This window comes from Phallusia mammillata, chromosome 5 (assembly GCF_965637545.1).
Source record: "Phallusia mammillata chromosome 5, kaPhaMamm4.hap1.1, whole genome shotgun sequence".
Classification (NCBI taxonomy): domain Eukaryota; kingdom Metazoa; phylum Chordata; class Ascidiacea; order Phlebobranchia; family Ascidiidae; genus Phallusia; species Phallusia mammillata.
In genome coordinates this window covers 7,035,033-7,146,204 of record NC_137256.1, presented here as the reverse complement: position 1 = coordinate 7,146,204, position 111,172 = coordinate 7,035,033, and the positions used below count along the sequence as shown (strand labels likewise).

The 111,172-nt window shown below is 38.3% G+C and overlaps 10 protein-coding genes, 1 long non-coding RNA gene and 1 pseudogene across 12 annotated transcripts; 3 read left to right on the top strand and 9 right to left on the bottom strand.

Annotated features, from left to right (window-relative positions):
• The first annotated feature begins 9,187 nt into the window (after positions 1 to 9,187).
• Positions 9,188 to 21,685, top strand: LOC145229005 (sodium- and chloride-dependent creatine transporter 1-like). Its single transcript, XM_080094242.1, has 14 exons — positions 9,188 to 9,442; positions 10,329 to 10,665; positions 11,177 to 11,308; positions 12,206 to 12,382; positions 12,697 to 12,781; positions 13,328 to 13,460; positions 13,724 to 13,858; positions 14,985 to 15,088; positions 15,841 to 16,078; positions 17,640 to 17,771; positions 18,656 to 18,758; positions 19,431 to 19,531; positions 20,163 to 20,336; positions 20,743 to 21,685. Exons 2-14 carry the CDS (start codon positions 10,335 to 10,337, stop codon positions 20,995 to 20,997), a joined length of 2,100 nt encoding a protein of 699 aa, XP_079950368.1. The 5' UTR covers positions 9,188 to 9,442; positions 10,329 to 10,334; the 3' UTR covers positions 20,998 to 21,685.
• A 1,487-nt stretch (positions 21,686 to 23,172) lies between these two features.
• LOC145229922 (inactive ADP-ribosyltransferase ARH2-like) lies at positions 23,173 to 26,214 on the top strand. Its single transcript, XM_080095265.1, has 7 exons — positions 23,173 to 23,392; positions 23,684 to 23,851; positions 24,368 to 24,487; positions 24,805 to 24,952; positions 25,247 to 25,367; positions 25,592 to 25,736; positions 26,034 to 26,214. Exons 1-7 carry the CDS (start codon positions 23,173 to 23,175, stop codon positions 26,189 to 26,191), a joined length of 1,080 nt encoding a protein of 359 aa, XP_079951391.1. The 3' UTR covers positions 26,192 to 26,214.
• A 1,168-nt stretch (positions 26,215 to 27,382) lies between these two features.
• LOC145229333 (17-beta-hydroxysteroid dehydrogenase type 6-like) lies at positions 27,383 to 34,360 on the bottom strand. The gene is made up of 5 exons (XM_080094655.1): positions 34,178 to 34,360; positions 33,563 to 33,781; positions 31,270 to 31,452; positions 30,064 to 30,198; positions 27,383 to 29,031 (listed from the first exon to the last, which is right to left on the bottom strand). The coding sequence occupies exons 1-5, from the start codon at positions 34,212 to 34,214 to the stop codon at positions 28,460 to 28,462; spliced, it is 1,146 nt and encodes a 381-aa protein (XP_079950781.1). The 5' UTR covers positions 34,215 to 34,360; the 3' UTR covers positions 27,383 to 28,459.
• A 4,495-nt stretch (positions 34,361 to 38,855) lies between these two features.
• Positions 38,856 to 42,174, top strand: LOC145230616 (uncharacterized). The gene is made up of 5 exons (XM_080096087.1): positions 38,856 to 39,144; positions 39,994 to 40,079; positions 40,329 to 40,426; positions 41,057 to 41,099; positions 41,242 to 42,174. Exons 1-5 carry the CDS (start codon positions 39,058 to 39,060, stop codon positions 41,657 to 41,659), a joined length of 732 nt encoding a protein of 243 aa, XP_079952213.1. The 5' UTR covers positions 38,856 to 39,057; the 3' UTR covers positions 41,660 to 42,174.
• An 814-nt stretch (positions 42,175 to 42,988) lies between these two features.
• LOC145228858 (uncharacterized) lies at positions 42,989 to 51,142 on the bottom strand. Its single transcript, XM_080094067.1, has 10 exons — positions 50,890 to 51,142; positions 49,019 to 49,089; positions 48,496 to 48,774; positions 47,903 to 47,995; positions 47,517 to 47,636; positions 47,289 to 47,387; positions 46,873 to 47,038; positions 45,466 to 45,658; positions 44,643 to 44,781; positions 42,989 to 44,550 (listed from the first exon to the last, which is right to left on the bottom strand). Exons 2-10 carry the CDS (start codon positions 49,086 to 49,088, stop codon positions 43,112 to 43,114), a joined length of 2,598 nt encoding a protein of 865 aa, XP_079950193.1. The 5' UTR covers position 49,089; positions 50,890 to 51,142; the 3' UTR covers positions 42,989 to 43,111.
• Positions 51,143 to 53,272: 2,130 nt separating this feature from the next.
• LOC145228857 (uncharacterized) lies at positions 53,273 to 60,803 on the bottom strand. Its single transcript, XM_080094066.1, has 11 exons — positions 60,745 to 60,803; positions 59,060 to 59,135; positions 57,872 to 58,003; positions 57,370 to 57,648; positions 57,081 to 57,170; positions 56,729 to 56,848; positions 56,492 to 56,596; positions 55,998 to 56,163; positions 55,457 to 55,649; positions 54,972 to 55,107; positions 53,273 to 54,848 (listed from the first exon to the last, which is right to left on the bottom strand). The coding sequence occupies exons 3-11, from the start codon at positions 57,939 to 57,941 to the stop codon at positions 53,398 to 53,400; spliced, it is 2,610 nt and encodes an 869-aa protein (XP_079950192.1). The 5' UTR covers positions 57,942 to 58,003; positions 59,060 to 59,135; positions 60,745 to 60,803; the 3' UTR covers positions 53,273 to 53,397.
• Positions 60,804 to 62,381: 1,578 nt separating this feature from the next.
• On the bottom strand, positions 62,382 to 70,650 carry LOC145228859 (uncharacterized; annotated as a pseudogene). Its single transcript, XR_013860316.1, has 12 exons — positions 70,424 to 70,650; positions 66,982 to 67,109; positions 66,528 to 66,806; positions 66,239 to 66,328; positions 65,867 to 65,986; positions 65,635 to 65,742; positions 65,061 to 65,235; positions 64,677 to 64,869; positions 64,276 to 64,411; positions 63,541 to 64,164; positions 63,409 to 63,453; positions 62,382 to 63,315 (listed from the first exon to the last, which is right to left on the bottom strand). The product of XR_013860316.1 is annotated as an uncharacterized LOC145228859 (transcript).
• A 2,183-nt stretch (positions 70,651 to 72,833) lies between these two features.
• On the bottom strand, positions 72,834 to 77,312 carry LOC145227579 (uncharacterized). The gene is made up of 9 exons (XM_080092442.1): positions 77,145 to 77,312; positions 76,640 to 76,918; positions 76,436 to 76,525; positions 76,082 to 76,201; positions 75,866 to 75,964; positions 75,430 to 75,595; positions 75,093 to 75,285; positions 74,616 to 74,751; positions 72,834 to 74,509 (listed from the first exon to the last, which is right to left on the bottom strand). The coding sequence occupies exons 1-9, from the start codon at positions 77,212 to 77,214 to the stop codon at positions 72,960 to 72,962; spliced, it is 2,703 nt and encodes a 900-aa protein (XP_079948568.1). The 5' UTR covers positions 77,215 to 77,312; the 3' UTR covers positions 72,834 to 72,959.
• A 2,187-nt stretch (positions 77,313 to 79,499) lies between these two features.
• LOC145227581 (uncharacterized) lies at positions 79,500 to 86,912 on the bottom strand. Its single transcript, XM_080092444.1, has 11 exons — positions 86,801 to 86,912; positions 85,118 to 85,193; positions 83,957 to 84,088; positions 83,456 to 83,734; positions 83,170 to 83,259; positions 82,824 to 82,943; positions 82,651 to 82,737; positions 82,189 to 82,321; positions 81,702 to 81,894; positions 81,217 to 81,352; positions 79,500 to 81,093 (listed from the first exon to the last, which is right to left on the bottom strand). Exons 3-11 carry the CDS (start codon positions 84,024 to 84,026, stop codon positions 79,622 to 79,624), a joined length of 2,580 nt encoding a protein of 859 aa, XP_079948570.1. The 5' UTR covers positions 84,027 to 84,088; positions 85,118 to 85,193; positions 86,801 to 86,912; the 3' UTR covers positions 79,500 to 79,621.
• Positions 86,913 to 86,980: 68 nt separating this feature from the next.
• Positions 86,981 to 89,548, bottom strand: LOC145227582 (uncharacterized). The gene is made up of 7 exons (XM_080092446.1): positions 89,427 to 89,548; positions 88,973 to 89,251; positions 88,684 to 88,773; positions 88,311 to 88,430; positions 88,076 to 88,186; positions 87,501 to 87,675; positions 86,981 to 87,309 (listed from the first exon to the last, which is right to left on the bottom strand). Exons 1-7 carry the CDS (start codon positions 89,494 to 89,496, stop codon positions 87,075 to 87,077), a joined length of 1,080 nt encoding a protein of 359 aa, XP_079948572.1. The 5' UTR covers positions 89,497 to 89,548; the 3' UTR covers positions 86,981 to 87,074.
• Positions 89,549 to 96,060: 6,512 nt separating this feature from the next.
• Positions 96,061 to 102,769, bottom strand: LOC145227580 (uncharacterized). Its single transcript, XM_080092443.1, has 10 exons — positions 102,561 to 102,769; positions 102,116 to 102,220; positions 101,499 to 101,774; positions 101,075 to 101,155; positions 100,547 to 100,666; positions 99,678 to 99,773; positions 99,008 to 99,167; positions 98,595 to 98,793; positions 98,063 to 98,198; positions 96,061 to 97,581 (listed from the first exon to the last, which is right to left on the bottom strand). Exons 2-10 carry the CDS (start codon positions 102,189 to 102,191, stop codon positions 96,143 to 96,145), a joined length of 2,583 nt encoding a protein of 860 aa, XP_079948569.1. The 5' UTR covers positions 102,192 to 102,220; positions 102,561 to 102,769; the 3' UTR covers positions 96,061 to 96,142.
• A 33-nt stretch (positions 102,770 to 102,802) lies between these two features.
• On the bottom strand, positions 102,803 to 108,856 carry LOC145227583 (uncharacterized). The gene is made up of 4 exons (XR_013859929.1): positions 107,715 to 108,856; positions 106,375 to 106,416; positions 104,263 to 106,268; positions 102,803 to 103,371 (listed from the first exon to the last, which is right to left on the bottom strand). It is a non-coding gene; the product is annotated as an uncharacterized LOC145227583 (long non-coding RNA).
• Between the last annotated feature and the right edge of the window lie 2,316 nt (positions 108,857 to 111,172).

Below are 111,172 nucleotides of genomic sequence, written 5' to 3'. Positions count from 1 at the left end.
ATTTTAAAGGCAGATTGTGTAAAAAAAAACCTCACGGTTAGGGCTATTAAGGTTGGTCTGAAGTTCCATAATAATAATAACAATAAAATCAACCTATAAACTAGTTTAAAACCCGGTTATTTATGTTAAATTTAGTCCCTATAACCCTATCCCGGTGGCACTGTCAATTTAAATAACTGCGTTCTTTACGCCATCTATCGATATTTAACAAAGCAAAACAGCATAGCAGACGTCGCACCAATTACCCCAATGATATTAGTCAGTTGTAAATTATTCATACAAAGCAATAATAAAGCGATTGGGCATGGCATTCTTGAGCAATCACACACACAACCAGTGTGATGGGCCCAATTTAAGAAATACTGTTGTTACAAGTGGCGTAGCCAGGATTGCTACCTTCCGGTAGGTGGCGCACGCAAAAAAATTAAAAGCGATTTGTGTTTAAACTGCTTACGACGATGGGCAGGAACTTGGCCGAACGGTCTGGCGCGCCTGACCCATATACAGACATAAAAAACCCAGATCGGGATTCGTCCCCGGGAGAGTCCTGGGTTCGAACCCCGTGAAAAAAAAACTGCTTACGATCTGGGCTTTTAGGGTTGGTCTGAGGTTTCAAAATAAAAATAACAATAAATTCAAAAACCCAGTTCTTTATGTTCAATTTAGTCTCTAACCCTATTCCAGTCTCACTGTTATTTTGAAATAACTGCGCTCTTTACGCTATCTATCGGTATTTAGCAAACCTTTTCTACTGTGAGTTCTCACGTTGGTTGCTCTACCTCAAGGGTGTGCAACCTTTGTTACTGTGGGGCCAAATAAAATTGCCAAAACTAGATCGCGGGCCGCACCTGTGTATAAAACAAGGTAATTTTTCTTTGTTGCTTACGAAATATGCTTCAACTACAAGCAAAATTCCCAGCCACATTTTGCCAGGTCGCAGAAAAATAGCATCGGGCGCATTAATCTGCTCAAAAATATATAATAGTTTGACTCGTTTGCCAGGACATTTGAAATCCAAGGGACTCTGCGGGCCGCACAACCTTTATTCAAGGGCCGCATTTGGCCTCGGGCCGCAGGTTGCACACCCCTGCTCTACCTGCATGTTTGGCAGAGATGTACTGAATCGGCTAGATTTGGGTTCAGCCGAAACCGAATATTCGGCAGTTTTTCCGAATAAATTCGGCCGAATCAACCGAATCATTTATGACGTAACGCGAAGTAGTTGTTGCGCGTTTGACATAAAACATAAGTTTTTTTACCGCGAAAGCAGTAGTGCTACACAACAGTTGACGCGATTTTAGATATGTCTCAGTTTGAAAGATTGTGTATAGAGCTTTGTTAAACAGAACAGACACGTTTCACGCTTAAATTTGAGTTCTTAAAACAGCGTGATCCAACTGCAGGCCCGCGAGATAATTTTGTTGGCCCGCGAAAGTCCCATCAATTTAATGACAACTATAAGTTTTGTTTTCAATAATTCAATGTTTTTAAAATGTGAGGATTAACACACCCCAAATAAGTGGTTCTCAACTCGTTTCCGGCCATGGACCACCGGTCCAGTAAAAATATTATGGTGGACCATTTTTTGCAGGAGCAAGATTGAATTCAAGTACGCATACGAAACAACCATTTAGGCTTGAAACATAATTCTTCAAAAACGATTTTCAAGAAATGAGATACAATTATTTACAGCTAACATTTTGATGCTCTTTTGTGGCGAATGTTTAGCACTTTCACCGTTTGTAATAATGAGCTGGTTAACTCCTTTATTTTCACACACCTACGTGCACTTATAATCGTTTTGTTTGAAGCGTTGCCTATTGGGTATCCTGGCGCTTAACTCTGTTATTATTGTTGTGTTTAATTGGTTTGTTTTGCCAATCATATTTTCACCACATCATATTTCCATGGCATATATCTTGTTTTACCACCCGTTATTATTGTTGTGTTTAATCGGTTTGTTTTGCCAATAATATTTTCACTATATCATATTTCCACGGCATATATCTTGTTTTACCACACACTGTATATATCTTGTTTTACTACACACCATTCACCTATTTGTTTTATATTGTAATAGTTGTCTTTTCTCCGTTTGTATGATCGCCCTTTCCCCGCCACTAATTTACGCTTGATTGTTGAATCGTTACCCGGGTGTGCCTTTGGTCGTCACGTGATTGTTTCTTCCACGTACGTGGCCGCGTCGCACGTGCGAGTAAAATAATGAAGGTCAGTCTTCCTCTGGGCGCCGTGCGAGTTACACCTGTTGGTTTCTGTTCTGTGTTGTACTGGCGTTTACTGATTATTGAGCGCAGCGTATTGAAGTTGGAAATACGTGTTGTTTTACGCCAGTATATTTTATCGCTTTTACTTAAACAAGGCGCCCATTAGTGAAACCAGTTTGTGGTCTTTCTTTGGCTTAGTGGTGAGCCGTTATTGCAGGGTTCGGGCCGTTTCCGAATTAGGGAGGCAGTTTTGGTTTTAAAGGTACAGAATTAGGCTTAAGGGGTTGATTGGAATTTAATATCGCCACTTGAAAGATCTCTTAGCCGAATTCCCAAAGCTGCCGAAATAATTCCGTAACACTTTCAACATGTAACATAACTTACAATCATCTCTAGTTTGTCACCAAATTCAGTGGACGTCTTGTGAACCACCTAAAAAGTCATCATGAACCACTAGTGGTCCATGGACCACCAGTTGAGAACCACTGCCCTAAATACTGCAAAATCTCCTATTGTGACACATGGCAAGGCTTTGTTATCTAATAAAGGGCTTCTGTTTCTATAAACCGTTCAGGGGCATTTTTGCGCTAGAGTGGAAACTGAATGTTTTTGACAGCTTCTACTTGTATATAACTATAAAACATAAAAATAAACTTATCTATAGGTAAAAAAGGTGTATAGTTACCCTAGAGTTTGACCCAGAAAACAGTTTTTCCTGCAAAAATTTAAACCGTGACCCGCGTAGTAAGTTAACGATTTTGAATGGCACGCAACAAAATAAAGTTGGACCCCATGTCTTAAAAGATTCGGTTTCGGCCGAATCGCAACAAATTGTTTGACCAAAACCGAATCTTTGTAAAAATAGCCGATTCGGGCGAATAAATTCGACAAACCGAATATTCGGTGCATCTCTAATGTTTAGGTTAGTAAAATAAATCAAAGCATTTTTCCGAAACTAAAGGTCGCGACCCAAATTTGGGTTGCCTGAAAATTCTGTTGGGTCGTTGTTTTTATGACAACAGCATCTACTTCTTAACTCTGTTTCGTACTATTTTTTATTTCTTACGAGTTCAACTGTTGTGTAACAATTATTTCTTTCCAACTTTCTCTGACTTGTACTGGTCGATTTTTTGTGACGTAATACGTTATTTGTTAGCTCACTGTTGAGCAATGTATTGCATTTACCCGCTCAGTTCCGGCTAAATGGAGAAAAAACAAAATATGTTAGATATTTTCACTACGTATAATGTCCAAACTGGTGTAGAACTTTTTAATAAAACCTAATTTTCGGAAAGATTTGTTATTTTACAGACAAAAATACAACGAAAGTAGTAATAGTGTACATCCAAAAGTAGGTAAAAACTAGTGATGTACCGAATCGGCTAAATTTCGATTCGGCCGAAACCGAATATTCGGCGGTTTTGCCGAATAAATTCGGCCGAATCAACCGAATCATTTATGACGTCACGCGAAGTCGTACGCTACGGGTTTGACATGAAAAAATGTTTATCTACCAGGCAATTAGTGCAGAATAGTTCTGTTTCGTCCTCATTTAAGTTCTGTGAGGTTCACAATTGCCTCAAGAATGATTGGCAACCTGCCAATGAATTACTAATTTTTTTGACTACAGTGGGAAAAACGACAATGTGTTGAAAAAGGTAAAAATCGACGCGATTTTCGTTATGTTTGGGCTTGTGAAATATTGCGTGGAGCTTAATAAGCAGCAAAGACACGTTTTACGCTTCAAATTTGTGTTCGTAAAAGATTCGGTTTCGGCCGGATCGCAACAAATTATTCGGCCGAAACCGAATCTTTGCACAAATGAGCGATTCGGCCGAATAAATTCGGCAAACCGAATATTCGGTACATCTCTAGTAAAAACCACAAGATTTTTTTAGGTGTATTGGGTTGCACCCTCAAAAAAGTTTGGAAACCACTGAATTAAAGAGTGCTGACGTTGCACAAAAGACATGAGGCCTAAACATGTTTATACTGGGTATGTAGGCTACGCTGCAAAAGGAAATCACTATTTATTTACATCAAACTCTAATTCGGACATTGTGTAACTATTCGAATAGTTTACCTGGTTTGCCACACTTAAAAAGAGTATACCAATCGTAGCAATCTTAAAACACCTCTTGTTGTGTACTCGTCCAATCTTCTGGTAGAATCGTCCTAATACTTGTATTGCTAAAAACGTTTTATCCAACTGAAACAATTGGCAAAATTATTGTTAATCGGAATTATTCTACAAGTTTGAAGTCCGGAAAATAGTTTAAAAAAAGTTTAGCGTGTAGGCTATTGGCTCTAACAAGAGTAAAACACGGTTTGTATAAGGGGTTATACGCAGTGGTGGGATTCAAATTTTTTGTCAGCCGATTCTGTTACAAATAGTCCAACAGTAACCAGTAATACTAACCGGTTCGCTGATCTTCTAAAATTTCGTGAGACGGTTCTATAGAACCGGTGCGAACCGACTGAATCCCACCACTGGTTATACGCACTTTCTGTTAGTTTGAACAATTGCAGACTGAAAGCACATAACATGTTTACAATGGATATGTTATAATTTGCAAAAGGAAATCGTTGGGTATTTCCCGCTCTTCACCGTAGCTACACCTTGTTGTTGTGATTAGGAGTAATGCAGTATGACAGTGATAATTAAAAGGGCCACTTTATCTAGACCAGGGGTGGTCAGACCTGCTTTATGCTCGAGCCGCATATCACAAAACTTATTTTTGAAAGAGCCGCAACACAAAAAATCAAAAACGAATTTATTCACTCACAATCAAGTGTACGCTCTATAAAATAATGATTATAGTTGTGTGGTGATACTGTGAGTCTAAATATTTTTGACTACAATGCACAAGTCAACACGCTTTTGTACAATAATATTTTTTTCGTTTTTCGGGACCTATCTTGGTTATTACAAACAGTCAGTCTATTGTTAATACGTGATAGAATGCATTGTTTTATAATCAGATTAAACAACTGGGCAATATGGGGAATATTTGTGCAACTTTAAAGAGCTGCAATCAAAGGCTCAAAGTGCCGCATGCGGCTCGAGAGCCGCAGTTTGGCCACCCCTGATCTGGTAGAGCTACTAACACTGAGCTTGGGCTTGCGCCCGGTCTGAGAACTTCTGGTAAGTGGCGCAACAGAGCATAGGCGTTTATGGTGCTGTTACAGCAATTTGGGTTTGTGGTAAGAATAATTGCTGAGTCAGCATCATAAACGCCCATGCTCTGTTGCGCCACCTACCAGAAGTTCTCAGACCGGGCGCAAGCCCAAGCTCAGTGTTAGTTGCTCTACCCCCTAAACTAGACTGTACATTTTTTCATTGTTTTAAGGGAGCTAGTGTTTTATATTTTTTGTTTGTGGAAGTGTTACTGTAAATATCTGGTGTCAGAATATATTTTTTTTTTTAGAATTTTTTCACCAAGCGGCAAAACCATATGATACAAGGCATTAACTGAAGCGATTGAGTGGGTAAGAATAAATAAAACTAAACACGAAAAATAGACCTATATTTATCCTCATCGACTAAATACAACACAACAAACTTTACTGTGTTGCTGTTTGGCGTCAAAGAATGCTTTATTGCCAAACAAAGGGGCTTGTTACAGAATCTTGCAACGTTTTTTTTATTGAAGCAACTTTTGCTGTAAGTTTGGTTTGTGAAATGACTCTTAGTTTAACATTTGAAGGATTTGGTTGTGTTTCGATTACAAGGATAAGGCCACCATGGTAATTTTTGCCATGGTTTGTTTATGTTTACTTGAGATTGGTTAGTCTTCCCAGGATTTTGAAAGTAATCAAGGCAATTTTAAAGGTGCAAGGTAAGTTTTTTTTAAGCAAAAGCACAGGCCGAAAAGGTGTGTACTGTTTAAAAATCTGGATAACAGCATTTTGTTAGTGAAGTTACTTTAGTTATCTTTTAAAAGACCGTTACCTAAAGCTAAGGGAATCAAGATTACAGTTTGCCCGTAGAAAGTTAAAAGTCTTACATAGATAAATCTAAAAATCTTTGGTATTTTTCAGTGAGTTTTAGGCATTTGATTAATAGTTATATTACTCCAACCAACCTATAACAGTACTTTAAGGTCGTCAGTATCCTTTTGAGTGCACAAAAGGTTAGGGTAAATATTGAAAAGAATGCATTTTTATCAAAGTAAATGTCGGAAAACATATCCAAACTAGATATGTTTTTATACTTTGTTACCCTTTTTCACAAAACCCTGAAAAAGAATTGGTGTATTTGCGCCAGATTTTGTTGTATATAAACTGTTTAAGTTGGTGGGGTAATCAAAAATGCACCATAAACTATGTGGGCTTTTGGTGTTAGGCTTGTGTTGAATTGCGGTTGTGCACCAACCTTTTTGTCACCCATAGCTTTACCATACATTATATTTACCAATTCATTTCACTCAACTCACTTGTGTGTTTTGGCCTGCTTTTTGTAACGCCAAAAATGGTTTGTTATAGTGTGTGGCAAGTTAAAATAGTTGCACTGTTTCATATGTTTATCATGTTGGTTGAAATTCTTTTTAAATAATTTATTTTGCGTGCATATGGCTTGCCTAAACAAAATTTTGTAGATACTAATCAAAGCGATTGCACAAAACTCAGTATTACTCGCCAGGTCTAAATACAAATTAAATCATGTTAGCCTAAGGTCGCGTCGGTTAATGTGGAAACTCGTTTGTTAATCAGGTTCGAACCGCCTGCCCTTAACGCTCTTGCGCAACTTTTCTGATTACCGTTTGACCTTGCTCGATAAAGTTTGTATAAGCCCCTTTCCCCCCACAAACAAAACACTACTTAAACAGTTCATGGCCCTAGTTTAAATAAATCTACGTGATGTACGCACGTTGCACCTTGGACGAACCAGTCCCATTCCAGCGTACAAGCCGGTGGGCGTGGTGTCATTTTGTCCTTGTCTGTACACGCCTACTTTTGCGGCGCAGTTTATATGCGAGCCCGAAGGAGGCAAAAGCGGCATACAAAACCAGGCGGCCTAATTGGATTTTTTACACAGGACTAATCTAGCATTTACATGAACGTCAGTAGTGGTATTTCGCCAGCCGTGTACGGGTGTTAATTAGTCACAACTGTTGTTCTGCGCCATACAGCAAATCTGTTGTCATTGGAGCTTAGGGATTAACTGTACGGAGTGCCAATGATGATTTGTAGAACGACACAGAATACTGCCATAAGGAAACGATTTTCTTAAATAGGAAAGTGTAGATAACTGTGCACTGCCTGGCGTTATTGTGTTTTCAGGAAGGAGGTGTGCATGATTATTTATTATGTCGTTGAATATGATAGTGAATGTTTGTCTGCCTTTGCAGAACGTCATGATAGCATTTGTTTACTAAAGTGTTGCTCAAACAATGTAGAGTCTTTGTATACTAGAACACAGATCATTAAAATATTTTAGGTTGCAGTAGAAAAAGACAAAACAGTTCGATTGCTAGTTAATTTGTAAAGGCATTGACACTTTGAAAGTAGTATTGATTTGTGCTTGGCAGTGACACGCTTCATATTTTACTCTTTATATTTCATTTTTGAACCTAATACACAAAATATTTCACTAGAGATCTGCGCGTTCAATTGTTTGACGAGACGCCGGCTAGAGGAGGTAGCGAATTACGAGTGCCATTCATTTCTTGTGCACGTCTCAAGTGGGTGTTTGACTTATAAAAAGGCACTGGTGTTTTCCCTTGTAAAGGTGTCCTAATTTATAGCAGGACAGCGTTTGTGCTTTCTAATAAAACTTTGCCTACGTTTTTATGATAAAGCTTATCGCATTTTGTTGAATGAAATGTGAATGTATTATAAAACCAATCTCAAGGTTTATCGTCGTGGTTTTTGATGCGTGCGTTGTTATGTGTGTGTGAACAAACTTTATTAGGTGTCGTTTGTTAACTGTTTGCTCATTTGATGGTGTTTAAAACGGGGCGTTTAGTGTGCCTTATTTTGTCAGTTATTTGCGTCACAAGGGCACACGAGATTAGGTCACCTTGAAAGGATTGCGTAACTTTGAAAAGGGGAGAGTCCAATTATGTTAAGCATTGTCACGTCACAATGGAATTGTGCAACTATCGACACCCCGCTGAGGATTGAGTTTCGCCTGAAACAAGTTTCTGACAATACTACGCTGTGTACAGCAACAAAATGAATTATGTGTTTCCATTGATGGGATGGCACGCGTTCTAAAGTTTTTGCCCTACACATTTTAAAGCTCTTTGGGGGAGATCAAAAAGTGTGGTTTGGGTCAGTGTCATTATAGTAACGTTTTAGTAGTTACATAGAAGTGGTGGATGTTAGCACTAAAGCGCATTTTTTGAAAAAAGTTAGGGGTATCCAAAGTTTTCTGCGTCGCGTTGCTAAATCTTTTGGTGCTTTGGGGTAGGTTTGCGTTCATTTAGTGACAATGTGCAAATGTTTGGTCGTATGGCTTTTACGAAGATGGGAGTTTTAAAATAAAATGACAAGTTTTAACATTCATTTTTAGATAATTTTGACATGTTTTGGAAACCTTTTAGGTACGAATTGAAAAAGAGCTCGGTCCCGGCCGGCCCCGAAGATTTTTTAAATATTTTTGAAAGGCATGTGACGTGACGAGTGTGTTCATTTTGGTGCATTGCGCAGGGTTGTATGCCGAAAATTAGATTCGAACTCCATCCGAAAAGCCTCGCCTGACGTACGATACTCGGTATGCAGTATTAAAAGAGCAGAACATGACATTATAGTGTCGAAACACCTGTCTTCTGGAAATCGGTACCCTATTTATGATGTAGACATGTGTTATAGCCTTGTCTGATAATGTGTTGCATGAAAGTTCAGCGACAGCTTTACGAAACCAGCGCAAAGTGAGGAAAAAATAAATGAGAGACGTTTGCCTAGTACACACCTAAATACTTCTGGTGTGAAGTAGTTTGGAAATATTTAGTAAACTGTGCAACTTTTTCTTACAGAAGTAAACCATGCCACCCTTGGTTGTTTAATGTCAGGTGTTTTGTGCGCGCAATGCGATATTTCCGCCTTTTTACCTTCAAGTGCTTTATCGACTGTTTCTAACACCCCCCGTTTCACAACCCCTCATTGATCACATCATTGTAGAAAAGCTCCCAAAACTCTTCTATCTCCGAAAAGCCTGACGAAACCATCTTGGAAAGCCTAAACCCCAAAAGTTGCAGCGAAAGCGAGAAAAGGTAACACTTGCTTTAGCGTTTTTAAACCAAGGCCTTTGCTAAGAATGTGTCATATACTTTGGAAAATGTAAATGTGCAATTGTTGTTGTGCATTTTATAGTCAAAACCCTGAACACTTTCAACATGCAATCACCGAATTAGTTGCAGTAACCAAAAACCTTAAATAATAGACATATCATGAAATAACTGGTCGATATATATCTATTGTGAGACAACAAGAGTATTTGCGCTCATTTGACCTCATCGACGCGTTAATATATTTTTGTCCCAAACATCGGCACGAGCAGAAACTTTAAAACAGAACCGGCTGAATCCCACCACTGGTGATATGTGGTAATAATATTTGGGTCTTAAAACATAAAATCGATTAGAACAGAAAATTACTTTGATATAAAAGAGTTTCTCCGTAGTGGCCCGCCAAGTATTTATTGCAAAACATTTTGCTGTCGCAAAAATTCCTAAGTCAGCAACTATTGAATCAGTTTACTTCGCGGTTGATCACCAAGCATGACGTCGAATTTTGTGACGTTTGATGTCCGCGTGAACGAAATGCCTTTTTTGTGGGCAAGTCAAAAATAAATTTACCAACTTAAAAATGTGAACCTACGGTATACTACTTGGTATTACGTGGCCCGCGGTGCACGAAATTGTATGATCTAAAAGTCAAGCTGTTACTTGCAGAAATCCTGTTAACCTAACCTTTAACTACTGCGTGGAAGAGAGATGAAAAGGCGACCACGTCAGACAAGTTTTTGCGAAAGCTTTTTCAGCCACGCCTAATCGTCAGTGTTAAATTAGCAAAAGAGGCTTTGTAGAAATTAGTACCTTAGGCTAGGGTTTAACCGTGCCAAATTTGGCCATTGATTGCCATATATATCCTTTGCAGTGGGAGATGCAGCGTGACGAACTTAAGGAGTTGTGTCCGGAGAAAGAAGACGAAAAAAAGACCCAAGAAAATCATATTACAGACATGGACTCTCCAGGAACAAGCGAAAACAGTAGCTTGACATCTGATGGCACCTCGTCGCCAATTTCCATTGACAAGGGCGACAACAGCGCCGAAGCCCTTTGCCCATGCGACAGTGGCGATTCCCGTAGTACAAACACCCCAGAACGTGAAACTTGGGACAAAAAACTGGATTTTATCTTGTCCTGCGTTGGTTTCGCGGTGGGACTTGGAAATGTATGGAGATTCCCTTATCTTTGTTACAAGAACGGAGGGGGTGAGCGTTTGACTTATATACACTCCTATTTCTGTGAAAATCTATTTTATCTTAGTAACCTAGTTGTGTTGAGTCTGGTTGGCCGTGAACAGCAAGAAACCAACACGGTGCTGACGCTGTTCCTTTTGACATCGGCTTGTTGTGACAAACGCATTGACCCCACACAATGAAACCCCAAACATTTTGCAACCAGTCTAGTGTTCACATTTGGCGAGTAATTTTAATAAGACTGCGATATTGCCTTAGCTGTGCTCATTCGTCATTTTGCTCACTGGCTGCGATTTCCTGTTTAGGGGGAAGCGACCTTAAATTTAAATGTGTCTTTTATGCAAATGACCATGCTGCCTGTTGAAGGGTCAGATGTTCAGTTCAAATACTCTCAGTTTTATGCAATAACATGAACATTTGTCAAAACAAAGATAACCCAGTTGCCAGATCAGAGTAAAATTGACAAAAAATGTGAACTCTCTTTTGGTTTCAAATTGAGTAAACGCATTTTTCTTTTTGGCAGGTGCCTTTCTCATTCCTTTCCTTTTGTTCATCTTCACCAGTGGCGTCCCGGTGTTCTTTCTTGAGATCTCGCTCGGCCAGTTTATGAAGCAGGGCGGAATTGGAATCTGGGGCATTTGTCCTTTAATGAAAGGTGACACCGCGTTGCTATAGGTTACCGACCCCCACCAGCATGTTAACATCCAGTAAGGGCGCAGCTGGACTGGACGCGGTGACCAGGATCAAGTTACTGAAACAACAGATGTTTCAACTGACTGGTTTCCACTGTGTTTTAGGGCGTTTTTTCTCTGGTTCTGGTTACGTTGTCGTTATTGAATTTAGACGCAAGGGACCTCACGGCAAGACAGTACTTCTCAAAACAAAGCATAAATTGAGAGCGAAAATGCGTTTTTTTACTGAAACTAAACCAGTGGTTCTCGACCAGGGTCCATGGCCCCCCAGGGGGGGGGGGCACAAGCTGTAAAGCCTTTTTTTAAAACCCACTAAAAGCCATTTTCTTTTTTAAAGCGCACAATTAAGTGTGTGTTGCAAATAACTTTATTCTCTAATTTATTCGACTATTTCACATACTATTTGTCTATATTGAGGTTTTTCACGATTACGGATTCTTGTTTACTTTATTCGACCTGTTTCAAGCCGAAATTAGAACCAAATTCCAACGAGTTTGCTATTTACATTTTTAAGGGGGACACAGGTCTTACAGGGTTACTTGAAATGGGCCTCGAGGCCCAAAAGTTTCTTTTAGGGCGCCACGGTCCACGAAAGGTTGAGAACCACTGAACTAGAAACACCCTGCTAGATATTGTACTAAGCAATACATTATCGTACTTAGTTATCTACAAGGCGTTTACTTTGTAAACTACAGTAATTGACGACCCAACCAAATCTTGGGTCCGACTCAGGGTTTAAGAGGCCTTGCTGTAAGATAAAGCCGTTGCATGGTTGTTTTGAACCAAACCTCGTTTGTTAGCAATCATGTAAAAAGCTGGTGGCTTAAAAATACCTTACACACAAACTGTTACATTTTTAGGTATTGGCCTCTCTTCGACTATCATCGTATTCTTTTGCAACTGCTACTACATCATGGTTCTAACTTGGGCTATCTATTACCTTTACCGTTCTTTCACTGCTGTACTACCGTGGGCTACATGTGGACACTCTTGGAATACACAGTCGTGTGTCACAAACTTTACAATTGGAGTTAATGGTGGGACCTGTTTGTTGCAGTGTTTATTCCGTGGCTGAATTTAACAACATATGCGTTAAACTTTGTGTTTTTGTTTGTTTAATTGTCATTACCAATACTACCTGCATTGGTGGTCAGAGTGTTGTAATTTTTATTACGATAGTGCTAGAGTTGCATTGACTTTTAAATCAAATCTATATACGCGATTGGTGAAAAACGCGTTTTACACCGTGAATGGATTTCAAGTATTTTACCCTTAAAGTTTTATCGCTTATGACGGAATGTTTTAAGTCTTAGTCCCTAGGTTTTTTTGCACTTAAAACCTGCATTTGTAGGCACCTTTATGAACTCAACAACCAACGAAACTGTTTTCTCCAACGTCACCGGAACCCTCACATCTCCTGTCGTTGAATTTTGGGAGTAAGTGGTGGCATAATATTTCATTTTATTCTATGATTTTTACTAATGTCCGTGTCATTTCTTTGCAACGATTAGAGTTGCTGACAAAAAGTCCCCCCAGAAGTACGCGTTTTTTTCAAATTTTATTTCTCAGCACTGTCTAACCTTAAAGCGGTCTAATATTTTAACGCCAAACCTGTTTCTCAAAAGCCCGAATGCTTAGTTTGCCGAAAAAAATAAGGAAGACATGCCTACCTGAAGATACGCAATAAATTATACATACCTGGTGCAAACCGTGCAACTACGACAAAAAATGTGACAGAAAACTCAGGCTATAATGCCAAACACAGGAGAAAAACGGTCGAACTGTCACCTTTGAACTAAAACACTTTTTCAAAGTTGCAATTTGAACCAATTTCTAGAAAAGTACAGAAAACTTATGCCCACTAAACCACTAATCGTTTTAACCTTCAATCTCTTTACATTTAAAACATCTTGAGATGCAAAAGGCACTTTATGTTAGCTCCAGTGACTTTTATGGCTTTAAGTTGTGTTTTTTTTTCTCAGGCGAGAGGTTTTGCAAATCACCAACAAAATAACTGAGCCAGGAAACTTGCGATGGGAATTGGCTCTCTGCCTTTTGATTGCTTGGCTGATATGCTACGTATGCATTTGTAAGGGTGTTCGGGCCACTGGCAAGGTACAAGCTTTACCGAATTACTTATAAAGACGAATCCTGTTAATTGCACACCACTTAATCGCATATTTTATTTTATTTAACAAAGATTGTGAATCCAAAGTTAATCATTTGTTGAGTAAACACAATATTACCGAAACAATTGTTATCCAAGTAGCTTTACTTGCCTTTGCCTAAACGCGCCTAAATCCCTTAAAATACAGGCACCTTTTAAAAGATACTGGTATACAAGGTGTATATTAAAGACTTTGTATTGTGCTTTTTAGATCGTCTACTTTACGGCTATCTTCCCGTATCTTGTTCTACTGTGCTTGCTTGTACGAGGTTTGACATTACCGGGTGCAATTGGAGGAATCGAGTTCTATTTAAAACCGAATTGGACCAAACTCCAAGAACCTCAGGTTAGAAAAACGTCTTTTGGCTCATTAGACTTTGCCACATTAGAAGATTGTTTGTAGGGTTCAACGAATTGGTAGATTTAGCTATTTTGTGGTAGTATTGGTGTATATGGATACTTCGTGGCAATATATCTTTCAATGAAGCTATTGTAAACCAGTAAAATACCAGCTGAAAATCGAGTCATGATTTAGGAAAACTGTCATCATTTATGATACATAAGCACCACAGAAAATATGAAGACAATAACAAGTAGTAACAGCAGCGCGTTTGAGGGGCAAAATTTTCATCCACGATTTTTTCACCTCCGTTGATAATCTTCTTTAAAGGGTAATTTGTTATAACCAAGAAACTTATGCGGATTTTTTAACGAGCCATAGAGCTGAATAAAGATCGAAGTTCACTTGCTGATCTCGAAGGCTAACAATTAAAGATCAAAGTCTAGAGTCCTTTACAGTAACCCTTGAAAAGTCAATGTGAATTTGTTTGAGTAAAACCGACGTTGCGCTCTACGATTGTGAACAGTTGATTAGAGAGGTGCTGATATTTGTAGGTCGTAAATCAATCTTTCTGAGACGTGTACGTCACTATAAAGTTGCATGACGTCACTGTGACGTGAACTTAAGGTACATCGATTTATAATGAACGAATTCAGGCAATGCTTTGGCAGCAATATAGCGGTAAACACCTATATTGATATAGTGATGACAAAACGTAGATTCTTCTACTAATCGCTTGTTTGTTTAGTTTAGTTTATTTGCAGGGAAGATCAAATGAAAATAATAAGCAATGGAAACATAAAGATTGTGCGTGCGGAGCAGTGAAAGGCCTGGTGGTCATACTGTCAGTCACCCCTTCAGGGTTTACAATTAATCGCGTGTGAAAAAAAGAACAATGACAAAAAGATGGCGGCCAACAAGCGTCAAAAAATAACATTATTTTGTTCGGGACGAAACAGAAAAGTCAAAATTTTTCAAGTAAAACATGACCGTTCTGACAAACATTTTTTTCATTTTCAAACAAAAAGTGCAAGCTTTAAAACATTTTAAATACACGGCAAGTATGTCCAAAGACTTTGGCAACCTTGTCGTTTAGTTCATTAAAGTGCTAACCATCATTTGTGCTCTCAAGGTCTGGATTGACGCTGGGACGCAAGTTTTCTTCTCATACGCAATCGGACTTGGAGCATTATCGGCCCTGGGAAGCTATAACCTTTACCACAACAACTGCTACAAGTAATTTTTGCTTTCTGCCCGCCGTGTGTTAATACATGACCCATATGTGTAAACGACTAAATCGCAATTTCGGAGATAATTTTATTTTTCAGTTAAATACTGTAGCCTGTTGGTGAGCTCAGTATTTTTAGGCTTTACCGCTATGATATTTAGGTGGGAGTGTTGTAGCCCAACTAGCAGTTGAGTGCTATAACCTTAGAGTTTATTACGACAAACCGTTCTATGCGTGCATTGACTGTGGGCTTCATTGCAATCTACAAAAAGCATTTAGATTTTTGCCGTTTTAAATCGCGTTGGAAGTGGAATATGAAGACCCCTTAGTAAACAAACTATTCCACGTAATCTGTCAAAACTTTATCATTGAAACAAAATTGTCGGGGTATTTCACCTCACTTTTGCAGACAGTCGATTGTTAACCACGGTGTTCTGCCAAAAGTCGTAGGATGCATGTTGTTCTGCGGAAGGTCGTAGGACGTAGGGTGTTCCGCAATAAATTTATTAGTTTAAATAGTGGTTCAAGGAACACCGGAAAATCACTGGTTTAACACAATGGGCGTAAATAGCTTTTCGTGTATGAAAGTAATTGTTTACTATCACCAGTTTGAATGTTACGTTTCAAACCTTTATTGTTGTGTAAAAATTACTTCTTTTGTAATGGTATAATTATGATTGCTGAGTGTATGCTTGTTTTTTTTAATTATTAATAAAACCTTGAAAACCACTGCTTCAATTTACCAAATTTTACTCCACAGAGACAGCATGATTCTTGCGTTAGTGAATTCCGGCACAAGCTTCTTCGCTGGCTTCGTTATTTTTACATTCCTCGGGTTCATGGCCCACGAACAGAAAGTTCCAATATCAGAAGTTGCCGAGTCAGGCCCAGGGTTGGCCTTCATCGCATATCCCAAGGGGCTCACCCTTATGCCCCTGTCACCCCTCTGGTCCTGTCTCTTCTTTCTGATGATTCTTATGTTGGGACTTGACAGCCAGGTAAATGACGTATGCCAAAAAACCTTTCGTAATTGCCTAATGCAGTGGTCGGAAACCGTCGGTTCGCGGTCCGGTCCGCGACGAGTTCGTTACCGGGTAGAATAATTTTTCATGTAAAATCCTTTAAAACATTTTGCCCATGTATCCCGGGGATGATAAACTAATTGATGTGTTTTCATTGCTAATTATTTGTAGTTTTTTAAAGGCCGGTCCGCCATAAAATTTCAGTTTCATAAACGGTCCGCAGTAGAAAAAATGTTCCCGACCCCTGGCCTAATGGATTCCTTTAAAAAAATTGTTGGGTATCAAAACTGTTTTTTTTAATGTATGGTGTATGTAATATGGATACTTTAATTTTGAGATAAAGGTACGTAATTGTGTCTTAAATGGCCCGAACAAGGGGTACCCTTAATATGCTACTGTATTGGGCAATAACAGAAAGAAAAAGTTGGTGCATTTTCGTATGATGAACTGCTAGGTCTACTAGCTGTAGACAATGCATACAGTTTTGACCTAACTTATAAGGTTTTATCAAATTTTCGTGTTTTTACGATGACACCCACACAATAACATAGTAACAACATACCTTTTAAGGCCTTGTAAGGATAAAACTTCTAGCATATGTTTTTGCGGGGTTATATTTGGTTGGGGAAGAATTTAATGTTTGAAAACAGCCTGTAGCATGTGAAAGCAACCTAAAACACAAAAAACGCATTTTACCAATCACTTCCTTTACAGCTGGGTATACATCTGGCAATTAACTAGTCATTTTGTCACTTACTATTTCGTATTTATGTTTTCATTTTATTTGTCATTAAACGTAATAAAATAGGAATATGTGTTTTCATGGATCTTTAGAATGTAACTGTTCCGAAATTCATGCGAGGTGCACCAATGAAAAAAAAAATATATATATTAGCTTTCCCACTTTGTTACAAACAGCGTACGATAATGGGTAACAAAGAAAAGTAAAGCAAAGGAGAATAGCCATGTAAATTTGGCTATATACATCTTCTGTTTATTCAATTTAATAGGAAACATACACACGTGCTTTAACTAAAGTGGTTCCCCTTCAAAGCAGAACCTTAGACGTCTGTGTATCTGTGTATCAGGATTGGCCGTTCAAGTAAATCCAAGTACATTTTTTTGCTGCAACTCTTTTTTGTTGAAACTCACATATACTTGGTGGTTGGTGGCGCCTGAAACTGCGGACCCGCCTAGCCCGATAACCCAACTTAGCTAGCGCTAAACCCATGCAAAGTCTGCGCCAAGCCCGGGTAGCCTATAGGAGATTAAATTATAGTATTATTTTAATTACATACCCTCAGTCCAACCCCAATAGTCCTAATCGTGTGCAATTTTCAAAAAAGTAGAAAATTACGATTAACGCGTACGAACTTAGCGGGTTAGACATTGGCTAAGTCGGCTTAGTGGGCTCGCAGTTTTACACTGTACCGATATATACTAGATCTGCGGCCAAACGGCTGGAGCATGGTAGGGTTAGACTTGCAACACTCGACGGACTGTAATCGACCAGTTAACAGTTTTTCGTTACGTGTAGTTCGTCGGAGTGGAAGGCTTTCTCACTGCGATTATCGACCTGTTTCCACGGCAACTGCGACCAAGACGTGCGCTCTTTGCTGCCGCTGTGTGTTCGATCTGCTTTCTTGTCGGTCTTTCGATGGTTACCCAGGTGAATAGTTAAAACATCATAATGATCACCATAATATAGTACGCTAGACCTTTGGAGGCGAGATACCGAATCAAGCAGGTCTTTCAAGGATTCCCGTGTGGTAGACCAGCTTTATTCGGTATCATGCCTCTAATATGCCAGGCGCAGGTTTTTTTTAAGGTTTAGTTTGGGTGACCGCTAAGTAGTTTTAAGAGACCGCAAGTGTTTCATTTAAATACCAAAAAATAGCCATTTCCAAATTTTGGGAAACCGCTGGAGAAACCGAAACGGTCCCCCAAAACACCTTAAAAAAAACACTGGTCCAGGCGTATTATGATTTGCAATGAGTAATGATCTCTGGTCTGCATCGACGCTTCAGGACTGATCCCAGTACGAATGTATCCATCTTAGATGATGATGATCAGTTGCAATTTTAAGAAGGGCCATATAGGCCTACCATTTTATGAACGGTAACAGAATGTCTATTGGATTTGGTGTGAAGTAAATAAACTTTAGGTGTATTAAACAAATAAACGGTTTTGCAAAAACATTTCATCTAAACTCACAAAAAATGATGACTACGTTTAATACATGAAACGGACTTGACAAAAAGAGCCTCGTAAGGTACTAAACTGCCAGGAAACTGGGCATAGTTACATGGAACTGGTGTTAAAGAATCGATGTTTTAAACAACTGCAAAACTACGTTTACTGTAAACATGGTCTTGGGGGTTTTGCTTACGAAGCATCTTACATACGTCATTGCGTAATATTTGCTGACGCTGCTTGGACCGCATGACTCAGCTTTAAAAATGACTTCAACGAAACGAAGCCTGGGAGTCAAGTTGTTTTGAGTCGGGATTGGTTAGTTGTGGGTAACATGTGGTGACATGCTTTTTTACTCAGGGAGGAATGTACGTGTTTCAAATCTTTGACTACTACTCAGCAAGCGGCATGACATTGCTGTGGATGTCTTTCTGGGAGTGCGTTGCCATCGGATGGATATACGGTAGAAATACACAAGATTTCTGTTTAACAAAAGTCTCGTATGTTGCTGTCAAAACTCCATGCAAGTTGATTTAAAACACCTAGTTATGGGATCAAAATTTGGATTAAGCATTTTTTAAATTTTATGAGACAGCCATGACACCTTTAGCCCCTCTTGGCTTTAATGCACATGTTTCATAACACACACCAAACACACAAAAAAAACTGAAATTATGCTGAGATTTTGAGAATGTACATTTTTACGGTGTCTGCCTTTGTAAGTGATGGCTTGCTTTTGTTTTTTTTGTGCGTTGACGTATTTGCCCCGTGAAATATGTCGCTTGACTTGCAACGGTGTGACTTGCCACTCTTAAGCTTGTTTTTTTACGCTTGATAGCACGCGGGCTATATAGTGAACAGTGGTTACAGCATCAAAATTTCTGAGCCCAAAAACTTGATTACAGTTAAATAGCGGGGTTAAAAATGCCAATAACTCCAGTTAATTTTTCCTATATCGAATACAAATACCGTAACAAACTATCATATTGGCCAATATTTCTCAAATTTCGTGAACTATAAGCTTTGACTTAAGCTCCAATGCTTTAACACGTTGTACGGCGTGTGTAGTTTTATTTTGCGAACTATGAAAAACAACAACTGATATTTATGGCCTTGGACATTTTTTATATCGCAGGTGCCGCCCGATATTATCGCAACATCGAAGATATGATTGGATATCGTCCTTCTCCGTTCATAATGTATTGCTGGATCTTTTTCACCCCAGCTGTAGCCCTGGTATGTCTCTTCAATTATCACTAAATGTTTCCTTGGTTAGGTTGAGCGATATTTCGAATAACAGGTGTTTTTCAACTTAGCTGTGAGATCCAAAGAACGTTTTTCACAATGAAATCTTAAAAAAGTGCTTAATTAATATATTTAACTTAGGACTATATTTTATATGTTCATAAAGTTTCATGATGGGTTCTCAAAGTGCGGCGCATATTTTTACTTTCAGGGCTTTGTCATAGATTTTAACGCTAAACTGGATACGGTGGTCCCCATAGTTGTAAGAATGCCAAAATTCGGGCCTTGACCCAGCCTGAACGCTAATGAACCCCAAATAAGGCCCGAAAGTGTGATTTACTGAGTTGAAATGACTATTAGGGTTAAATTGTAATGTCAGGCACGAATCGAGAGGGTTTTATTCAAATTTAAGCCCGACACTGAAAAGCCAGGCCCGACTTACAACAGAGAAAACACTATTAGCCTCTGGGTGTTACAAACCCAAACGATCAAAGCTGTTCTGGTCCTTGGCCGTGTTACCTAAGCTTCTCTTTTTTACCAGAAACAGTTGAAGTAATAAAAATATAAACATATATATAGCTTAGATTTGAACTACCAAGTTACTAAATCCGTGTTTTTGCAGGGCATCCTTATCTTCACATTGGTTGGCCACAAGCCCCTCACTTATAACCGAACGTACGAGTATCCTTGGTGGGGTCTGGCGTTCGGATGGATGTTAGCTCTCTCGTCAATGCTTTGCATCCCCGCTTATGCTATATACAAGCTAGCTGTCACCCCGGGAAACACATTTCTTGATGTAAGTTGTAAAATCAGGTTGTTGTTTGTCGTGAAGTTGTTGTGTTGTATAATTGGACAAATTTGAAACAAAAACAAACACATATAGTTTAGCGAAAAATGTGCGAATTTCAAAACGTACATAGACTGCGAATGACCATATTACAGGCATGTTACGTTAATTTTAAATGTTATAAAAATCATTTCCTAATGACTCAATGCCCTCAGTGTGTTGGATAAAATCTGGCTACAATGTGCTTTTGCCGTAACTTCTGCCACAACTCATGGTGTAACTACAGTGCGTTCAACCAGTTGTTTTCTGCGTTTCAACGTTGCGCAGCTATTTCAAGTTGAAAATTCGTTTTGAGCGCAATTGTGCCACTATGCTTTTTTCAAACAAGCGAAATAAACTCAACTTTATTATTCAGCGGCTGAACAAAGCCACGCAGCCTCGCTTTCTGCCTCATCAGTCCATATCAGAAGCTTCAAGTTTATGTCGTAGCAAAATCGTCGATATTTTTGGATCGGGCGGACGCTCTACTGCCTCCAACGGAAGCAGTATCAACTTTCACGCTGTAAGCTCATCAGAAAAATCGCCACCGCCGCCGGGCGATGGTTGCCATGACACCCAGATAACGCCACCACCACCTTACGAGAGCGCCCATTTGTGTGATACCGTGTAAGGAGGACGGTCGTGATACTTTTTGGTGAAACCTCCAAGGCTTGCTTTTGCTTTCGTGCGCTTGTGTTCTTTGTATTTTCCAGGTCGAAGTTATGTGTTATAAAGGTGAAAATGATGCAAATAAAAGAAGGTAAACTAAAACTTGTTCAAAAATAAACTAAAGGCACTTTTCAAGAGTTTTTTTTCATTTTTTCCTTTAAAATAATAGCCTAATAAAGCAATCTACTTCTTCGTATAAGCCAGTAGTTTTTGCAAAAAGCTGATAGCTTCATAATTTGTATTGTTACCTGTGTCACAACGCAAAATTTGCTTTGTTAAACCGTACAAAATTACATCGAATTTGAACTGATTTTATTTTATGTTATACCACGTATGTCACATTAACACGGTCACGCTTAATGTCAGAATACGTACTTAGTTTTGTATCACTTTTGCTTTGCTCGTCAATTTGTTTTTCTGTGGCAAATCGTTTTTTTGTTTTCATTTGTTATATCGATTAGTCTCGTTTAATAACACTCCAAAACAATCCAATTTTACTCGAAGTCTTAAAATCGTCTTTAATAAACTGTAGTTTATCGTTTAACAAAACACTAACATTTGGACACGTTTTTTTATAACTATTTACTGTGTTATTTTTCTGCTTCATATATCGCTAGTTTGCTTATGAACAAAGTTTGTAGCCAATAACACCGTTGACTGCACAATTTAAAAGGTTTAAAATAATATGACGTCGCCTCTACCTAAAGCAGCGGTTCCCAACCTGTGCTTCGCGACTCCAACTGGGGTCGCCTAACAATTTGCAGAGGGGGTCGCCGAAGGCATGGTTTCCAACTCGTTTTAGGCCATAGACCACCAGCCCCAATAAAATAAACTCATGGACCACTAAAAATACAGTCAACCGCTGACCTAAAGGATGTACCGCAGTCAGAATTTCATGTTTCAAATAGTTCCAGGGTTTTAAAAAGCTATCAGCTGTCCATGCTTGCGCGTTTCAGCGCAAAAGAAAATCTATACTATAAACTGATCTGTAAGTGGCCACATGGCGTTAATCTAACGTAGCTTATAGCGGTCGTCTGGGGTTTTTCGGAGTGATTCCAAAGTTAGTTAGATGATCTTGAATGAAGCTTAGAGTTATGGGTAAAGGTTTTTATGGACGGCTGACATATACGCTTACCCAAACGTTTCCAAAGTTAAACCAACATCATCGTCCTTAACTTGGTAAATAATACATTGCCTTTTACTGAAGATGGTCACACCAAACACAGACACGTAAGAAAAAGGAGGAAATTTCGGTCAACAATAGATTTTCCATTTTACCCCTTTTTAGTTTTTTTCTGCGTAGGTTTGTCTTTGAAATGGGGTAAAATGTAGTGAAACAAAAGACGATCTACCATTGCCGTTTTTTTAAAACGCTCGTTCCATAATTTTTTTAACGGGGTTCAATCGCAGGACTAATCCCGATCAAGATTTTTTAGAGCTGTATATGGGTCAGGCGCGCCAGGTCCTTCGGCCAAGTTCCTGCCCACCAAAAATTTTAATGATGCTTTCGTTACTCGCAACCCTATTGCCCCTAGTGTCGCATACAAACTGACAGTACTTTACAAGAGGTGACAAATGCCAGCAGAAGATTGTCATGTCTGGAAACAAATATGTGTCTGTCATCTGTCACCGGAATTGACAGCTTTCTTGGTGTAATAGTTTGGTTGCGCTGTGACTGTACCCAACTTATACAAAGCAGTTTTGGTCACAGAACGACTTGTTTTCACTTTTGCGTCAGAGGGAATGTTGGAAAAAAGTATGAGATACAGAATTAAAAAAGAACGTTACCCAGAGACTGTGTGTAAAAGTAGGTAATCGCAAATATTAATGGACAGGTTACAAAAAGGGTGGTAGTTTTTGCAAATCAAACCCAACTTATTACATGGTATTTTAATTGATAACACAAACAGTAATCAAAAGACTAAATTATTGTCAAAGCTTTTGTATGACCTGCTAATGAAGCATTAACATATTAACGCGTTAGACATGTTTTCTTAATTTTCACTTATTAAAAGCTACTGTTAACATCATAAAGGAATAACCCATAAATTCTTAGTGAATCGCAACGCTGAATTAATTAGGTGACGATAGGCTGCTGCAAAACTTAAGTGAATTGCAAAGTTTTGAAGAAAAAAACATGGAAAATGTCAAAAGCGCCATGCTTCTCTCGGCCGCTGGGGACGCGATGGGTTACAAGAACGGAACTTGGAAACTTAAACAGTCGGGAAAGGAAATCATGAAAGAACTTGACGAGCTAGGTGGCCTGGGAGCTCTTGTTTTATACCCAGATACCTGGCCAGTCTCTGATGAAACTTTGATGCATATGGCAACAGCGAAAGTGTTAATTTCACATGGAAGTAAGATTATGCAGTTCTGTTTTGGTCAATATTGATAGCAAAACTATTGTTGTTTCTTCGTATTTGATAAGCGATTTAGCCTTTTTCGTTCAACACAAATGTTGTTTAAATACTATTTATTGGCTTGTTGTTTAATGTAATTCGAATACTACAAACCGTATACAGTGAATTTTTAAACTGTATCTAAGCATTCAGTGTTCCTTGTGTAAAGCTACCTGACAAAATTGTAGTAAGAAAAAAATTAGTAAAATCTGCGTTTCGGAATTTTTCAAACAATGCGCTTTAACGCAGAATCTAAAAATAAGGATGACCTTTACAACGCTATGGCAACCGAGTTCAAAGCAACTGTGGAAAAAATTGCCAACCTGCGACCTGATCCGGCTTATGCGGAGGGATGCGCATCTCTTCACCCTGGAAATGTATTCGGTTGGCATATTCCATTCAACAAATACGGAACAGGTAGAATCCCAAAGCGTATAATTTAACAGAGTTACAGGTGTTGCCTATCGTCTTTTGCTGCCTGCGCTGCGGGTTTATGCCCTCCACTGACACATATATAGCGAGCTTATGAAAAAAGTTTTAAAAGTTAACAGTTGTTATTTTAAGACAGGACTAAGTCTAAGAAGGTATTCGTGTTTGACTTTTTTCACGAGGTTTGAACCAAGAATGCTCCCGAGAACGAATCCCGATCAGGTTTTTTAATGTCTGTACATGGATCAGGCGACCTGGACTATTTGGCCAAGTCCCTGAATTATTATTTCGCATTATTTACTCTTTCGCGCCACCTAAAAATAACCTTCATGCACTAAAGTGGTATATTGTGATACTTCAGTTCAATGTGGCGTACTTCTCGGCTGACAGGATGACCACGAAGTCCTTCGCTGCCCCGCACACACTATCTTTGTTACCATTACCTATTCTCGTTTGATTTCTGTGCAAATGAACTAAACTCGAAACTTCTTACGTATTTTCAAGGCTTTGGCGCTGCCACCAAGTCACTATGCGTGGGTCTCGTACACTGGAAACCGGAACACGAAAACAAGCTTATTGCCATAGCAACAGAATGTGGACGAATGACACACAACCACCCGCTGGGTGAGCCAAAGAGCAACAAAATTGTCTAAATACATCGAAGTACATAAGACCGCATTCAATGTTACAAAGTAGTGTGCACCACGATTGCGTGCGTTCGTTGATTACAAGAAAACTTTTACAAAACAAGCTTTTCCTTACAAAAATGCCTTAAAATACCGCTTTAAATGAAAAAAAAATCTGCCTGAGCTAAAACAAACATCTGTCCAAAACAGGAAGACATTTCTGTACTGTACTTGAACACAGGGCAATGCGTTTTATGCCAAGTTTTTTGTGAGTTGTTTAGGGTTACATTTCACATCAGTTGATGTTGTTTATAGGATTTACAGGGTCGGTTTGCACCGCTTTGTTTACGTCATACATTCTTCAGAATAAACCAGTCACGTGCTGGGGAAGAGATATGCTGAAAAGTCTGGAAAAGATGAAGGCATATTGCAAGAAGACGATCAGACACAACGAACAATACAAGTTAGTGTATTCACTCAATCACTCCACATGTTATGCTAAATATACGTGCTGGGGTTATGATTAAATAGCAGTACAACAGTCGTTAATTTGGCGACCACTGAAAAGCTAAGACAGTAACAATAAAACAAAACAACTGCTACTGAATATGCAAAATAACAATAGAACACATGATCTCGTTAAAGATATAATTCGTGACAATAAGGCATGCTACATGAGAATACTCCAACTCTAGCTCACTTACAGAAGAGAACTAAACTTAATTTTGTCACAAGGTAAAATTTCTTATTGTTACAGAGTACACTGGCCGTATTTTGAAACAAAATGGGAGATGTATCTGAAAGATAGAATCATCTTCAAAGATGGTGACGAAACGGCACGGTTTCCTAGCAACTATGACCTTGATGCAAGAGAAAAGGTCAAAAGACATTTATTCCTATAAATTCAATTTTTAAACAGTATACCAGTTACAATACGTTACTGATAATGTATACTGCGAAAAGGACAAATTAAGAGACATAGAAACTTAGAAGTATCACTGCCAGCAAACCGATTTTGAGCAACAAAGTTACATAACAGCTCATTTTTAAACATGGGAAAGTGGTGTTCAACCTTATTTAAACATGGTTTGGTGTTTATTAGGTTTACAGGTTCTGGAGTTCAGAAGGTCAACCCGGACGGCGGGGTCACGATGCACCAATGATAGCGTACGACGCAATCCTAGCAGCCAATCAGATAAAGGGAAACAAATGGCAAGAAGTCTGCTACAGAGCAATGATCCACGGGGGTAGGATCATAAGATAAAACAAAAAAAATGAGTGTGCAGTTTTCTGAAAGTTCTCAATGCATTGTATTTCGTGTTGAAGCAGGGTTGTAAGCGGATGCGAAATTGGGCCGGAAACCAAGATGTTTAAAACGAGCCAGAATTGGTGAAATTTGTGGCACAAATAGGGCCGAATATGACATCAGGCCAAAATCAAGCTCATTTTATTTAAACTTAAGTCTGTACCGAAAAAAAAACGCAACAACCTAACTCTGTGTGATAGAGTGAAGCCAGAAAAATACACCTATTTTCTTGTGGCAGGTGAAAACGACGCTACCGGTTTTATCGCTGGATTCTGGTACGGCCTTATGAACGGAATGGAGGGCGTGCCAATCGGTCACCACGAAAAACTCCAACATAAAGACGAACTTGTGCTACTAGCCGAGAAACTCTACGAATTGGGACATCAAGAAATTTGACATTCAAAAACGTAAAGTTTCATTTAACCGCATTCGTTTAATTGTTAGCTAAAAAGTTCGGCTGAACCACATTTCTTGCTGTGTGAAGTTGGTTACTTTGCGGAGCTTAAAGAGTCTTAAAAAGTGTTTTACTGACTTAAGCAAAATATCATCTTTTATCGTGGACGCTGCAACGAGCTCTAAAATTGTTTTGATCATTAGTGGTACCCATATGTCCCACCCTTCAAGACCATTTTCTGAAATATTTAGCCCATGCTATGGACTTTTAATTCTAATCGAAATATATTTATTTCGACTGAAAATAGTACAGCACAAGTCCGTTACTTTGTATAGCACCACATGTGCCAGTTCTCAGGTGCTAACAAGGGTATGAAAACATTTCCTTTTATTAAGATCACATCAAAAGCAAAATAATAAAAAGTTTGAAACGTTTCGAAACACGAGTCAAGGTCAAAACAAAGAGGCCTTGATTGAAGGTCAATGCTAAATCCGTCCTTCAAACACATATAATAGCAGTTGCTTTTAATTGGCCAGAAATCAACTCCAAGATCCCGGTAAAAGAAGAGTAGACTCTCGTTTGGTTCCGAACTATACCTCACTAGTTACTTCCCAAACGAACACACTGAGGCCAATGTTTCGCCTAAGGCTACATGATGAAATTATTGTTGGTTAACAGTTGAGTTAGTGCGATGTCTTAGCTTTTGAACGTTGTGGGTCTTGTTCACATTTTGGCGATGTTGACTTAATGATAAAGACTGTCAGGAAGGAACCATATCTTGTATCAACACTGTATTACGATTATGGGATATGTACTGAAGAACCTGGCAGCTTGAACTACCACTGCGCTATGACTGACGGATACATAGGCAATGAAAAACCTTGTTTCCATCATAACATTGTCGGTGTGGTTTAGTTTGTACAAGACATTGATATCGTTAGAAATCATATACTCACTTGCACTTATAAATTTTGTTGGCAGCCAAGGCAAAAGTTAAATTGTGTAAACCCGTGCTTAAAGATGACATGATAAAACATATTTAATGATCAAAATAGTTCATGTCTAGCACACGTTATACGATTCGCACTTGGCCATGACTATCACATTTCTTCCAGGCAGAAATCTCAAGTTTTCCCCCCGTATTTCGCTTCTCGATTACTTTTAAGTTTCGATTAGTTACATAAACACTCACAAATTGTCCTTGCTTTTATATCATACAACCACAGTAATGACAGAAGAAAAAAAACGCACAAAAAAAGAACCAAAATGAATCGAACAAGAAATTTCGATTCATAATTTTTGCAAATAAATTACGTTCGATCGAGGAAATGTGTTTGTAATTTTTCCTAAATTAATGATTAACAAGGTAGCAAGTTTAATTTTGTACAAGGTCCACAATATTTGCTTGGTCATGGTTTGTTTGCAACATATGGTGCAACACCCGTGTAATTTTGCTCTACCTCTCTGAGGTAACCTCTTTTTGCAATACTTAGCATCTGAAAGTAGAAATAAAGCCGATGCAATAGGTTAAAACATTCCGACCAATCAAACACATTTTTCCGTTTTCCTTATTTAAATGTTACATCTTACTAGCTTGCTATTTTCAATAAAATGTATTTATTTGTGTTGTTTGGCTCTTTTGCGCTAAACAGATTATTACCCCATAAACAAAGAATAAAACGCATCAGAAAAGCGTCATTACCGAGAAGTAAAACATCTTGCAAATAAATGCAAACAGTACGAACGAATCTCAAATGGAAAAACTGTCAATGATGAAAAGCTTTGAAGAACAAGCAATCCATAACGTCATTGATTAATGACGTCATAACGCTGTGACATATAACGCAATAAATGAAAGTACATTTTATGTATGATTAGAACTAATCACATTGCAATACAGAACTAATCACAATGCAAATCTTCATCAGTTGAGCGAATGACTTTTTTGCATTTAACTACCCCGTAACTTAATAATTTATTATAGTACGAGAATGACTCACAAAAGATCGCAATTACAACCAGGCATAAACTAACGCCAACAAATTGACCAGCAGCAAAATCGCTATACACCAGCGAAGTAAAAATGCATGTCATTATATGACAAGACAAATATAATAACAAATAGTGATCGCATATATCTTGACGAATCCACCATTACTCAAGGTGGCATAACACACTCGTAGATATGGGCCGCCAAGGACATAACTTTAAACTTAGGTTGCAGCGGCCCTGAACAGATCTGCAATAATATTGCAAAGTTTCTGGAAAAACTACTCGGTTTTCTCCTTGATAAGCTTGGGCACGACCTTTGAAACCTCGCCTGACGTCAGATACGTATCCATGACGACGGTGGGAAGGAGGGACGAGAAAGATTTGACAACGCGGTCCTGAAAAGAGCCAACGAAGTAGCGAACCTTCGGGGACGGCGATGTCACGGCCTCCATAAGAGCGTGAAGGACTCGATTTGTGTTGCTTAAGTTTGGTGACCCTTGGGACTTAAGCGTAGATGTAGCGGACGAAGGTAGAGAAGTTAACGATTGCCGTTTTGGATCTTTCAGGGACGAAGTAGGTGATTTTCCGCCCGCAATCTTTTTCTCTTGCGGTGAGCGATGCTTCATGGAGGAATCCGACTTCATCGAGGAATAACCGGATGTTAACGTTGATGACTGGGACCCCGGAAGTAAGGGATTAGAAGGGTCATCGGATGGGGTCCGTTTCAGGGTCCCCGATACCGAGTGAATATACTCGGTAAAGTATTCGTCACCGTAAGCGTCTTTGATGTGTTTGGGAACGCGCTGGAGGCGTGTTGAAGTTTCAGAATCGGATAGGACTGCGTTGCCTTCTGTTAAGGTGGAAAAGAATATTACATGAGTGGCCGGTGTTAGTCAAAAATTTGATGCATGCATTGAATTGTCAAACATGATTCAGCCAGAAAGCGGTTAGAAAAGAAAAGCAAAACAAACATGCTTCAAAACCCAATTAGACAGACAAAGCCGCGAAGCAAATTGAATGGAAAAAACTTTAGCTTGCACAGATGCAGCAAAAAAGCATGACAAGATGCTACGTGAGCGACCTAATTCGTGATCATCCGTATGTAAATGTATATTCTAATGATTTCAACATATCACGCAGATCAGATACCGCTAGACAGTTAGGAAAGAAAAGCCCCGCGATGTAAACGCAATTAGTTTTATAACATAGGCCTTTTTCAATATGAACACATCGAGATGCATCTCATGACCACACAATTTGTTGAAAGCAGTTGAAGTATTCATATCCCTAATACACACAAACTTTGCACTTATGAGCAGCAAATGAAAGAGGCATAGGAAGGTGTAAGCTGTTTTGAGATTCAAAATACCAGCACTGTGTCTGCTGTTGAATTATTTAAGTCGTCGACAATAGACGTCGCGAGTGAAGCACGTGTTTTAGCCATCTGTAATGGTTTATTTGAACTGTGGGCTATGTCTCTGTATGTCTTTTTGTCGACATTTTACTACATTTTTAGCCTGTGAACGTTGTTAGAAGTAAGAGTTGCCGTTTTACAAAAGTATACAGCATGCTAAGTTAGTGTTTTTGCAAGGACACATGTCATGCAAGCCACGATACTTGCAATTCGGTGAGCGTTACCCTACTGATAAAAGAGTAAGTCGCTCCACATAAGCAAACATTATGTACATGCAACAAACGCTCACAGGCGACAATAATGCCCAACACAAAATGTGTATTGATATGCCAAGCTATGTAGGGGGTATATGTACAACTTTGCAGCTTAGTTAGATATACATGCTACATAAGTTAACACCGCCAAGCATGCAAATTCTGAAGTTTTTCCACAAGTTCACTCAGTCAAGGATGCAGAATAACTGCCTACCTGGGAAGAACGCTGGTTCGACGAGACTGACAAAAACTCCCCATTTTAGCATTTCTTGGCGCAGGGAATCACTGAAGGCTTCGATTGCAAACTTGCTGGACGAGTAAGCTGCCTGGCCAGCTCGGGAAACGCAGCCTAACAAACAAAGGACACAGTTATAGCGGTGATACATTGGTTGTGTTCGAGAAACAACACCATTTTGAGAGTTGCACACTATTTTGACCCAATCATAGGTTGAAATTTTTCTCCAACAATCCGCTTTTGTGAGTTAACCGTTTTTAAACATTACTCGTGGTTTTTTAAACGTGTTGTTACAGTATTAAGAAGAAAAAAACATTTTCGCTTAAACGTTTGAACCAAGAGGCCGTTATTGGTGATACTTCCAATCCAATTGAAATATATATGAAAAGTTTACTGTACACTAAAAACAGCGATGATAATGTTTCTAATAGGCTGCAAACAATACAAAACCATTTCTGCACAAATCCATTTCCGTCAGAGAAAATTTAATTGTCACCTTCGACAAACGTTAATCGTGAGGACAGCGCTCAATTACCATCAGATAAATACACCGGGCGTGTGAAAGACTGTCTAATTGTATGACATCCTAATGTAACCAACCACTATAATCTTCCAAACGCCTTGACTGCTTAACACTAAGAAAATACACGTAACAGCCATACAAAGTTGTGGACCACTTTATCAGTTGACACAGCACAAGTCGGAAGCCTTTGTCGGCGACACATTAGTTTTTAATACAAGTTATCTATATGTATGGTACCATGCTTTGTACACAGGTATCTTATGAATAACTTTTTTTTAACTGTAAGTTAACGGGCATTTATGTGTACAGACAAACGGCCAAATCAAATATTAGACTGCATAACTTTGTTGACCAAAACGCCAGTGCGTTTGAACATATTTATCGCCACTCTCGGCAAATAAACTTAACGGTGGGTTCTAGATTATTCCTGGGCAATACATTTCGTAACATTTCTTAACAATATCCGTTCAAGGACTGTCTTAGGTAATTTTTCCTAAGAATTTTTTCAGAAATTTTGTACTTTTAGGCCAGAGCATTGTACTTCGTTCGAGGATTGTTTGGGCATTTTTTATGTTTTTTCTATAATACCTCAATCCCGGTTTACTTCATAAAGCTAGTACAAAATCCAATTCCAGCAGGCAAAACGCAATATGCACACGAACCTGCCATGCTGCTGAGATTAATGACACGTCCACGAGCTTTGCGAATTAGATGCAAAAGAGACTTGGTGACCCGCACAGTCCCGAGGAAGTTAACTTGCATAATCTCATCGAAGTCTTCCATGGCGCACCAATCCACCTCCGCCACAGTGTAAGACTCCGCACAATTTACCACAGCCCATAATCCTATGGAGCAAAACAGTTACGAATTAAGCAAATGTTTTCATAAGCGGTGTAGGACAACTTTTTTCAAACGTCCATTCAGCGTTGTCAAGGCAGTAGCTAAAGTAAACCCGAAGGAAAGTAAATCCTGAAAAACTTTAGGGAACCGGAATTTAGGAATTGTGTTTAGATCGTGGCTAGACAATCATACTAAAACTATTTGTTTGGTGTTTTCTAAAGCAAACATGGAGTAACCAAACGTGTTACACTAAAATTGCAGTGATGGCTTTTCAATGTAAGGATTTTACTTCAAAAATTACCAATACAGTTTAAGTCTACAACCCAGCAGTAAAATTTAATTTTAAATGTACTGTATTGTTATATTTCACCACTGAGACCAAATATTAAAGCAAAAAATCGAACACCGCCTTTGACTTGTTGATTTAAAATAAGCGTTAACGTTTATTTCTTAACAACAACGTTCAAACATAGGCTTTTCGTCTCAAATGTGCACCTAACCGATGACACACAAATATAGGCAAAGAACCGCACCACAATCACTTCATTCGATTACGTATTGCGACCAAACAGTGATCTGATTTAATTCCCTCCATGACTAAACCATTTGCTTTGTGACGTAACACAACCCTTCATAAGAGCTGCGAGAGTCGTTTCAACACCAACAGGTAGAGGAAAACCACACGTTACGTAAGGGCAACTTTACACAAGGCGTGAATCTGGTAAGACTACGTTTCTCCCAACACAATATTGGCACTTAAGTTTGAAGTGCTGTTTTGAAGCTGCCGTTTCGCGTGACCAACGCCTAACCAGGCATTAAGACTTTGTAGGATTAAAACCCGCAAGAAAATCAATGTTTTTCAGACTTGTTTCAAATACCAGTTTCTGGTTTTACTTAATGTTGTGCAAACGAAGCAGCAGGTGTAACTCAGCCATGCCCTGACTTAAAATCCAAACAGCAAGATTGGGCACTGAACATGAAGTTTTGATGTGATTTCCGATGATATGACGTCAACACTACTTAGGCCCAAACACTAGGCCGTGAGAAATATCTTTAACAACCGAAATGCGATCAGTTAACGCAAGAGCTACACTGAAGCGACCCGTGGGACCTAATTGAGTCTCATACACCGTATAGTCAAAGCGCTGTAATAGAATGAGTACAAATTTCCTTTGGGAGCCAAGTCAAGTCGAATGAATACTTCAAAAAACTTTCTAACATAGCTTTGATTTCATTTATGTTTAACAGGATTACCAAATGTGTGAAAAAGCAAGTACGTTTGGTTTTGAATACATCGGTAGACTTGTCTGTACCAAACAGACTACAATTATAAGGAAATTTATGTTATGTGTCCAAAAGCCATTGCAAATGAACTTTTTTTTATAAAATCTCATTCAAAGTGACATGTGTTGCAAATATATCTACCCCATTTAACCTGGATTAAGTTTAATACGATAAATGTGAACACTTGCAGTTCATATATTAGAAAATGCTATACCGGTTATTATATTTTTAGCCAAAACTTGCTAGGTGTTCCTTTTGTGGTTTCACTAAGCCGCGGCGATAAAACAGTGTCAGGTAGAGATGCACTACAGAAAATTTCCGCAACACCGGGTATTTTTTACCCAAAATAGTCGCTACGTAAGTTTTGGTGTCAAGTTTCAGCAGTCCAAAAAACTTTGACGACCAAACCCTGCTCAAAACAGTTCCATAAACCAAGAACCAACCTTCACATTTAAAACGTGGGTACGCTGAAAATAGTTTGGTTTCGAGTTTCAGGCAAACGATAATTTAATGTGGCGTAATTGGTTGAACTTTTCACGCACGTCTGGAAGGAACTGATCTTATACGCTTTGTATTTCGTAAACTTGAAATGAGAAATGTACAAGCAGGTAACCTATCCGAGCAGCATTAACAACTACAGGTTTTTATGTAGACCACCTTACAACGATTTCGCGTTTAGTTTTTAGCCAAAATCCGAATTTTAGGCTCTTAGTTTCGTTATCGTTCAATCAAGTTAGGCAGTGCTTTATTTTAAACTGCCGAATTGGTAGTAATACTGTTTGGGTAAAAAAACGTAGTAAAAGCTAATTAAATAATCAACCATCTTTTCACCGTCATCTCCTATCATATCGTTGATCATTTCTGTCGCGTCATCAATCTCATCTTGCTTTGTGACGTCAATCTGAAGAATCGCGAGGTTGGTGGTTCCCCGTGATGCTAGGGATCTGGCTCCGATGCTGTTGCAGTCGGCGCAACCAGCAAACACTGCGTAACCCTGGTGATCCAGTCGCAAGGCAAGTTCGTACCCGTACGAATTGGGAACGTCGCAACCTAGGAAACAAACAATGAATTAACACCGATCAAAAGTGACAAATTTAAACATTGCTTTAAATACATATCAAGGCCTGAAAAATGAAATGTGACTCTTTGGAAGTAATGTTAAATTTATTAGACAATCCTTGGGGAGTTGGCTCAGAAACATACATCACTTAAACTCTTTAATTCAAACTGAAAGTGCTTTATGCATTAAACCGTTTATTTTTTAAAGCATTTCTATCCTACTTGCAACAGGCAGAAATCCATAAACTATACACTACCATCAAACAACAAAATGACAAAAAACACTGAAGTCAGATGTTTAGTGCTCAAAAAAGTAAATAGTCTAAACTCTAAACAAAACAAACAGTATTCATACCTATCGCTTGTGTTTTAAATCAATTAGCTTACCTGTAATAACAACGGGTTTGGCTTGTGATTTTGCCATTTTGAGGCTCCACCCACACTAAACAAAGTGAAATAGACTGGGATGCGCCCTCTTTTCAGGCTGGTGATCCAGTCAATTACTTACAGCAACAGCATTAGATAACTTAAACTATCAAATCTGTTTGTCTGAAGAAAACAAAGTAGTTAACTTTTCCATACAACTGTTTTGCTTTAAGTATACCATGAATGTACTTGATTCCAAGGAAAAAAAACTCTTAAACTCAACAATAATCTAAACCAAACAAAACTAAAAAAATTAAATTGCAAACGATTTGTCCTTTTAAGACTGGCCGATTTAACTATTTGAATTGAAAACTAAACTATTTAAGAAAAAAGTCATATCAGCTAAAACCGATTGTTTTAAATTTAAACGACTTTTTAACGGTCTGTTGACTGTAACTTCAGTCAAAAGTGTTAACTCGTTAATTGAGCGCCTGGACAAGGAAAAACACAACGACGCGGCCGGCGGGCATCAACCTGTGTGACGTCACAAAGTTGGCTGTTTACCCTGTCACGCCTCACCAATCAGTGAACTTTTTGTTTCAAATTGTGACATAGCTGGGCTTTTCAAGCCTTTTTTAATTCAGCTCTACCGCAAGAAATAGCTATCACACTGTTTTTATGTGTTCTGGATATTAATTAAAAATGGTCTGCACACCTCTCAGCTAAAAGTTTTTCTTTCAGGTAGATTTAATACTTTCCGGTGCAGTTGGGAGTTGACTTGTATTCTCTCTCCCGGAAGCCTGGTGTTTTGCTGTTCTAACTTTTCCGCATGTGCTAGATGACTCATCGCACTTCACCAACCAGTGACTCAAGTACACTCATTTATACTAGCTAATAGGTCAATATTTGTGGGCAATTTGGGGAGCTAACTAAAATGACACAGTATTGCAACAACATATCACTAAGGGTCGCTTCCAGCACCACTGTTGTGCACAGCTTCTTGCTTTTAGTTCCCAATACAAATACCCTAAACACTTTCACAAACTTCTCAACATCGTGTAGTTATGCAACAAAACCTTTAGGACTTACCTTTGTTATTTTATTAGGTTTATTCTAGACCAGTGGTTCCCAAACTTTTTCATATTTTTTTCAAAACGGTCCCTTTGCCAATATTTCGAGGGCTCGCGGTCCTTAAGCCTAAATGTGTATTTCATAAAAACGAAAGTTGATTGCAGGATTTTAGCCAGTTATGCAAAATTGCGCATAATAATCATCCAAAGACAGCATGCGACATCACAAACAGGACAAAAACATTACGATTGTGCGCGAACAATTGCATTTTTGATAGTTGTCATTCAATAAAGGCCATTGTTTAGCAATGGAGAAAGTCGATTCTCAATTCTACTTTGATTTTAAACTTATTTAGTGGCACAAACTGACGCCAAATAAGATTATAGAATTACTTCAACCGCTTCGCGGTCCCCCAAAATTGCCTCACGGACCCCTAAGGGACCGCGGACCCCAGTTTGGGAACCGCTGTTCTAGACTGTTTTATTATATGATAGGGTGGGCATCAGCAACAGCAGTGTATGGCACAGCGGCAAAACTGGCATGCTGTACCCTTAACAACCACTCGCGAACGAATAGCACGAAAAGCGGAAGTGACGTTTCACCGACATCAGTGATCGATGGGTCACGTGGCAAAACGGTTAGTGAAGCCGTTCGAATGTCGAAATTGGTATTTAGTCCAACAGTGCCTAAACGTGCTGCAATGACAGCCAAAACAATCACAGGTAGTCCGTAAACATGCACGACTTAGTGCTGCTCCCTGGCCACGAGTAAGAAGGTGCATTCTTTGCAGTCTTGTTTCAAAAATCTGATTCATGCCATTTAGTGCACTATGGTAGTTATTTTGGCAGCAAAAAAGCTGTATTCTTCTCAATCGAAATAAACCTGTAACTCACCGACAACTATCTCCCAACCAAAACAAACCAGGACTCTTTAAACACTACGGTACAATAACTGCTGGCTTCAGAAAACTGAATTGAAACTACCAAATATCATACTATTAGTATGCTATAAATATAAAGTAAATGACATGCTTGCAATACTCGACATGTGTTTTAGCATCTAAACACACTGGACGCGCATACAACAGATTTTTTGGTGTTTTTACTTACCAGAAAGGCAGGAACTAAGTCAGCCGTCATACAAGATCTATAGCAGAAACCAACACTAGACCAGATCATTTGAGTCTGCGGTAAAGAATAGCACAGCACACGCAGCTGGTTTCCACAGATAAGTGGCTTCCTGAGTCTAATCTAATCAATAGGAAAGCGCGCCTGCGTGTTGGAGGTGTCATACGAGTCGAGCCGACTGTAGCTACGATTTCCGCAGTTTGTTTGTCAAATAAAGACTTGTCACTGTTGGCAAACTATTTGTTCTGAAGGGCTGTTAAACATCTTAAGCTAAAGCAAGCTGTCATAGCACTAACCAAGAGTACCCAACAAGTTCAAAACTTTGAATTATATGCCTGCAGTTCTATACAAGTTAGGTAAGTTTGGGTACCTAACTATACAATGTTCAAATATAGTCCTAATGTTCATGGTTTATGTAGTAGGTTCACTTCCTAGCTAACACACACGATCATACCTATATCAAACTATGTGCAAGAGGTTTGTAATGTGTGAAAGCCTTACAGACGATCCCATAAAACCACATACAAATCACTTCACAATTCACATCAAGTCTGAAAACCTGAACTGATTGTGGCCAATGCTTTCTAGTCTAGACTATGTAGTAGTATGCAAACGAGGTTAACGTGTTTACTGTTCACGCCCTTACTGTCCACAAATAGTGTAAGAAACCTTAGTCTGCGTCGCTGCAACTTTGAGACGAATTCGGCAAACAACTTACATTCCCATGTCGAAGCAACGTGGCGACTTAGCTGTGTACTGCTAACATTGCAAACCCTCAGCGATAGGCGCGAAAGCAGCCTTCCGAGAGAAATGACGTCAAAAAAGAAAAAAGCACAATCTCTCTTTTCTCGTTTCGAATTCAGTCGCTCATGTCATTGGATTTTTGGATGTAGTTTTGCCTTGTCGTTTTCTTCCGCTTAATTTTGCAAAATCTTGCATGTTTAGTAATTAAATAAACGTGTATGTCTTATGTCTTGGAATATTTAACAATAGGAGTATTTTAAAAACCACATATGAAGTGAAAATATTTCTTACTGTACTATGTTCTTTTGCCAGTGTATGGGGTCAATCAGTTGAGCGCGAGGTCGTCAAAATTTTGTATCCATAGGTTTCTAATTTATGGACTTCTGTCTAAAACATTTACAGCAACAAAAAATTCGTAAGCGTTCCATTTTTTTCTTTACTGACATCAAGTGGAAAGAATATTTATTGATTATGCACACAAAATGTCGCTGCTAGCTTTGAACGCAGAATAAGTACATCAGTTTGTTAATAAAGAAAAAAAAAAAAAAAAAAAAAAAAGTTTGTTAATAAAGCTCGTTTACAAGAGAGTGTGGTTGCATTGGCTAACTCACACACTAATTTGCTAGTAGTACTAGTGTGACTTCTTTGGCCGTATCAGCCTCGAAATTATATGGACGTGACTTAAGCGACACGATCACCTGCTAATCAATAGGTTAACCTAGTGGCAGGCAACCCCTGGCATGTAAGGTGATGCTTTCTGGTTCGCCGATACAAGTGCATTTTGATTTAATTCGAAATATAACCTTGCTTGTGTTTACTTTGTTACAATGTAATCACGAATCTGTCTGCTATTCAGATCGACTGGCACAAACTACTATTCCACGCATAAAATTTGACAAGCGAAGTCATCACAGTTTTGTCATAATAAGTAAATTCGTACGTGGAGTTCATAAGGTTGCTAACCCCTGAATGTAAACTACTGGCATAAATATTTTTATCCTTCTTTGTGTGACATTATTATACAATTAATCTGCAAAGATGTTTAGGACAGCCGTAGTACCACAATTTAACCACCAAGTAAGGGCTTCGACCTTTAGATGACATCACAATTGAATTCCACAATCACGTGACATCACAATGCATCATCGATGATATACTCAAGGCCATAAAAAATCACGAAACGTAACGATGTATTTCGCAATAACATTTTGCAATAAAACATGTGATGTTGTAAACAAAACGTTTTACATTCCGTCTTTGTTGATTTTACTTGTCCCAACTGAGTGACGCTGACCTGGTGAGCAAACAGCACTCTATTGTTTCGTCATACAAGCTACGAATTGGTTAATATTTGACCAGAAGATTAACATAGCGAGCCATTGCTGTTTGGCTTCTTCTGTGCCTATGCCAGAGTGTTTTACTTTTTCTGTATGCCAAAAAGAGTATCAGAATTAATGTCCACTGCATGTCATACTTTATCATATTAGTAAGAGTGTTTTTTGTCTGAAGAATGTGTGTCGTTTTTTGGAAGTTTAAATAACGTTGAATAACGTTACAGTTACAGGATTTGGGAGAACACTGAACAAAATTGTGCACAATTAGGATTTAAAGCTGTAGACAGATTTTTTAAATTGCTTGTTTTCGGAAATAGCCATTTTGTCTTGGTGATTTGTTGTTAAGATATTGTGATAGTTGCTAAACAACAAAGAAAATCAATTTTTACCCAAGCTTGTCTGTACTAAAGAAGCCACCAAAGAGTATTTGCAAAAAATCATTTTTAGCTTTTTCATAGTTTTGCTGCATAAACTAAAGTGCTAGCACAATCCGTATTACTTTAAAAATGTTACCCGTGGTTGGTCGGATTATGCAGTTGGGCAAAGCAGCTAGCTAATTCGTATTAATAATATGTATTTTATTTGCTTAGCTTCTCGAGAAACACAAAACTAATAAACAGTAAAAATGAATCGGCCCAATAACGACGAGCTATTTGACTGGGAGATGAATTTAGAGGAAAATTTTGAAGATACTTTTGAAGACACAAGTCAGGTATAAAAATGTAGGATGACTATTTAAGTAACAAATGGAAATTATTTAACTTACACTCGTTAATTTCAACTTTTTAAAACGAGTTGGTCAATGATGCTGTATAGTCCAAGCTTCGGCGTGCATTGGCTAAAACAATTCTGTGAAATACTTGGCTTCTGTACCCAGTGTAAAAATGCATTTTTTTGGTCTACTCCAGGGGTTCCCGACCTGTGGTACGCGTACCACTATAGTGGTACGCGAAGGTTTCTCCGGCGGTACGCGAGTAGTTTTCTTTTTTTTTACAAAAACATGAATTCACAACTTTATATTTTGTTTACAGTAAACACAAACAAAAATCTCAATAAATTTAGTTGAGGTGCTTTAGTGTTATTTTAGTAAACCAATATTATTATTCCGAATAAAATATGATTAGATCAAATTAGTTGTTCTGCAAGAAGTGGTACGCGTGGCAGTGCAGAGCGTCCATAAGTGGTACGAGATCGTAAAAAGGTTGGGAACCCCTGTTTAATCTACTCTAAAACAATGAGTTTTCAACTATGCACAGGGACCTATTACATAGATTAAAGTCTGTGGGCCTCACACACAGTTACAACATTTTAGAAACTTTTATTGCATTTGCGAAAGTGGTTGGGAAGCACTGGCCTAGAAAGATCATATCGTTTTTGTTTAGCTTACTTTTTAAATAAATATAAGCGTGTTGCTACCAACCTTTTTTAGGCTTAGTAAACATACTAACGGTGGTGAAATAAGAACCAGTGATTTTGCTGATTGCGGCGAAAAGGTTGGGCATTTTTTCCTTGAAGGTCAATCATTGCGTACGCAACAGGATAATTGACTTTTTGTTAGTAGGTTCCAAACGAGCGACATGATTCTTATGTTGCAACTTCACCTCAAGAGTGGGTCAGATTTTCAAGAGACGAACTTAACATTGAAAGGTAAAATTGAAACAAAAAGTGTGCACTTTACAGTTTACAAACCCCATCAGGATTCCTGAGTTGTAAGTTTGTAAACACTGATTTACGTTTCAATGTTGACTAAAATTAATGTGATATTCGATGACTTCGGTTGAAACTATTTGACCTGTATGTTTAAATTCCGCTTAAAAGAAGTGAAGATGATCGAAAAAGCATTGTGTAAGTCACTTTTTAGAAACGGAATATTTTTGACATCACGATTGTGTATAGGAGAGAAGGAGATGGAACATCGATTGATTCTGAAACCTACGTAGACAGTCATTCAGACTCTGAGATTGAGGAGGAAAAGCAACATGAAGAGCAAGAAGGTAAAATGTTCTTTAAAATTTTTAAAATAATTTTCTGAGAACATGAAATTTGTTATTAATTACTGTCGTTACCTGCGCCTGATATGAGAAATTTTTTCTTGAAGATTTTACCCATAGCTATGTATAATTCGGCAAGCTTATCATTTATTGGCTCGATGCTTTTACATAGTTTTTATTGTGTAAAAAAAAATTAGTGCGTAAGTTTATAGTATGTTTGTTTAATTTATTTTATTCAGGCAAAACAACGCCAGAATGCATTGTGCTCTCTATCCAGTCCGCCACCGAGCAGCCCGTGTTATTGTCAGCCCTTGAATCATTTTTTTTATTCAAATCTGTTGAGTTACAGACTTTTTTTATAGCATAACGCATCAGGTTTCTCCGAGTCCATGTCAGTTCGTTTAATGATTCTTTGTTCACGAAAACGCGAGTTAAGAAAGTGAAGCTACAACGCAGATGTACCAAAGTATAAACTCAGGCCCGTGTCTGACTGGCAAAATATTTGTACTGGGTTAATCGTGATTTTCCCACTTTCATTGAGATATGCATGACATGCGCTATCCCAAGTCGCAGTTGATACAAAAAACTAGATTTACTACGTTTCTTTTGACGTATGGTTGTTCTTTTTTTCAGCAAGCACGGAAGGAAGACAAAGCGAAAACCGAGAAAGCTACAGGTGATTACCTTATTTTTTTTAAACAACGCACAAAAAACTCTTTCGATTAGCTTTATGCAACAATACTGCGCGGTCGTATATAACATCCACGCACAAATCTTTAGCGTCATCTAGCGGTAATTAATAACCCCTTTTTTGTCAGCCCGAGGCCGTATCTGCCAACTAACGGCCAATCGGAAACAGCGCGATTTAAAATACTAGATGACGAATATGATATTTCTCCGGACGTGGCACCGATGGAGTTTCGCGGAAGTCTGAAAACCGATGCCGATTCCTACGGAAAATCCTCGTCGGGCCGATGTACCTGCGTCCGTTACTTGGCTGTAGCCTTGTTAATGTTTGCATTTGGAATTTTACTCGGCTATTTTGCTGGTGTTCATCAAGGCGCGGTCGAAAATGTTAAGGTTACAAGTCCAACCGAAGCGACAACTGTTACAACGGCCCGATTTTTTACTGAAAATATAACAACAACGCAGTCTCAGGATAATGGCGTCCACGAAGTGATTAATACCACTCAGGGACAGTCACCTGTTTCTCAGGAAGGGCCACTCATGCTTTAAATTTGAATTATATTTCTTGTTGTAAGACGTTGCAAGTACCAGAAAGCAGTTCGTATAAATATGTATGAGTGCCTTTAATGTTTAATGTATAACTTAAGTATCTTATGGTACTTATAGATTATATAAAATAATAGCCAAATGATTACAAAGCTAACTGTCCGTAACCAAATGTCAAATCTTGCAAAAAATAGTAGCAATTTAAGTAACATTCACAGCTTGTAAAAAACAAGAAAAATTGAAAAGACATTTTTGTGCGTCCGACATACCAATGTACAAAAACCTATTTTCTGTTTCATTATTATACATTTTAGATCCGCAAATGGTAAACAGTGTCAAAAATAGTTCGATACCTAAAAAGGTGCACTGTTTATTTTTTTGTTTGGAAAGTGTAAATCTGTGTTATGTGCTTTTTTTCATTTATCTGTATTCGTGTTTTTTGGTGTTTTTGATATTGAAACTGTCATTTTCCTTTATGTAAATGGTTGTTGTGCAATAAAATAAAACTGTGTTGTGTTTTCGGCCAGAAAAAAATATGCAAGCAGCGCAAATGCGAATCTTGGATTTTGTAAGTCGTTTGTAGCGTATGTTATGATTTTGTTATAGTTTTCTTGAAAATAACCACAAAAAAGAAAAAAATCCTTGTAAGTTTTGATTTTTACAATGTAGGCAGCGAATACTTGCTACTTTAACGATAACTATTTGTTGAATGTTGTGAAAAACGCTTTTAATAAGTTTTAGATATTTTAATAACGATTTGAAAACAATGATATTTATATCTGGTTGAAAACCGTATTTAAACGCCCCTGGCCTAAACATAATGTGACACTTGATAATGCTTGCGGGAAATCTTCTTAACTTGTACAAATGAACCATTGTAAATGAGCCGAACTTTTACATCCAAACCCGAAGGTGCAAGTCTAAACCGGAACATATTACAAAACCTGAATTGGATCCAAAAGCAGTTTTCTGAACAAAACAATTTGCTGTCAGATAAGCCAACAAAAAGATGAACTAACAATATTGTACTAGAAAACGTCAAGATTGTTAACAAGAGTCTGAAATTGTCCTATGCGGAACTCAAGTACGAACGCAATTAGTTTTTCGTACCCATGGCTAACGACTTTTAAACGTTGGAAATATTTTGATCCGAATTATTTTAAAATCAGAGATAACCATTTCATAACAAACTTGTTTTCGTATACCAGCTGTTTTTGTTCTCAAAATAACATAACTTTTCGAAATTTGCGTTGCGTGGATACAGCAACCATGTTCACGAACTAATCTCACAGGAACTTAAAATGGCTCATTTATAACCACAGTTACTCGAAACACTGTGCAGTTGCGTTTTTTGTGTGTAGCAAGTATTGTTATTTACAAGTAAACCAATGTGTAAAAGCAATAAGACAAAACACGAAAAACTCGATTTCATTGAATGGTGTGCTCAAAGGCTCTTTATTTTCCCCAAGGACATGTGCACGAAATTTCCCCAAGTGCGCCAGTGTATGAAATACACGGTTTGCAGGTATCCGTTGCTTGGGCGCAGTCACACGACGTAGATACGGTCTGTTTGCATTGAAAAGTTGGCCATCCTTGAAAAGTACATGTCGTTCTGGTGACTGTTTCGTCGCCACAATAAACGATGCAATCTTCTTCTTCGTAAAAAGATGTGGGTATGGTTGCGCAACCGGCAGCGCACGTGCCAGGGTCCTCGCAAGTACGTGATCTGGATCGGGTTCCACATCCAATAGTTACGTTACATGTGGTCCAGTCAGAAAAGCCACTAAATGAAGGACAGGTGCAAGTGTTGCAAGCTTCACTTTCTATGCCGGATCCAGAACATCCACTACCAGAGGGAAGGCATTGGCGTCTTCTGGATCGCGTTCCACCATTACATAACTCGCTGCATTGATCCCATTGTCCCCAATTATCCCAGAATGGACAGGCCTCTTCAGAACAAACTCTAGTTTGCTCATTATCGCTTCCGCAATCGTCATTGTTCTGTCCCCCGACGCAGGTTCTGGAACGTGTTTTGTTTCCACCACCACACGACACTGAACATTTTCCGTAGTCAGACCACATTGACCAGTAGGGTGATACTCCAGAATTACCACTACTGGCTTGTGCACGAGGAACGTAGCAGTAATGGCGCTCACAGCAACCGGTGAAGCTGCCTTGAAGAGGTGCGTATCCCTGTACCGCATATGGCTTATATGGGCACTGAGGTTGTGGGTATTGTGGGTGTGGATAATTTTGGTTTTGCAGGTGTTGATTATTGTAAAAGCGACCACTTACGGGGGTGTTGGTGTTGGTTGTGGTGGTGGTGCTAGTAGTGGGGCCTAAATTAGCAGAGAGTTGATTGATCAGGTTAGAATGGGGATTTGGGTTTGGACCGGTTGGCAGAGAAGTAGGGCTGAATTGAGTGTAAATGTTGGTACAACCCGGAAGAGAAAAACGTTGGTTGAAAGGCGGGTTTGAACCGACATTCGGGCAGATGTTTTCTGACATCAACTGAAGAATTTCCTGCCAGTTATGTGGTCCGATGATCCCCTGTAGAACTTGAGTCCAAAATCTCTGTTTGAGGTTGGCCGGGACAGCGTCGGACTCGGCAATTGCACAAAGATAGTCGCGTAACTTTTGACTGTTGTACTCTGGGTCCATAACACATCCAGCCAAGCGACATTGATGGTAGCTATTAAGAATACTGGACGGTGAACCATTGGGGTCGAACGGCAGACACTGCGGCTGACCATAGATTTCACGGCCGTTTGGCACAGAACTTCTGTGTGGGTCATCGTCGGCGCTTAATTGAATTTGGTTGTTACTCGGTTCGTAATAGCATTGACAATCGACCCAGCAACCTCCCAATATAAGACATTCTCCCTCGTTTACACCTACATTAAAAAACGCAACCGTATTTTTGTGTAAACATGCACGACTGTTTCTTAAGAGATTTGTTTTTGTTCAAACGCTTCGCAGTATTTACCAGTCCATCCTAGCCGTTTCACTGAAACCCCAAAGTATTTCATATAACGTATTCCGTCGCAGCAATACCCGCCGTCGAATAAGTCTGGGTTTTGAGTGAGAAAACAGTATGTGTAAGCTCCCTGCCACGGTTGTCCCTTCTGAAATGTAAATATATTCAGGGTACGTTAAATGTTAATGTTAAAAGAACAAGGCTTGAAAAAATAATACTTGCTGAAATGTGTTTTGGAATTTAGGAAGGTAGATAAAACTTGCTTCATGGACAACCACAAATTAACATGTATGTAACCCTTAACAACTTTTTTTGCTTAGAACTGAGGATGCGATTAAATCGGCAAAATCGATATTATGTAAAAAACGAAAAACACAGATTGATTTAGGTGTACTGAAAACTTCAGTTTACTTTAACAACTAGGTATATATAACTTAACAATTCGTCTGGTTTTTATAATCACGCTATCTGTTTAAAAAAGGTGGTTTCGTGCTGTTATGTGTTTTGATAATGTGATTCAACTTTTTTGGTATATACATCTCTGTAGTTCTTGGTGTGCCAACAGACATTTTTCAACGGGAATTAGCACGGTTAGGGCATCTGTCGTCACTCATCTTTGCGACAAAAGGAAAAAAAAATGAATGCAGCACCACTTTTTTTTCTTTTAATAATAGTGACAAAAGTATTTTAATATAGAACGTCGGTGTAAAAATACAATTGACAGAATAGCTCTATAATTTTGATATTATGCCTGGCAGCAACAGCTTATACAAGGTATTTTAAGATAGTTTTAAATACATTTCAAGCAGATAAAAACAACAAAATTGTTTACCATAGCTGCGATTGCTTTGGGGGCAAAGTTTTTGTGGCGAATAACTTTTTGACAAACTGGAACTCCTGGTAGAATATTGGGGCCTCCACGACTGCGCAAGTTGGCCAGCTGCAAATCATAGTAACAACCAGGCTGATTGTGGCATCTAACTTGGTCAAATTTGAGAGTAGGATCACTGGTGGAACAGGCAACTCTACAAAAAGAATTACATTTGCATGAGAAGGCTGTTCAAATATTAAAACAGAAATCCTTTAAAGACTTTAGTTTAGTTTTAAGTTGGTGGCAAGTTGGTTATGCCAACATAAAGGTTAGATTAGATAGGTGGTTCAACAAGTCACTCCCCAAAAGCATAAGAAACGTTGAATGTAAAGTGCATCAATTAAACAAGTGGTTCTTAAACATTTCGGTGTAGTTTCCCACTAAAGCCAATCACCAAGTTCAAATTTCCCAAGCCCTTATTACTTTTGTGCCGTGTGATAACAATAATGTTATTAATTCGACTAAAAATGCTTCACTTTATATAACCTTCGATATGCGAGTAAACCTTTAAACCAGGGGTCGGCAAACTTTTTACACTGCGGACCGTTTTTGAAAGTGAAATTTTATTGCGGACCGGCCTTAAAAAAAAAAATATTTTTTAATGAAAACGCTTGTGTTAGCTTATCATTCCTGGGATGCACGAGAAATGTTTTTAAAGCATTTAACCTAAAATTCATACCGCCCGGTAACGACTTCCTCTCGGACTGGCCGGGTATCACTGATTCAAACAACAATGTTTAAACCAGTGGTTCTTAACCGGTGGGAAATTTAATGTTTTCAGAGGGAAATTATCTACGTCAAGTAACCAAACTCGGGCCCGAGGGTCGAACCCGGCTTTGAATTAATCGTTGAAAGTTACTTTACTAATAATTTTCCGCAAAAAGATGTAAGATTTCAGCAAGGCTTACAAGACACATATTAATCCAAAGGCCGTTTGTTACATCACAAACAAGACTAAAAGTATTAATGACTTTGCTATTGTGCGCAAATAAAAGCCTTTCCTTTGTTCATTATGATGCAATAAATTACTATTGCAAGTAGAGGAGACTCTTCAAAATTCCAAAAACTTAATCTCTCACAGAAGCAGTATTTAAACTAAACAAGATTGCAGTATACCTTTGCAGTTCCAGACCAAATCGCTTCACAAAATTATTTCATTAAAGAATAATTTTTTTGTTAACGTTGGGCACAAAACATCATTATAAAAATAACAAAGGGGGAAATTCGAAGTTGGTGGTTGACTTTAGTGGGAAACCTCACCAAAAAGGTTAAGAACCACTGGTTTAAACAAACATAACTTTCCAGCGGTTAAAAACCACTGAATGAACGAAAATCAATTCATTTGTTTATTTATTTATAATTTTCAACCTGTAACAATATGGAATGTCAATTGGTGGCCTAAACAGGTAAGGATCCGGAAACTCGGGATTGATCCCGCAATTGTCGGGAAAGGACGGGGGTTGAATAGGAGGAAAGTTTGGAGGTGGGAGAGGTCCATCTTGGTCTCCTGAAGGTGGTGGTCCTCTTGGAAGACCTGTTACAAAAACGTTTTTAGGCATAATATCTAATAATCTTTAAAATCATTTGTGTCATTTTGTACAATTTTAGTTTTGAATGGATATGTGGCGGCATATTTTTTAATATACCTTGAAAATTTTGCTACATGTACTTACAACGTATTCACGGGATTTCGACCCTGCACATTCTAGGAACGTTAGGGCAAAGAGTATGAAACAAAAATATCGTTAATGTAAAGTAAACAGATTGCGACAAGTTTCACGTACCGAAAAGCCTTCCTTCCACTCCTTCCGTGGTAGTTTCACTGACCGTTACTCCAGCAAGTAACCCGTTGAAGTCGTTTTCTTGTTGTTGACCATCAGGGACTAAAGCAAAGAAAATGTATTAGATTAGCAACAAACTACTTATTTGTGAAATTCTTTACTAAAAAATCAATTATAAAAAAACAAAAATTAGCCAGTAAAAACAAAAAACGTCAACAGTATTATACTCACATAGCTTTAACACGCATCGTGTGCCATCCGATTGACAGTATTGCATTGTAGCACACTCAGTTTGGTTGTAGTCATACTGCGTTCCGTCTCCACAAGGGTTTGAACAAGGTATATCGTTACCTAAAACGTGGAAATAAAACAATGTCACATTTTTTTCCAGTAGTTGTTCGGGCCTGTTTTTTGACCTTGTCAGTGCCTATAAATGTGTTTCTCTCTGTGGTATCATAGCTCACTATTTTAGTGTTTTCATGTTTTAATAAGTTTTAGTAAAAAAACTTTACCAGGTTTATTCTTTCTTCTTACATGTTTTACCGACAGAGCGCATAAATCGAGTTATTCAGAATATCTATTTTTTTAATTGTGTGAATTATACAATTACCAAATACCTGCTGTGCCTACGGCTTCACGTTGTGCCAAGAAATGTGCTTTCTCGCAATCATAGGAACCCTTTCCCTGAGTCCAACCAAGCAAACCCTTACCTGCAAAAAATAGCTTAATAACTAAACGATTTAAGGAAATAAAAAAGATTTCGTTAAAACTTATCATTTCGTAAAGTCATTTCGTTAAAACTTATTTTCTAATTACGAAATAGTGGTTAACCAACACTACACCTTTTAATTTGTCACAGTAGAGCAGGGTCGGCAACCCTGGCACGCGTGCCAAGGTTGGCACGCGAGGTGGTATTTCATGGCACGCCGACCGGTTTGCGTGTTAAGTACAAATTTAACCTGTTGCACTGCTTGTTTACAGTTTTTATCATGCCATTGTCTTAAAATTCAGCCTTACATGCACAAAATACTCTGCTTTCTCTTTATTATTAATATTTGTTGGCACGAACCAGTATTATTTGGAAAAACGTTGGCACGCGAGGTCATGAACACATGGAAATAACAAGTAAATTGGCACGCGTCGCCTAAAGGTTGCCGACCCCTGCAGTAGAGCATAATGCAGTAAGACAGAACATTAGTACAGTTTTTACCTGCTGAGCAGCAGAACATTACTTCAAAATCAGGGCATCCAGCGAGATTTTGATTATTTGAGCATTCCAGGCCATAGTCTTTGGATATTGTGATGTTGTAGGAAGAAGTCGCAGCGGATTCTTGGGTCGATACAATTCGACCATAAATGTCTTGTGGATTTGGACAGAAATTTGACCCGTGCACTTTTCTAATAAACAGAAGTTGTTCATAGTCGCTTCCATCAACTGGATAGTCGATGTTAATATAGTCTCCCCAAACTCCATTGGTTCCACAGGGCACTGGGGAAAAAAATGCAAAATGGTGTTGTTTAATATTTTGAAAATGTTAAATTACTGTAACAAAAGGTATAAACTGAAAATGGACAAAAGTGCAATTTAGCTGATGGGGGTAAGTTTGAGCAGAGATTGCTTTGCTATGACTGCTTACTATAACTTTATGACGAGCATTCTTTCCCCAAACCGATAGGTATTTATTTACCACATAAAAAGCAAACACAAACCAAGTCTAAAATATGTCACTTACTTCCTTTTTGTTGAGCCCTTGCAACTTCAATCACCATCAAGCAGGTGATAAAAGTAGCGCTAAGTTTCATCCTTAGTGGTTTGAAAAAAACATTTTCCTATTTAGTCTGACATTTTCGCCTTAAGCACAATGTCTAAAAGCATACTTAGAAAGAAACACAAAACATCAACTAATCAACTAAAACAAAATCTTCGCATCACTTTGAACGCAAAAAATTTCCTGACAACTTGCTCCATAATTTGTACTTTTTCAAACACTGACAATCTGAGTTTTGTCGCGAAACAGGTCAGCCAAGCTCCCACAGAAGTCAAATGTTTTGTCGGAGAATTTTAATTCTTATTTTGAGACTGAACACTGGCCGCTTTAAAGCGATTTGGAAACGACGCATTCGGCGCCCGAAGCAAGAAGTCGTAATCAACTTCGCAGAAGAAACTTATTTTGATTAGAAAATGACATTTGCTTGAAACTTTGAGTTTTAAGGAAAGTTCGTAGTCATTTAACGAAAGTCCAAATTTTCAATATTAAAACGATTTGCATCTTTTTGAAGGGGCATAGGATTTAAGTTTTTCAATACTGCTATTGTAAACGGGGTATTAAGACTTGCATTTTCCAGTAGGATAAAAAGCGTCATAACGAGAATATTTTATCAAACTCTCTTTGTAAAAACGTAACATAAACATCCATTTAGTTTATGTAAAAAAACTGATGAATCAAGTGGTGCAAAGTTGTTAAGTTGGCTTTGAGAGAACTATTTTGGGAAAGATTAGTTCTTCGTCATTTTTCTATCAGGGGTAACTGAAAAAGTATTAACTAACTTACTTATTAAAAAGAAGTCTAACACTTTATCTAGTAAGTTTCACTTTAGGAACAATTTGGGCCTGGATTGTAACATTACGTAAGTTCAAACGGCACTGAATATTTTGTTCGTTTGTCTTAAATGCCCACTTAAAAAGAATAAAATGTTTCTCAGTCGCTTTGATTCTACAAAGCTTTCAGCAAAATTTTGCCGCCAAAGGCTGGAAATGGTTCGTGCCATAAAAACAAAATAGTTGGAAATGCTTGAAAATTTCCAATCAGTTACATGTTTTAATCCAAACGTGTGGATAAAAACCTTTGACGTAATAAAGTTAATTATGGATCGGAGTAAAAATAGCGAGAAATAAGTTTGAAATTTTTATGTTTCAAAACATTATTAATCTTTTGAGGTATTTATACTTCATACTTGGTTCAAGTAAATTTATAAGTGATAATTAGTACCAAACGGTAATTAAAGCTTCTAGATATTTAAAAGATCACTCTCACAAGGATTTACCCCTTTAACAAAGCCAAATTGGAAGACCTTTTTTAAGCAATGTTTTTCTCCGTTTTGATCTCCTTAGAAAATCAGCCTCACTCATAACAAGTTTTCAAATTAACCTATTTAAACACTTTTTTTTGTTTAGTCAGCGAAATATGCTGCAACTAACAAACGTTTGAAAACTGCTTTGAACAATGTGCAAATGTAAGGTTTATGTGTTACATTTTGCGCAATCGATACCCTGATTAAAAACATTTGTTTTCAAGTACGAAATTTGAAAACATTAGGATGTGCCCTACGGCTACACAAATTGCACTGCGCAGGCTGACATGGTGTTGATACTTCAAACACGAAAACAAATGTGTTGCCGCGAACGTCGTTTGTGATATCAGTGTAAACTGTGCGTGGTCGCCACAAATGCCACGGTATTACTCAAATGTCTCCATGTGGTCGTAATAACTCATTTTATAAGTCCAACATTATTGTTGGCGAAAAGGTCAAAGCCAATTTTATACCATCGTAGCAGGAATTACGCTTCCAAACCAATATTAATAGTTGGATGCACATTGTTTACCTTCAGTTTTCAAGTTGGCTTCGCAAACGTCATCCTGTACATTGGAGAATCCCGATCAGGTAACAAAAATATGCTTTTCTTATTTTCACAATTGACACTTTCTGTTCAGCAAAGCACATCGATCCGTAAAAGCAACTTCAGTAGAACTGTATGACCAGACCCCCAACATTTATCATGCACTATGTAATGTTAAGTATAAATTGTGTCAATTTGGCAAACAAAAAACAACTAAGCCAGTGGTTCTCAAACTGTGCGTCGCGACGCCCTGGTGCGTCGTTTCAATTTTCCAAGGCTAAACTCAGTTTATCTCATAAAAATGAGGTTTCAGTGCGGTTGACGTCATAGGCATCGAATCCCGGGGTGGCAGGGGTGGCGTGCCTAGTAAAAATCTCTGGGGTGTCAGCCATTATAAAATAGCTATGCTGCCACCCCAGAAATTGCCTGGCCGCATTTATACTTGTGCCTTACATATATCCGTTTCTTTTCATTCACATGTGATTTTTTTAGCGGTCGCTATATTTCGAGCATGTGAAAAGCAAGCAACGCGAAATCTTTACTGTTTTTAGACAACGCATTGTGACACATCACTAACGCATTGTGACATGATAACTACACAACTAAATGGACGTTTGTGACGTGACTTTCACAGTTGTTACGTCCAAGTTAAGCAAAAATGCATACAGAGTAATACACGTTATACGCTGCCAATATCCGCGAAATGCCATCTACAAACCTCAAAAAAATTGGATAAAAAACGCGGCTGTCCGTTAATGTACGTCGAGATCAAACAGTACAAGCAGCAAGTGCGTGATAGGCGCGTGTCTGGGGCGACGCTTCGCAGGCACCTGATTATGTGAACGGAGACTTGCTTCACGACAATGTAACAAAGGCGACTTTTTTAGCAAAGGCTTGAGGTAGTTATAACGTTTAATTGTCAGCTTAAGTAATTATTGTGCATGAGTTGCAGCAGTAAATTTACATCAGTTTATATTGTGCGTAAGTTGAAACATTACTTTCATTGTAATTCGTTATTGATGCTGTTGAGGCCGTGCAGCAGACAAGAAAATGCAATTGTGCGCAATAATTGAAACAATTAACAAAAGCCCGCACGTGATTGCCGGGTGCACTAAAAGTGTTGAGTGCAGTTTTATAACTTTGTCGAAAAACAGTTAGGCTAAAATTGTTCTCTATGTGCCATTTAATAGATTTAAATTAACTGTTTATTGATAAGTTTCCTCATTACCTTTTATTTGCTGGTGCGTCGCAAGTCCAGAAAACTTTTCCAGAGGCGTCGCAACAAAAAAAGTTTGAGAACCACTGAACTAAGCAATCGAAAACGTAAGTTATTTCTGTTTTGCAGTCGTTGTATTAAGCAACAAGAGCTAGTAAATCCGACTATAGCAAGGCTTGAACAAAGCGCTGCTGTTTCATGCCAGCTGTGCTGAAGGTAACGACGCCCTTATCAAACACACAGCACACATGCGCTTGGGGCTGATTAGTGTCTTGACGCTGTAAATGTGTCTGCATTGCAGCGTCAGCTATGTTGTGGTAGTAACATGTATAAGCAGACCGATTTGTCCTCTATAAATATTTTTCAATTCTTTTAAATGTTTTAAGCGCCATTTTTCAAAATCGACTGCAATGATTTTGGTCCTAAATAAAATGTTTAAGTAAAAAAAATCATTTAGCACTATTTCTTATTTACTTTACAAAACATTTACATGCAAATAAAGATCAGGCTTTATAACTTGTTTATAAAACAGACTTTATTTCTCTACCAACGGACACATGCAAGAGGAACGTTGTGATGCTGCATAGTCGTGGTAGGGGTCGCAATCGGGACTTGCACTTGCGCAAAGGCATGCTTTTGTAACATGACCGTTTAAAAGCATAATAAAATTTGCATCATTTTTTTCTTGGACTGCCTGCGTCTATGCATGTGGCGCGCAGACTTGGATCAACTACAACGATATAAAAGGTCCAAGTGTTGAGAGCGCTAGTAGGACAAGTGCATTCGTTGCAGATCTAGTATTCCACACTTGGGCACTGGATTTTGGAAGGCAAGCTAAAATACACAAAGCCTTTTTGTGTTTGTGCTATGAAATTGTGCTATACGGGCATAGTACGGAAGCAGTAAGTTTTTCGTTCTTATGACTAACGTTATAAACATATTTTGATCTTAATTTTTTGTTGAAAGCAGCGATATCCAATACAATAAAAAACTATATATACCTGCAGCTGCGTTTTCACAAGATAACACAACTTTTTTTAATTTGCTTCGATCGAACCTACTTCGGTCAACTTTGTTTTTATGCGAACTAAACTCGCGAAAATTTAAAAATGGCATTATATCATCAATAATTACTATCGCATTTACTCGAAACAATGTACAAATTCGTTTTTATTGTGTGCAGCAAATATTGTTTTTTACAAGTAAACCAATATGTAAAAGCAACAAGATAAAACACTAAAAATTCGATTTCATTGCGAGATGTGTTTAAGTGTTCTTTATTTTCCCCATGGACATGGGCATGCAATTTCTCCCACTTGGACAGTGTATGGAATACACGGTTTGCAGGTATCTGTTGCTTGAGCGCAGTCGCACGACGTAGATACGGTCTGTTTGCATTGCCAAGCTGGCCACCCGGGATATGTACATGCCGATTTGGTGACTGTTTCGTCGCCGCAATAAACGATGCAATCTTCTTCTTCGTAAAGACCTGTCGGTATGGTTGCGCAACCGGCAGCGCACGTACCAGGGTCCTCGCAAGTACGTGATCTGGATCGCGTTCCACATCCAACAGCTACGTTACATGTGGTCCACCCAGTAAAGGCACTGAAGGAAGGACATGTGCAAGTGTTGCAAGCTTCACTTTCTATACCAGATCCAGAACATCCACTGCCAGACGGAAGGCATTGGCGTCTTCTTGATCGCGTTCCGCCATTACATGGCTCGCTGCATTGATCCCATTGTCCCCATTCGTCCCAATATGGACAGGCTTGTTCCGAGCAAACTGTAGTTTGCTCATTATCGCTTCCACAATCGTCTCCGGACTTTCCTCCGATGCAGGTTCTGGTACGTTTTTTTGTCCCACCGCCGCAAGACACCGAACATTTTCCGTAGTCAGACCACATTGACCAGTAAGGTGACACTCCAGAATTACCACTTCGGGCTATCGCGCGAGGAATGTAACAGTAATGGCGCTCACAGCAGCCGTCGAAGCGGCCTTGCAGAGGTGCGTATCCTTGTGCTGCATAGGGCTTGTATGGGCACTGAGGTTGTGGGTAATGTGGTGGGCATTGTGGGTTTTGTGGTGGATATTGTGGATATTGTGTTGGGTTTTGATTATTGTAAAAGCGACCACTTACAGGTGGTTTTGTGGTGGTGGTGGTGGTGGTGGTGGTGACCGGGCCCAAAGAAGCAGAGAGTTGATTGATCAGGTTGGTAAGAGGAGTTTCGAAATGAGTGTAAATGTTTGTACATCCTGGAAGTATAGCATAACCCTGGCTGCCTGGGTAACCTTGCAAAAGTGAATTTGAACCATACAATTTCGGGCAGATGTTTGTCGACATCTGCTGAAGAATTTTTTGCCAGTTGTGCGGCCCGATGATTCCCTGTAAAACTTGATTCCAAAACTTCTGTTTGAGATTGGCTGGGACGGCGTCGGACTTGGCAATTTCACAGAGGTAGTCACGTAGCTTTTGACTATTGTACTCTGGATCCATAACACATCCAGCCAAACGACATTGATGGTAGCTATTGAGAATGCTGGATGGTGAACCCTTGGGATCGAAAGGCAGACACGGCGGCTGACCATAAATGTCACGGCCGTTTGGTACCGAACTTCTGTGTGGGTCTTCGCCAGCGCGTAATTGAATTTGGTTGTAACTAGGCTCATAATAGCACTGACCATCGATCCAGCAACCTCCCAAGTAGAAACATTCTTTCTGGTTTATACCTACATTAAAAAAGTGCACAAATTTATTTTTGTTCTAAATACCTTTTCAAACACAGGTATTTCTTTTTGCAAAATTCACTCTGTCTATGTAGGCTATTTGTCAAAAGTTTTTGCAATACCTACCATTCCATCCGAGATTTTTCAATGAAGCGCCAAAGTATTTCATATAACGCAATCCGTCGCAGCAACTGCCATGGAATAAGTTTGGATTTTGAGCGAGGAAGCAATTGGTGTAAATTCCCAACCACGGGCGTCCTTTCTGCAGAAAAAATATTCAGGGCACGTTATTTTGAAAACAAGCATTGGAAAAGACACGATTTGCTAAAAAAATGCTCAATGAATTTTAGTAAAGTAGATCAACTTGCTTCTTTAGTTAACCGTGTAAATATAAATGCACCACAAGGATTTGTGTTACTGTATCAAGAGAATTTTGATGATGAAAAACAATGCAATTGAGTTAAATAATTGTTTTGTTGGTTGGTTAACCTTATTTCCTTTTGATGTCTGCGTGTCCCCTTGCAGGTTTTTTGACCGAAGAGAAATATATTGTTTAAGAAAAGCACGAGCATGCTTTAGAAACTACAACGATCTGCAACGAAATCGTTTACCATAGATGCGATTGCTTTGGGGGCGAAGTTTTTGTTGCGAATGACTTCATGACAAACTGGGACGCTTGGTAGAATGTTGTAGCCTCCAAGCTTGCGCAAGTTGGCCAGCTGCAAATCGTAGTAACAACCAGGCTGGTTGTGGCATCTGACTAGGTCAAATTCGAGCGTCGGGTCACTGGTGGAACAGGCAACTCTACAAACAAGATTACATTTGAATTACGATACTGCTGAAAAATCAAAAGACAATTTAAAAAAAACTTAGTTTTGTTTAAAGTTTTTGGCTTTTAACAAATAAAAGCAATTAGAGTGGTGGTTTAAAAATTTAAAACCCGAAAACATGGACCACATTAAGTGCATGGCACATTTATTAGTCAAATCAGTTTTAGAACTTTTTAGAAAAGAATAAATAAACAAAACTAGAATTTTAAATCAGTTTTAGAATATTTTGGAAAGAACAAGTACAAAACAAGAAATTTAAATCACTTTTGGAATTTTTAAGAATAGAACAAAAAAACAAAACACGAAATGTATTTTTTTTTACCTGTAGCAATATGGAATGTCAATTGGTGGCTTAATCAGATTAGCATTTGGATACCGTGGGTCGATCCCGCAGTTGTTGGGAAAAGACGGAGGTTGATAGGGAGGAAAGTTAGGAGGTGGATACGGTGGAAATCCACCTCCTGTAGATGGTGGACCTCCTGGAAGACCTGTTACAAAAACGTTTTTGTTTATTGCTCAAAACCTTTTCATCTTTTGAAGCAATTACCCCGAGTTTCAAAAGTTTTAGTTTGAAAGCGATCTGTAACAGCATGTTTATTGATAGAGTCTAAAAACCTGTGGCACGTTTGTTCTTAGTCACAACGTTTTGCACTGTGATTCAGCTCTACATAACGAACCAACTAATTTAAGAATTAGGTTAGACTCTAGCAGTAAGTGTAAAGAATGGAAAACAAGAATGTCGTTAAAACAACCTGTTTTGTGTCAGAAAATCGGTTTTGTTGCATTTTATTGTAAAATGTTGTAAAAAACACTTACCGAAAAGCCTTCCTTCCACTCCTTCCGTGGAAGTCTCATTAACACCAGCAGTGACTCCAGCAAATAACTCGTAGTAGTTTATTCCTTGTTGTTCACCAACAGAGTCTGAAAAAACAAAGGTATTTTAGAACCGCCGCAAAACTATTTTACCCTTTAATTAAAGATTCTTCGCTGAAACACAAGAGATAAATAATTGCAAAAAAAATTAAACCCAAAAAACTCCAATATTATACTCACATAGTTTTGAAATGCATTGTGCGCCATTCCAGTGACAGTATTGAAGTGTAGCACATTCAGTTTCGTTGTGGGCAAACTGATTTCCGTCTCCACAAGGGTTGGCACAAGGTAAATTTGAACCTAAAAATGTGAAAATAAAAAACTGTTGGGCTCCCTTTTGTTCCATAAATTTTATTTTCCTCGTAAAGTTGTTGGACATGTTTTTTTTTGCCTTTTTATTACCACCTATAAACGTTTTACTTTCATGTATTATACAAATAGATATTTTAGGCACGTTGAAAAATCAGGTGTTCAGGATTTTATTTTTAAATGGGTTTTTTAATTTATTGGAGTAATACAAATTGACACATACCTGTGTCTGCTATTCCATTCAGTGCCAAGTAATGAGCTTTTTCGCAATCATAGGTACCCTTTCCCTGAGTAAAACCAAGCAAGCCGTTGCCTGCAACAAAATAAGAAAATCACTAAAATAATTTGAGGAAATGGCTAAGACCAATGTAACAAGTTATTTTGCTTCAAAATAAATTCTTTAATTAAGACACTGTGGTTAAACAAAGTCGGATTTATTAAAAATAACATATATTTTATTGTCACACTATTAAGCCGACATTTCGCTTCTTTAAGACAAAGTTTTTTTTTACCTGCTAAGCAACAAAACATTACTTCAAAATCAGGGCATCCGCCGGGATTTTCACCAACTGTGCATTCTAGACCATATTCTTTGGTCATTGTGATGTTGTAGGAAGAAGTTGCAGCGGATTCTTGGGTCGATACAATTCTTCCATAAATGTCTTGTGGATTTGAACAGAAAGTTGACCCGTGCACATTTCGAATTACCACAAGTTGTTCATAGTCGCTTCCGTCAACTGGGTAGTCGATGTTAATGTAGTCTCCCCAAACTCCATTTTCTCCACAGGACACTGCGAAAAAAGCGAAAAATTTTGTGTTTTATTGTTTCAAATTTGTTAAATTATAAGCGGTATATTAGTAGAAATATAGGCGAAAGTACAATATTCCTAGTTAAACGGTACAAGTTTATACACGGTATTGCTTTGCCATGACGATTAGTCTAACGTTACAATGAGTGTTCTTTCCCAAACCGAAATATAAAACAACGAATGTAGACTCAAACATGCTACTTACTTCCTGTTTGCTGAGCCCGTACAACCCCAATCACCATTAGGCAGGTGACTAAAGTAGGGACACGTTTCATCCTTGTTGGCTTGTCTGTGAAAGTTTCCAGATTGGTTTCACCCTTAAGAAACTAAGCAGATCCTGCAAAAAAACGTGTTATTTTTATAGTTATGGCTTGTTCTTGATTAGAAACTCACGCGTTTAACGCAGCGAGTTATAATATCGTTTTTATCGAAATTTGTATCTTTTTTGAAACACAAAATGTTTGAGTTTGCATTCGGTCAAGCATCAACCGATTAAGACTACAAAAAATCTCTCAATGACCTACAACGCAAAAAAGCATTTAATTAAGACTTCAACCGATACGGAACGCAAAAGCATCTAAAAACAACTTAGAACGCGAAAATTGACCGGACAATCTGCTACATAATTGCCAATCTAAGTTTTGTCGCGAAACAGCTCAGCCGAGCTCCCACAGAAGTTCAATGTCTTAGCGAAGACTTTGAATTCTGATTTTAGAGAGAGAACGCTGGCTGGTTTATAGCGATTTAGGAATGACGTATTTGGCGTCAGAATCCACAGAGAAGAAAAAGAAAAAGTCGCAATACACATCGCCGAAGCTAATTATTATGGTTTGGAAAATAGAATAGCCCTGGGCTTTGGATGCGCAGAAAATGACTCGATGTGCTTTTCGATAAAGAATACCAAGTTAGCAATACCACACAAAAAACAAAAATAGTTTGGCCTTAGAAAATTTGATATTTTGGTATACCCCTGCCTTTATATTTGATTGATGTTAAAAAAGAATTAAAATGCCAAAATGAAAACTGATAATGGCTACGCCAAAAAATTTCTGACTTGCTTTAATTCTGCAAAATTTTCAGCAGAAAGGTTGTAAATGGTTCGTGCTGCAAATTCAAAATAGTTGTGGAAATGCTTAAAAATTTCCAAGGTTTTATTCTAAACAACTTTGACATAAATCATTGACGTAACAAATTCAGCTAGGGATTGTGTAAATTGGGCCAGAAATGTCGATAGTTGGGTTTTTCATGTTTTGATTTGCTGATATAGATGTTTTTAAAAAATATTCATCTTTCGAGTTAGTTAAATTTCATAGTTGGACCAAGTAAATTTGTATTGCTGTTAGGTTAACAAAATTGGGCAAAAGTTTGGAGATATTAAAAGACTTGTTCTTACAAGGATTTACACCAGGAGTCTCCAAGTCAAAGATGGTCCAGGCCCCATTTTCATACTGCTTCATCCAAAACTGTATCTAAACATAAAGTGATCCAGTTTAATATAATATATTAGCCAAACAAAAACACATATGAAGGTTTTTAATATAAACTACCTAAAATTATATATCGAAGAAGCTCTTTTCTTCCTCATCATCACGCTATTTTTTGTGTTGCAGTTGATATTAGGGCTTTTGTGGTTATCTGCGTGGAACTTTTGTAGGCTTGTACTGTTTCTACGGTTTATCTAGATTTTATAGACTTTATCTAGATGCCTAATTTGACATCTAGGCTTTATCTAGATTGGCAGCCCAGATGTCTTTGCAATCGTATTTGCGTTCAAGGCTTTTTTTATTTCACCACAAGTATCAATCAAAGCAAACGCAAAATTTCATATCTTAGGTTTTTCGGCGATGTCACAAACTGCTCTTCGATCATTGATATGCGTAACCAAGCTAATAATATTTATGTAAAATGAATCCTAAAAGCTGTTGTGGTAAAACGGAAATTTACTTTCAGGAACTCAAGATTTCGTTTTGCTAAAGTATTTAATTGGCTTTAGCATTGAATTTATCTTGGACCGCGAGTCCAATTTGTTTCTTATGAAAATGATATGGTTTGGAAACCACTTTCCTATAGGCATCTGAAACAATCTATGCGGCCTACTCAAGTGTCAATAAAAAGTTGGTTGGCCTTTATAAACGTAAACGTTCCTCATTAACATGTTAAACCAACACAGTAAACACAAAGAAGTAAACGGATTCTAAAGTTTACGCTTTGATTTGATGATCAATATAAGTTTGCATTATTTCATCATCAATATGCATCACAAACATTGAATTTTTTAACTTAGTGATTATGGGTGTGAATTAAAGTTTCATTATTTTTCCTTTGTTGATCACTCGACGGGTGAGTAAAACAAAAAAGTTGGTCATATTTAACAGATAGACATAGTTTTTTATTTGGTAATGACGCCGCGGGCCACGCAAAATTGCCGTGTGATGGAGATAAAAAAGAAAAAATACATCTGGCCCGCGGGCCGCTAGTTGAAGACCCCTGATTTACACCTTCTTTAGAGCTGAATGTACAGTTCATTTTTTCATGCAATATATATCCACATTAATCTTAAAATATGCCGAACAAATGCGTAGTTTGTTAGTGTGCGACAACTCAAAAAGGTTTGGAAGTACTTTCTTTTCTGGATTTGAACAATGTGCCATTAAAAGAAAAATGTTTACTAGTGTGTTACATTTAATCACATTGGACGATCTGATCATAAGCACTCGAGATCTTTTTCAACAGGTAAAATTAGAAAACTTCAAATTATGTCCTCAGGCTATGCAGAGTGCCCTGCACAAACTGGTACGGTGTTGTTTCTTCCCACAAACGCGAAAAAAGGTTGCCACGAACGTATTTTGCAATATTTGGTGGTAAATTCTTGTGTATTTCCAGTGCGCGCTGTGCGTGTTCATCACAAATGTCATGCCAAGCTAAATGTGCCGGCATGTGGTTGTAATGAATCATTTTATATAAGTTAAATATTATTGTTAATTTTTTTTTAACAAAGCAGAAGTTACGCTACCACACCAATATTAAGAAGGTTGCCTATAATGATAAATGAAATTTAAAAATGGTTTGACATTTCACCTTCATTATCCAAGTTGGTTTCGCAAATGCCATCGACTTGCATCTTTCACAAACTCGATCAGACAGCGGAAAGCTGCTTTTTTTTTCTTTGTACAACTGTCATCTTCTGCTGTTCGGCTTCAGGCGAACTTTTGACGACTGTTACGACCAGACTTTACAACATTTATCATTTAACATATAATGCCCGAATAACGCAACTTGCAAATGTTAATTTTGCAAACAAATCACAACTATCATGTTAAGTAATCGTAAACACAAGATGACAAATGGAAATTTCAATCCGACCATGGCAAGCCTTGAACAAAACGCTGCTGTTTCATGCCACCTGTGCTGAAGGTAACGGCGCTTAACTTTTATCAAACACGCAGCACACATTTGCTTGGGGTTGACGCTGTAAATGTATCTGCATTGACGCGATAGTTGCGTTGTGGTCATTCCAAGCTATACTGAACTGCAGTTGCTTTGTTTATCCGCCAGTTTTTTACACAAGTTGCAATTTATTTATAGTTCTCCTCAATGTTTTAAACCCCCGTTTCTTTACATATTCTTAAACACGACTGCATTTATTTTGCTTTCAAATAAAATACTTGGTCACGTTTGTGTAGTTTGCAATTTAACAACAGTTTTTCATTTATTTTCAAACCCGTTACATGTAATGACGGTACAATCTTTTTCAAAATTTTAGGCTCCTTTCACCTCGCAACGGACACTGGCAAGATGTCCATTGAGACCCCACAGAGACATGACAAGGATCGCAATTGGGACTTGCACTGCGCAAAAGCATGCCTTTGTGACAGTTTCCTTATAAATGCAACAAACCTAGTTTACATTGGATTGTAGTCACTGAGGTCTTTATTTACCATGAGGGCCTTGAAATTCTTCAGAAAATTAACGATTCTGATGAACGTAAAAACAACTACAGTCTTGTCCCATATTAAGTTGTTCAGGCTGATATTGCACTTTCCACGTCATCTCCACCGTAAAATTTTGCTCGATTATGTTTTTTGAAATGCCGTTGGCTTGTGTTGCAGCCCGAAGGACAAGACCCCATGTATGTTCATGTCCGGTTCGAGTGCAACAACCAACTGTCACGCTGCATGAGATGCAGATCCGGAAATCCCTACTTGGGTCAGAACACCCGGTGTCGGAAAGCAAGCACTGAAGGTTTTTTTTGGTTGGGTGCCTCTGCACTCTCCACTGCGCGCGAGCCTAGGACCTCAGTTGTCCTAATACGTACATTGAGCTTCGCCGCGCACTTCAACTTTCTAAAGGGAGCCTTGACCTCCCTTAACACCTTTAACATTCGGTTCTCACCCGCAACGCAGCTTTTGGTTTATAAACGACGCCAGACATGATGAGCGCCTTAAAGTGGTGTTTTTTAGTATTTTTAGTAAAAAACATGTAACTATAACGTGACTCAGAAAAAAAAAATACTGTGACACCTTGAGTAGAGACAATTAATAATCAATTAAAAACTGATTTTTGCCTACATTTACCTGCAACCGGCATTAAGAAAAAACAACACACTACTCTCAATTTAGGTTGATCGAACATACATTAACCTACGTCGAATTTTTACGAATTAAACTCATGACAACTTCACATGACTCATAATAACCTATCGCAGTTGCTCGAAACACTGTACAGTTGCTTTTTTATTGATTGCAGCAAATATTGTTTTTGACAGTAAACCAAAGCTTACTGTGTATAAGCTATAAGATAAAACACTAATAACTCGATTTCTTTGGAAGGTGTACTCGAGGGTTCTTTATTTTCCCCAACCAGGACACGTGCACGAAATTTCTCCCACTCCGTCAGTGTATGGAATACACAGTTTGCAGGTATCTGTTGCTTGAGCGCAGTCGCACGACGTAGATACGGTCTGTTTGCATCCCACACCCCACCCGCGAAATGTGCATTCCGTTTTGGTGACTGTTTCGTCGCCGCAATAAACGATGCAATCTTCTTCTTCGTAAAGATATGTGGGTATGGTTGCACAACCGCCATCGCACGTACCAGCGTTCTCGCAAGTACGTGATCTGGATCGCGTTCCACATCCAACAGCTACGTTACATGTGGTCCACCCAGTAAAGTCACTGAAGGAAGGACATGTGCAAGTGTTGCAAGCTTCACTTTCTATGCCAGATCCAGAACATTCACTGCCAGACGGAAGGCATTGGCGCCTTCTTGATCGCGTTCCGCCATTACATGGCGCACTGCATTGATCCCATTCTCCCCAATTGTCCCAAAATGGACAGGCCTGTTCAGAACAAACTGTAGTTTGCTCATTATCACTGCCACAATCGTCATTGTTCTGTCCTCCGATGCAGGTTCTGGTACGTTTCTTTGTTCCACCACCGCACGACACTGAACATTTTCCGTAGTCAGACCACATTGACCAGTAAGGTGACACTCCAGAATTACCACTTCTAGCAAACGCACGCGGAATATAACAGTAATGGCGCTCACAGCAGCCGTCGAAGCGGCCTTGCAGAGGTGCGTATCACTGTGCCGCATAAGCCCTGTATGGGCACTGGGGTTGCGGGTAGTGTGGGGGTTGTGGGTAATGTGGTGGTTGTGGGTATGGTGGGTATTGTGGAGGTTGTGGGTAATGTGGGGGTTGTGGGTAATGTGGGGGTTGTGGATATTGTGGGGGTTGTGGATATTGTGGTGGGTTTTGATTATTGTAAAAGCGGCCACTTACGGGTGGTTTTGTGGTGGTGGTGGTGGTGGTGGTGGTGGTGGTGGTGGTGGTGGTGGTGGTGGTGGTGGTGGTGGTGGTGGTGGTGGTGGTGGTGGTGGTGTTGGTGGTGGTGGTGGTGGTGGTGGCAGGGTCCAAATTAGCAGAGAGTTGATTGATCGGGTTAGGGTAGGGATTTGGGTTGGGGCCCGATGGCGGCTGGTTGAAGCCGAATTGAGTATAAATGTTTGTACATCCAGGAAGGTAAATATACCCTTGACCAGCTTGGTAACCTGTTAATCCTTGCAAAAGTGGATTTGGACCATAGGGATTCGAACAGATATTTGTTGACATCTGTTTAAGAATTTTTTGCCAGTTGTGCGGCCCGATGATCCCCTGTAAAACTTGATTCCAAAACTTCTGTTTGAGGTTGGCTGGGACAACGTCGGACTTGGCAATTTCACAAAGATAATGGCGTAGCTTTTGATTGTTGTACTCTGGATCCACTACACATCCAGCCAAGCGACATTGATGGTAGCTGTTAAGAATGCTAGACGGTGAACCCTTGGGGTCGAATGGCAGACACGGTGGCTGACCATAAATGTCACGGCCGTTTGGTACCGAACTTCGGTGTGGGTCTTCACCGGCGCGTAATTGAATGTGGTTGTAACTCGGTTCGTAATAGCATTGACCATCGACCCAGCAACCTCCCAAGTAGAGGCATTCTTTCTGGTTTATACCTACAATAAAAAAGCGCAACTTTATTTTTGTTGTAAATATCTACAAAAACACAGCATTTATTTTGTCATTTTTTTGTCGAAGTATTCTTTGAAACTGTTTGCAACACCTACCAGTCCATCCGAGATGTTTCAGTGAAGCGCCAAAGTATTTCATATAACGCAATCCGTCGCAGCAACTGCCATGAAATAAGTTTGGGTTTTGAGCGAGGAAGCAATTGGTGTAAATTCCGAACCATCGACTTTCATTCTGCAAAAATATATTAGGACTGGTTAAATATTAATAATAACAAACATTGATATTAAAACTAACAGGGTAAAAATAGATACAGAACAAAGTTTTTGTTAGTAACTAAGGTAAGCACTAAAGATTTTTTTAATTGATTAGCCATGTTTTTCATTTGACGTGTGCGTGTGTCCTTTTAGGTGTTTTGTGCTAACAAAAATACTTTGTTCAAGAAAAGCACGAGGATGCTTCAGACAACTTGAAACACAACTACAACAAAATGGCTTACCAAAGCTGCGATTGCTTTGGGCGCGAATTTTTTGTTGCGAATGACTTCATGACAGACTGGGACGCTTGGTAGAATGTTGTAGCCTCCAAGCCTGCGCAAGTTGGCCAGCTGCAAATCATAGTAACAACCAGGCTGGTTGTGGCACTTGACTTGGTCAAATTCGAGTGTGGGGTCACTCGTTGAACAGGCAACTCTACAAACAAGATGACACTAGTATTACAAGGCTGTTAAATAATGAGAAATATTTTTTTATTTTAGCTTTGTTTAAAGTTGCTGGCATTTAACAACAAACTTCGATGGTCCATGCTTAAAACTTAGGGAGTGTTCAATGCACGGTGTATTAATTGAAAAAGAAAGAAAGTATTATTTTATTCATTTTTCTACCTGTAGCAATATGGAATGTTTATTGGTGGCTTAATCAGATTAGGATCCGGATACCGTGGATCGATCCCGCAGTTGTTGGGGAAAGATGGAGGTTGATAAGGAGGGAATGGATATGGTGGAAATCCCCCTCCTGTATATGGTGGACCCCCTGGACCCCCTGGACCTCCTGGGAGACCTGTTACAAAAACGTTTTTGTTTGTTGCTCAGAAGCTTGTAACCTTTTAAAGCATATATTTCATTTTGTAAGTTCGTTTTCGTTTTGAAAAAATCTGTGGCAGCATATTTGTTAATAAAATCTGAAAACATGTGACTTATTTTCGCTTAGTCACAGTTAAGCAAAACTTTGTTACAATATTGCCTTAGTCACAACGTTTGCATTGGGATTCGTCCCTACATAACCAACCTAAAAAGGTTTAGGCACACATAGAAATATTATCGCTGCCCTATTACAAAGAGGGTTAAGAGTGTAAAACTAAAATGTAGTTTGGGCAAACACAATGCGACGAGTTTTGTGCCCCAAAATTTTTACGTTGAATATCTATTAGATTATGTTTTTTTAAAAAAAACCACTCACTTGCACCCCTTCCTTCCACTTCTTCCGGCCCTTCCGTGGTAGTTTCAACGACAGAGACTCCGGCAAATAACCCGGTGATGTTGTTTCCTTGTTCTTGACTACCAGGGTCTAAACAAGAAACTGTTTAAGAATCGCTGCAAAACTACTTTGTGATTTATATAAGATTCTGCACAGAAAATGTGAAAATAATTTAAAAAATAAATAAATCTAAAAATACCAATATTATACTCACATAATTTTGAAATGCATTGTCCGTCATCCCAGTGACAGTATTCAACTGTAGCACATTCAGTTTCGTTGTGGGCAAACTGATTTCCGTCTCCACAAGGGTTGGTACAAGGTAAATTTGAACCTTAAAATGTGAAAACAAGAACAAATATTAGATTTGTCTAAAAGGCTGCCATTCCATAAATTATATTTTTTAGGTAAATTTTAAATTTAGGAGCAATTTAAGTGTTTTTTTATTTCTTAGAGTTTAGGGGAAAAACCAGCTACAAACGTCTTACTTGCATGTATTGCCAATAGATTTTTTTCGGCAGAAAAAAGTGGCAAAATCAAGTTTTCATGATTTTTTTTCACTAGAATAATACATTTTAACACATACCTGCGCCTACTGTTCCATTTACTGCCAAGTAATGTGCTTTGTCACAATCATAGGTACCTTTTCCCTGAGTAAAACCAAGCAAGCCGTTATCTGCAAAAAATGAGTAAAAAGACTAAAACGATTTGAGGAGATAGCAAAGATTATTTTGTTTCAAACTTGATTCCGTAAATAAGACACAGTGATTTAACAAAGTCGAGTTTTAAAGGAAACACGTATTTTATTGTAACAACAGTACATGCACGGCCATATTTTTGTCTACGTTTGCTCCTCATGAGATAAACTTTCTTACCTGCCGAGCAGCAGAACATTACTTCAAAATCAGGGCATCCGCCCGGATTTTGACCAACTGTGCACTCTAGACCATATTCTTTGGTCATCGTGATGTTGTAGGAAGAATTTGCAGCGGATTCTTGGGTCGATACGATTCTTCCATAAATGTCTTGTGGATTTAAACAGAAAGTTGACCCGTGCACATTTCGAATTACCACAAGTTGTTCATAGTCGCTTCCGTCAACTGGGTAGTCGATGTTAATGTAGTCTCCCCAAACTCCATTGGTTCCACAGGACACTGCGGAAAGGAAAGCGAAAAATGGTGTTGTTTAATAAGGTTCATTTAGTTTAATAATACTGATAAGTGCAAACGGTAGAGGGAATTGCTTTGGTGTGATTGCTCACTACAACTTTACGAAGTATTCTCAAACCGAAATATAAAATGCAAATGTAGTTTGAAATATGCTACTTACTTCCTTTTTGTTGAGCTCGTATAACTCCAATCACCATCAAGCAGGTGATCAAAGTAGCGGCAAATTTCATCCTTATTGGTTTGTCTGGCTTCCCAGATCGGTTTCACTCTCAAGAAGCTAAACAGATTCTGCAAAAAACGTGTTATTTTTTGTAGTTATATATGTGTACTCTAAAGTCATAATTTATATTGAAGCCCAAAAACCGAAGAGTTTGTTGAAAAAAAAGTTATTTGGTTATGCAATATAAGCAGTCGTGAAACTGTATATTGCATCTTATAACCGAACGCACGTTACAACTAATCCCGACATTACAGAACACACAATTAACCTTAACTTGTACAAGTGCATCGCATACTAACAACAGCTGTTATTTTTTTCACATTTCGCTTTTAAGTAGGATAAATGCATTTATACTGGGATCAGCCCTGAAGCTTCCATGTAGGCTAGCGATCGCGACATACTTATCGATAAATCATATTACGCCAGGACCATTTAGGCCGGTCTCCAACGCATTCCCATAGGGCAAGGAACCTGCGAAGGGATTTAAACCCACGACAGAAGTCTTCCAGGACTCGCTCTACCAACTGAGCTATACAGGCTCATTGGCGAACCGAAAGTTGAATCATAAGCACCATTGCCTACCTGGTGTGCTACACATAGCCTGTGCTTGCCATATGTGTATGCTGAGAAGACCGGTTTGATTCGGTATAGCGCCTTCAACGAGCCTGGCGTACCATGATTTAATTTTAGTATTGCAACTTTAATGTTGCCTTTCATTACTTTATCACTTTAATGGCGATAACCATAAACGTTTTATGAAACTCCTTATGCACGCGCTTTTCGTAGCGGGTTAATTTAGTTTCAGTCACAAATGATGTGGCTTTATGATACAAACATGTTAGACTTTGAAACAAAAACGTCAAAAAATATTTATAAAGAGACACAAAGTTTGCATTTAGTCAAAAACTCTAAGAACGACTTAGAACGCAGGATTGATCCGACATCCTGCCTCATAATTTATACTTCTTTTAACCCATGACAATCTTAGTTTCGTTGCGAAACTGTTCGGCGGAAAATTTCGTTGCGAAACTGTTCGGCGGAATCCATTGCCTTTGTTACTATTTTCCAAAACTGTTGTGTTATTGTTTAAGTATAAACAGAAAGGAATAATTAGTTTGTTTGTCCTAAATGCGCACCTGAATGCAATACTTGTATACGTAAAGTTGTAAGCAGAATTTGCGACAAAAAAATTAGTAAATGGTTCGTGCCTAAGAAAATTTTCACAAATTGTTTCGATGAAAATAACTTTGACATGAACCTTTTACGTAACAAAGTCAACTGTCAACAAAAAATTCCTGACAACTTGCTCCATAATTTGTACTTTTTCAAACACTGACAATCTGAGTTTTGTCGCGAAACAGGTCAGCCAAGCTCCCACAGAAGTCAAATGTTTTGTCGGAGAATTTTAATTCTTATTTTGAGACTGAACACTGGCCGCTTTAAAGCGATTTGGAAACGACGCATTCGGCGCCCGAAGCAAGACGTTGCAATCAACTTCGCAGAAGAAACTTATTTTGATTAGAAAATGACATTTGCTTGAAACTTTGAGTCTTAAGGAAAGTTCGTAGTCATTTAACGAAAGTCCAAATTTTCAATATTAAAACGATTTGCATCTTTTTGAAGGGGCATAGGATTTAAGTTTTTCAATACTGCTATTGTAAACGGGGTATTAAGACTTGCATTTTCCAGTAGGATAAAAAGCGTCATAACGAGAATATTTTATCAAACTCTCTTTGTAAAAACGTAACATAAACATCCATTTAGTTTATGTAAAAAAACTGATGAATCAAGTGGTGCAAAGTTGTTAAGTTGGCTTTGAGAGAACTATTTTGGGAAAGATTAGTTCTTCGTCATTTTTCTATCAGGGGTAACTGAAAAAGTATTAACTACTTATTAAAAAGAAGTCTAACACTTTATCTAGTAAGTTTCACTTTAGGAACAATTTGGGCCTGGATTGTAACATTACGTAAGTTCAAACGGCACTGAATATTTTGTTCGTTTGTCTTAAATGCCCACTTAAAAAGAATAAAATGTTTCTCAGTCGCTTTGATTCTACAAAGCTTTCAGCAAAATTTTGCCGCCAAAGGCTGGAAATGGTTCGTGCCATAAAAACAAAATAGTTGGAAATGCTTGAAAATTTCCAATAAGTTACATGTTTTAATCCAAACGTGTGGATAAAAAACTTTGACGTAATAAAGTAAATTATGGATCGGAGTAAAAATAGCGAGAAATAAGTTTGAAATTTTTATGTTTCAAAGCATTATTAATCTTTTGAGGTATTTATACTTCATACTTGGTTCAAGTAAATTTATAAGTGATAATTAGTACCAAACGGTAATTAAAGCTTCTAGATATTTAAAAGATCACTCTCACAAGGATTTACCCCTTTAACAAAGCCAAATTGGAAGACCTTTTTTAAGCAATGTTTTTCTCCGTTTTGATCTCCTTAGAAAATCAGCCTCACTCATAACAAGTTTTCAAATTAACCTATTTAAACACTTTTTTTGTTTAGTTAGCGAAATATGCTGCAACTAACAAACGTTTGAAAACTGCTTTGAACAATGTGCAAATGTAAGGTTTATGTGTTACATTTTGCGCAATCGATACCCTGATTAAAAACATTTGTTTTCAAGTACGAAATTTGAAAACATTAGGATGTGCCCTACGGCTACACAAATTGATTTTTTTATGTTTCAAAGCATTATTAATCTTTTGAGGTATTTATACTTCATACTTGGTTCAAGTAAATTTATAAGTGATAATTAGTACCAAACGGTAATTAAAGCTTCTAGATATTTAAAAGATCACTCTCACAAGGATTTACCCCTTTAACAAAGCCAAATTGGAAGACCTTTTTTAAGCAATGTTTTTCTCCGTTTTGATCTCCTTAGAAAATCAGCCTCACTCATAACAAGTTTTCAAATTAACCTATTTAAACACTTTTTTTGTTTAGTTAGCGAAATATGCTGCAACTAACAAACGTTTGAAAACTGCTTTGAACAATGTGCAAATGTAAGGTTTATGTGTTACATTTTGCGCAATCGATACCCTGATTAAAAACATTTGTTTTCAAGTACGAAATTTGAAAACATTAGGATGTGCCCTACGGCTACACAAATTGCACTGCGCAGGCTGACATGGTGTTGATACTTCAAACACGAAAACAAATGTGTTGCCGCGAACGTCGTTTGTGATATCAGTGTAAACTGTGCGTGGTCGCCACAAATGCCACGGTATTACTCAAATGTCTCCATGTGGTCGTAATAACTCATTTTATAAGTCCAACATTATTGTTGGCGAAAAGGTCAAAGCCAATTTTATACCATCGTAGCAGGAATTACGCTTCCAAACCAATATTAATAGTTGGATGCACATTGTTTACCTTCAGTTTTCAAGTTGGCTTCGCAAACGTCATCCTGTACATTGGAGAATCCCGATCAGGTAACAAAAATATGCTTTTCTTATTTTCACAATTGACACTTTCTGTTCAGCAAAGCACATCGATCCGTAAAAGCAACTTCAGTAGAACTGTATGACCAGACCCCCAACATTTATCATGCACTATGTAATGTTAAGTATAAATTGTGTCAATTTGGCAAACAAAAAACAACTAAGTCAGTGGTTCTCAAACTGTGCGTCGCGACGCCCTGGTGCGTCGTTTCAATTTTCCAAGGCTAAACTCAGTTTATCTCATAAAAATGAGGTTTCAGTGCGGTTGACGTCATAGGCATCGAATCCCGGGGTGGCAGGGGTGGCGTGCCTAGTAAAAATCTCTGGGGTGTCAGCCATTATAAAATAGCTATGCTGCCACCCCAGAAATTGCCTGGCCGCATTTATACTTGTGCCTTACATATATCCGTTTCTTTTCATTCACATGTGATTTTTTTTAGCGGTCGCTATATTTCGAGCATGTGCAAAGCAAGCAACGCGAAATCTTTACTGTTTTTAGACAACGCATTGTGACACATCACTAACGCATTGTGACATGATAACTACACAACTAAATGGACGTTTGTGACGTGACTTTCACAGTTGTTACGTCCAAGTTAAGCAAAAATGCATACAGAGTAATACACGTTATACGCTGCCAATATCCGCGAAATGCCATCTACAAACCTCAAAAAAATTGGATAAAAAACGCGGCTGTCCGTTAATGTTCGTCGAGATCAAACAGCACAAGCAGCAAGTGCGTGATAGGCGCGTGTCTGGGGCGACGCTTCGCAGGCACCTGATTATGTGAACGGAGGCTTGCTTCACGACAATGTAACAAAGGCGACTTTTTTAGCAAAGGCTTGAGGTAGTTATAACGTTTAATTGTCAGCTTAAGTAATTATTGTGCATGAGTTGCAGCAGTAAATTTACATCAGTTTATATTGTGCGTAAGTTGAAACATTACTTTCATTGTAATTCGTTACTGATGCTGTTGAGGCCGTGCAGCAGACAAGAAAATGCAATTGTGCGCAATAATTGAAACAATTAACAAAAGCCCGCACGTGATTGCCGGGTGCACTAAAAGTGTTGAGTGCAGTTTTATAACTTTGTCGAAAAACAGTTAGGCTAAAATTGTTCTCTATGTGCCATTTAATAGATTTAAATTAACTGTTTATTGATAAGTTTCCTCATTACCTTTTATTTGCTGGTGCGTCGCAAGTCCATAAAACTTTTCCAGAGGCGTCGCAACAAAAAAAGTTTGAGAACCACTGAACTAAGCAATCGAAAACGTAAGTTATTTCTGTTTTGCAGTCGTTGTATTAAGCAACAAGAGCTAGTAAATCCGACTATAGCAAGGCTTGAACAAAGCGCTGCTGTTTCATGCCAGCTGTGCTGAAGGTAACGACGCCCTTTTTTATCAAACACACAGCACACATGCGCTTGGGGATGATTAGTGTCTTGACGCTGTAAATGTGTCTGCATTGCAGCCTCAGCTATGTTGTGGTAGTAACATGTATAAGCAGACCGATTTGTCCTCTATAAATATTTTTCAATTCTTTTAAATGTTTTAAGCGCCATTTTTCAAAATCGACTGCAATGATTTTGGTCCTAAATAAAATGTTTGATTATGCTTGTGTGGTTTGAAAGTAAAAAAAAATCATTTAGCACTATTTCTTATTTACTTTACAAAACATTTACATGCAAATAAAGATCAGGCTTTATAACTTGTTTATAAAACAGACTTTATTTCTCTACCAACGGACACATGCAAGAGGAACGTTGTAATGCTACATAGTCGTGGTAGGGGTCGCAATCGGGACTTGCACTTGCGCAAAGGCATGCTTTTGTAACATGACCGTTTAAAAGCATAATAAAATTTGCATCATTTTTTTCTTGGACTGCCTGCGTCTATGCATGTGGCGCGCAGACTTGGATCAACTACAACGATATAAAAGGTCCAAGTGTTGAGAGCGCTAGTAGGACAAGTGCATTCGTTGCAGATCTAGTATTCCACACTTGGGCACTGGATTTTGGAAGGCAAGCTAAAATACACAAAGCCTTTTTGTGTTTGTGCTATGAAATTGTGCTATACGGGCATAGTACGGAAGCAGTAAGTTTTTCGTTCTTATGACTAACGTTATAAACATATTTTGATCTTAATTTTTTGTTGAAAGCAGCGATATCCAATACAATAAAAAACTATATATACCTGCAGCTGCGTTTTCACAAGATAACACAACTTTTTTTAATTTGCTTCGATTGAACCTACTTCGGTCAACTTTGTTTTTATGCGAACTAAACTCGCGAAAATTTAAAAATGGCATTATATCATCAATAATTACTATCGCATTTACTCGAAACAATGTACAAATTCGTTTTTATTGTGTGCAGCAAATATTGTTTTTTTGCAAGTAAACCAATATGTAAAAGCAACAAGATAAAACACTAATAATTCGATTTCATTGCGAGATGTGTTTAAGTGTTCTTTATTTTCCCCATGGACATGGGCATGCAATTTCTCCCACTTGGCCAGTGTATGGAATACACGGTTTGCAGGTATCTGTTGCTTGAGCGCAGTCGCACGACGTAGATACGGTCTGTTTGCATTGCAAAGCTGGCCACCCGGGATATGTACATGCCGATTTGGTGACTGTTTCGTCGCCGCAATAAACGATGCAATCTTCTTCTTCGTAAAGACCTGTCGGTATGGTTGCGCAACCGGCAGCGCACGTACCAGGGTCCTCGCAAGTACGTGATCTGGATCGCGTTCCACATCCAACAGCTACGTTACATGTGGTCCACCCAGTAAAGGCACTGAAGGAAGGACATGTGCAAGTGTTGCAAGCTTCACTTTCTATACCAGATCCAGAACATCCACTGCCAGACGGAAGGCATTGGCGTCTTCTTGATCGCGTTCCGCCATTACATGGCTCGCTGCATTGATCCCATTGTCCCCATTCGTCCCAATATGGACAGGCTTGTTCCGAGCAAACTGTAGTTTGCTCATTATCGCTTCCACAATCGTCTCCGGACTTTCCTCCGATGCAGGTTCTGGTACGTTTTTTTGTCCCACCGCCGCACGAAACTGTACATTTTCCGTAGTCAGACCACATTGACCAGTAAGGTGACACTCCAGAATTACCACTTCGGGCTATCGCGCGAGGAACATAACAGTAACTGCGCTCACAGCAGCCGTCGAAGCGGCCCTTCAGAGGGTTGGTTCCCAGTGCATAATAGGGCCTGTATGGGCATTGTGGTGGTTGTGGGTACTGTGGTGGGTATTGTGGGGGGTACTGTGGTGGGTATTGTGGAGGTTGTGGGTATTGTGGAGGTTGTGGGTACTGTGGGGGTTGTGGGTATTGTGGGTATTGTGGGGGTTGTGGGTATTGTGGTGGGTTTTGATTATTGTAAAAGCGACCACTTGCAGGTGGTTTAGTGGTGGGGTCGGAGCCCAAATTAGCAGAGAGTTGATTGATCAGGTTATCGTAGGGATTTGGGTTGGGACCGGATGATGGCGCGTTAGGGCCATATGGATTGTAAGGGTTTAAACATCCAGGAAGTATAACAAAACCTTGGCTGCTTGCGTAACCTGCTAATCCTTGCAAAAGTGGATTTGAACCATAGAGATTCGGACAGATGTTTGTCGACATCTGCTGAAGAATTTTCTGCCAGTTGTGCGGCCCGATGATCCCCTGTAGAACTTGATTCCAAAACTTCTGTTTGAGATTGGCTGGGACGGCGTCTGACTTGACAATTTCGCAAAGGTAGTCGCGTAGCTTTTGACTATTGTACTCTGGATCCATAACACATCCAGCCAAGCGACATTGATGGTAGCTATTAAGAATGCTGGATGGTGTTCCGTTGGGGTCAAACGGCAGACACGGCGGCTGACCATAAATGTCACGGCCGTTCGGTACCGAACTTCTATGTGGGTCTTCGCCAGCGCGTAATTGAATTTGGTTGTAACTAGGCTCATAATAGCACTGACCATCGATCCAGCAACCTCCCAAGTAGAAACACTCTTTCTGGTTTATACCTACATTAAAAAAGCGCAACTTTATTTTTGTCCTAAATATCTTCCAAAACACAGCATTTATTTTGTCAATTATTAAGTATTCAATAAAGCTGTTTGCAACACCTACCATTCCATCCGAGATGTTTTAGTGAAGCGCCAAAGTATTTCATATAACGCAATCCGTCGCAGCAACTGCCATGGAATAAGCTTGGGTTTTGAGCGAGGAAGCAATTGGTGTAAACTCCCTTCCACGGGTTTCCTTTCTGCAATTTAAATGATGAGCGTATGTTAAATAGCAATATTAAAAAACAAGCATTGAAAAAGAACTGATTTGCTGAAGAGTGCTAGATGAATTTTAGGGACGTATAGAAAAAAGGTTCTTTAAAGGGGTTATAATGAATTCACCACAAAGGTTTTTGTCATTAGTAACTAACTATTTTAAAGGTAAAATAGAAAACGCTGAGGATAAGGGATGTTGTTGATTGATTAGCCCCGTTTTTTTTATTTTATGTCTGCAAGTGGGATCTTTGTCCAGCTTGTGTTTACAGCATGAGCACGAGCTTGTTTTACACAACCTCAAACAGAACTACAACAAATTGTTTACCATAGATGCAATTGCTTTGGGGGCGAAGTTTTTGTTTCGAATGACTTCATGGCACACTGGAACGCCTGGTAGAATGTTGTGGCCTCCACGACTTCGCAAAAAGGCCAGCTCATAATCATAGTAACAACCAGGCTGATCGTGACATCTGACGCGGCTAAATTCGAGCGTCGGATCACTGGTGGAACAGGGAACTCTGCAAACAAAATTACATTTGAATTACAATGCTTTTAAAAAACTTAAAAATGAACAACTGAAAGGAATTAAATTGATGGTATTGAAAGTCACTGTCACAAATAACAAGAAACACAAGAAAGTCAAATCAATTAGAATTTTGTACCTGTAGCAATAGGGAATGTCGATTGGTGGTTTAATCAGATCATGATTTAGATACTGTGTATTGATCCCGCAGTTGTAGGGAAAGGATGGAGGTTGATAAGGAGGAAAGTTAGGAGGTGGTTGAGGTGGATATCCCCCTCCTGTAGATGGTGGACCCCCTGGAAGACCTGTTACAAAAACGTTTTTGTATGTTGCTCATAATCTAATCATCTTTTTTAAGCAATTACGCCACTTTGGACAAGTTTTAGTTTTTAAACAATCTGAGACAGCATGTTTATTAAAACACTTGCGGTACAACTTTGCCGTAGTCACTACGTTCGCATTCAAATTCAGCCCTCCACAATGGATTAAAAAAATATGATTGAAACAACCAGTTTTGTGACAGAAAATTAGTTCATTGCTTTTTATTTGTACAGCTTAGTAAAAAAATCACTTACCAAAAAGCCTTCCCTCCACTTCTCCAGTCGGTGTTTCACCAGTAACGACTCCAGCAAAAAAACCGGCGTCGTCCTCTTCCTGTTGCGGACTACCAGGGTCTAAAAAAGGAGTGTTTAAAACAGCTGCAATACTGCTTTTCCACTACTTGAGTTTCTGCACTGAATCAAAATGTAAAATAAAACAAACAAGCTAAAAAATACGTATGGTATACTCACATAGCTTTCCAACGCACTCCGAGCCACTCCAGTGACAGTAATTAACTTTGGCACATTCAGTTTGGTTGTAGGAAAACTGATTTCCGTCGCCACAAGGGTTGGCACAAGGAACATTTGAACCTAAAAATGTGAAAACAATATTAGATTTCTCTAGTCTTTTATATGTTCTCTGTGATATCTCGGAGAGCCATTTATGGAGTTATTTTTTTTAGGAGCTTTGATGAATAACTTTACCAGCATTAAACTTTCTACTTGGATGTTTTTCCAATAGATTTTAGGCATCAAAAAGTGGAAAAATTAGTGTTCAGGAAATTAAATGTGTTAATCACTGTAATAATACAATTTGACACCTACCTGTGTCTGATATTCCATTTACTGCCAAGTAATGAGCCTTTTCGCAATCATATGTACCTTTTCCCTGAAGAAAACCAAGCGAGCCCTCACCTGTAAAAAACGATTAATTAACTAATGTTTTGAGAAAATGGCAACTGCGAACTGTAAATGTAACGTACAATTATTTTGCTTCCAACCTAATTCCTTATAAATAAAAGTTGTTACCTGCCCCGCAACAGAACATTACTTCAAAATCCGGACATCCCCCGGGATTATTCTCCTTTCTGCACTCTAGACCATGATTTGCGATCATGGTGATGTTGTAGGAGGATCTAGAAGCGGGTTCTTGGGTCAAAACAATTCGTCCAAAAATGTCTTGTGGATTTGGACAGAAACTTGACCCGTGCACATTCCGAATTTCCGCAAGTAGTTCAAGATCGCTACCGCCAAGTGGGTAGTCGATGTTAATGTAGTCTCCCCACACTCCATTGGTACCACAGGGCACTGCGATAAAAATGCAAATAGTGTTGTCCATTGTTTCAAATTGGTAAAACTATTTGACTAAAAGAATCACTTTATTGGGAAAATTGGCTGAATGACAACAACCCAACCCGTCAGTACTGGGCTTCACAGGGCGTGCTTTACGATGGCTGACTGCAATTTTATTACGAGTATTTTTATGACCAGAAATTTAAGAATAAATGTAGTCTTAAACACACACGCTACTTACATCCTGTTTGTTGAGCCCTTACAACTCCGATCACCATCAAGCAGGCGATCAAAGTAGCGTCAAGTTTCATCCGTATTGATTTGTCTGCCAAAGTTCCCAGATCGGTTTTACCCTTAAAAAGCTTAAATATTCTGCGAAATACAACATGTTATTTTTTTACCTTATATTATATAGAGTTTTTTTTTTCGCAGAACACACACTTAAAATAGGCTTGTGCATTGCATACTGGTATTAGCTGTTGTAATATTCGGCACAATTGGTTTTCGTTTTTTGATGAGTATTGCAACTCCAGTAATGGAACTCCAGGTTACCGTACATTACGTTACCATAAACGTTTTTTGGAACTCCATGCAGTTTTTTATCCTTTATGCACACGGTAGCGAGTTAATATAGTTTTATCCACAGTCGTTAGCTGCATTTATGATGCGCAAAACATGTTAGCGTTAGGTACAAAGTCGAAACAAAAAAATCATGTTTATAGCGAATTAGCATGCCGTTAAGGCTTTCGTTACAGAACGCAAAAAATTGTGTACGACCTAGAACGCACAAATTGTGCCGACAACTTGCTTCATAATTTATACTTCTTTCAGGCACTGACAATCTATAAGTTTTGCCGCAAAAAGGCTCACCCGAGCTCTTACAGAAGTTCAATGTCTTATCGGAGACTTTGAATTCTGATTTAGGAGAGAGAGCGCCGACGCTTTATAGCGATTCGGAAATGACGTATTAGGTGCCCGAAGCCACATGAAGAAGAAGTCTCATTCGCTGAAGGAACTTATTTTTGATCGGAAAATAAACCGGCCCTGGGCGTGGGATGCGTGGAAAATAACTTGATGCGCTTTTCGATGAAACATACCAAGTTAACATAACCACAATAGTTCCCGTAATCAAAAATGGTTTAGCCTTCTACGATTTGACATGTGCTACATCCGTGCCTTACGATTGGTCGTCATGTAACGAAAGTATAAAACGGTCATTGTAAATACCTACAAAATGCACACAATACGTTTATGAAACAAACTGATAAAACAAGTACAAAATTGTGTGATTTGCTTTTAAAAGAACCATTTTAGTAAAACATGAATTACCGTTATTTTGCTGTCAGAAAAACTGAAAAGAAACGTCCTTTGAACAAACGATTTTGATCATTTTACCGTGTCCTTTTCGAGTTCGGGAAATAAAAATTGTTAATTGCACACTATTATTACTGTTTTCCAAAACTGCTAATGTGTCAGTGTTTAAATCGTGTGGTAGTGTTTACGTCTTAAATACGCACCTTAAGAAAACTCATGAACGCTAGAATGTTTCTCAATTGTTTAAAACAGATTTCTGCTTTAGTTGTCGGCAAAATTAGCAGCAAAAAAGGGGTAAATGCATGGTGCCGCAAAAACAAAAAAGTTGTGAAAACCCTTTGAAATTTTCACAGAATTTTTGATCAAAATAACTTTAAAATAAACCCTTGAAGTAACACATTGAACTGTTATGACTTGAGCAAACAGATTATACGTTCTGCCATGTATATACCGAAAATTTTTTTTGAAGACTCTGACTATCAACTTGTTTACAGACCTTAACGACAAAATAAAACGTAAACTTCATTTGATCTTGTTTGTTGTGAAAAGAAAACTCGTTTATTCCAAGGATGCATATTTACTTATTTAAACGTGTTGTTTGTTTTTGGCCTGCAAAATATGCTGCAAACTAAAGCGCAGTTTGTTAATGTGCGGGAAATAAAAACAAGTTGGAAATTAATTATGCTGTAAACCATGTGCGAGTGTAAGAACACAGTTCAAATATATTTTTTTCTTTTTTTGCAATCAATGCCCTGGTAACACAATTTCAAATTCAAATTTTAAAACGCTTCAGGGTTGCCCTCAGGCAACGTAAAGTGCCCTGCACAGGCTGGTACGGTGTTGTGCCTTGCAACAAACACGAAAAAGGTTGCAGCGACGGAGTTCGCACAATTCGGCCATAGCCTCTTATTTCTATCCAGCGCACAAATGCTCTGCAGAGCTAAACATGTGGTTGTAATGAATCATTTGATAAAAGTTTCAACCTTATGGTTAGCAAAACAAAGCAGAAATTACACTTCCAAACCATGTTGTCACCCAAAAAGCTATAATTATTTGGCATTTAACACAATGATTGCGCGTAATTACAAATTCCCATGTTAATTTATGCCCGGTTAAAAAACCTGTGTAATCCACCCGAAACGATTTTTGCATAGTTTTACCTGCAGCTGTGTCTATATTTTAATAACACAACTTTTCCAAATACTACTTTCAAAACTTTTCCAATTTGCGTTGATACAACAACTACGTTTGGACTTAAACTAACGACAACAGTTGCTCGAAACACTGTACATAAGTGTTTTATTGATTGCAGCAAATATATTTTTAACAGTAAACCAATATGTAAAAGCGACAAGATAAAACACTAATAATTCGATTTCATTGCGAGATGTGTTTAAGTGTTCTTTATTTTCCCCATGGACATGCGCATGTAATTTCTCCCACTTGGCCAGTGTATTGAATACACGGTTTGCAGGTACCTGCTGCTTGAGCGCAGTCGCACGACGTAGATACGGTCTGTTTGCATTGCAAAGCTGGCCACCCGGGATATGTACATGCCGTTTTGGTGACTGTTTCGTCGCCGCAATAAACGATGCAATCTTCTTCTTCGTAAAGACCTGTGGGTATGGTTGCGCAACCGGCAGCGCACGTACCAGGGTCCTCGCAAGTACGTGATCTGGATCGCCTTCCACATCCAACAGCTACGTTACATGTGGTCCACCCAGTAAAGGCACTGAAGGAAGGACATGTGCAAGTGTTGCAAGCTTCACTTTCTATACCAGATCCAATACATCCACTACCAGACGGAAGGCATTGGCGTCTTCTTGATCGCGTTCCGCCATTACATGGCGCACTGCATTGATCCCATTGTCCCCAATCGTCCCAAAATGGACAGGCCTGTTCCGAGCAAACTGTAGTTTGCTCATTGTCACTTCCACAATCGTCATGGTTCTGTCCTCCGATGCAGGTTCTGGTACGTTTCTTTGTTCCACCACCGCAAGACACCGAACATTTTCCGTAGTCAGACCACATTGACCAGTAAGGTGACACTCCAGAATTACCACTTCGGGCTAGCGCGCGAGGAATGTAACAGTAATGGCGCTCACAGCAGCCGTCGAAGCGGCCTTGCAGAGGTGCGTATCCTTGTGCTGCATAGGGCTTGTATGGGCACTGAGGTTGTGGGTAATGTGGTGGGAATTGTGGGGGGTACTGTGGTGGGTATTGTGGGTATTGTGGTGGGTATTGTGGATATTGTGTTGGGTTTTGATTATTGTAAAAGCGACCACTTACAGGTGGTTTAGTGGTGGTGACGGGGCCCAAATTAGCAGAGAGTTGATTGATCAGGTTATCGTAGGGATTTGGGTTGGGACCGGATGATGGCGCGTTAGGGCCATATGGATAGTAAGGGTTTAAACATCCAGGAAGTATAACCATATATCCTTGCAAAAGTGGATTTGAACCATAGAGATTCGGGCAGATGTTTGTCGACATCTGCTGAAGAATTTTCTGCCAGTTGTGCGGCCCGATGATTCCCTGTAAAACTTGATTCCAAAACTTCTGTTTGAGATTGGCTGGGACGGCGTCGGACTTGGCAATTTCACAGAGGTAGTCACGTAGCCTTTGACTATTGTACTCTGGATCCATAACACATCCAGCCAAACGACATTGATGGTAGCTATTGAGAATGCTGGATGGTGAACCCTTGGGATCGAAAGGCAGACACGGCGGCTGACCATAAATGTCACGGCCGTTTGGTACCGAACTTCTGTGTGGGTCTTCGCCAGCGCGTAATTGAATTTGGTTGTAACTAGGCTCATAATAGCACTGACCATCGATCCAGCAACCTCCCAAGTAGAAACATTCTTTCTGGTTTATACCTACATTAAAAAAGTGCACAAATTTATTTTTGTTCTAAATACCTTTTCAAACACAGGTATTTCTTTTTGCAAAATTCACTCTGTCTATGTAGGCTATTTGTCAAAAGTTTTTGCAATACCTACCATTCCATCCGAGATGTTTCAATGAAGCGCCAAAGTATTTCATATAACGCAATCCGTCGCAGCAACTGCCATGGAATAAGCTTGGATTTTGAGCGAGGAAGCAATTGGTGTAAACTCCCAACCACGGGCGTCCTTTCTGCAGAAAAAATATTCAGGGCACGTTATTTTAAAAACAAGCATTGGAAAAGACACGATTTGCTAAAAAAATGCTCAATGAATTTTAGTAAAGTAGATCAACTTGCTTCTTTAGTTAACCGTGTAAATATAAATGCACCACAAGGATTTGTGTTACTGTATCAAGAGAATTTTGATGATGAAAAACAATGCAATTGAGTTAAATAATTGTTTTGTTGGTTGGTTAACCTTATTTCCTTTTGATGTCTGCGTGTCCCCTTGCAGGTTTTTTGACCGAAGAGAAATATATTGTTTAAGAAAAGCACGAGCATGCTTTAGAAACTACAACGATCTGCAACGAAATCGTTTACCATAGATGCGATTGCTTTGGGGGCGAAATTTTTGTTGCGAATGACTTCATGACAAACTGGGACGCTTGGTAGAATGTTGTAGCCTCCAAGCCTGCGCAAGTTGGCCAGCTGCAAATCAAAGTAACAACCAGGCTGGTTGTGGCATCTGACTTGGTCAAATTCGAGCGTCGGGTCACTGGTGGAACAGGCAACTCTACAAACAAGATTACATTTGAATTACGATACTGCTGAAAAATCAAAAGACAATTTAAAAAAACTTAGTTTTGTTTAAAGTTTTTGGCTTTTAACAAATAAAAGCAATTAGAGTGGTGGTTTAAAATTTAAAACCCGAAAACATGGACCACATTAAGTGCATGGCACATTTATTAGTCAAATCAGTTTTAGAACTTTTTAGAAAAGAATAAATAAACAAAACAAGAAATTTAAATCACTTTTGGAATTTTTAAGAATAGAACAAAAAAACAAAACACGAAATGTATTTTTTTACCTGTAGCAATATGGAATGTCGATTGGTGGCTTAATCAGATTAGCATTTGGATACCGTGGGTCGATCCCGCAGTTGTTGGGAAAAGACGGAGGTTGATAGGGAGGAAAGTTAGGAGGTGGACTTCCTGGAAGACCTGTTACAAAAACGTTTTTGTTTATTGCTCAAAACCTTTTTCATCTTTTGAGGCAAATACCCCGCGTTTTAAAATTTTAGTTTGAAAGCGATCTGTAACAGCATGTTTATTGATAGAGTCTAAAAACCTGTGGCACGTTTGTTCTTAGTCACAACGTTTTGCATTGTAATTCAGCTCTGCATAACGAACCAAGTAATTTAAGAATTAGGGACTCTTGCCGTATGTGTAAAGAATAGAAAACAAGAATGTAGGTAAAACAACAACCAGTTTTGTGTCAGAAAATTGGTTTCGTCGCAGTTTTATGGTAAAATATTGTGAAAAAAGCTTACCGAAAAGCCTTCCTTCCACTCCTTCACCAACAGTGACTCCAAAAAATAGCCCGATGATGTTGTTTTCTTGTTGTTTACCAACAGAATCTAAAAAAAAGTATTTTAGGACCGTTGTAAAACTACTTTGCCCTTTACTTGAGATTCTACGCTGAGTTATATTACATTATACTCACACAGCTTTGAAATGCATTGTGCGCCATCCCAGTGACAGTATTGAAATGTCGTACATTCAGTTTCGTTGTGGGCAAATTGATTTCCGTCTCCACAAGGGTTGGCACAAGGTAAGTTGGAACCTAAAAATGAGAAAAAAAAAAAAAAATGTTGGGCTCATTTTTGTTCCATAAATTCTATTTTCCTGGTAAAGTTGTTGGGCATGTGTTTTTTTACCACCTATCAACTTTTACTTTTATGTATTATACTAATAGATATTTTAGACACAAAGTGGAAAAATCATGTGTTCAGGATTTTATTTTTAAATTGGATTTTTAATTTTTTAATGTAATATAATTTGACACATACCTGTGTCTGGTGTTCCATTTACTGCCAAGTAATGAGCCTTTTCGCAATCATAGGTACCCTTTCCCTGAGTAAAACCAAGCAAGCCGTTGCCTGCAACAAAATAAGTAAATCACTAAAATAATTTGAGGAAATGGCAAAGACCAATGTAACAAGTTGTTTTGTTTCAAAATAAATTCCTTAATTAAGACACAGTGGTTAAACAAAGCCGAGTTTATTAAAAATAACATATATTTTATTGTCATACTATTAAGCCGACATTTCGTTTCTTTCAGATAAAGTTTTTTACCTGCTAAGCAGCAAAACATTACTTCAAAATCAGGGCATCCGCCGGGATTTTGACCAACTGTGCATTCTAGACCATATTCTTTGGTCATTGTGATGTTGTAGGAAGAAGTTGCAGCGGATTCTTGGGTCGATACAATTCTTCCATAAATGTCTTGTGGATTTGGACAGAAAGTTGACCCGTGCACATTTCGAATTACCACAAGTTGTTCATAGTCGCTTCCGTCAACTGGGTAGTCGATGTTAATGTAGTCTCCCCAAACTCCATTTTCTCCACAGGACACTGCGAAAAAAGCGAAAAATTTTGTGTTTTATTGTTTCAAATTTGTTAAATTATAAGCGGTATATTAGTAGAAATATAGGCGAAAGTACAATAACCTAGTTAAACGGTACAAGTTTATACACGGTATTGCTTTGCCATGATGATTAGTCTAACGTTACAATGAGTGTTCTTTCCCAAACCGAAATATAAAACAACGAATGTAGACTCAAACATGCTACTTACTTCCTGTTTGCTGAGCCCGTACAACCCCAATCACCATTAGGCAGGTGACTAAAGTAGGGACACGTTTCATCCTTGTTGGCTTGTCTGTGAAAGTTTCCAGATTGGTTTCACCCTTAAGAAACTAAGCAGATCCTGCAAAAAAACGTGTTATTTTTATAGTTATGGCTTGTTCTTGATTAGAAACTCACGCGTTTAACGCAGCGAGTTATAATATCGTTTTTATCGAAATTTGTATCTTTTTTGAAACACAAAATGTTTGAGTTTGCATTCGGTCAAGCATCAACCGATTAAGACGCAAAAAAGCATTTAATTAAGACTTCAACCGATACGGAACGCAAAAGCATCTAAAAACAACTTAGAACGCGAAAATTGACCGGACAATCTGCTACATAATTGCCAATCTAAGTTTTGTCGCGAAACAGCTCAGCCGAGCTCCCACAGAAGTTCAATGTCTTAGCGAAGACTTTGAATTCTGATTTTAGAGAGAGAACGCTGGCTGGTTTATAGCGATTTAGGAATGACGTATTTGGCGTCAGAATCCACAGAGAAGAAAAAGAAAAAGTCGCAATACACATCGCCGAAGCTAATTATTATGGTTTGGAAAATAGAATAGCCCTGGGCTTTGGATGCGCAGAAAATGACTCGATGTGCTTTTCGATAAAGAATACCAAGTTAGCAATACCACACAAAAAACAAAAATAGTTTGGCCTTAGAAAATTTGATATTTTGGTATACCCCTGCCTTTATATTTGATTGATGTTAAAAAAGAATTAAAATGCCAAAATGAAAACTGATAATGGCTACGCCAAAATATTTCTGACTTGCTTTAATTCTGCAAAATTTAAAAAAAAAAAGGTTGTAAATGGTTCGTGCTGCAAATTCAAAATAGTTGTGGAAATGCTTAAAAATTTCCAAGGTTTTATTCTAAACAACTTTGACATAAATCATTGACGTAACAAATTCAGCTAGGGATTGTGTAAATTGGGCCAGAAATGTCGATAGTTGGGTTTTTCATGTTTTGATTTGCTGATATAGATGTTTTTAAAAAATATTCATCTTTCGAGTTAGTTAAATTTCATAGTTGGACCAAGTAAATTTGTATTGCTGTTAGGTTAACAAAATTGGGCAAAAGTTTGGAGATATTAAAAGACTTGTTCTTACAAGGATTTACACCAGGAGTCTCCAAGTCAAAGATGGTCCAGGCCCCATTTTCATACTGCTTCATCCAAAACTGTATCTAAACATAAAGTGATCCAGTTTAATATAATATATTAGCCAAACAAAAACACATATGAAGGTTTTTAATATAAACTACCTAAAATTATATATCGAAGAAGCTCTTTTCTTCCTCATCATCACGCTATTTTTTGTGTTGCAGTTGATATTAGGGCTTTTGTGGTTATCTGCGTGGAACTTTTGTAGGCTTGTACTGTTTCTACGGTTTATCTAGATTTTATAGACTTTATCTAGATGCCTAATTTGACATCTAGGCTTTATCTAGATTGGCAGCCCAGATGTCTTTGCAATCGTATTTGCGTTCAAGGCTTTTTTTATTTCACCACAAGTATCAATCAAAGCAAACGCAAAATTTCATATCTTAGGTTTTTCGGCGATGTCACAAACTGCTCTTCGATCATTGATATGCGTAACCAAGCTAATAATATTTATGTAAAATGAATCCTAAAAGCTGTTGTGGTAAAACGGAAATTTACTTTCAGGAACTCAAGATTTCGTTTTGCTAAAGTATTTAATTGGCTTTAGCATTGAATTTATCTTGGACCGCGAGCCCAATTTGTTTCTTATGAAAATGATATGGTTTGGAAACCACTTTCCTAGGCATCTGAAACAATCTATGCGGCCTACTCAAGTGTCAATAAAAAGTTGGTTGGCCTTTATAAACGTAAACGTTCCTCATTAACATGTTAAACCAACACAGTAAACACAAAGAAGTAAACGGATTCTAAAGTTTACGCTTTGATTTGATGATCAATATAAGTTTGCATTATTTCATCATCAATATGCATCACAAACATTGAATTTTTTAACTTAGTGATTATGGGTGTGAATTAAAGTTTCATTATTTTTCCTTTGTTGATCACTCGACGGGTGAGTAAAACAAAAAAGTTGGTCATATTTAACAGATAGACATAGTTTTTTATTTGGTAATGACGCCGCGGGCCACGCAAAATTGCCGTGTGATGGAGATAAAAAAGAAAAAATACATCTGGCCCGCGGGCCGCTAGTTGAAGACCCCTGATTTACACCTTCTTTAGAGCTGAATGTACAGTTCCTTTTTTCATGCAATATATATCCACATTAATCTTAAAATATGCCGAACAAATGCGTAGTTTGTTAGTGTGCGACAACTCAAAAAGGTTTGGAAGTACTTTCTTTTCTGGATTTGAACAATGTGCCATTAAAAGAAAAATGTTTACTAGTGTGTTACATTTAATCACATTGGACGATCTGATCATAAGCACTCGAGATCTTTTTCAACAGGTAAAATTAGAAAACTTCAAATTATGTCCTCAGGCTATGCAGAGTGCCCTGCACAAACTGGTACGGTGTTGTTTCTTACCACAAACGCGAAAAAAGGTTGCCACGAACGTATTTTGCAATATTTGGTGGTAAATTCTTGTGTATTTCCAGTGCGCGCTGTGCGTGTTCATCACAAATGCCATGCCAAGCTAAATGTGCCGGCATGTGGTTGTAATGAATCATTTTATATAAGTTAAATATTATTGTTAATTTTTTTTTAACAAAGCAGAAGTTACGCTACCACACCAATATTAAGAAGGTTGCCTATAATGATAAATGAAATTTAAAAATGGTTTGACATTTCACCTTCATTATCCAAGTTGGTTTCGCAAATGCCATCGACTTGCATCTTTCACAAACTCGATCAGACAGCGGAAAGCTGCTTTTTTTTCTTTGTACAACTGTCATCTTCTGCTGTTCGGCTTCAGGCGAACTTTTGACGACTGTTACGACCAGACTTTACAACATTTATCATTTACCATATAATGCCCGAATAACGCAACTTGCAAATGTTAATTTTGCAAACAAATCACAACTATCATGTTAAGTAATCGTAAACACAAGATGACAAATAGAAATTTCAATCCGACCATGGCAAGCCTTGAACAAAACGCTGCTGTTTCATGCCACCTGTGCTGAAGGGCGCGAATTTTTTGTTGCGAATGACTTCATGACAGACTGGGACGCTTGGTAGAATGTTGTAGCCTCCAAGCCTGCGCAAGTTGGCCAGCTGCAAATCAAAGTAACAACCATGCTGGTTGTGGCACTTGACTTGGTCAAATTCGAGTGTGGGGTCACTCGTTGAACAGGCAACTCTACAAACAAGATGACACTAGTATTACAAGGCTGTTAAATAATGAAAAATATTTTTTTATTTTAGCTTTGTTTAAAGTTGCTGGCATTTAACAACAAACTTCGATGGTCCATGCTTAAAACTTAGGGAGTGTTCAATGCACGGTGTATTAATTAAAAAAGAAATAAAGTATTATTTTATTCATTTTTCTACCTGTAGCAATATGGAATGTTTATTGGTGGCTTAATCAGATTAGGATCCGGATACCGTGGATCGATCCCGCAGTTGTTGGGGAAAGATGGAGGTTGATAAGGAGGCAATGGATATGGTGGAAATCCCCCTCCTGTATATGGTGGACCCCCTGGACCTCCTGGACCCCCTGGGAGACCTGTTACAAAAACGTTTTTGTTTGTTGCTCAGAAGCTTGTAACCTTTTAAAGCATATATTTCATTTTGTAAGTTCGTTTTCGTTTTGAAAAAATCTGTGGCAGCATATTTGTTAATAAAATCTGAAAACATGTGACTGATTTTCGCTTAGTCACAGTTAAGCAAAACTTTGTTACAATATTGCCGTAGTCACAACGTTTGCATTGGGATTCGTCTCTACATAACCAACCTAAAAAGGTTTAGGCACACATAGAAATATTATCGCTGCCCTATTACAAAGAGGGTTAAGAGTGTAAAACTAAAATGTAGTTTGGGCAAACACAATGCGACGAGTTTTGTGCCGCAAAATTTTTACGTTGAATATCTATTAGATTATGTTTTTTAAAAAAAAAAACACTCACTTGCACCCCTTCCTTCCACTTCTTCCGGCCCTTCAGTGGTAGTTTCAACGACAGAGCAAACTCCGGCAAATAACCCGGTGAAGTTGTTTCCTTGTTCTTGACTACCAGGGTCTAAACAAGAAACTGTTTAAGAATCGCTGCAAAACTACTTTGTGATTTATATAAGATTCTGCACAGAAAATGTGAAAATAATTTAAAAAATAAATAAATCTAAAAATACCAATATTATACTCACATAGTTTTGAAATGCATTGTGCGCCATCCCAGTGACAGTATTCAACTGTAGCACATTCAGTTTCGTTGTGGGCAAACTGATTTCCGTCTCCACAAGGGTTGGTACAAGGTAAATTTGAACCTTAAAATGTGAAAACAAGAACAAATATTAGATTTGTCTAAAAGGCTGCCATTCCATAAATTATATTTTTTAGGTAAATTTTAAATTTAGGAGCAATTTAAGTGTTTTTTTTATTTCTTAGAGTTTAGGGGAAAAACCAGCTACAAACGTCTTACTTGCATGTATTGCCAATAGATTTTTTTCGGCAGAAAAAAGTGGCAAAATCAAGTTTTCATGATATTTTCTCACTAGAATAATACATTTTGACACATACCTGCGCCTACTATTCCATTTACTGCCAAGTAATGTGCTTTGTCACAATCATAGGTACCTTTTCCCTGAGTAAAACCAAGCAAGCCGTTATCTGCAAAAAATGAGTAAAATGACTAAAACGATTTGAGGAGATAGCAAAGATTATTTTGTTTCAAACTTGATTCCGTAAATAAGACACAGTGATTTAACAAAGTCGAGTTTTAAAGGAAACACGTATTTTATTGTAACAACAGTACATGCACGGCCATATTTTTGTCTACGTTTGCTCCTCATGAGATAAACTTTCTTACCTGCCGAGCAGCAGAACATTACTTCAAAATCAGGGCATCCGCCAGGATTTTGACCAACTGTGCACTCTAGACCATATTCTTTGGTCATCGTGATGTTGTAGGAAGAAGTCGCAGCGGATTCTTGGGTCGATACAATTCTTCCATAAATGTCTTGTGGATTTGAACAGAAAGTTGACCCGTGCACATTTCGAATTACCACAAGTTGTTCATAGTCGCTTCCAGCAACTGGGTAGTCGATGTTAATGTAGTCTCCCCAAACTCCATTGGTTCCACAGGACACTGCGGAAAGGAAAGCGAAAAATGGTGTTGTTTAATAAGGTTCATTTAGTTTAATAATACTGATAAGTGCAAACGGTAGAGGGAATTGCTTTGGTGTGATTGCTCACTACAACTTTACGAAGTATTCTCAAACCGAAATATAAAATGCAAATGTAGTTTGAAATATGCTACTTACTTCCTTTTTGTTGAGCTCGTATAACTCCAATCACCATCAAGCAGGTGATCAAAGTAGCGGCAAATTTCATACTTATTGGTTTGTCTGGCTTCCCAGATCGGTTTCACTCTTAAGAAGCTAAACAGATTCTGCAAAAAACGTGTTATTTTTTGTAGTTATATATGTGTACTCTAAAGTCATAATTTATATTGAAGCCCAAAAACCGAAGAGTTTGTTGAAAAAAAAGTTATTTGGTTATGCAATATAAGCAGTCGTGAAACTGTATATTGCATCTTATAACCGAACGCACGTTACAACTAATCCCGACATGACAGAACACACAATTAACCTTAACTTGTACAAGTGCATCGCATACTAACAACAGCTGTTATTTTTTTTCACATTTCGCTTTTAAGTAGGATAAATGCATTTATACTGGGATCAGCCCTGAAGCTTCCATGCAGGCTAGCGATCGCGACATACTTATCGATAAATCATATTACGCCAGGACCATTTAGGCCGGTCTCCAACGCATTCCCATAGGGCAAGGAACCTGCGAAGGGATTTAAACCCACGACAGAAGTCTTCCAGGACTCGCTCTACCAACTGAGCTATACAGGCTCATTGGCGAACCGAAAGTTGAATCATAAGCACCATTGCCTACCTGGTGTGCTACACATAGCCTGTGCTTGCCATATGTGTATGCTGAGAAGACCGGTTTGATTCGGTTTAGCGCCTTCAACGAGCCTGGCGTACCATGATTTAATTTTAGTATTGCAACTTTAATGTTGCCTTTCATTACTTTATCACTTTAATGGCGATAACCATAAACGTTTTATGAAACTCTTTATGTACGCGCTTTTCGTAGCGGGTTAATTTAGTTTCAGTCACAAATGATGTGGCTTTATGATACAAACATGTTAGACTTTGAAACAAAAACGTCAAAAAATATTTATAAAGAGACACAAAGTTTGCATTTAGTCAAAAACTCTAAGAACGACTTAGAACGCAGAATTGATCCGACATCCTGCCTCATAATTTATACTTCTTTTAACCCATGACAATCTTAGTTTCGTTGCGAAACTGTTCGGCGGAATTCCCATAGAAGTTCAAGGTCTTGTAAGAGACTTTGAATTCTGATGTTTATTAGAGATCACTGGCTGCTTTATAGTAATTTAGAAACAACGTGTTTTGCGCCAGAAGTCACCGAAAGAAGAAGTGTCCTTTGGAACTTATTTTTGATTGGAAAGCAAATCAGCTCTGGGCGTGGAATGCGCAGAAAATTACCCAGTGTGTATTTCGATGAAATAAACAAATCACAACCACAAATTTTCCTAATCAAAAATAGTTTGGCCTTCGACAATTTGACATTTTGCTACATCCTTGCCTTATATAGTTAAACTTGACACTTTTGTCGCAAAAAGTTCGTCGTTTTCAACGTACGTTTAAACTGCTGAAACAAAAATGTTGAAACAAATTATTGCTTTTAGAGATAAAATGCAAGGGAGACATAGTTTTTGAATTCGGTTACTGTAAACCTGGTTATTAAAACTTTCATTGCACATATGATAAAAACTGACAACAAGTGGACTTAAACCCTTTTACACGAATCAAAAATAATTTGGGATCCATTGCCTTTGTTACTATTTTCCAAAACTGTTGTGTTATTGTTTAAGTATAAACAGAAAGGAATAATTAGTTTGTTTGTCCTAAATGCGCACCTGAATGCAATACTTGTATACGTAAAGTTGTAAGCAGAATTTGCGACAAAAAAATTAGTAAATGGTTCGTGCCGCAAAACCAAAATAGTTATGAAAACCCTTTTTTTAAAGAAAAAAATTTTCAAAATTGTTTCGATGAAAATAACTTTGACATGAACCTTTTACGTAACAAAGTCAACTGCCATGAATCGGGCAAATTTGCAAGAAGTAAATTCGTGTTTTTTCATTTATTGATACTGCTAATGAATTTTTTTTAAAAAGTTTCATTCTTCGAGGCGATTTTTCTAAGCTTTATCGTGTCGTCATGCAAGAAAACAAAACGTATTAATGGAAATCAGGATCATTGGTAATCAAAGCAAAATAGGGGCTAACAAAATTTTCCCCGAAGACGTCCAGACCTTCTCCAACGCAGATGTTTTAGATGATTTGTAACTAAATCACGTTATTTGCACCCTTTGAAGTCCAAGTACCTCCCTGGAAGGTCCTTATGTTTTATGTAATAAGGTCCAAATACCTCCCTGGGAGAGACGGGCATGCGAGCGTTTTTTGCACAATGTGCTCGAAAATGTGCAGGTCGAAATGTGCAGGTCAAAATGTGCGCACATTTTTTGAAAATGTGCAGGTGCCAAAATGTGCAGGTCAAAATGTGCGCACATTTTTTGAAAATGTGCAGGTGCCAAAATGTGCAGGTCAAAATGTGCAGGTGCCAAAATGTGCAGGTCAAAATGTGCAGGTGCCGAAATGTGCAAGTCATAATGTGCAGGTGCCAAAATGTGCAGTCGCTCAAATGAAGTATTGATATTTAACGTCAAACTATTGTTGTGGTCATAAATTGTGCCAAAAATATTAGTTATAAGTTATGACCTATAAATTAAAATCGGATTTAAGAGAAACTTGTAAAAATGCATGTTGTGTTTGTTAGATATGGCAAAGCGTGAAATTATCTAGCATTCAGGAAATAGGAAACACTGTTTTTCAGACTAGATATGTACACGATCGTCACCTCAATCGGTTTGACTTTATTGTTTTTAATTTAAGGCCTGTTAGCTTGTAGCCTGCCCAGCTTCTATAGATTTTACAATTAGACAATAGTATACTCATATGACAGTCCAGCTATTGTTTCCGTCACGCTTGATTAACACTACACGCTTGTCGGATGCTTGCATTGAGTTTGGTGCTTTAAGAGCAAGCAAATGACAAAGCTGGGCTTGTATGGTCAGATTTATGCATCTACCCTGTATAATGTTACTACGTGGTTGTGATTGTGCTGTTGGAGAGTATTTAATGTACGTTTTATCTTTTTAGTACTTCTTTAAACGCTTTGAAGTGATTTTACCTAACATATTAAAGGGTGCATAAAGTTTATTACTAATTGATTTAAAGTCTGGTAAAAATAGAACTTTCCTAACTGGCTGTATCTTTGAACTGATGTTCAACGACTTTGGCCTCGACCAGGAACTCTGGACAGACGAAAGGTCAAGCTTGAACAAAGATCATGTTTTTTTCCAAAGTTACTCATTTTAAACTGTCAACAAAGGGTAAATTTTGTGAATCAAAAATTAAGTTTATTTGAAGAAAAATTCAAGGCACCAAAACAATTGCTAGACATCATAACCACCAAGGAAACTGGTGCAGAAAACACAAGTCAAATTGCTATGATAAGTAACAAAGAGTTAGACACAACAGAGTATTTATGAGGATATGTTTTTTCAAGGCAAAAAACTAGTTTACGGAAGTTATCAAAATTGTCAGCATGTTGTCAACCATGCGACCACAGGGCCAGCTGATTTCTTTAGTGGAGCCAAAGTCTGGAGGTCTCGCTTATCCTTTTATGAGTTACTGCAACTTTTACAAAGTGCGTAAATGCCTGACAGGATGTTTACGGCCAGCCAACAAGCTAGATTTTTACTGCATTGCAAAAGTTACACTGATCCTCACAGAGTTTCCAAAAAAGACATATGTGAAATTCTAGAAGTTGCTGGACTACCATATGAGTATACTGTTATTAAACTCAAAACCAAGTCAAAGACCCAGCTGTCCAGTGATTTTTATTCAATGAAACAAATGAATTATTAGAAAGTTTTCCATCCTTTGGGTTATACTGCACAATTGACAAAAGGACTATATATGTGTCTTTGGAAGAAACTCAAATGACAACATTCAAAAAGAAAAGGACAACCACACAGTTGCCCAACTTAATGTTTGACATTTTTTATTTGTTTGAGGCTCATTTACATGACATAACTTGGTATATGGGTATTTAATTAGGTTAGTTTTGAAACCCACACAAATACTTGATGTGATGCCCTAATTTTAAGTTTGCCAAAACATTCATGTTATTGCTTCTGACTTGCTATTGTGTGGACCAGATGGCTAAAAAGACCTACTGTAGGAATATCATAATACACCAAAATATCATTAGATGCTTTTGCAAAATTTGTAATTGTTTCCTGACTAATATACAGAAACTAGATGATTGCCATTATGAACGAAAAAGGTGTATGTTTCATGTGGGATTGCAAATAAATAAACAAACTAAATCTGGCGTGAACAATTAGAGAGATAAAGAGACTGAAACAGCCAGAAAGAATATTAGGATAGGGAAAATATTTTTTTGAGACCGCTGTGGGCATTCTGTATTATATTTTTGGTAAAAAATATGTACAATGGTAACAAAACGGGTTTAGAAAAGGATAATACTGAGATGTCATGAAAAAAATGATGGATGTGCAATGCAAAAGTATAAGTTCTCACCATTTATATAGGCATCAGTTATTTACCACTGCATTTGTTTGAAACCACATTGTATTTTCAGTTATTTTTGCCCTGAAGGGTCATATTCTGTTCAGTTAAAAAACTTAATCCACTGCATTTAACAAGAAAAATAACATACCTATATAAGTTAATTGATTTGCACAGAACACTATTTAAAATAAAAATGCAGGGAAAGATATATAATAATTATGTAATTGGGACAAAAAATTGTTTGTGTGAAAGGGACAGAAAGACTTTTTTAGTATGAAAGGGAGAAATTTTGGCACCTGCACATTTTGACCTGCACATTTTGACCTGCACATTTTGACCTGCACATTTTGACCTGCACATTTTAACCTACACATTTTGACCTGCACATTTTGGCACCTGCACATTTTTACCTGCACATTTTGACCTGCACATTTTGGCACCTGCACATTTTGACCTGCACATTTTGGCACCTGCACATTTTCGAAAAATGTGCGCATATTTTAACCTGCACATTTTGGCACCTGCACATTTTGACCTGCACATTTTGGCACCTGCACATTTTCGAAAAATGTGCGCACATTTTAACCTGCACATTTTCGAAAAATGTGCGCACATTTTAACCTGCACATTTTGGCACCTGCACATTTTCGAAAAATGTGCGCACATTTCGACCTGCACATTTTGGCGCACATTGTGCAAATTCTTGCCGTAAGCCCTGTTGCCCTGGGAGGTCCTCGGTTTGCGACGGCGTTTACAAGTCCAAATGCCTCCCTTGGAGGTATAAGTTGCGCCAGCGTGGCTACCGCGGAGCAGTGGAGAGGAGCAACGGCGCGGCACGGAGCAACGGCGCAACTCAAGCGTTGCAAAGGGCTAAATGTTGCTAAATTCTATGCAACAAAAACCTGGGTATTGTTTTGAGCTGTACCATACGCTTCAAAGTTACAAACTGTGACTTTTTATATGCAATATTATTATTTACGTTTGTTGACTGAACAATAAACTGCATGTTTTTTGTTTGGTGTATGGTTTTGTTTATTTTATAATTGATTGGTTTGGTAAAAAAATAAGGCTGTTTTAGCATTGGCTACATAGAAAAAAGCCATATTTGAAATGTCTATAAAAAATAAATCATTTGAACTTAGGAATAAAACTTTTAAGATCGTGTTTTGTATGTATTGGGGTATTTAAAAAAGCAAGGAAAAGAATTTGGACCCCTGTGAGATTTTTTGTGGAAAAAGCTTGGACCTCAAAGGGACTTGGCAAAAAGCACAGTTGGTTAATGAAATGCTTTTAGTTTAGTGTTACATTTTGAAACAATCGATCCCTAATCAAATATATTCGAGATCTTTTTCAACAAACAAAAACTTGAACAAACAAAACCTTAGAATGTCCCCTCAGGCTGCGCAAAGTGCCCTGCACAGGCTGGTACGGTGTTGTTGTTTGCCACAAACACGAATATATAAGTTGTCGCGGTTTGCGATATTTGGTGGAAAATTTGTGTTTATTTCCAGCGTACTCAGTGCGTGGTCGCCACAAATACCATGGTAAGCTAAATGTGCCGGTATGTGGTTGTGATGAATCATATAAGTTCAACATTGTGGTCGGAGAAAGGCAAAATGCAGATTTAACACTAATGGAGAAGGAGTTACGCTACCAAAAGCAACATTATTAAAAGGTTGCCTCTTGCGCTAATTGGCATTTTAAAATGTTACCTAATAATTGCTTGACATTTTACCTTAAGTGTCGAAAAGGGTTTCGCAAATGCCATCGACTTGCACAAACGGATCGGACAGCAAAATAGATGCCTTCCTTTTTCTTACAATTGACTTTTTCAGCTGTTCGGCAAAGATCCGTTACAGCTAGGCCAGTAAAATTTTGCCCGTTTTATGACCAGTCTCCACAATATTTATCATTACCAATATAATGCCAGCCAAACAATTGGAAATGTGTTTGTCTTGCATAGTTAGCTGTGTTGTGGTAATTACAAGGAATACTGAAATGCATTTACGACGTTGTTGCAGAAGTAAACCGATCTGTCCGGTAAAGTTCTACATATGCCGAAGTAATTCTTTAATTCTTTCAAAACTTGTTTTAAAAGCCTAAATACATGTTCTTTTCTTAAATACGACTGAATTTATTTTGTTTTAAAATAAATGTTTGATCACGTTTGTGTAGTTTCAAGTAAATAATTACAATTTTAAAAAAGTATTTTATTTTTATTTTTGAAACCGCTACATGTAATTACAGTACAGTCGTTTTCAATTTCCGACTCTATTTTCCTAACGGACACCAACAAGGGATCCGTTGTGATGCGACGTAGTCGTGGCATGGGTCGCAATCGGGTGTTGCACTTGCGCAAAGGCATTCCCTTGTGACATATTGAAAGCATCCTGTCAAAAAGCTGCCTCTACAGTCTGACTTCGTTTCAACAGCATCTCCGCAGTAAATTTTGCACGATTTTGTTTCTTGAAGTGCTGTTGGTATTGTGTTACAGCCCAAAGAACATGTCCCTGCGTCTGTGCATGTGCGGTCCCGAGTTTGAATGCCGCAACCCACTGACACGCTGCATAAGGTCCAAGAGCTGAATGCGCTAAACGTGGGACAAGTGCATTCGTTGCAGGTCTGGGATTCCTCACTTGGGCCAGAACACCCGGTGTCGGAAGGCAAACACTGGCGGGTTCGTTTTTGTTGTCCGCCTCCACACTCTCTACTGCACGCGAGCCAAGAACCCCAGTTGTCCCAATACGGGCATTGAGCTTCGCCGCACACTTCAACTTTCTCAAGGGAGCCTTCGCATCCGCTTTGGTTATCATTCGCAACGCAGATTCTGGTTTGCTTTCGTGTTCCCCCGCCGCAACTTGCAGAACATGGACCCCAGTTGCTCCAGAAGCTGAGGTATAATGAGACGCCAGACTGGACACTTCTCGCCTGGGCACGCGGTACGTAACAGTAATGACGTTCACAGCAACCGTCGAAGCGCCCCTGAAGCGGGTTGAAGCCCTGTATACTGTAAGGCTGGAAAGGACACTGGGGTTGATACGATGGAAAATATGGCCGAGGAGGGAAAAAACTGGCCCCACCAGCTCCCCCGACTCCTCCGGGTGTACCAACTCCTTCGTTTATGTTGTTAAAAATTGAGTTTAAAAAGCTAAAAGGATTAGGAGTGGTATATGGATTTTCGTAGTTATTGTTGTTGTTGTTTACTCCTAAGTATTCGAGATATGATTGACAACCTTCAAGAATGGGAATGGCTAACCCGCCATTTTGGAAAAGACTGTTTAACGGGTTATTTGCATAGGGGTTGGGGCAAATGTTAACCAGAAGCTTTTGAAGTGCTTGTCTCCAGTTGTGTGGTCCAATGATGCCTTGAAGAACCTGATCCCAAAACGGCTTCTTCAGGTTAACTGGTACTGCATCGCTCTTAACAATGTCACAAAGGTATGAGCGTATTTTTGCCGCATCGAATGAGGGATCCATAACACATCCGGCCATACGGCAACTGTGATAGCTATCCAGAATACTGGAGGCAGAACCGTTGGGGTCAAATGGCAAACATTGGGGTTGTCCATACAAATCACGCCCTGTGGGGTTCGGACCGATCAAAGGATCCTCACCGGCTCGAAGTTGAATTTGGTTAGAACTGGGAGGATAGTAGCATAAGTTGTTTACGTAACAGCCACCCATGATCTTGCACTCCAACTCTGTAATACCTGCATGAAAAATTGTTTGTCGTTAACAGTCTGCAAAATTATAGGAGAGCATCTTTTAAAACCAAGGCCCGATACGTTTTTGTTCTATGCTATTTTTAAGTTCTGGATGAATTCGACCTTGTACAAATCGTTTTAGAAAAAAATATATTTTCAAAGAAGAAATGTTGTTAATGTCCACCTATACCTAATAATACTGTGTGTATATCTTCGACATGTCTAAAAACTGTATATCTTTAAGCAACATTAACCAGCTAAAAATACAGAAAAAAAAATTAACTAAACGACGTTTTGACAACACCAATGTCAATCTGAAAATTTTATTTGCAGTATTTTTCTAATTTAACTCAATTCTACGAAACCCTTTAAACTACGTATCTACACTTTTTATGCGTATTGAATTGTTTGAAATGTTTGAACATATAGTCAAAGATTTAGCAACTCTTTGAACTGCGTACTTTCGATAAGTAAAATATAACCGTACCAGGCCATCCAAGCTGTTTAACAGGCGCTTGAAAGTACAACATGATTTGAAGCCCATCGCAGCACTCTTGAACGAACATGTCTGGGTTTTGTTGAATCAAACAATTTGTGTGAATCCCACGCCATGGTTTAGAAGTCTGCAAAAACGCAATACAAAATTTAAACATGCATTCATAACTAGGCTCATCTCTGAAGCTTTTTTGCAAACCAGCGGTCACGACACACTCAGATGCGAGTCGTAGAGTGCCAGGCCCATGAATCAAACCGTTTTCCGGGCACTACCACAAATGGCAAGGTATGGGCTAAAAACATATAACCCGCGTTTAAAATAAACCCTTTTTAGCAAATATGCTTCACAGATTTGGTGGTAAGCCCGGCAAGACCATGAGCATATGGGAACAATACAAAAGCTTTAGACTTTCTTTTAATCACGTTAGGGCTCTAATATTGCATCCCCCGTTTAAAGACCACTTTTTTACATCAAATTCTGATCACCTTTTTTCGTTTTCTTGCAATTGCCAAACCATTATTACCTTTGTAACAGTAGCGGCTGCCGCTTTGGCAAAGTTTTTGTGCCGTATGACTTCATGACAAACTGGAACGCCGGACAAAACGCCATAACCAGCTGCACTACGAAGATTATAAAGCTCGAGATCAAAGTAACATCCAGGCTGGTTGTGGCAAGCGACCCGGTTCACTTCGAGAGATGGATTGCTGGTCGAACACGGAACTCTAAGAAACGCGTAAGGTTGATTATAAACTGTTCTAGCACAATTTAGTTTGATGGATTCTGAAAACACTAGGTTGTACAAAACTATTTATTTCTACGTGAAACAAATGGATAAGAACGTAAGTTTTAGTTGACTTTGATGCAGCATAGAGCTACACTTCCTAATAAAAGACTAAACCTATTTGTTGGGCAAACACATAGAAAAGCACTGTTAACCTGTAGCAGTAGGGTATGTTGATGGGAGGCTGAATGAGCGCGTCAATCGACGTCGGATCATTATAGTTTATACCACAGTTGTCAGGGAAGCTGGGCGGTTGGTACGGAAATGGGAAACCGGAAGGAAATGGAAAAGGCGGAACCGGACCTAGGTTGTTTCCTGGTGAATTCAAAGGATTTGTGAGATTTTTTCGCAAGCATTCAAGGCCTAATCCAATTTACGTGTTTTGGATTCTGGTCGAAAACTGATGTAAAAGCAAAAATACATCAGATCGACCACTGGGGTCGGCAACCGCCGGTCCGCGACGAGTTCGTTACCGGACCGTATAATTTTTCATGTTAAACGTTTTGAAACATTTTGCCCATGTATCCCGGGGATGAAAACTAATTTGTGTGTTTTTATTGCTAAATATTTGTAGTTTCTTGACGACTGGTCCGCGATAAAATTTTACTTTTAAAAACGGTCCGCAGTAGAAAAAAGGTTGCCGACCCCTGATGTAAGCCAAAGGATAAATGTGTTTGTCTGCATTTGATTTTATGGAAATAATGTCCATTCACTTCGTTTTCAAAAACCTACATTCGATTTAGTATTTTTTTCTGGATATTCAACACAAACCAAAAAAATTATGTACCACGGCCATTAAGCTTCATTGGGAAACAACTGACTCACCAAACAGTCTTCCTTCAACCGTTGGTTCAACTTCCACACCGGTTGCATCCTCGATAAAATCACCAGCATTGCCATTGTTTAGAGCAGCCACTGGAACTGTATCAATGACACGAGTTATCTATGCTATTCCACATATGCGGATCTTCAGACATTTTTTTACCAGAGCTATAAAATTTGCCTGTGCTTCTCACTATGACAGCTGGTCATTTGAAATTTTGAGTAAGAAACCGACAGAGCCTATAAAATCATTGAATAGTACAGTAATGTCTTAATTCGCGTGAATACAAAAGATAATTATACAACTGTGCTTTTGCAGAAATCGTCCTGAACCAACGTGCGCTCAATACAGATGATTCAAGTTACGGATAATCATAACTTAGTAAACTGAAGCTTTCAGTACACCTAAATCAATCTGTGTTTTTCGTTTCGTGTATTATGGAGTTTATGTGGCAACATGCTCAACTTGCCAAGAAAACTATGTTGGACAAACGAAAAACAAGTTTTCAACCAGATGGAACGCGCACAGAGCCATATGGAAAGCATGTGATCTTTCCAGTGCAAAAGAACAGGCGGCAATGCTTCACCATTATCACCAACATCACCCGACGCTCCTAGACAAAAGACCAGGCATCGAACAATGCTTTCGAGTCACTTTTTTAGAACAACCAGCAATGTGCATGTTGGACGTATGTGAAGATAAGTGGTATGGTAAAATCAAAGCCACCATAAACGTCGCAAAAATGATCCTGTCACAGGTTAGATAACAACTTTGCAGGTTGCTTGCGGAAGGCACTTTTTCGGTCACTCGTTTGTCTTATCGCCTTTTTCCACCATGTCGCTTTTTTGTTCTGGGCCAGCGCTATACTTACATCTGTTGCTTTTGCACGTGTCATTTTCCCATCTGCAGTGAGAATAGTTTCCACAGTCTGCTTGTGTCTTAGCTATTTCGCTCTTTTCGTCGCACGGGTCGGTGCACTGAAAGTTGTCAGCTACAAAGCAAGATATACTGTAAATGCCACGACACATCCCCTTTGTACTTCTAGTTTTGCAATGGCAATAGCCACATAAAGAGTGTTTGAATGAAACTGAAATAGATTGTGTTCCACCATTAGAAATTAACGGATAGAATTTTGTTCATTTTGGTTTCACCTCAAGGTATTTTATACTTACGTTTGACAAATGAGTACATAAACATGTTTTTATCGTTATACGAAAGGCCAAAGTCGAATATGCAGTCCTTTGATATTTGACATGTTAAACTTAAATGCAAAGATTTTGCGAGTTATGTATAGTACGAAATTCACAAAACAAACAGTTGCAGAGTCAAAAATTTGGTGCGGTCTTAAACATAGCTGCCACTGCTCGTAAAATTCACAGATAACAGATGCATTACTTACGTATTCCGTTTTCAGTGAGTACCTTCGCCAACAAACATTCGTAACCATCATGACTGCGGCCGACATTAGGATTTCCGATCACTGAAGAAAACACTGACTTAATTTACTAGGTAAAATATTGGGGAGTCAATTAGCGATTTCGTGCACCCAATTAAAAATCATGCTTGTACATTGAATTCGTAGACCTATGATTAAGTACATAAATGCACTTGACCATTTTTACCAAACTAAAATCTTCATAGTGTTGACGCAACTTAAGCATTGTAAACAAAACTGGGCTGACAAAAAATTATTTGTTTAAATTTGCAATAAAATGACCAAAATTCAAATTTTCCAATCTGCGAAAAAGTTTATTAAAGTCTTGATAGCGCATTATTACATTGAGCACTATAAAACAACACTACTTTCAAAAATATATCGTTACCTCCGGGGCAGCAAAGAGCAATTTCATAGTCTTTGCAAGTTCCATTGTTGTCTTTCACCAAGCATTGCATACCGAACTCCACACCAAAGAAGATCACTTCGGTTGGTTTTCTGCTTCCCTTCGAGGTGACCATTCGCACCTTAATGTCTTGTGGCTTGTCGCATCCTTGACTTCCATAGGCTTTTCTAATGTTAGGTAGAGTCTCGAAGTCGCCATCCCCGATTGGCGAATCCGCGTTGAACCACCCCACCCAGCGACCATCTTTACCACATTTAGCTGTAAAATGGTAATTACTGTTTTAAAGCTTTTTATGCAGCTATGCTGATAAGACATTGTCAAGACCATGTATACCTTAATGACTTCCTATTATAAGTTTACGTTCATATTTAATTCTAGAACACACAGTTAAAAAGCAAAAACGTATCAAAGTATATTTGAATGTGCTCCTCATTTTAATTTAGTTTGAAATTTAAAATCCTACCAAAAACTTTCAAACAAAAAAATCTATCGAGAAAATGAAACCATTAAATGTTTTACAATAGTAATAAGACAGTTTGTAAAATAGTATGTAGCAAATAACTCATTCAAATCGCATACTCTCTGGGATGTGTACTTACCGCCCAACTGTAGTGTCGAGCATATTGGGATTCCAACGGCCAAGAAAGCAGCGAAAACGAGGAAGACGTGATGCATGACGTAATAGCTTATTAAGCGGCGACTTTCTGCGACAAAAATATATTACAATTAGTTACAGATCAGATACCGTCGATAATTTACCAAAACAGGATTTGTATTTTTTTATCGGATTTTATAAAGAGTTAAATAATATTTTTACTGCGCAGTGTGTCTTCTTTTAAAATAGGATTTAGGAAATGCTTTTACAATTTTTTTTAAGTAACATTCATACAAAAAACTTGTCAAAAATTATTGAAAACCTAACAAAAAACTTAAACCTTGAAATCCCTAACTTTGCCAAAAAAATATTTAAATTCCTAATTAATTCAAACTCTGCGAACCGACGAAAAAAAATTCAAAGAAAAACCTTCAAAAAACACCACCCACCTTTCCGAGAACAGTACACCGTCTTCTGTTCTATAACGATTGGCTTTCTGCCAAATCCCACTTTATAGCGAATCAGTGAATTGCCCCCTAGCAAAACAATTAACTACACGTCGCTCGTTTGATGTAACTAATCAGGTCACAGGTTTTGCATTACTTTGATTGCAATGACTGTGGGAAAGACAACCCATGATTTGTTGTGATCAACCAGTTTAAATGACAACGAATGTCTGTTGAGGGAAAATAATATGGTTTTAGATTCGTCAGTAAAAAACTATTGGTGAAAACAACACGACTTTCATTAACAAATAACGCACAATGCACACATTACTAATATGATATACAATAATAACAACACGTGATTTGGCAAGAAGAACGATCAAGCTAGCAATGTCCATTGCGATAATTTATGCATTGACCGATCAAAATTTAACATAAACACTTGTGTTTACGCTACTACCTAACGAATACATTGTACAATAGGATCCCTTGCGTTTTACGCTACAAAGCTAAATCCCTTTGCAACAGTAGCAATCAGGGTTTCAGCAGCGGGGGTCGGGTAATTTTCTGTGGCTTGGGACGAAAATGGTCTTAAGAAATAAAGTTTGTTCTGTGTTGAAAAATTAGTAGAGATTCGCCATCTAATAAATTTAAAATTAATAATAAATAAATTTTCCATTTGCCTAAATTTGGCACATAGTATCTGCAGTTTTCAATGCATAGATGCTAATCCAGCAGCGACAAAATAAAAAGGATCATCCCAGAGAACGCCCTACACCGGTTGTACAGATTACGGATTGAACAACTCTTCGCACTGTAATGTAAACAAGGAAATGATCAAATGTCAGTTTAGTCTGATTTCAAACTACTTGCATTACGTAACACGTAAGCAGTTTAGGATTACATGGATTTACATGCAGTGTAAACCAGTCGCAGGCGCGTTAAGTTGTAAACTTACATAAAGCGACGAAAAAGGTACAATTTCAAACAATTGATTGTTTGAAACCGACAAAATTGGTTTAGTTACACGTACGGCATCTGTATAAAGTTTGGTTCCTTTCCATTTAAACGATCTTGCACTTGGGGTGGGAGTCAGGGGTAAAAAAGGGTTATGTTTGTCAGGCCTCTACCTTACCCAAACTCGAAAAAAACAAGCTTTAATGACAAAAATATAAATTTAACAATCAAACCAATTTTGCAATATAAAAACTGTAGACTGTTGGCAACAAATTACTATAGTCCTTGTATGCTACCACATTAACACAGGGAAAGTAAAATTTTGACGCAAATGTGGCAGAGTGTGGGTGAACAGGCCCGAATCTTTGTTTTAAACGACATTTTTTTGAACGACCCGGTCTCAACCTTAAAGCGTGGCACGATTTCAACTTTGGTGGAAGATTAAATAATAAAATGCATGCAGGTATATTTGACATTACTTTATATGCTGTAGTTTTTTGCAAGCTTTTTGGGATGATTTTACGAAGGAAATTTTCCACTAAGAAATCAGATTCTGTCACGGAAATTTACATCTGCGTATTTTGATTGTATCAAGGTCATGCAGGGATCTGCGGGTTTCAGATAGAAATCTTTCGGGTATAAAATAACAAAAAATATTTTGGGCTGTCTTGACGTGAATTCCGATGATGCATCGTAATGCATGCGTGGAACTTCCCAGTAAAAAAATTTGCCCGAAAATTTTACTCACGTATTTCGGGAAAATACAGACTTCGATCGCCGCAAACAACAGATTGAGTCACGAATTCGCGGAAGGAAAAAGGGTGCGCCGGTCCAACCTTTGCGGCAATGTAAGATGCACAGATAATTGCTGATATCTGATTTGTACCCCATCCAAGTGTAATATTTTCTTGCAGGGAAATTTGATAAGATTCATAGAAACGTCACAGCAAAACAGTTTAAAAATTGGTCAAGTCATATAAACATGATCGTGTTGTATATGGTAAGGTAACATGTGAAATAAAATTAAACCAGCTAAACCGTTATGACGAAAAACTTAAAACATGTGGACATAGGCGCCGAGTAGGCGGTGGCGGGGTGGCGCCGCCACCTTGGGTTTTTAAAGCAGGGTGGCGGCCACCGTGGATATTGTGGTTAGTAACGTACGAAATATCATCAAATCAGAAGAAAACAATTTTGCTTTCAACAAACGTGCTGGCGATACAGCAACAAAACGTGCCTCAAAACTGCAAAAAGTTTTGGTTAGTGCCTTGTTTATGACTTTCAACACACAATTGTCTGCCAGTGAATGTTGGGCCATTGTTGTGAGCAAGTGTGTTGTAATAAATGGTTAACGTTGACGAAACATTTTTTAAACGTTGCTAAGCCAATGATATTACTAAACATTATTTCAAATATAATCTTTTCTGATTTTGACGGACGTTGCATTCTATGGAAAGTTTGTTTGGCTTTGAATTTGAGTTGCACGCATTAGTGACGTCACATACAGTGACGTCATATTTTATGTCCGCCACCTTGCATTTTTGTAAAACTCGGCGCCTATGCATGTGGATACACGAGAAAAGGTTTAGCGGCTAAAATATATTTCAAAAACATGCCAAAAATATCTAAATCCATTTAGCAATCACGAACACGACACCTTTTAAATTGGTCTTTGAACGTTCGTTTTGCGCTTTTGTTTGATTTTTTTGCAAATTTGTCAGTTTGGTGGTCACTTGTCGCTCAAGCAAGGTGTGTAACTTAATTGCATCTTACAAATAGTTTACTTAAGTTGTTGACTAATGACCTGCAAGTAATTGGATTTCGCCCGTTTTAACCACTGTCTTCGAAATAGCGTAAAGAGTTACGAGTTGCAATTACTGCAGAAATGTTTTCTCCAAACCAGCAGAAAAACAACCTAATTTTGAAACTAATTAATAACCTGCTAGAAATAAAACCCGTACTTACATATCATGAAAGTGGAGTTTTATAATTAGTGTTATTGAAATGACTCCTTTAATTGATGGCAGTGAGTCAAAGTCGTATTTTATTACTTGGAAATAATTAGGGAATAAGAATTTGAATTTAAAACCATGAAAGTACAACTAGGAAACCAAGTTGATGACTTCTTGCCAAACCAGGTGGTGAAAACCACACGAAAATGAATAATTTGATCATAATACTCACTTTACAGTCATTAACTTTCAAAGTCGTTTTGCAGAACATTTCAAAAATGTACTTTTTAGTCAAAACAGTGATTAGATTGTTTTATATTTGAATACCTTTAAAATTAAGGCCTAAAGGCATGGGCGCGTCAAATAATTAAAGCGCACATTTACTACTTTATGTGTAATCACGGCTATAAGTTAAGATTTTCTGATAAAACAATGCCGCTGTTGTATCTGCTTATTTAAAAGCGTTACAGCAAGTCTTAAAGTTAAGTTGTGGTAAAGACGAGTGTTTGTGAATACAAAGCAGGTTTTGACGAATGTGACCACGATTCGAACAGATCTACCGCGCTAAAGCGGCGATTACAAAGCCAACATGGCCGCACAAAGCACGTGTGGCGGGCCCAGTGCAGAGTCATCGTCAGTTTATCAAAGTTTGAAATATTAAGGCTGAGTTGTCAAGTCCTATTCTCCGAAGTGAATCGTACGTTCTTGGCAAGACAAAAATCAGCAGTCCCGAGGCTACACATCGGTCCCGGCACAACGTGTTACGATGTTGACCTTTTTGAAACGTCCATGACGTAGAAACCTACTCGAACAACATGCGTCAGGGAATAAAGTATGATGACGCATAAGTGTGCATTTTTGCGTAGAGGTTGACGCAATTTTTAATGCAGAAAATAGACATAACTTACTTCTACTTGGAAGGTTGTCTTTGACGGGGATCTTTGTTGTCCCTGAAAACAAAGATTAGATTTGCCCGGGGCATTTCGAACGACCACAATCAAAATATGTTAAGCTGCGATGATGCAGCAAACTAAATGCAGAGCTTAACTTTTAAATGAAAAAATGTCTTTTAGGGTAAATTAAAAAACTGAAACAAACAAACGACAAACTGACTTATATGAAGCAAAATACTAAACTAGCACATGGGCTTGGTTTGTCTTTTAATACACATATACATTGTGGTTTTAAGTGTGAGAATGTCTTTATTTGTAGTTCTTTACATGTAAAGAAAAAGCTGTCGTGGATTATATTGGTTATTTCTATTTCAACCAACTTAAACAATTTCAAAAGCAAATAAGTGGTGCATTGTAACGATGGCAAATTCCGAAGCCACAGTAAGCTCAGTGATAAAACTCAACAAAGCCCATTAAATCGCACTGGCCTCATAACCTGTTCAATGTGTTCGCTTCAGTTAAATCAATGCACATAGGTCTTGGAGCCCGCAGTGTTAGGCATGTCATGTTAAACCGATAAACTGCCGGCATATAGCTGTAAACAAAGTGGGCTAAGTACGCGCGACCACATGGCTGCGTGAGGTGCGGTCATGTAGCATCTGTCACCGGTTGACCTGCGAAGTCACGTTGTAAGTGTCGGTATTTTGAACGAACTTAACATGGAATGTTAACCTAAAGATTTGATGATAAATTAAAGTAATTTTTGAACTTATTTTCACAAAGTTTGTTACATCTTGGGAAAATTTGTATGAGTGCACATGCATCTTTCCATTAAACCTCTCATTAAAGAAGATATTTTGCCATTATTACAACCACGACAAATAGTTTTATCTTGTACGCTTGCGCTTTTATTTCAGTCCGTGCTAAACTATTCCGCATTAACAGACTTGACAAAGCATAGTTTGTAAACCAATGGTGCAAAATTTTGTGATAGGCATTATCTCGGACTCAGTCGAAAATACAAGCCCCAAACCTGTCGTAACCCGAATATTTTCAACCCGAACTGGGCACGTTTTACCGCATTTAACCATTTTGCAGACATGCCTTTAAAAAGTTTATTATTTCGTTCAACGAGATATTTCGTTCAATGAGATATTTCGTTCAACGAGAGTACGGCTGGTGGCATAACAATACTATAAAATTGTTTTTCTGCAAACAGTGCTGTGGAAAGCATTTGGAAAGCTACCCCGCTCAAAAACAGGCTCGATTCTTTCTAAATTTTATCGTTGCTTTGTGAGGCATCCAAAAACAACAAGGTTTTAGTACTTAAAGTAGGAATGCACTCTACAACTGACCTTTTAGTGGCGCAAACCACCAGCACTTGTGGTACAAGAGTTTATCTTAATTCTACTTGTAATGCATTACTCATCACTCTTTTCACAATTCTATTAAAGGTTGCAAGTTCAAAACAAAATACCGAAATTTTAGCGCAAAATAACAAACAACAAAAGTTTAAGACATGTTTATTTATTTATCAGTAAGTTTAGTTTTGTAATTGGATATGTCAGAATCGTAAACTGCCGTGTTTATTTGAATGCAAAGGAATCCGAAATCAGTTAATGCAAATAGTTAACAAGCATTTGCTGTCAAACGAAATACTGAATCCATATCAACGTGACAATGTAGCAAAACTTAAATGTATGTTCAATGTCACAAAAGAGTAAAGGTAACATTAAATTGTGTTATCATCCGAAATTTTGACGACAAGAACGAAGAGCCACACAACGCTAGGAAGCCTGTTTTGAATTTTAATTATTATACTCGCAAGTTTTTGACATGCTTTGTGTCACGTACATACAACGCTAAAATTAACGGACGACCATGTTTAATTAAAAGACGAAAATGGTTTAGTCACAACTTCTATTCAACGAACAAGTTTATTTTTGGTTTATTTATTTATTTGACGTACAACCAGCGATCGCTGCACCATCCTCTGCAAACGTCACAACTCAAATCCATTGCGTCATCGCTCGCGAGCCAAAGGCGTATGACTTATGTCAATAATCACCGAATCGTGTTTATGGACAAAGCCAGCGGGAAGTCCATCTCTTCAAAGTGCTTCTGTGACGTCGGCAAATCACGTGACCTGTCCTGCCCCCGGGTCTTGAGGTTCTCAAGCTGTTACGTCACAATTGCCGGCTTCGCGCGCATCGGGTTTGCAAAACAAGGTGAGTCATCGCGGTTAAGTCGGTGGGAGTTTGCAAAACATATTTTTCGTCGTGACGTACGACGCTGGCCAAATTAAGAATTCGACTTGTGGGAAGGTAAAGGTCAACGTAGATTGAAAGCACACGTCGGGTGACCTGACGTGCATTTAAAATATGTTGTAATATTGAAATAAATGAACTTATAGGAAGCAATAGGAACGGTTAAAACACTGCGAAAATCGCCATCTTGTAAAACGCAATGAAATGATTCTTAAAATCTGCAAGTAAACCAACGAGCTTAGATCATATTTTGTTGTTGTTTTTGCTAAAAAGGAGGACATGTCCTAATCTTACACATTCTTTGTTTGTGATAATCTTAAGACTTGCAATTAAAAAGCATTGACCCCACTTGGCCTACATGTATTTTTTAATGCTCACCAAATCTAAGCTAGAATGCAAGAAACTGGAAGAAAAAGCTTCAAGAAAATGTAATTTGTAAATATCTTGTCTTGTCTTGTAATGGTTTGCGGTTATGTGCTCCTTCGAACTGTGATAAATTTGCCTTTGGGGTAGAAACTTTATAGCTTTAGCGTCTTATACTATATACGCATACACATCACATTTACTGAGACATTTTATATCCCTAATGTACAGAGATGTACGATATCGGTGCAATTTGCGTCATCACAGACACATTTAAACTATACTGTTCACGACACCTCCTCTACATAGGACTATGAGTTGATCCACAAAATGCGCCATAGGCAATTTGTCGTAATGTACACGTTTTGGGGTAGAAATATGTCGTCACAAGATGTTTTGGGCCAGTACATTAGTAAAAGAAGTGCCCAATATTTTAATCGCAATCTAACAGTCTATTGCAAAAACAGTACTGGTTGATTGCGTGGTATTTAAAGTAAACGTTAGTCAATCCTGTTACTTGGTTGACTTTTAGGGCATGCTTGCCAATTTATTGTAGTTTGATTTCAAAGTGGTGGGCACCAAAATACGGGTATGCAAGAAACACACATTAAATACCTAAAAGAATCCTCAATACACTGTTAAATGAGTATATTTTGCAATTTTTCCCCAGTAGGTTTCATTTGACGTGGTCTCACGTTGTACGCATTACTTTGACTTCGTATTATAAGTAGCTCGCATGCTGAAAAATTGTCTCCCATCATTTCAACAAAGGTTCTTCAACTCAGTCCAAATCTAGGTTCTAAGGTTTTTAAGGGATACTTGTACAACGTGTATCTCAAATACACATTAAAAGTGAAATAAAAGTACATTCGTCGTTTTGAAAGATCACAAACACCGACAAAAATAACGTCTTGTTTTAAATGCCAGCGGCAATTTATCGGATTATTCACATTTTATTCACATTTGCGGTTTCATAAACAAATGTGTGTTGTTTAGACCTGACATGCGGTTTAGTTTCAAAATATTTTCTCAGTATTTATCTTGAAAATTATAATGTTTCGGAAATCACAATCAAAATGATTTAAGTTGAAATCTCCGTCAAACAAAGCCTAAAGAATTTATTTTTTATTTTTATTTTTTATTTTTTATTTTTTATTTTTCACGGGGTTCGAACCCAGGACTCTCCCGGGGACGAATCCCGATCAGGTTTTTTTTTATGTCTGTATATGGGTCAGGCGCGCCAGACCGTTCGGCCAAGTTCCAGAATTTTTTTTTTTTTTTTATTTTTTTTTTTTCACAGGGTTTGAACCCAGGAACCTCCCGGGGACGAATCCCGATCAGGGTTTTTTATGTCTGTCTGTATATGGGTCAGGCGCGCCAGACCATTCGGTCAAGTTCCTTCATAACAAGGAGATAACAATATAGTGCCCTCTAGCGGATGTATCACTTTTTGATTTGTAACGCTAGCGGTTGGATAGTGATGGGGTCCTTCAACTGAACAAAAAATAAACATTAAAGCCTCTCATCGATGCGGAAATACTCGGTTATTCCGATTGACTTAATTCCGAGGGAGAATATCATCAATACGATCAATTGGCGGATAAATTAAAATTCACTCCGAATAACAATGACTTTTAATTTTTTTTTTTTTAAAATGGTTTTCGCCTTGCCACCCGAATGGGATCATACTGATAACCCTTCCAAAACGAACTTGAACTTAGTTAATTCATAGTACGTGAGGCCCACCAAAGGCGTTGTACCGAATCAGCCGGTCTTGCAAGTATTCTCATGTGGCAATTAAGGCACAGGCTAGATTTTTTCTGGTTAACGAATGCCTAGAAATACTTTAAGTGTGCAAAACACCAAAGACGCTCTACAACAAAATGAAATAACATGTATCGGTTCACCCAGAAAAGCAACATAAAAGTTTGAACCGGACTTGAGCCTCGCACCAAATATCATCCCTTGGGAAAAGCTATACTTTTCACGGGGTTCAAAACCATAAGGCTCTGGGGAACGAATCCCGTTCAGGATTTTTATGTCTTTATATGAGTCAGGTGCGCAGGACCATTTAGCTAATTTTTTTTGCGCATAAACATCACGACAAAAAGACGATTATAACGAGCAAACACATATAGCCATTAGCGCAGGTGGGCATTCCACTTCATTCTATATTTCCACAT

Coding starts and splice junctions, on each gene's coding strand:
- LOC145227581 (XM_080092444.1), bottom strand. CDS start 84,026: ATGAAACGTGTCCCTACTTTAGTCACCTGCCTAATGGTGATTGGGGTT. Junction 83,260..83,455: donor AATGTTTTGCTGCTTAGCAG/GTAAAAAACTTT, acceptor ATTTTGTTGCAG/GCAACGGCTTGCTTGGTTTT. Junction 82,738..82,823: donor ACAATGCATTTCAAAGCTGT/GTGAGTATAATG, acceptor ACTTTTTTTTAG/ATTCTGTTGGTAAACAACAA.
- LOC145228857 (XM_080094066.1), bottom strand. CDS start 57,941: ATGAAACGTGTCCCTACTTTAGTCACCTGCCTAATGGTGATTGGGGTT. Junction 56,849..57,080: donor GAATGGAATAGCAGACACAG/GTATGTGTCAAT, acceptor TCACATTTTTAG/GTTCAAATTTACCTTGTGCC. Junction 55,650..55,997: donor GACATTCCATATTGCTACAG/GTAAAAAAAAAT, acceptor TCTTGTTTGTAG/AGTTGCCTGTTCCACCAGTG.
- LOC145229005 (XM_080094242.1), top strand. CDS start 10,335: ATGCAGCGTGACGAACTTAAGGAGTTGTGTCCGGAGAAAGAAGACGAA. Junction 17,772..18,655: donor GTCTTTCGATGGTTACCCAG/GTGAATAGTTAA, acceptor TTTTTTACTCAG/GGAGGAATGTACGTGTTTCA. Junction 20,337..20,742: donor CGGGAAACACATTTCTTGAT/GTAAGTTGTAAA, acceptor TTTATTATTCAG/CGGCTGAACAAAGCCACGCA.
- LOC145227580 (XM_080092443.1), bottom strand. CDS start 102,191: ATGCATCACGTCTTCCTCGTTTTCGCTGCTTTCTTGGCCGTTGGAATC. Junction 101,775..102,115: donor CTCGACACTACAGTTGGGCG/GTAAGTACACAT, acceptor ACCATTTTACAG/CTAAATGTGGTAAAGATGGT. Junction 101,156..101,498: donor TGCTCTTTGCTGCCCCGGAG/GTAACGATATAT, acceptor TGTTTTCTTCAG/TGATCGGAAATCCTAATGTC.
- LOC145229333 (XM_080094655.1), bottom strand. CDS start 34,214: ATGGCAAAATCACAAGCCAAACCCGTTGTTATTACAG. Junction 31,453..33,562: donor CGATATGATAGGAGATGACG/GTGAAAAGATGG, acceptor TTTGCTCCATAG/GATTATGGGCTGTGGTAAAT. Junction 30,199..31,269: donor TAATCTCAGCAGCATGGCAG/GTTCGTGTGCAT, acceptor TTTGTTTGTTAG/GCTGCGTTTCCCGAGCTGGC.
- LOC145229922 (XM_080095265.1), top strand. CDS start 23,173: ATGGAAAATGTCAAAAGCGCCATGCTTCTCTCGGCCGCTGGGGACGCG. Junction 23,852..24,367: donor ATTCAACAAATACGGAACAG/GTAGAATCCCAA, acceptor CGTATTTTCAAG/GCTTTGGCGCTGCCACCAAG. Junction 24,488..24,804: donor GACACACAACCACCCGCTGG/GTGAGCCAAAGA, acceptor TGTTGTTTATAG/GATTTACAGGGTCGGTTTGC.
- LOC145227579 (XM_080092442.1), bottom strand. CDS start 77,214: ATGAAACTTGACGCTACTTTGATCGCCTGCTTGATGGTGATCGGAGTT. Junction 76,526..76,639: donor AATGTTCTGTTGCGGGGCAG/GTAACAACTTTT, acceptor CGTTTTTTACAG/GTGAGGGCTCGCTTGGTTTT. Junction 75,286..75,429: donor GACATTCCCTATTGCTACAG/GTACAAAATTCT, acceptor TTTTGTTTGCAG/AGTTCCCTGTTCCACCAGTG.
- LOC145230616 (XM_080096087.1), top strand. CDS start 39,058: ATGAATCGGCCCAATAACGACGAGCTATTTGACTGGGAGATGAATTTA. Junction 40,080..40,328: donor GACGAACTTAACATTGAAAG/GTAAAATTGAAA, acceptor GATTGTGTATAG/GAGAGAAGGAGATGGAACAT. Junction 41,100..41,241: donor GAAAACCGAGAAAGCTACAG/GTGATTACCTTA, acceptor CTTTTTTGTCAG/CCCGAGGCCGTATCTGCCAA.
- LOC145227582 (XM_080092446.1), bottom strand. CDS start 89,496: ATGAAATTTGCCGCTACTTTGATCACCTGCTTGATGGTGATTGGAGTT. Junction 89,252..89,426: donor ACGAGCTCAACAAAAAGGAA/GTAAGTAGCATA, acceptor TCCTTTCCGCAG/TGTCCTGTGGAACCAATGGA. Junction 88,774..88,972: donor AATGTTCTGCTGCTCGGCAG/GTAAGAAAGTTT, acceptor CATTTTTTGCAG/ATAACGGCTTGCTTGGTTTT.
- LOC145228858 (XM_080094067.1), bottom strand. CDS start 49,088: ATGAAACTTAGCGCTACTTTTATCACCTGCTTGATGGTGATTGAAGTT. Junction 48,775..49,018: donor AAGGGCTCAACAAAAAGGAA/GTAAGTGACATA, acceptor TTTTTTCCCCAG/TGCCCTGTGGAACCAATGGA. Junction 44,551..44,642: donor GAAACGGCTAGGATGGACTG/GTAAATACTGCG, acceptor TTTTTAATGTAG/GTGTAAACGAGGGAGAATGT.